Genomic DNA, 144,179 nt, shown 5'->3' on the forward strand with positions numbered 1-144,179 from the left:
GCCGTCCTTTGTTTAGCTTTTTGTCTCCATGCGTCCACTGGCTACCCCGTGTTTAACGTCACATTGCAATGATTTGTGGGTAATTCCGATGAGCAAAGTCTGCATCTAAAGCTGACTTACGGAAAGGGTTCATAAAGGGCTCAACATGTCTGCCAGAGAGCCCTCAAACACTCACTTTAACAGTGAGACCGCCCTAAACCTGAACTGACTTTGCAGGAGCGAAAGTCTCAAAGTCCGTGAGTCCGTGAGTGTGGAGATTGGGATTGGGCCGACGTCTCATTTCTCTCAAAACATATTTCCTCTGTTCTTCTCTCCTCGTATGGTTTCCTTTCCGTCTCCATGCATCCCTGGTGGTAGGGACTAAGACGCAAGGAAAAGACGCAAGTGAAGGAAACGGGGATGCAATTAAGAGACTTTGGATGAGCGTGGTGTTCCTGCTCCGGCTCTGCTTCAGCACAGCTGCACCTGATCATTCACTCACTCTGTTCTGCCGACACAGTCACAGTCCTCCAGTCATTCCTTGTCTAATTAGGCTTGTTCGAGATTAGCAAGTCCTGATCACAATCGATCACCGGCCCTCTTGCGTAAAATGCATGTCGGTTAAATTGGTGTCCGACTTGAGCTTGACTTGCTCAGATCAAAGAGCTGATTGGGTCTTAGATTTGACAACGAACACCACGTTTTGTAGAAAATCATATTTTTCTGTGTAATTGTGATACTTAATGCTCGATTGATGCGTGAAGAGATTCAGTCTCATGTTGCACAAGGAAAGTTTAATCTAAAATCATATCTTGTATGATTGATAATAATAAAGCTTATTTGTATAACACATGCACAGGCAGACAAACAAAACACAGGATAGCATACAATGCTGATACATGCATATTTCTACATATATAAATATATATTTACAAACATATGAATAAATCTGGACGACGTCTGCAAACTACATGTAGCCTATAGATCGAACAGGATGTAGCTGTTTCTTTGACTTCCTGTGTATTCTTTGAAGGTGTGCGAGATCAACTAGTTTTGAATTAACTGGTGATATTTGCATGCATGAGGGAGATGTGTTTTAGGAATGGCCTTTCAGGACCTGATGTCCACTGTTCTATTTTTTCTTAAATAGTCTAATGTCTGGTAGTCGCTTGTTCTCAATATGAGACACGCCACAGAAAAACACTGGATCCTCCATTTCCCATAATGCAACTTGGTGGCATCTTTTCTGCCTGATTTGACAAAGATTCTTCGGAGACACAGAAAAATAACTATAACTGTTTAGTGCCCCAATCCTTGGAAGTGTAAAGACACACAAGTGTACCTTCTGTGTTTGTGTGTGAGAAAGAGAGCTCTCATGAATTCCTATTTACTTTGGGTTCACAAGGCTAACTTGATATTCAAGAAGACAGAAATGATGACACAAAGGGACAGCTCAGTGTTTGACCTTTTTGTTTTTATTCAGGTAGCAGCACCAATCAGCACTGACCTACTTACACACTGCAGCTCCTCCCAGCCCCACAAAGCCACACACACACATTCACAACAGAGTCACACTGCACACGTGTACAATCACACACATACACATACACACAACTACACACACACACACCTACACACCCCTGCATGACTGCACCAAGCCCATCTGCAGCTTTCCTGTACAGAGTGAGAGACTGCTGTCATATGAGAGAGAGAGAGAGAGAGAGAGAGAGAGAGAGAGAGAGAGAGAGAGAGAATGAGTGTTGGTGAGTGTTTTGAGAATGTGGTCCATTTCCACATGCATCAAATAAGTCTAAATGTGATTTATTTGACAAAATGGTTTGACTTTCTATGATGCCCATGTCTATGATGCATTCTAAACATCCACTTACATTTTTTTCTCGAGCTTTCAATCATCGTCTCCATGTAGATGGAGTTTGTTGTTGTTGTTCAGTTGTCATGGAGATGACTTGCAGGCCTTTTAGGAACTCTCATCCTTTCGGCTTAAGTTAAGAATTAAAGGTTATTCTTAGAAATAGTACTTTTGTTTCTAGAGCATGAAAGTTGTAGGAGATGAGAGACTGAACATGATGGAAATCAGATTAGTGAGACGCAAACTGATCTGATTTTGAACAGGTGTAAATACACCTGTCTTCCCTTGTTTATGGAATCTGTGGAAGTGGACTCTACAGTCCCTGAATAATGGCAGCTGAAGCTACACTGAAACACTGGCACACTAAAGCAAAGGAAGAATGCAGCTCCAGCTATTTCTACACATACGACCATGGTGTGAGTGCTTGTACTGGTTATCTGATCCCTGATCAGTTTAATCACTATATGATCTGTGCAATGCATCAGTGACTTTGTGTTTAATGATAGTAGTTTTTGTTGGAACTGACAAAGTTCCTCTCCTTCCTCTGGTGTCAGTTACCAAACAGCTTCAGGTGTATCAGCATCACCCTCTGGATTGAAGCAGAGATTTGAATGTCACCTGGGAAAACCAGGACACATTGCAATCCCATCTGGATTCATTTTAAATCATTTCATTTAATTTCAAGCCTCTATAATATGGAATATATTTAATATCACAGTGAGATTGACGTACTTAACGCTCTTTAACGTAATATCTAACAACGCTATCATATTTCTGTCATCCATCTATGATTTGTTCCAACTTTTCTCATCATGCAGTAACAGACATCCTGACGTCGATGCTCAACAGTGATGATATAGTACGAGTATACTATCATAGTGACCGTCAGTAATCAGTCTGTGTCGTCTCCAGATAACTGGGTGGAAATGTGCCACAGCCGTAGTAACAGCTGGTCAAACCCACATCTGGATCACCATGCCCAGCCTGACGGTGTGCGTCACAAACAGGAAAACATTCACCGCTGCAGCGTTACTATGGTCAAACTAGAGGCCAGGGTGAGAAAGAAAGAGTGAGAGAAAGAAAGAAAGAGCGTCTCTCTGCAATGCAAGTGGTGATTTTCACACAGTTTCTTTCTGCCCTCCTCAGACACACTACACCTCCTCGCTCCACCCATCAGGACTGTAAACACACTGATAAATAAGACTGATTTCAGTGATTGATGCGTCTTCGCCTCGTGCTGCTCGGTGTGGTGGGGTGGCAGCTTCACAAACTGACAGGACTTCAAGCAAGTGTTTGTGCAGACTGCGCTGGCGTTAATTTAAAATACACCAAACAGCCCACTGCACCGCTGCTGTCACATTCCGTAGTGGTATCAAACACTGGGAACACTCTCTAGCAGCATGCTCAGGCTGATGTGGAGATACCATGAATATCAACCACATGGATGACCTCCAGCCATCTTTGCACTTCACTTCCCTTGTCATACGAGGAGGAGGAGGATTTATTCTGATCTGCATCAGCTATGAAACACATGAAGCAGCAGCAGATGGTCGGCTGGCTGGCTGCTCTCCCCAATGTCTGAGTGTGTGTCACCCGTCACCGTGAGATTTCAAAAATCTGTGTAGACATGTTTACCACTTTGTCTTATCTCGGCCGCCTGGTGACGATATGCATTTGAGTCGGGGTGTGCTGTCAGTCAGACCGCTGCTGCTCTTTGTTGGCACTTGGAAGGCGTGCAAACAGAATGTAAGCCCACAATGCTTCACATCTTCAGCTCTCCTGAAGCTTTTTCCTAAGCACTGTCCTGGAGGAACAAACACACAGTCACACTTTTCCTCTACCTGCACGTACACACTCTCACACGCAGACATACATAATGTTACTCGCTGCCAACAACTCTGTCACTGGCCTTACAAATATGGCAATGTCTGCTTTCCTCGCCCGCTGTGTGTCAGATGTCAGGGCCAGAGGTCGACACCGGGCCTAGCGGGCGCTCGTGTCCTCTTTCACAGCTTTTACATCCACAGCAGAGGACAAAGAATGGACATGAAGACCCACACTCAGGGTCAAACGTTCTAACAAAGTCTCAAAGTATCCTGATTGGCCTCACCCCCCCTTCCCCAGCCCATGGAGTGTGTCAGTAGTTCAGGGCCGGGGAGTGACGGTCTGCAGTGGTGGCTAGCTGTTGTTCTCAGCCGTCATGTATTTCAGGGCAGCGAAGCCGTAGCGCCGCGACATGTTCTGCTGGAACTCCTCCTTCAGGGTCTTGAGGCAGACCCGGTACTGCTTGTTGGAGCGAAACTTGGTGATATCGAAGCTTGGCGCATGAGGCATGTGGATCATGTAGGCGTTTGGCAGAACCACAAACTCATACTCCTGTAGAGAAAGGAGGACAGGAAGAGCGTATTTATTACAACACCTCATATTAAAGCTGCATTGGTTGTTTTTTTGTCCACATCCAGCCGACACAGAGCAACATTATCATTCATTTTTGTGTCCACCAATATTCCTAACACCAACTACTATATAATTGGTGATTAGTCATTGGACATTTATATAGCTCATTTCTAGTCTTGTGACCACTGTGTGGATGTGTGGATGAATGATACTACATGCTATCATTCACAATGCAAGGTGACATCTGCTCATCAGCATCAACTTGGGGTTTAGTGTCTTGCCCAAGGGCACTTTGACATAGACTGGAGGAGCCGGGGATTGAACCGCCGATCTTCTGATTGCTCTAATTGTACCACAGGGTTGCTTAATAAAATGCAGTTTGTAGTCCCATTTTGAAAACATAAGAAAAACACAAATATTTTTTTTTTCAAATGTTAAAAGTGGAGGGTGGAGGATGAATGAATGTTATTTTGTATGTGGAGGGTGGAGGATGAATGAATGTTATTATGTGTGGAGGGTGGAGGATGAATGGATGTTATTATGTGTGGAGGGTGGAGGATGAATGAATGTTATTTTGTATGTGGAGGGTGGAGGATGAATTAATGTTATTATGTGTGGAGGGTGGAGGATGAATGAATGTTATTATATGTGGAGGGTGGAGGATGAATGAATGTTATTATATGTGGAGGGTGGAGGATGAATGAATGTTATTATGTGTGGAGGGTGGAGGATGAATGAATGTTATTATGTGTGGAGGGTGGAGGATGAATGAATGTTATTATGTGTGGAGGGTGGAGGATGAATGAATGTTATTTTGTATGTGGAGGGTGGAGGATGAATGAATGTTATTTTGTATGTGGAGGGTGGAGGATGAATTAATGTTATTATGTGTGGAGGATGGAGGATGAATGAATGTTATTTTGTATGTGGAGGGTGGAGGATGAATTAATGTTATTATGTGTGGAGGGTGGAGGATGAATGAATGTTATTATATGTGGAGGTTGGAGGATGAATGAATGTTATTATATGTGGAGGGTGGAGGATGAATGAATGTTATTATATGTGGAGGGTGGAGATGAATGAATGTTATTATGTGTGGAGGGTGGAGGATGAATGAATGTTATTATATGTGGAGGGTGGAGGATGAATGAATGTTATTATATGTGGAGGGTGGAGGATGAATGAATGTTATTATATGTGGAGGGTGGAGGATGAATGAATGTTATTATGTGTGGAGGGTGGAGGATGAATGAATGTTATTATGTGTGGAGGGTGGAGGATGAATGGATGTTATTATGTGTGGAGGGTGGAGGATGAATGAATGTTATTATGTGTGGAGGGTGGAGGATGAATGAATGTTATTATGTGTGGAGGGTGGACGATGAATGAATGTTATTTTGTATGTGGAGGGTGGAGGATGAATGAATGTTATTTTGTATGTGGAGGGTGGAGGATGAATGAATGTTATTATGTGTGGAGGGTGGAGGATGAATGAATGTTATTATATGTGGAGGGTGGAGGATGAATGAATGTTATTATATGTGGAGGGTGGAGGATGAATGAATGTTATTATGTGTGGAGGGTGGAGGATGAATGAATGTTATTATGTGTGGAGGGTGGAGGAGTCTTACAGCACGAGGAAAGCTGCTCTGGTTCGTTGTAGCAGCTGATATTTCTGTATCTCTTTGCAGACAGCAGCAGGATGTGGCTGGCTGGGTTTGTCTTTTAATAATCTTTGGGCTCTTCTCAGGCTCCTTAATATCACTGATGCTCAGTAGATGGTACCAATGATGTTCTGGGTACTTTAAAATAGAGCCCTCCTGTCCTGGACCCTGAACACCTCATACCAGTTTGTAATGTTCGCACTCAGGATGCTTTCTATTGCTCTGCTGTAAAAGTTCACATTGTAACTAATTCCTCTGATATTAAACCCACCACTTTGTTTAGTCTGTATTCATACTAGAACATGTTAGTTAATCGTCATTAACATGTGTTTCATTCAGTTAAAATGGGATCATACCTACCATAGACTGTTTTAATAAGAAGAGAAAGAAATGTATACTATCTTGCGTGAACTAGCTAACATAAGATACGCTTTTGTCCTTCCAGCCTCACTTTGTTGTTTAACAGTGCAACAATTGCTTCTGTGGCACTTTTGTTGTTGTTTTTTAGCATAAGTAAGTAAAGATGGCTGGCGGGGTCATTGTCAGCAGCAGCTTGCACGCTTTTATTGTGTTACACTAATCAACAGAGTGGGAGGGTGGTTCTCTATCAATGTCCCAAAGCTAGGAAGTGATACATCATCAAATAGAGAAGAGGAAAGAGGGGGAAAGAGAAGGGAAGGGGAATTAGAAGTAGGTGAAGGAAAGAGAGGAGATGAGGGCAGGGGTAAATCTAAATGATGTTCTGTTCATACCTACACACACATATAGGCTACAAAATTACCATAACCTTCAATAACTTCATATATTAAAATACAGTATTTTTTATTTATTATTCCCGATGTGATATATCCCTTCAGACATCAGTGAAACTAACTAGTAAACAGGGGAAGAACCTCTTTGAACTTTGAACAAGCAGTCCTCTAGTTAAACTATCTAGTTATCTAAACCACGCTTCACATGGATGGGTTAGTTTCCTCAAGTTGTTGAAATAATCCAAGAACCAGCGTGTTGAGTCAAGATATTGTAGTAACGACAAGTTCATCCACCATGCCACTACACACACACACACACACACACACACACACACACACACACACACTTTATAAGCGCAAGCAATGACGGTGACCTGATAAACAAGTCGGTCATCTTGGCGTTGTGCAATTTCTTTGCTGCACTAAATTCAAGTTATTTTTAACTACTAGCATGGCTGTAGACTCTGAGTTGTGTTACATTGTTAGAGAGCTGTGCTCACACTTAGGTACATTGCTGGTAAACTAAGCAAAGGTAAGCTGCTGAGCAGTGTGTTTATCAGAGCCATTTCACTGAAGACGGCTCTTTGCTGCTGCTGAAAACATAAGCGCAGAGATTGTGGAAAGACAAAAACTAAACAATGAGCTGACAGATGCTAAAAAGCTCTGTAGAGCTGAGGGGAACAAACTGCAGAGTTGGTGATACTATCCTGTAGGTTCATCTCTACGGACGTCACATTTCACATTACCTTTACAAATGGCATCCTTTTTTAATATATTTGGTGCAGCTTTAGTGATAAGATCACAACTAATCTCCCTTCAGCCCTGTGATTGACCTCTTGCCATTATCAGCTGGAAGTGGCTCTGCTCCCCGGGAGCCAAGGATGAGCAGTTACAGATAGTGGATGGATGGATTTTACTATGATAATCCTGGACCAGGGGCTGGCATTTCATTGAATAAGTCACTGCAAATAGACATATTGAGTACTTCATCCAAAGCTGACCTAAGCCTCATCATAATTAGATGCATAGTGACTTTTCAACAGGGTCATTAACTGTCTAGTGGTACAGCAGCAATAGATGTGTGAAGCACCAAGCTGATTTAATAGCACCACAGAAAATAACGGATACATGTTTACAGCAATGTATTTGGTATTTCAAGATACTGTTTGCATGAACTGCAGACACATAAATGAAAGCGTGGAGAAGAAGTATACCGAGACCTTAAGCAGACAGTTTAGACAGGTAGATATAGAAAGTAAGTTACCTGTGCATCCAGCTCCATGATGTGAGCCACCTTGTTCCAGCCAAAGCCCACAAAGCGGCGGTCATACTCAGGACTGTCCCTCCTAACCATGACGTAGGGCTCAAAATCGGCTTCCCACTGCACCCTGTAGGGTGTGGTGGCTGTCCGCCATTTGGCAAAGTTAGTTGGTGCATGGCCTTTAGTCCAAACATGGTACCTAGAGGGAGAGAGAACAAACGTTTCTACCAAACTGTCGTTGAAGGGAGTCTAAAGATGTATGCCTCCACATCCAGTCTTTCTGAGGGGAAGTGCCATTCATAGTTTTAAAAATACTAGGTGGCATTTGGATTTGAAACCTCTGTCTGTATCATGGTCTCAAAAGTTTAGACTTTACTTATTGGGCCCCGTCTTACACCCGGCACAAAGCATCGCACAGCACTACTGTCCTTGCTAGTTTCACATTGACACAGGTGTCATTTTCATGCCCAGTGCCCACATTGTGTAAGAAGCAAATGTAGTTGGATCTATCTATGGACTCGTTGTTCTTGATGAGGAATAGTCTTGAAGCAGCAGAAAGCGATGGCGCCATTGGCCAACAAAAACCTGGTCCAAAGTTAATGAGCGAAGTATTATACTGTTATGTTAGACTAGAAAAGTGCTATACTTAGTTATAAGTACAGTCCTATTACCATGGGACAGAAGATTTGGAGATAGTGGAGGCAGACGGTCCACCGGCCAAGGACCACATACCTGTGCCTTCCCTCCTTTCACAAAACGACAAAGCAAAACTGATTCAGCACCACCCGCCAATGGACAGCGACAAACAGTAAACAGAGTGTCCTGTGGCTGGGTAGGATTGTCTCAGACTCCTGTGATCCAAACATTTCCAATAAGTCCAGAGGGTCCAGGGTGTTTACTCCAAGTCAGAATCTTCACATTTTCACTGCAGAAAACCGTTTGCTTCTCCAATTTGCCAAATCTGCCATAGCAATGCCCCAGGTGCAAGTGCACCAGGCTTTTAAAGGGAATGGGAGATGACGCTCTGATTGGTTTGATTCATGTTTTGCCAAAAACACACCTATGTTTAATGAGAAGACTAAATACAACCCCTTTGCCCCTTGTGCCTTGCTTTGTGGCCAGATTGTCCGTCGTTTAACAAACGTGGAGTTGGACAGTAAATGGAGTAAATGCAGTAAATGGAGTAAATGCACTTCAGACCAACCATTGTCAAACCTTAGTTACAGGAGATTTCATCCCGGCCGTGGAACAGCGGACCAGCTCTTTACCTTTGCGGGTCTATTGGAGGAGACATGGGAGTTTGCCCATCCCGTCTACATGTGTTTCTCCCTCTGGGAGTCCTGTTACGGGTACTGGTGGAATACAGGGTACCAGGGTCCTTTTATGGTCTTCATGCTTACATGCCTGCATCCTTGGAATTTCTAAGATATAATAATGAAGGGTTCTACGCAGACCACATGGCATGCAGCAGATGTGAGTAAGTAGGCCTATTCCACTCCATGGTATTGATGATTCATTTGAATGTTTGGGACTTCTGTCTATTTGGTTTGAAATGTATTTAATCTGATATTTAATCGGATCATTTGTATTATTTTTTTTTTTAACTAAAACTAATGTCTGAATCTGACACAGTCTGGCTGTTGACATATCAGATCAGTGGAAGAAGTATTATGATCCTTTACTGCAGTAAAAGTACTAATACCACACTGTAAAAAACTACAACTACCGATGTCAGAGTATGTAATCAGCTAGACGTACTTAAAGTATGGATTTTTTAGTGTGCATTTTTTGGTCTCTACTTATCAGTGTATCTTCATCAGGCTACACAAAGCATGACTAGGTAAATCCACAACGTATGAATATTTACATTAGACCAGACAGCAGGAGTAGTCGTAGTTTTGAAGCATCATATACTGTGTGTATATGTTGTATATTAGCTGCTGCTAGCGCTCTTTTAGCGTTAGCGGCCGTTCACATGTTGTCTCTAAAGACGTATGTAAAACTCTTTCTCCTCTCCTGCTGAGTCTTCATGCAACTTTGAACAGAGTCATGTGGAGGCGTGGCTGCAGTAGGAAAATATGTGTTACCTGGTGCGTTGGTTTGTTGATGCGCACTGCAGCTAAAGCAGAACCAGTTGGATAGAAATACATTTCCTGCCCTCCCTCTCTAACACCTCTACTGCCGCAGCAATTGCGGCAAATAAAAGTAGCAACATCTGCACCACAGACAGGGAAATGTAATGAAAAGCCTGAAGACATTGCTAGCTTCAGAAACAGATGTAGCTCACCTGAAGGTGAAGAGTGTGCCCATGTCCAGCTGAGAGAGCAGCTCAGCTTTGGACTTAGGGTAAGACAGACGGTATCGCAGTGTCTCAAAGGCTGGAACCACCAGGGCTTTCTTGGCGTTGGCCATGTCCAGCTGCACCACTGACTTCCTACAGTCACATAAGAATGGAATAAGAATGGATTCCATACTGTAAATTACTAAAGCAAGCATGTGCAAAATTCACAATTGTCTTTCTCAAATCTAAAGATAGGAAAAACGAAGCGTAAAGGTGTCAGAACACTACCAACTTAGCTGGTTTACACCCGATTCTTTCACCTCTTACCTGAGGTACTCGTACAGGCCGTACATAGGCAGGAAGTCGATGTCGGACAGGAACATGTAGGGTGTGTTGACGTGCCGCATGGCCACATTACGCAGCAGGTTGACTGGGTAGAACTGTCCCTCTTTGTAGACGATGTGGTAACCGACGTTCCCACGGCCCATCAGCACCTCGGAGCCCTGAGCGTAGCGCAGGAACTGCTGGGCCTCGGCGTCGGACAGGTACAGGGCCAGGCTGATGGGGCCTTCCCAGTGCTTACAAATGGCCTCCAACATCTGGAGCCTGCAGGGGGTGAGACACGGGGATGGGTGACATCACAAAAACATTTCACTTTCAAGGCCCCAATGTGAAAATTACTTTTATTTATTGGTGCGAGATAATGAAAATAGTAACCTCTGTGAAAGAATAACTTACATTTCATGCTAGCTTTAGTTACCTGAAAATGTAAGATTTATGTTTCGAGGGAGGCCTAGTTTCTTCTGGATTTCGTTTGTTTATGACGCTTGACAAATATCAAAGCGCACGTAGAAAGGAGGACAGGGTGGATGGGTGGGTCAAGCAAACACAAGACAAGCACCAAAGTCAACGTTGACTTATTTTAACGTTACGTTAAAAGTTTAATGTAATGTATGCAAAATATATTACATAACACACATACTTATTTTAAGCCAAACCGTGATCTTTTACTAAAACTAATCAAGTAGTTATGTTGTTTTGTTTCAATTTACAATGTTAACCTCATGCTTAAAACTGCAAAAATATTAATATAGTAATTTATAATACAGTTTAGTTGTATGGCAATGTCATTTTTAGGAGACAGGGTTGTTGATCTGCATTAAAGAGGGACATAACATGAAATAAGCTTTTGAATGGACATTCTCTGAACCTCACATTACATGAAATCTCCTGTAAATGACAAAAATGTCAAAACAAAACTTCTAAAATATTATATATATATATATATATATATATATATATATATATATAATATATATTAATAAGTATTGAACCCTGCGGCTGTTTCCAACTGTTAGTTTCTTTGTGACTTTAAAAAGTCAGAGATGTCACACAACAAAACATTATAATTAACCATTGCTGCTCACAGCTTTCATTGTTTTTAGTGAAGATATTAAATAATGAGTCACTCAACCTTGGACTTGATATGCAGATGGGGTCCTGATATTGTATTCATCGTTTTTACATTAAGGAAAGCTTGAGACAGCCTACCTTATCATTAGATTTGGCTTTACTCACTACTGCAACCTGTTAAACCGTAGGCCTATTTTTTAGGTCTAGGGTTTGGCATACCCATACTAAAATGAGTACAGTTTTGCAACTGCAAGGGCTATTTTAATAGTTTGGGTATTAAAATAAAGGGAACACTTGTGAGATTTTTTCAGAAGTGTACATATCAGCATATATGTTACTGGTTAAGAGTACATTAAGATGGCACACAGCACAAACTGAAAATTTGAATTTTCGCCTAAAAAAAAACAACAATTTCAGGATATTTCTTTTTTTAGGGCTAAAAAAGAAATATATAATATATAATAAACCTAACCCAAGCACACCTGTTGCAGAACAAAGGTATCTCTGAAAGTTTTCCATTTACGTGCAGTGGAGTATTACCATATATTGTAACAGACTTAGCTTTGTTACTGTTATTGAAGAACAGTACCTGTCCATAGAAAGCTGGGCGACTAGCGTGACGTCAGTGTTGTCAGAGCTGGGTTCATACTCATAATGGAGGAAGTAGAGGTGCGTTCGGTGGACGGTGAACCGTTCTCGGCGAAACTCGTAGCAAGGATCATCTTCGTCCAGCTCTGACAGAGTCTTCTGAAGCTGCAGGCAGAGAGGAGAGAGACACCAACAGTAAGACATTTTATGGACAAGAAGGTTAACCACTGAAGGTGATGCTGCATCACAGTCTCTAGACCGCCAGTGACTTTCTGTCCCAAAAACTGCACCATGATCGAAATAGGGTGAGAACAGACTGATCATGAATCACTTCACATATAAATGAACTGCATTTGTAATGCTTTCATCCAAAGCACTTTACGATTTGCCTTTCATTTACCCATTCACACACACAGACTCATGCAGAGAGCTGCTGTGAAAGGCCTAACCATCAGGAGAATTTTGCTTATGGGCCCCTCCTGGACAAGTGGTCAGGAGGGGCCAGGGATCAAACCGTGGAACCTGCGATGAATGGACGACCTGCTCTACCTGCTGAAGCCTGAAGGTTGGATAATTATCATGTTTATCTATGTGAAGCAGGATTCATTAACTTCTGTACTTTTCCTACCTTACTTTCCCATATTTTTGTGTCTAAGTGACTAATGGGGACAATCATTTCTGAAACTGGTCCGGTGTTGATGGAGAATGCTGCAGACGTCTGCCGTTAAATGCCCATAGCAATTACATTACAGATTGTTAAACAGCTATCGTCTGCAGCACTCTCCCTCAATACTGGTCCAGTTTAAAAAATTGGTGTCCCCATGACAACTGAGCAAACTTTATCTTCTATGAATATCATGCTATATAATCAAAAGCTCCAGAACAGCTACTAAAAGGACATGGAAGTAAGTTGGCTCTGTGAAGTTCTGTTTGAAGAATGAACTCAGAAGCTCATCTATTGTGGCATTTAAAGGACAGCTTTCTCATCCTATAAAGCTTGCAGAAATTTAAAGCTAAAGACTAAAACAGTCACGAATGGAAAAAGACAAGCTCATGTCATGTGTGAGCTGGAACCAAATTGTTCCATGGGGAAGATCTAAGTGTCATTGCCAATAAACACTAGCTTACATGGATATATATTTGAAGGAACGTTCCACACAATAGGAAATCTTTGAGTTGTGTATCCATCCTTTGTACACCTCTGATGAAATTATTAAGAATCAAGAGGGAAATTTATATGCAAACCTGAAGGCACAATGTACTTTACCATCAGTCAAGAACCGACGGTACATTTCTTATTATATTTGGTTAGGTTTAGGCATTAAAACTAATTGGTTAGTGTTAGGGGGAAATCATGGAAATCATCATCAAAAAAACAACAATCTTGGTAGGTACAGGCAAAGAGACTGTGGACTCCAGTGTCCATTGCTATTTTAACCCATCCATCCACTCCAAACTCCTCTCTGTGAGGTTTTCAGGGCGTAGAACAATGTCACACTGCTTCAGCCTTCGCTCCTGACGGTAGAGTCATCACTCATATTGCCACTAAAGGTTGTTGCCAATTAAATATAAACCAACATCTTACTTAGGCATTTGAATGAAACACTTTTCACTGGAGAACTTCTGTGTCCATGTCTACACGTGTACAGGATATTTGTGGTGGTTATGCTGGAGCAGAATAGGTTTTGAGGGCTTTTCTGTGTCCCAGTCTGCCACCTCTAATCTTACATAAATCCATTTAGCACCAAGCTGTTGCAATTGATTACAAATAAAATGCAGATTTGGGGAACAGCAGAGAGAAGTGGCTGAAGGGCTGTCAGCAGAGGAGCTGTTGAGAGGCATCGCTCTGCTTTGAACAGCGTTATTAGTGGAGCTGCAGTGAGTGACTGGGCTGCAGTGGCCCTGTGGCCGTGAAGGAGTCTGGTCTGCAATATGCAGCCAATCCCTCAGGGACTTCATTAGTCTAATCATCACTTTAATGGGATTTAAATTGGTGCTCAAACTCTGAAAAATTGAGTGAGCAAAATATTTCCTGAGTTAAGGACACATTAGAATTGAGTGTTGGCAAAAAAAGGCTCTTGCGTACCATGATGGGAATTATAACGTGATTAACTCTCCACAGTGCTGACACTTAAAATAATTCTATGGTCCCATAGTGGCTGATGCTGTAAAAACCCAACTCCAGACCATGGTGAACTTCAGCAGCGTAGAAGCTGAGGAGGTGTGAATGAATGACTCTATACAGTATACTGGACACTTATAGGGTGTGTCAGGGCCTTGTTAAGCTTCAAATGAAGCAGGTTATACAACATGTGGTCCAATCATGTCTACGGTGTTTACAACTCTTCTGAATGGACACACTGGAAAGTGGACTGAAAAGCCTGCTGTCATAGTCTGCTCCTGGCTGCCTCCCACTGTCTCCTTGATCTCTCTCAGTGAATTCCGTGTTTTTTGTTTGTCCTTATAGTGTGGACAAAATAAATTGTATAAATAATAAAAAGCAGCATGCTCTACTGAGGAATCCAGCTGTTTCAGCAGAACAGCTCCTGAGGAGCTGAAAGGTCAGTGGTCAGACTGTCTTCCCCAGACTGATTGATACAGAATTCAATGGACAAAAAAGGTTTACCACCAGGCTCAATGAGAAATATACAGGGAGAAACTGAATTGTTTTGGTCACCCTAGTGCTGTGGCTCTAGAAATGCCAATGTTGGTCGGTTGCCCATACTAGCTCAGAGTGAAATATTTAGGGTTGGGTTTCTGACTCTGTACTTTTAAGGGTACCAACTAAATTACGTTGGTACTGCTGAGCACTGAAATCAATTGGTGTCAAATTTCGGTACCTGAGATTGCACCTGGTTGAGAGAGTAACTTAGACTATAGAGAGAAAGAGAGAAACTCTTGTAGAGAGTGAAAATCTCTACACTTTTCAAAACTCTTGCTGCAACATTTAATGCAAAATGCAAAGCTGGCCAGGGCCTGTAACTACTCCCTAACATATTGTTAAATAACTGTCTCTGCATTTAATTATTTATTCAAGTGTAAACATATTGTACATGCATTTATATCATTACATTACATTACAGTCATTACAGTCATATCAATGTAAAATTATATTGAAGCACATTTCTTTTATCATAACATAAATCATTTTAATTTAGGGTTAAGAAACCCACATTACTCTATCAAAGATCAAACTTTTAAAGAAAATAACAAAGACATAATAAAAATTATTACATTAACTTTGTTCAAAGCTATTTTTGTCACCTCTCTGCGTCACTAATGTTCCTCCCTGTCGTCGTCCATTCATGCAGCTACATCCAAGAGCTCCTCACTGACGGTCAGGTCTGCCTTCAGCCTCTTATAAACACTGATAGATGTATGATGTGTCCGTGTTGTCTGTGCTTTCATCAACAGCTAATGAAGAAGACAAGTACCTGCTCGTCTCTTAGCTAGCTGTGTTGTTAGATTGTCTGCTAGTTCCTGAACTCGGTCTGATGGTGTTTCTTCACAAACTGACATTTTTTTAATTCTGTATCTGGTCGGAGCTCTCATCGATCATTTTCAACTCAATCACTTGTTGGAAAACCGCTTTACGGGCTTTTTTCCTCTCTTGTCCACTAGTTTTAATGTCGGCACACAGACAGACACAGACTTTGTATCTCATAATTCCGACCATGGGGATATTTTTATTTTCAAGTCCAACTTTAAATTTAAAAAACAAATTCGGCCCGCGGGCCTTGAGTTTGACATGTCTGACATACGATGTATTCTGTGTGCAACGGACCGTGACCCCTGGACCATGACGGTTCAGCACCAATACACAAACAGTTACAGCCCTGCCTGCTTAAGTCGACTAATACTAGTTTTCCACCACTTATCATGTATTCAGCACTAAATCCACATCACAACCAAAAAACACAGAAGAGGTTACACCTACATTTTCACTGTTGTGGTCCGCCTCGCTGGGACAACCAAACAGCTCTCGCCGCAGCAGGTTGCCATCGTACTCCAGAAAGGTTAGGTAGAGATTCCGAAAAAACTCGACATGCTTGTTCTTCACTCGCAGCTTCTTGGGAGAATTCCAGTGGATCACCTGGGCAGAAGAACCACGGAGAAGAGAGCAGGGAAAAAGGTTATCCGGGTACTGTTGTTCTTGTCATGGTCAGATCTCTTCTAAGGCACAGGCCAGTAAACCACTTCCATTCCACCAAATGATAAACATCCTGGTCCTGGGATTTAAGACAAGTCATTAAAGCGCAAAATATACAGGTCTTTATGGACCCATAACACTATCTGGTCACAATCTGAACTTATCAAGCATCTCAATATATACATTTTAGTAATGACAGTTATAAGATGAACTCCCAAGATATCTACCTACATCAAAGAAGGACATGACACTGAACCACTAACTGATATCAGTAATAGCTTACTACTTCCTCACACCTTTACGAGGTACCACACTTAAACTTCCTTTCCGATTTTAATTTTTCTTTTTCGAAAAAAAATCTGTTTTATGATTCAAGTGCAATGAATAATTCCAGTATTCAAGCCAAGGAGCTTTAACCAGTCCTCAAATGTTCAGCTCCATATCCACTTCTTCATTCACCCAACTGCCATTTCAACTCATTTCAGTGTTTCCATTGACAGTGCTTACACCTCAGCCTCCACTTCAACTTCTTTCAGTGCTTATACTGATAATAGTTACACCTTAACTGCCAATTCAAGTCGGTACTTCAACTTCAGCCATTACTCACACACACATTTCATGCTCACATTTGAAACAATCCTTTCAAATGTTTCAACTGCTTCAGCTTGTATTGCATTAGTAAAAAGCAATATGACAATAATATTAGGTTTGTTTATAGACGATGGAGCCACTAGTGTGTGACAGGCCGCAATTTACTGCCGAGCCACGGCCGGCAACATAAAGGAGATCAAATTTCAGTCGAGGTGGGAAGAGGCACACGTTGTGTTGGTTTACTGAAAGTTTGTGGGCTTTTTTGGGGCAACGAGGCAAGACGGGTCCTCCTGCCAGTGCATTGCAAGCCTGCGGCCCGTAACGCTGGCAAATGTCCGGTTTACAGAGAGAGTGTCTGTGACCTGAGTATGAAGTAAGCAGTAAGCTGGACCTGTGGACGTAGCAGTGCAGTGTGTCTACAGTTTATTTGTTGGTGAATAAATGCTACAGCTCCTCAAGATACAAGACAAGTTCCCGTGTCTTTTTTCTACCTGCTGATTAAAGTGATGGGGCAAGTCCAGCTCAAGCTCACTTAAGGTGGACGGACCTTTAAGGTGGACAAGCTATTCTCATTTTAGTGATGAGTATCTGCTGAGACAAGTGCAACACCAAGAGGTGAAGTTCAGTACACCAGTCCAGTCGATGTCTGGCTTAATATCAACCCGGTTTGAAAAGGTTTACACCGGCCCAAACTTATTTGATTACATCTTGTGGTTTCTATAGTAAGCAAACCCGGGGTCTGATCTAGTTATTTTGATGCAGGAAGAAAAAATAAAAGACAGAAAACAGCATCACAGACACCACAATCAGCCTTAAAAGAGCTTGTAGCGTAGGTTTTAATTCCAAATATTCAAATTAAGAGTTGGGCGCCAGACAGAAAAATAATATCACACTTCTACCCTGTCACTTTAAGAAAGTGTTAGAGTGTTAGAGAGATAGCCTGCTACCCCCGCAACAAAAAATGAATACATCTTTATCAATTAAGTCTTGCTGTATTTAACTAAAATATTACTAATCAAATCAAAAGTGAGTTTATCTTTTGAGCAAAGATGTCCAGAAACTGAATTAGATTTCAATGATCTCCTCCTTTAGCCACTCTCATTTTCCTCCCTGCTGCTTCTGTTAGTTGATTCTCCCCCTTCCTTCCCCCGCTCACAGGTGTGTCTCATTTATCTCCTCACTTCCCCCATCTTCTTTTCTTGTCTGTGGAAAAGGGCTATTCAGTGCATTTCTTTCTTTTCTCCCTTTCTGCTGAAAGCTGAAACAAACTAAAGAAAAATAGCTGTATATCTTTAGTCTTTCTAATCAGCGTTCACCAACTGAATTAAGTAAAATCCCGTATCTTGTGTTTGTTGTGCTCTGGAATGATTTTTCTGCAAAAAAAACATCATTGTGTCTACAACAACAATGTATTACATAATTTGGCTGTTGGTTTTCTTTCACTGTGTGTCACGTCTGCTCCCACACGTAGACAACATCAAGGGTCATCCATCCATAACCACTTAGCTTAGTTAATATGTTGATATCAGCTCATTTAAAAGTCAAATTTATGCTTGGAGCAATTATATTAAATGAGCTTTGGTACTGTCAAAGCCATTCAAAAAACACCTACAGGCATTATGAAACATTATTGCTTTGGGTTGTCATAAGGCCAACTAAATGCGGGAGGGAGCCTGATCACTACTACCAAACTGTAGGTGCATTTCCTTGTTGGAAAAAGAATGTGTTATCTAATGAATGGGCCTAGTCAGCAATATCTTTATAGTTCTACATTCTGTATGTCCACTCACATGTTGGATGTATACATGACAGACTTGGACAGCTCTGCATCTCCTGAAACCTACAGAAGACAAGACGCTTTTTCAAGCTTAACAAAATCCATAATGCTTTTACTCACTTTGAGTGTGGGGGTGGCTTCAGACTCTTGAATAATGTAGGTCAGGTATTGTTTGTCTGAAGTGACTAAGTATGAGTGTAGCGGAGGCAGCAGGGTCTCACCTTGAGGTCCGACACGTCTTTGTAGCACTTCTCAGAGCGGGTGTGGTCGGACAGCTGGACGTTCCAGAAGCAGGGCAGCTGGTGTACCAGGAACGGGTTCTGTTTGATCACAGCGTTGAAGATGTCCTGCGCGCACACACGCACACACACACACACACACACACACACACACACACACACACACACACACACACACTGAGCCTTATGTTTTGCCTTATGTTTCATCATCTACAGGCCTGCACCTCACGGTTCAATCTGTTTATTCAATCACCACACAAGGCTGTTTCTTATGCTGCTTATTGCATGGATGTGAAAACAAAACACACTTTCTCAAATTACCATACAGTGTGTCCCATGTGTATTTCAAACTTATCATTTTTTTATTCTTATATTATGGTATTGTACTCTTTTTTTAATCAGTAAATGATGACAGCACAAAGGTGACACATCTTTACAGACTGCAGAGGATGGTAATGCTTATGACTTAAGCCTGTGAGCTTGGAGACAATGGCAAGTTTAGAAGGACTGATGGGACACATGGGTATGAATCAATCGCACCTGGGAGACATGGAAGATTTTGGGTTCATCCCAATTCTAATAAAAGGGTGTGTCGGTCTGGTAAAAGACTTTCCCAAAGGTGTATGTAATGTCCCTCCTCAGTCCTCAGAGCATTGGAACCATCTTCACAATGGCAGACCAGAACCATCTCATAATGTGAGGAGCCATCAAATAAGGGTACTGACATGCAAGGGTGACTCTGATTGGTTGGTTTGGACTGTAACAACTTGATTCATCATAGAAGCTGTATGATGATGTCTTCCGGACTCTTTTGTCTTGTTAGTGTTTTGTGCGTCTCCAGATGTTTCGGCTTTAGTTCCGGCTGAATCCTTCAAATTGCTTAGGGGAAATGTACTTTGGTTACATCTGAAAGACTTTTTGAATTCGGTATCTTTCTGAACTGTTCACAGGACAAAGCCTCAGTGACAGATTCCAGCTTCCCAATGGCAGACAAGACTCTTTAGCCACATAATGACTGCTGCGATAAAGAGGGCAGACAGTCCACTGGAGGAGGTCATACAGCAGAAGGCAGATGGTCGAGCAGTTTCTAAAACCCTGTTCATTTTCCAAACTGCATACCTTTTGGGACTTTACTTAATGAAGGTTGAATTAAAATCGCACCACTTATCTGGATGCATTCTGAATAGCTTGGAGATAATGGAGCGATGGTTTAAGATAACACCTATTTATGACCTTCAGGATACATCTACATTCAAGTGGGCTGAAAAACTGTTTTGAAACCAATCCTTTGTACAACTGTGACATGTAAATTGAGTGTTATGTTGCACTACTCAGATGAAAATAGAGGCAAACAATAAGTGTACAGAAGTTGAACTTTTTTATAAATGTTTTTATGAAGCTGCTGTGGGTATAAAATGTGAGTGAGAGGTGGAGACAGGAGTGTCATTGTTGTCAGAGTTTGTTTTGATGGAGTACAGAAAATGATCGAAGTAAAGGATAATGCCTGGTGAGGTGTCCATTATCAGGAATTAATTGATGACAAGGACAGAACTTTCCGACGCGCAGCTCACCCATCTCATCAACACATCGCTTGTTTCAGGATGCTTTCCCACAGCTTTCAAGATTGCCAGAGTCACCCCCCTTCTGAAGAAACCATCACTTGACTCCTCTGATGTCAAGAACTTCAGACCGGTTTCTCTTCTACCCTTTCTATCTAAAACACTTGAACGTGCTGTCTTTAACCAACTGTCTTCCTATCGCCACCAGAACAACCTCTTGGACTCCCACCTGTCTGGGTTCAAGGTGGGTCAATCGACAGAGACAGCCATTCTCTTACCATTGTTGGCGGAGTGTTCCTGTGTCTGGTGGTTTTGACGTACAGAGCTCTGTAACACCTACCAGAGGGGAGGAGTTGGATCAGCTTGTGTCCAGGGTGTGAAGGGTCTGCAGTGATCTTTCCTGCCTGTTTCCTGACTCTGGAGGTGTACAAGTCCAGGATGGAGGGCAGGCTGGAACCAATGATCCTCTCTGCAGACCTGACAATCTGTTGCAGTCTGTTTCTGTCCTGCTTGGAAACTATGGATCCCAAAAACCTGAAGGTCTCCACCGCAGACACAGTGCTGTTGAGTATGGTGAGGGGGGGCACTGTTGGGGAGGGTCCTCCTGAAGTCCACTGTCATCTCCACAGTTTTGAGCTTGTTCAGCTCCAGGTTGTTCTGACCACACCAGAGGACCAGCTGTTCAACCTCCCGTCTGTATGCAGATTCATCACCGTCTCTGATGAGGCCGATGACCGTTGTGTCGTCTGTGAACTTCAGGAGTTTAACAGTTGGGTCCTCTGAGGTGCAGTCGTTGGTGTAGAGGGAGAAGAGCAGTGGAGAGACCACACATTCCTGGGGGGCGCCAGTACTGATAGTCCAGGTGCTGGATGTGATTTTTCCCAGCCTCACCTGCTGCGTCCTGTCTGTCAGGAAGTTTGTGATCCACTGACAGGTGGATGCTGGCACAGTGAGCTGGGAGAGTTTAGGTTGAAGTACCTCCGGGATAATGGTGTTGAACGCTGAGCTGAAGTCCACAAACAGAACCCTTGCGTATGTCCCTGGGGATTCGAGGTGTTGCAGCAAGTAGTGCAGTCCCATGTTGACTGCATCATCCACCGACTTGTTTGCACGGTAGGCAAACTACAGGGGGTCCAGCAGGGGCCCTGTGATGTCCTTCAGATCAAAGGATTTCATGACCACAGACTTCAGGGCGACGGGCCTGTAGTCATTTAATCCTGTGATGGAGGATTTCTTGGGGACCGGGATGATTGTGGAGCGTTTGAAGCAGGAGGGGACTTCACACAGCTCCAGTGATTGGTTGATATATACTGTACATACATATACATATATATATATATATATATATATATATATATATATATATATATACTGTATATATTTATATATATATACTGTATATATATATATATATACTGTATATATACTGTATATACTGTATATAAATTATTATATTCAATATTAATTATTTATTTTGATAATTATCTTTAATATTTTCTGATGACCAGACCTGCGCTAGCTGTGTCCCCAACATGGTGAACAGACAGTTTAACTAACTACTAGGTGTCCATTAGTGCATAGTGTGAAGTGGGTGTGAAAGTCGGATTGTCGGCTTTGGGAAGTTACTGAGATGATCGGACACCACCATACCTAATTGTGACGTTGGAAAGGTGGGAAGCAGCATGCTGGCAGCTTAAACAGGTTTTGATTTGTTTCTCAAGCTGTTTTCACTTTTCACAAAACTACCTCTGTCCGTGTGTACAAGTGAGTGCAACGCCATAAAAGAAGAGAAGAGATGGTCTGAAGGTGTGCACTATTATCCCGTTTTGTATGATCCATGGGGCTGACACACAAAAGACACTGAGTTGCTGGAGAAAGATCAGGGAGGCGGTGTGATGCAGCCTGGTGGAGGCTATGACACCGTTTTTCACCTTGTTTTCCAGTGTGGCCATTTAGAACAGGTAGAAAACTCTTCAGACCCTTAGACGTGGACGGGTGACACGTCTCAAACTAAGTTGTTTGTTTGAAGCATACAAAACCCCTTACTGGGGTTTAGTTTAGCCACAGATGTTCAGGTAGCATTGGCAGAAAACATGAGGGCTTACCACAGTTTAGATTACCAGCAGAGTCTAAAACGGATTGGATAAACAGGCTCCCGCAACAATTACTGTACCTGTGTTTTCGTGATTTGCTCATGTGAAGGAGCAATTTGGAGTTAGCATGCCTGAGTAGTAAGGATGTGTGTGTGTGTGTGTGTGTGTGTGTGTGAGTGTTACCTGGTCTGCCAAGGAGGTCGACAGCATGCTCATTAGTTCTCTCTCTGCAGTCAGCCTCCACATCTGCTCCCATCTCAGCTTCCGCAGACGATCCAGGAGAAGCAAAATTACCCCTGGAAAGCACACAACACACACACACACACACACACACACACACACACACACACACACGCAGACAGAGATATAGTAGCTTAAGAAACAGAGAGATTAGTATCTAGCTGCCTGGTAAAGATCAAAAAGTCCCATCACGAGGCTCTGAATCACACCCTTGTTTTTCATTGTTAACTTTCTCCCACAACAAAAACAAGAACTGTTTCTTCTCACTTCCCTGGCTAATAAAAGAATTCCAGGCTGCTACAAAGAAGAGACATGGCGAATATATTTTTTGCGAATTGGACCATTGAACCATCTTTCACACCCCGCTGTGCTCATCTGTTGCCACGGCCACAAAGCCGACCAGCCGCAGCTAAACTGGAGGTTTTCTGTCAAATTGATGTTCTGTGTAAATGCAACACGTGCCTTTCTGTTTCTGAGATCTGCTGTTCAGTCACACTGTCAGGAAGTTTAAGAGCAGAACACTGAACCGTCACAAATCCAAAGTGTTCAGGTGTGTCTGCTGTAACATTCACAGAGCTGTTTGTTTTGGGCTACAGTCAATAGAAGCATTATCCTCCAGATCCAAACAGCACAGAGAGAGAGCTATAAGTCTACTGAAGGAAACGACCTGGAGGAAAATAATAACAATGTGTAATGGAACCCAATCAATTTCAATCATCTTTTGGAAAATGTTTTTCCATAAAACTGATAATGAGCCTGGTGTGTGCCTGCATCTTTCATCAATGCACTACGTTCTTGCAAAGGAAGAAGCTGCCTCACTGCTGTTCGGCTCTGAAATTAAATGATCATAGAATACAGAATTAAAAGTACTTAGACAGCAATCAATTGCTTTCCTATTACAGATGGTAATTAATAATGATATTAATCAAATTCATCATTAACTTTGTTTATTGTGTCTGTTTTAGCAAACGGTTTACACTCAAAATAGAAGTGGATGGAGGTGAAGAGAAGTCTGTTACTGTAACTATACATACATGATACTACACATACATTATGTTATAGTGTGTATTGTTAACATGTTATCTACCTCGCAAGGTGTCAAAACAGCATTTGTCTCACTGGCTGTGCGATGCCATCACACGAGCCTACAGTGCAGTGGGAGTGGAGCCTCTGCAAGGCGCACTTAGCGAGAGCTTTCCTCACTCATGGCCGTCCTCAGAGGGATGGCAGCGGCAGCAATCAGCACAGCGGCATCCTGGGCTTCTCTGTGCCCTTACATCCGTTTCTATCTGGGAGATGTATCTGAGTCCTCCCTCACTCATTCAGTGGTAAATGTGCTGGATGACAGATGACGCGTTGCCCTATCTGGCGTTTTTATGGACATTTCAAACTGTTCACCTCTAATCCTTTCATCACGGATTAGTTGGTTGCATCACGGGAACCATTTTGCCCCCTTTTTACTCAACACAGGGCTGACTTGGTGTTAATTGCGGCTCAGTCGATACCTTCCTGCCTTATTACATGTGGCACCTACGGTTTGTGGACTGGTGCATGTTGTCTGCTTGTGAACCTTGGTGTCACAAAGGAGTACAGACTACATCAGCTGTACTTTACAGGTTTTAATGACTGAACCCAGTTGATTGCTTGATCTGGATTTTGTAACTGTGTTTCCTGAAAACTGAACATTAGCAAAAGGCATTTATTTTCTAGTTAACTACTAGTTAAAACTAGTTTTGCTGTTTGCATTTTAAGTCAAAGTCAATTACATATAAAATTGATAATTTAATATTAATTACATGTCAATTCTCAATAACTATCAGCATTTGTATACATTCACAAGTGAATTTCACACTATAAGCAAGCTGTTTAGGCAAAAATGGACCTATCACATAAAGACACACTCTGCTTTTGTGAACAGTGGCAACTATAGTGGCATTAAAATAGCTCTGACAGCCAGTGCAGATAGATAGATAGATACTTTATTCATCCCGCAAAAAATATATTTAAGTATAAAAAATGCACAATAAATACAATAAAATAACAGAGTAGAACATATTAAGTAAAATAAAAAATGCACAGTATATACAATGAAATAGAATAGTATTAATTTAACTAACTAGATAATCTAAACAGTAGTGCAAAGACAGTGTAGCGATGTTGTAGTCAAGTGAATGTTGATTTAGTCAGAGGTGATTTATTATAAAGTCTTATTGCAGTGGGCAGGAATGCTCTCCTGTATCTGTCCTTGTGACGCAACCACATTGGAGGTTTTCTGAGATCTTCCTTAAGCTGGGTCACACTTTGAATATTTTGCAGCACTCTCCAGAATATTTATTTTAGCATGCATACTTTAATAAGTGTGCAACTGGGACATGGTTTTAAAATGCTAACATTATGTCCTCCTCTACTCACCAGTGTTGAAGCCTCTGCCCAGAGCTGGCCAGGGTCGATGGTTTTTCCACAGGTTCCCCAGGTACCAGTCACTCTGGTTTTCCACCAGACCGAGAACCTGCTGACCTGAGAACAGCATCACAACACAATATCATTACTTTTTCACATCCTCCACATCTTCTTATTTTCTCTGTAGCTTTCATTTATTTAATTACAATTCATTGAAGACAATATTTCAGCGCTATACTGTACTTTTATATCTCTTTCCTAGTCTTCCGAGCACTCAAAGCTCTTTAACACTGCATGTCATCATTCACCCATTCACACACATTCATACACTGATGGCAGGGGCTACCGAGCAAGGTGCCACCTGCTCATCAGGACTATCTATTCATTCATACCCATTCTTACACCGCCGGCAGGAGCAATTTTGGGGTTAAGCGTCTTGCCCAAGGAGATATCGACATCAGTAAAATGACAGAGGGAGGGGTTGACCACCGAGTCGATTAGCATAAATACAATTCTCGGATTTGCTACAATTAAATTGGAAAAGAATTCTCCAATATCTCTATAGCCTGAGTGAGGTTAAAAGATGCCAGGGTATCTATAAAATCAGTGACAAAAGTCTGTGAAGGGCAGCAGACATGTATGTTAAAATCACCTACAATAAGAATTTTGTCATACTTTGATGTAAAATGGGATAGTAACTCTGCAAATTCTACGATAAAAACACTATTAGGCCTTGGAGGTCTGTAGATTATTAAAATGATCACTGGACCCTTACAGTTCATACAGTGTTTTTTTCCACCAGAGAGCACCAGCAACTGTTAAATATCACACTCAGGCCACAGCTTGCTCACTATTTAAAAAAACAAACACGTTATGGAACAAACATGTTTTATGTTAAGTGTTAAGTGTGTTAAGTGTTAAGTGTGTTAAGTTACAGTTACATTAAAACTCAACACTTCCTGCAGATATTTCATGTTAAGCCTTCCAGAAAAGGGGATATTGTGCCATTTGAAGGCACTTTAATGTCAGTAAAACAAACAAACAATGCTACCAAAAAGATTTACAATGCAACGTAATTAGAAATAAATGTCTGGTTGTTTCTGCAGTTTGGGTAAATAAAGTAGCAGTTTTTAAAACTTATGATTAACTAAATTAAAAAAAATGAAACAAGCTGTACTTGTTGCCGCGGGTTCTGTCTTGAGATAACGAGATAATTAAGTCATAATCTGCAGCTAAGCAGCTTTTTTCAGCTTCCCTACAGTTTGGACTGTGTGCAGACAGTAATGGAGGGTGGAGGGGCCCAATGGAAGACACTTCAGGGTCAACTGGTTCAACACTGAGCCAGCAGAAACATAATCCCTTCATAAAGTAGGCTTTTATGTCTGAGTCAACAACAAAGGAGAGAACTGCCACCTCACAAATGGCGTACCACATCAATATTTAATTCAAGGTTGATTTCAAAGCTCAACAGTACAATAAATGTAATGAATTGAGCCACTAGACAAAAGGTATAAAGAGGACAGGAGAGGATAGATCCAGGAGATGAGGGGACAAGAGGGGAAGGGATGTAACGTAGGCTTCAGGGCAAGAGATTATGGAAGGCAAGCTGGGCAGAGATAAAGGTCGAGGAGATGGGCATTAAGGAGGAGATAGGAGCCTGGAGTGTAGAGGTAGCAGCTTTAATGAAGGCTGTAAGGAAGATTAATGAGAGCTTATTGGAGCAGGCAGCAGAGAGCAGGCAGCTCCTTTAGAAAGGCTGCAAAACAAAGAAGAAAGATCTGCCATCAAGGTGATGACTGAGCGGGACAATTAGAGCTCAGAAACTAAACCGTGCTCCTTTTACGGGGACAAACTTCACAGGTGATTCTAAGAAAAATGCCTGTAAGCTGAATGTGAATGTCAGCAGAAGTGGGAAGAACATTTCTTCTGTTTATATTCTACTCCACACGTTATTATGGTTAAACATTCTTAGATTGAAATTAAGCAGTAAACCTGTGCAATTAATTATGGTTAATGACAATTTAATCATGTTGGAATTTCAAGAAATATGTATTTAACACCAGCAGAGTCACAGGCCTTTTTTTATCCAGGCTGAATAATGAAAAATAGTTAAAGGTATGTAAGATTTAGGGGGATCTCACAATGCTTACATTAACATATAATCACCTGAAATTAAGAATCATGTTTTCATTACCTTAGTATGAGCCCTTTATATCTACATGTAGCACCACCATGTTTCTACAGCAGCCCAGAATGGACAAATCAAACACTGGCTGTAGAGAGACTTTCATGTTTCACCTGAAGACCAACACGCTTGTGAAACTGCAGCGTCGTGAGCCGCAGAGCGGAAAACCGTGTAACCGCATTCTGATTTTCACTGCTCCAAAAATAGGCGAGGTGAAGGTCCTGATGATTCCTCAGTGTCACCACGGTTTTGCACTCAGCGGCTCATGTTACTGTAGTGTTAGAAAGAGAGGGGTGAGCGAGGGGTATTGTTTTCTTAGTTTTGCCTATTGTCACCATTGGTTATGGTAGCATTGTATTCATCATGTTAAACTGTTGAGATCTGGAAGTACAGTGGCATTGCTACAACGCATGAACCACCGAACACCAACAACAGACAGGCCCTTCAGATTGTGTAAACTTTATTTGGAGATGAAACTATAAATGAGCTCCCTGATACATAATAGCCCATCACTGCATAAGAAAACTGTGCACACAACTACAGTAAGCACAGTAGGCCAAAGCTGAGGTAACGCTGGGTAAAGCTGGGTGATGATATCTCTGGTTCTGCTGTATTGATTTTGACCATTTTTGAAAATTTCCCATCTAAAATAAAGTTGGTGAGTGCAATGCTATTTATTATGGATATGACTGATAATTGCAAACCTAAACCTCAAAAATCTCAAAGCCCGCAAATTAGTTCAGGCAGTAATATTGGAACTTGGGCTGCCACTGTCTGCTACTGATGCTGCTGTATATATATATATATATATATATCATATAACCATTCAATAAACACAACATTACCAATGAAAGAGTAAGGAAAATAAGCAGTTCACTCTGATCAACTACAACAATAAGCTGAACACTGTGTGTTTGATGCCTATAGCTGGTAGACTACATGGGCAACCCACTGCAGACAATTCATTTATCAGTCACTGCCCAAATGCAGTGGCATGATTGGCTAACAAGGGATACGATAGAGGCCTTTGTACTTCTGTTTTTAAATGTGGTATGCAAATGAAGTTGATTACAGTTCTTTGAAGCTGCACTAACTGGTATTTTGTGGCCACTTGCGGGCATGCAGCAGAACAAGCTGAAAACACATCCACTAACATATGAGCAAATTGTTGCCTTTTTACACATCCAGCAGACACAGACCTACATTATCGCTCATTTAAGGTCATGTTTGTCCAATCCTCTCTCTCTTTTACCTCAGTTCTTAGTCTCGACCAACTGCTGAGGGAATATCAGCCACTTCAGCTGCTAAATGCTCCACTATGTTCACCAGCTAGTCTCTTACTGTGTCTGTCTGCTGCTGAGCAGCTAGTGAAAAGTGGCTTTATTCGGTATTTCACCAAAAACAGCTGCATGCTGCTGGGAATTAGGTTGTTGAGGGCTCAGTTAAAGGCCGAAAAAAACAAAAAAAAACAAAACAATGAGCTGAAAGAGTAGTAGTAGTAGTTGATAATTCTGGTGTTTGTCACTACAAGCAATACCTTTCTCACACACACACACACACACACACACACACACACACACACACACACACACACACACACACTTTTAAACCAGTAGAAACTTCTGTATTGTTCCTTTTAAATGACCACAGAGTGTGAACACATTAAGCCTAGCGGGCTGACTCAATCCTCACATCCACAATGAGAAAAACTGAGGAGCAACTGACCGTGAACCCCAACTATCCTTTTCTCAAAAAACAGTTGGTTTCCAAGCCAGAGAGCAATGACGGGCAAGAAAAAGGAAGCAAAATCAATATAGCTCTATTCTGATTCAACAAAAATAATAGAATATCTTCAAGAAAATAGCCCATCAAAACAAGGTGATTCTTCACACTGTTCTCGATATTCAAACCACACTGTCAAAGCCATTGCATCAGCGTTCAGAATCTCCCAAACAGATTCATTCACATCACACTGTTCAGTTACTATTGATCTTGTAATTTACCGACTGGCTATCTGGTCTGTGAGTCCCTGAAGGATCAAAGCCAATACCTGCTATTCAGCAATTACAGTCTGGTTAGAATGCATTACAGAGTTGGACATGATACTATGTAATGTATGCATGTCCCACTAAGCAAAGTCCTCACACAGCTAACCCCAGGCCATCCAAAATCTATTTTCCAGCATGCGGCTGGCTAAGGGGGGGTGAACAGTTCTTAAATTAGCTGTGGAGAGGTACAAGGAGATCAGTGGAAGTCTTTCCTGCTGAGTCAGTGGTGCTGATACAAGTAAAGATGAATGCCACGGTCAGCAGGCCCAACACACTCTCCTCACTCCACCATTTCATCCCCTCAATGCAGCTCACATGGAGCTCTGATTAACACGCTCATCAGGAGATACATCCAACTATTGAACAAGTGAGACATCATGGTCCGCACTAGGGCCGAGCCATACGTGGAATTGTGATGCTATGATGATATTGTGTTATTGTTTTATAAAATCCTGTTGTGCAAATTCATGATTTCAAGTTATTAAAAATAAGAAATGATCACTTAAATGTTGTTTTGGTGTGGTTTGTGGCTTGGTTTTGGTTTTAAACTAGGTGATATACTGTGAATACCATATTGAACCACATTTAAGATGACACTTTCTTCTGGAAATGATCTTTGAAAAAGTAGGGGTTGTATTATATTCGAGAATAGGCTTTTATAATGTGCTCTGTGCCACGAAGGAAAGATATTCCCAAGGAGTGAAAGGAGTTAAAGATTTATTAGCTCCTAATCCTAACCCTAAAACACCATATCATCCAACCAGTTTAAAAGAAAATTCTAAATTGTGAACTATGAACATAAACTAGTTGATTTGAATTCTGAGCTGTAGCTCTTGTGAAATGTGAACTTGCACAACACTGTATATCTTCACAAAAAGCTGTGTGCATCAATGGCCTACTAATACATTGTGTCACATGTCTCACTCATAGACTGTTTATAATGTCCTGACGTCACCCATTGGTTTGTGGACCGCTGTTTTGAGGCCTGGAGTTCGGAATTTTGTCCGTCGCCATCTTGGTGTTAACAGGATGCCCCAGTAACTTGCTAATTTGTCTGCAAATCTGTCGGTATTAGTGTGTTCCGTTTGGTAGCTTGTTCCAACAACCAAGACATGTTTGTAGATAGAAATGAGGCAGTAGCTTTTCTGAGTTGCTCAAAGTCTATGGCTCTTGTGTCTCAGGTTGCTGTCTGACTGCTAAGTGTCACTGTCAACCAATATCTACACAGTGAACTAACATCATTCTGACTGGTTAATGCACAAACATGGGGCACCTTCATGAAACCACACAATAGAAAACATACATTTCTCCCTTTTAGATGCTTTCTCTCTCAAAAGAGAGTAGAGGAAATATCCTTTACACAGCAGATCTGTATGCCGTAGCAGAAAACAACCTAAACTAAGCACTTTCCTTCAAGGTTTCCCCTCGGTTGGAGAAGGGATGTTAACCCAATTAAACACTCATTCTACCACCGACCACCACTTCTGTTCTCAAATTCAACACTTTAAATGATTCTTTAAATATCTATCAATTCCTTTTCCAAAGATGAATCACTTCTTTTTGGACATCCACATGAAGCATTCTGTACGTCAGCATGACTTCATCCATCACACAGCACTTATTTAAAAAGAAAACCTCTGAAGCTGGTTCACCTGATACTCCTGTTGACAGAACAAAACAGTCTAATTTTCATTCTCACTAAATCATGACCGCTGAGTTAACTGTCTGCCAAATTAATCCGAGCACACAAGGCCACATTGCCTCCTAAGTAGCATATGACAGAGAACAACGAGGATCAGTTTTAACTGAATATTAAAAACAGCACCACTGAATCAGTCTGCACGTTAGCGACATCGTTCCTCACTTCAGTTGTCTCTCCTCCACTCAGCTCTGTGTGTGTGAAAAGGCCCAGCACTCAGTTTTAGCAGCTTCGCAGGATGAGAGTTCAAATTCTAAATCAAGTAATATGGCATCTTTACTCACATTTATCATCAGTTATGTTGTTTCTTAATAACAGATATTGCTTTTTTGCAGCAGGCATTTTGACCTTCCATGGTAGGAAAAGAATGCCAAGTGATCAGCTTAAAAGCATCTCTGTCACATGAGGTTTGAACTGCTAGAAAAGAGAGGAATGATGTCTCATGCACCTAGAAAACAGCAATACACTTAAGTGTTCCTCATTCAAGGACAGGTTGTTGGTACAGTTATACTGCCAAAGCTTCATCTGCCATTAGTTCTGTGGATCGTGGAAGGAGGAGCATTGACATAATGTATCGCAGGGCACAGATCCCATTTTGTATTTAACTGCAGAAACAGGACAGGTCTGAATTGGGTTTATATCCGATCATCTTTTGAAGATGTTCTACAAGCAGCGTGCAGAAACATCATGTATGATACATTATAACATCCCTGTTTTAATTGAGGTAATAAACTTGGATAAAGTCTGAATGGTACATGACTTCCTTTTAATATCAACAAAACCATCAATTCAATTTCATAGGCAAGCAGCTGAGGAGACAACTTTCATAATTCACTTTTTAGGCTCTTGAGACCTTGCTGATGGGCCCTGGACACAATAGAGAGCCTTCCATCTCCAGGGGCACTGACAGCTTATCTAGTAGATGGCGAGGTACAGTATGACAGTATATCGACACGATCACTCTCAAAGGAGTTTTGCCACTAGGGAAGGACAACTGAGAGGGAAAAGACCCAGGCATTAGGTCTGAGGCTGCAGGATGCTAGATGGGTTAAAATCCGAGTGTCAGCGTATGGCACTCATTCCAGCTCACCAGCTTTGTGGAAAAGATTCATCACACCAGTGATGTGTAATTATTGCTTGTGTCAATCAAAATGATATCAAACCAAGTCCCTGTTCATTGTTAAGGTTCTGTTTCCCTTTGCCTGCCTAACTATACTCTCGCCACCTCCTCTCCTGTAGTCTCTCACATCAACACCGATTATTGGGGGTAACTGGTAGACGACAAAAATTAAACAATGAAAGTAGGACTGTTGATAAAATGGGTTTCTTTGAGGCCATTGTCACAAAGTGTGATCAGCTCTTGAAGTGGGATATTTCATTGTGTGATCACACCAGAAGATTGGAGGGACAGAATAGGCTGAAAGCCTCTCATTTCCATGAGACGTGGTTGTGAGAAGCAGCAGCTGAACTGAGCTGTCACTGCCCAGAAAGACGACCGAGCTTAGGTTGAATTAAATTATCCACAACATGCTGATGCCGCTTACCAATTTCAGATAAGGACTTGATGTTCTTCCCACTGTAACTCTCGATAGAGGATTAGATGCAGGATCAGTTTGCACGCGTTTGAGCCATTGTTTTCCTATGAAGACAGTTAAGATGTTGAACCTTTAACAGTGCTACCGTGAGCGTAGCGCAGACTTTACACCTCGATGCAGCTCTGAAAGTACGCTCAGTTTCAACTTTGATCTGTTAGTCAGTGATCTTTCAAAGCACGGCCAATGAGACGGAAGTGATTCTGTGATTAAATCTGAAAGCACTCAGAGATAAATTAAAAGGTTCTCTGTTTTAGAAAAGCTGCTTTCACAATGCCACTCCAACAATCGCCTACTTGCTAAAGCGTTCTCCAGAGAAGCAAAGCGTCTTTAAAAATGGTCCAAGACTGCCATGACTGACAGAGGCTTTCTGGTCGGAGTTAGCTAGCTTGGTGCCATGTAAATAATTAAATCATTTGGTGGAAATGTTATCCTAGGCCCAGTTATTCTTCTGGTTGTCCTCAGTAGCTAGCGCCGTGTTGTACAAGTCCAGAAACACCAGCATTTTCAGCTCCTCCATCGCTCTTCTTTTCTTCCTTCGTCTACTTCTACTTCCGCGAAGCCTGCACCCTTCTCTTTGATTGGCCAAAGCCACCCCCAGAAGTTCAGCACAGTGAACTCTGTGAATGTTCATGTGGGCAGAAATTGCTTCATGACCTAAGATCCATGATCGAAACAGCTTCCTTTCTGCCACCTTCCCCTCATGACATTTATGCAAATGTCCTCAGACGCATTTGAGGCACAACAAGCGGCAAACAACTATGTTCATTTTGAGTTACTTAGAAAACACAAGTCAGGGGCGGACTGGCCATCGGGAAGTTTGGGAAGATTTCCGAACAGCAGATCCATTATTGTGTGGTTGTATAGTTTTATGGTCCTTGCCGTGGCATGGGCCAGCTTGGCTCTCCAAGCCGCAGGCAGCTCAGATACAAGCCTCCCAATTTTGACTGATACTTGTTTTTTATGAAAGTGATGAACTGTCACTCTGCTTACCTGGCTGGTCTTGTTTCAATTCAGTGCAGTGGTAAGTACTGATACAAACTGAGGAGGAAGGTGTCAGCAAGACATCCTAAAGTGTCCTGAAGGTCTTCAGCATCATTAAATGTCTTTATTCCAGAAATGTATTAGTTGCCCTCTGGGCAGAAGCACAGAAGGCCTCTCTGTTTCAAAGTCCCGGGCTGAATTTCAGTCCCAGAACATCCCTGACAGAAACCTGACGCAGTTTTTTTCCTCTCTAGTCAACAGTTCTTAAAAGAAGATGAAGGACAAGCCTTAAGTGCTCAACTGACACAATATTTGTTATGGAGACAGACCGCCACTGAGATTTCCTTTTCATTGACAAAGCCATTCTATCCAAGTCTGGTAGTAAGGTACCTTACATACCTTATACCAGTGAGTACTTTCACAAGTTAGAGGACTCACAAAAGAAAGATAGTCAGGGCTCATTGATGGCCTTGGTGTTAAAGGTGATGACCATGAGCCACAATGTCTATGGTTAAAATCCTATTAGGGATCTTTGTTGCTTTCCTCATCTCTCACCATCATTTCCATTTTTCTCTCCTGAGACTCAGTAATAAAGGAGGTCAAAATGCCAAAAAGATACTCAGAAACTAAAAGTGAACTGTCAGATATCCTAGCTTACCTAGCATGGGTCTAGCCCCCAAAACCCTGTATCCTACATTTCCCATAATGCAACCAATAGCATATTTTTGTCAGACCCCTCTTCCTTGTAATCTTTCAATCACTTCCTCATCAGGGTTGTTTCATCAGACTTAGCATATGCTCTTCCAGATCCCCAGAAGACATTATACAACTGTTTTCACAGTTTGAAGTGAATTGACGTTAAAGGGGTAGTTACAGTATTGAGAAGTGAAGTTGTATGAGGTACTTCTCCATAGTTAGTGTATTATCTAGATGGAGTTTGAAGAAACAGACAGGAGTATCAAGATGGGAGTTGTGGATTTCAGATCAGTTCCCCATTTGAAATTATTCTAAATACGGCGTACACTTATACTGATATTGATTATAAATCAATATCATATATCATAATATCTAAAATATGTCCACAGCAGTACATTGCTTTGCTCCCATGCTGGTACTCCAGTCTGTTTCTCCTAACTCGAGGTAATACATGGACTATGGTGTAGTACCTCATACAATCCAAACTATCCCTTTTACGTAAAATTAAAGGGATTGTTCCCCTTTCATTTGTGTCTACATAAACAGCCTTTAATCCTAACCTGTACCTGCATAAACTCAAATTTAAACTAGTACAAACTACTGTACCCGTCTGTTAGCCTGCTCTAGTCTATCTATCCGTCTTCAGTGCCAGGACCTAATTAGGAGCAGCAAAAGCATATGTAATTCTGCTCTTTAACACCCCACTTCCACTGGCGTATAAATCCACTGAGGACATCTTTAAGTGCTTCATGTTAGCATGTTGCATTGGAGTGGATGCTGAAAATAGGTCACCCTCAGCAAATTCATGAAGACAGCAGATGTGGTAGCATTTCTGGCCCAGGATGTATATAACATTGATGAACAGAATGTGATGGATGAAAGGAATGGAAAAGAAGTTGTGTTTAATGTCTTTGCAGTGACAGGTGTGTCTAGAACAGGGTTATAGTTGGCAACCTCTTGTATGGTGGTGTATTAATGCAAAACAGAGAAAAATAACCTTATTTAACACAAGCACCCATGCATTGAAAGCACTCACATGAGCATGTTACGTCATTGTACTTTATGCATTAGTGTGTAGAGAGACAGATTCAGAGCCTGTGTATAAATAATAAATCCTATTCATGAGTCTTGTTTGGGTCAAACACTTGCTTCTTCCTGAAATGGAGGCTTATTTGCACTTGGCCCTCTCCAGGGCTAGACTGGCCATCTGGCAGACTGGGTAGGCCGACGTGTCTTTGGGGCCAGCACTGGGCCGGTGATGATGAGAAATGTGTCCGTATCGTCCCGCCCCCACATGCTCTATTTGAATGTGTGTGTGTGTGTGTGTGTGTGCTCAGCTGAGAGAATGTGTCCTCACGCATAGAGAGCAGAGAGTCTTGAGAGTTTGACAAATATTAGCAAAATAATTGATGAATGAAACACATTAATAACTGCATTGATTGTACAGACAGGGGACATCCTCATTAGTGGGGCTACTTCAGAAAACTGTGGTCACAGCATCTTGACGATTATGATGCATTGTTTATCTGCACCACACAGAAGTATGGGCTAAATGAATGGACTAAATAATGAATGAATGAAACCACAGTGAAGGTGTCAATAAAAAACAAACATAATGCTGTGTAATGATGTTAAATTACAAAAGTTCAGATCAATCTGGAAGAACAATGGTTTTAAAGTATATACAAGTATAAGTAATATTAAAGCTCGGGTTGGAGATCTTGAGAAACTAGAAGAGTACACTAGATTAAAAAAATTATCCAATCTAAAAACCCAGCCAAGTGTTTGCCATTGTCACAGTTCAGTCATCCAGCCATCAGTAATTTCCCATTGATCCTGCCTCTGCCCCACTCAACCTGTCAGCCACGCCCACCTCGTCAGTTCACTCCACTCACCTGTGCACACAGCTGCCTCTCATCACATGCAATCAGCCCAGCATATAGTCACCAGCTCCACACTCACTCCTTTGCCAGATTGTTCTTTGCCATGCGAGTCTTTCCAGCATTCTCCTGCCTGTCTTCCCGGTACCGACCTCGCCTGTCCCTGATTCCCTGCTTCATCTGCCTCCTGGTTATTCGACCTAGCCTTCTGTCCCTGACCAAGAACTTTGCCTCTCCTCTCCTGATTCCTGTTTGCCGGTTTCTAAACCGTTTGCCTGTCTGCCGGAGTCTAAGTAAAACGTTGAACTTTTTACCTCTGTCTTCTGAGTCCTTTGTACTGCAATTGGGTCCATACACCACCCGTTACAGCCATCTCTTTCCAATGACAGTATCTAGCAACGCTCGCTCCGAAAGTTGATAAATCTAGTGAAGAAGTCTCCAAGTCTTCAACACTGACAGGTCTTCTTCCAGAGTCACTCCCCAAAATGATCATTAGAAACAACCAACATGCTACAGTTAGCAGCTGGAAGACTCTGGTGAGGAACTATGAGTCCACGGACAGATTAATGGCAGGCAGGAAGGCGGGTAGGTAGACGGGAAGGTAGTCCGTCCAATGTCATGTCCCTGGACCCCTCGAGCTGGCTACTTTACTCACAGTCTGGCTGGACTCTATATCCTTGTGGAATTCCCTGTTCATGGAGGATACAATCCTGCAATGCTACTCGCCGCTGCACGCATCACTCACACTGCGCCCACGCTTTGCTCAATGCGGTGAAAAGCCTTCGCGGCAACGGTGCAAACCATTGGAAATAATGGAATTCAGAGCGCCGTGGTGCCGTTGTTGTCTGAAAGGCTCATTACTCATTACACGGCTTTAGTGTTTTTTAGGGAGTGGCACGGTAGAGGAGCGGAAAGATGGGTGGTGCGTGATTGATGGTGGGCCGCTCTGGGCCAAAAGGCCAGGTTCCATTTTTTGTCCCAGACGCACTGCGTTGAGTCCAGTGTTTACTATGCACAGCATTTTTTTAGGTGGTGCAAGCAAATATATCTGCCCTCACATGAGATCTTTTTATTCATTTTTATTCTTTCAAAAGTCAAAGTCACATGCAACTGATTGTGAGAGACTGGTTTTGCTCCGTGCATCCTCTTCCCTTATTCTCTTTTACAGCAGGCGAGCAACTTTAAACCACATGTCACCATCTTTATCAGGGGACAAGGTTTGCTCAATTGGCAGTGAGGTAGCTTAGGTGTCACAGTTGACTTCAGTTTGGAACTTTGGCTGGGGAAAGATAAAGAGCAGTGATTGGCCCTCATTCATAACTACAGCTGAGGTGTCCTTGTACAGCGTCCTTAAGTATGCTTCAAACTAAAAGTGCTTGGTGGATTGCCTATATTGTCGTAGAGACTGAGTGAGATGAGATGCAGTGGGATGCAGGGAAGAAGAGGCTGTGACAGTAGGCCTTGGGCACCACCTTCCAGTGTGGTCATTGGGAACACTGCTAAATAAGATCAAACAGCACGTCACATGACCTAGTTTGTTTGAAGCAAACTGAGGCCCTTAAAGGTGCAGTCCTACACTCCTCACGGCCCGCTAGCTGTCCGCTCTGTGTGTGCGCACTGTGTTGACACTCAGCCCTGGCTCTGTACATGGGAAACAAACAAACTATTCCAGCCAATCAGCAACAGGGGTTCATGCTTGTGCACAGGACAGGTGAAAGGCCATGGATGTAAAGAGAAAGACAGTGGGAGCGAGAGAGACGGTAAATCTGCAGGGGGCTGGGTTAAATTGGTGTTGAGTTCAAATATCAACAATCTTTCTCCAGAATTGCTGACTCCAACCACTGCTTCCAGCAAAATGACCCTGGTCAAATACAGGTTAAACTAGAAAGGTGCACTCGAGTGCAGATCTCTGGCAGGTGTGTCTGCAACAACCACGTCTGCATTGTGTGATTGAATAAACACAACCCACAATTAGCTAAGTGTAGACCCCTGTGTAGACACCAATGGCCTATGAGACGTAGTGAAACACACTTCATTCAAACTCAAAAACAAGCGGCGATGTATGCAGGCAATTGGCTCAAAGTTGTCGTATAAGACACATCAAAAAAGCATTAAACTCGCCAAACTGTCTGCCCGGTGAGCAGCGGCTGAGTGGTACTCAGCAGTGTGTGTACTGGTAGTTCAGTAAGCTTTTAGCTGCTAGCCAAACACATAATCCAAGACTACTATAAACTATAAAAGTGACCCGTTGTTTCAGAGATGCACTCAGCTGTGTTATCACTAGTGGCCCCTACTGGCCAGGGGCCGGTTAAGAGTAGTGAATGAGGATTCAGCAGGCAGTCAATAGCAGTATAGAACAAGCTATGAAAGGTGCTTTGAAAAAGTGTGATTCACCGCAACCACAAGAGGTCCTTGAGCATGCAGCCATTACTGGACACCCAAAATATTATGCAGTTTGCTGCAACAGAATGAGAGATCACTGGACAGACACGGAGGTGCACACACACTCACTCCCTTACTCATGCAACGGATCGCATGAATAACCTGGCGGAGATAACAAAACATTTTCAGTCAAGAGAGAACATTTGGGATAAGGGTAACAGAGGGTTTCGCAGCATGATTGCATAAATATTTGCAAAAACTGCGTAATGCTTCTGAATTAGCACAAACCGATCCTCCAAATATTTTGAAACAAAAAAATCCTTAAAACGAAACATCAAAGCCCTGGATACTGTTTCTCATTGCCTTTAAAAATGACCTATATTAGCACCATGTGATCTCACGTCCATATCAGCAGGAACAGTGACTTCTAAAGTATTCATGTAGACATTCTTCATCCGTCATTCTGGTCAGGATATGGTTTGGGTTAAAATAACTTGTGAAGGAAACCTGGTTCACAGAATATGATGTGTCTGTTAAATGGATTAAAGTGCAATATTTTGTTAATATAGACTTTGCACTGCCTTGTAAAGCTCCCAATGAAATGTGGGGGTAATTGAAAAGTTCACCATAATGCCAGTGAACCCATGTAAAGTACTGTATGTCTGCAGAGAAACCCCTTGAGAAGAGAAATGGGCCGTGGCTCTACACACCACCAATGACAGATGTTGAAGAATGAATGAGTTAGAATTCATTACAACACACTGTTCAGTCTCCTCCCCACATCAACATTACACCTGACCTCAACCTGCCTGCCCTCGTCTCCTTGGTACACGCCTTGCAGGCCTCACATTTGTCAAAGTGGCAAGGGTCATGCATCCCTGGAGGATATGACATATGGGAATATGCCTAAAATGAAAAATGAAGTCTTGAGTGGAGCTCTAATTTCCCTGGGGCTTCACTCCTAACCTCAGGATATCTGATGGTTAGAATTGGAGGATTAACTCTAATAATGATTTCTGACAATGGATAGATAAAAGGTGTATGTCAACATCTAGTAGAGGCCCTGGAGCTCATCAGCAAGAACATACAATCAGTAGTGTGGGAGTAAGATTAGCATCAAAATTTCACCATCCTGAGTGCTGCCCGAGTGTTATGGAGAACACAGGAGAGCTGAAAGCACAAAAGGCCTGCAGGCAGGCAGGGGAAATAAATAGACATAGCAATTAATTGACAACAGGACCAAACCAGCTGTGAAATAAGGGCTCCATTCTGCCAACGATTACAGCAGATTGGACTAGCATGGCCTGCATGCAGAGTTCTGTAGGATCACATTTAACATCCTCAGAATATTGGCACCCAACACATGCATGTCAAACCGATTCATGTTGATCAACATCCAAAACAATAATTCAGACATTTTAAAATGTATTTAGTGAAGACACTTCAACCAACTTGGACTTGGACTGCTTCAAATGTGAGCATGTTTGTTATATTCCATGTTACAAAATAACATACATATTAGAGTAAAATATTTTAAAGTATATAATGTAGTATACTGGTTCCCAACCTTTTACACAACATTCTCAAATAGGAGTAGTAGTAATAGCATTTATTACTACTTAGAACCAAGTCTTTATTGGAAACAGACTCTATTAGAGACAGGCCTTTTTTCTGACTTCCCTGTGTAAAAAGTCTATTTTATCATAATAACAAGCCTCCCTGTTTTCTGATTAGCTCCGTCTCTTTTTACACTGGTTAATTAATACACTTATCAATGTGCAGTCATTTCTTTGTTCAGTGTTCAGTTACCAACAATAAAACTCAACACTTATTGCACAGATATTTCACATGAAAAGCCTTTCAGCAGCTCAAACCATATAATCCTTTACTAGCTTTTTAATGAAAAACATCTGCAGGAAGTGTTGTGCTTTTTCAATAGTGGCCTACACTGTTACAAAAAAAGAAGTGATTGGAATTAATGAACATTATATTTCTGTTAAAAGAGGGCAGCTGAGTGGTGAGTAACTATTGTACTGATGGAATTAGCGCGGCTGAAATACACTGTTCTGAATTTAGCAAGTGAGCCATTAGAGTACAAGTAATTCTGTCAATGATTTTATTACCTGGCCTTTATAAGCCAGTGCCTTTTATTTGTTAGTGCGAGCCATTTAAATACCGGCTTTTATTTCAGAATTTACCGCCATATCTACCAAAGACATGGGTAGGACTGTATCTAATTACTGTGTAGACTCTGTGAGGACATGCATCAATATATGCATTCTTTGAATCAATGAACAGTATGCTGCTGCCTTTATGAGCTAAAGTTCAAATGAGTTGATGAGTGGATAAAATAGGAGCTGTGCTGGTTAAACCATGGCACTGTATCAGTCCTCCTAAACTTCTTCATAAGTCATTTAAAGAAAGCTAAATCCTGAGAGGAACATGTATTGAACGTGTCTTGCTGGACTGTTGCGATGCTTCAAAGATAAAAAGGGGCTGGACAGTTAAGCACAACTGGACAGCAAAGGGAGTGGGTGGCAGAGCTGCTGCATTGGAGTCAACTGCTAATTAAGATTGATTCAAACTCCTGCTGGCTGCGCTGCACTATTGGACATCACTACCCATAAATCTTTGAAGTGACTCATCACCGCCTCCTGCCCTCCTCCTGCCTACGTACCTTCCTCCTATCTTCCCCTCCTTCTTAGGATATACTTACAGGACTTTGTGTCCCATCGCCTGTCCTCTCTCATACAAGTAAGGGCTGACTATGATCAACGGAAGTGCTTGTCTTACAGCGTCTGTCTTCTCCAATAATAAGATCTATGCTGCGCCTAACAATATTTGTAAGGGTTGGGTTATGTTCCTAAAGTTGTTCCAACATCCTACAAGCAGTTCTGATTAGGCATGCTGACAGCTTAAAACAGACAATCTGACAGTCATGCCCACTTCATGTATTGACCAGGTGTGCAGAGGTGTGACAGCAGCATTAATCTCCTCTCTCAAGCTCGCTTTTTTAAAATTTGCACACACCTACTTTCATTTACAGCACACACACTGTAGTTCATGAACAGATCGAGAGCTACTCCTCAAGGCTTATCACAAGAACAGCACCTGTGTAACACACAGCTTCTATCCAGCTGATCCCAAAAACATATCGATTCAACAAGAATAATCCCACTCGGTGAGTCATGGTGGTGATTTTCTCCACGAGTGATGAAACAGCCATAATTGAGAACATGTGGGGAGAGAAAAGATTACTAAAGAGTGACAGGCCCACAGCCTGACAATTTTAGTCTAATGCCTCCCCTCTCCCCCCCCCCCCCCCCCCCCGCATGAAAAATGACCTGTAAAGTTGTTGTGAACAGGTATATTAGCTATAGAATACTGGATAAAATGATTTTATGGGAAAAAGTTGAAACTCTAATTTGCTTAAATTAAATTGGTAGTTTAGTTTACAAATAGGAGCTGTATTACCTTTGAACTTGTGGAAGACAGCCCAGAGTTCAGCGATGTCAGTGGCAAATGTGATGTCTGTGTCCAAGACGATGACTCTCTGCAGGACGGACGGCAGCGTCTTAGTTAGCACCAGCTTCATCAGGCCATAGATTCCAGAGTAATGTTTGTTAGGGATCCATGACACCTCAGACTGAAAAAAAACACAAATGCAGGGTTAGGATAATTTGCTTTAAAATTGATTGAATTTAAAAAATGTGTAATATTTTTTCTGTATGTAACAGCATCCTTAAAAGATGGAAAACAGAGCTAACAAGAATCAATAAAGGGGGCACTCAGATCATTAAGCACTACAGGATAGCAAGTGAAGGTGAATGCATGTCTGAGTATTTCTGAGGGAAGCTGGGAGTTAGTGAGGTGAAGAGGAGTCGTGTTCTTCACCTTTAGCTCATCTGCATCGTAGAAGTCGACCTTGACTGCAGGGACCATCCAGGTATGGAACAGAGATGACAGGATCTGCTGAGCAATGGAGTCTGTGATGAAATGGAAATGTAGTGGGTTCCGTCTGTGGACAGACACAAACAGAAACAAACAAAAATTAAAGCTGCAAGCAGCGATGGACGGGCCCTCGCACCTTCCCGCGTCTTGGGAGTACTGGCGGGACGCTAGCAGACACGGCCGCGAATGTCTTTGACCATCGGACAACGCGTCCTGGAGGCTAACATATTTTTCCCGCTGGACTCTGCGATGTTGTAAATTATGCAGTGCAAATATTCCACCACTTCCTGTATCCACTATGTGGCGCAAGAGAACACTTCTTTATGTTGCTCTACATCAAGTGCAGACCACATCATTTAAATGTCATAAAATCGGATTCCGTCTGTCACATAACGCTGACTTCCTGTTGCCTGTAGGCGCTACAACTTTAAGTGAAAATTGGCTTGTAGACATCTTCAGGCAATGACTGTTATCAAGCATGGCAAGTTTGGGACAGATTTAAGCAACTCCAGTGGAGTTACATCAGCTTGTTGTTTAATGGCGAATCACGTAAAAAAGCCGCTACGCCGTGGCTAAGCTATTCCATCAAACATAAAGCTTTGAGTAACTTTTAATCACAAAGGTCTTGAGACTGTACTGACCAAATTTGAAGTGGATCTGACAAAGTCCCTAGGAGGAGTTCGTTAAAGTATAGCGACTAGAAATCAAGGGAAAATTCACACAAAAATCTAAATGGCCAACTTCCAAGTGACTTTTTTTTAAGTCTTCATGTGATACATGTGCCTACCAAATTTCATACATGTAGGTCAAACGTAGCGCTGGGGCTGCATTTTTGAAAATTTGTAGGGGGCGCTATCGAGGCAATTTGAAACGATCAAGCCAAAAAGCCATATGAAATATTTATTTCCATCACCAATGACACATGCACAAAGTTCCAAGGCTTGTTGAGCATCCTAAGCCACAGAAAAGTAAGCTTCCTTTTTCATGGCGAATGACGTGCTGCCACGGCAACAGCATTTAACGACAACTTACAATATTCATGATGAAGCATCTTCAATGTCTTAAGGCTTACCTTACCAAATTTGAGACTGATCTGGGCAACTTCCTTGGAGGAGTACATCAAAGTATAAAACTTGTCATTTCCTTTTGCCAGTAGGTGGCGCTATGATTTTGTGAAAATGTTGGCATGGAAATGTGCTCAAACGTGGACCAGCATCATACATAACAAGTTTGGGGCAGATTGAATAAAGTACCTTGGAGTTACAACAACTTCCTCTTTCATGGCGAACGGCACGAAATGTGCGTGACATAGGCGCCACATAAAACGAAGGTCGTTCAATGTCTGTCAGTAGACCATTTATGCAACTTTTCATCATTAAAGTATTTAGATCACTCTGACCAAATTTGAAGTCGATCGCATAAATTTGGTGCTCGGTGCTACATCGGTGCTCGGGCCCTAATAATAATAATAATAATAATATTAAACATTTGAAGAATACGTCCTCCGCTCCGACTACGTTGGTGCTCGGGCCTAATAAGCTCAATGCTCTTTCACAGCACCATCCTGGTTGAAATGTATTAATTGGCTCCTCAGAGATCCCTCCTCTCTCCTCGATCCTCGCTCCTCCGAGCTAAATAACAACAACTTCCGGTTCAATCGAGGAGCGAGGAAATGACAATTAAGAGACTTGGGATGTACCCACTATAGTTCAGGAACGACTGTATGCAGGCAGCCCTGAGGCTGGTAAAGCAGATGGGGCACATTGAAGGAGGTGATTCATTAGACATGGCGCCCAAAGCTTCATCCAAAGAAAGACGACACACTCCGTGTGACAGCTCACACACATAGAAGACAGGGTTTATGCCAAATAAGTATTCATTACTTCCAAATAGTGACACTGAGATGAGGATGTGAGCACCCTCGGGTGTATTGTGCTGAATGACTTTGTGAATGAATGTGTCAGCTGCACTTGCTCAATAAGTACGGTGGGCTGGGAGCTGTCAAAATGTATCGGAACTCTGGTTGCACACAAGCTGTCAGCAGCAGCAGTGCAAACAGAAAGGGTCTTCACATCCTCCGGACAAACGGCAACTAGCCTTTCACTGGATGCTTGGGATCATGCTTATAAGAAAGCAAATACGTCACGAACATCCTGATCATCAGTGCTGTGCCCATGATAATCATAATCATGTAATCTTCATCATGCAACGTAGTTATCTTGTTCCAGTAGACTTTCAGAGCGCACACAGATACAGATACATTGAGCTCTCTTCTGCTCAGAGAGTAGTGAAGGGTTGTCCTGAACCTGAGTGTTCACCTCCATGTAAAGAGGAAGTCACTTCTGTTTCTCTCTCTGTAGTCGTATTGAGTTTCTTTGTAGTCAATGTGTCTTTTTGCAGTCAACTTTCATCTATTTTTTGTGAACTTGCATCTCTTTATATTTGTTTCATTGACTTACCAACAAGAAAAGTTAACAGTCACTTTATATATAGAGCAGAGGGTCTGCACCAGGGGCCCCCTAAACCCTTGGGCCCCTGGACCTGTTTTGGTCCATTGAGTAATCCATCCATGTTCCACACCCCAGTTAAAAGGTTTGAAGTACATCCTTCTGTATTTCTGCACCTAACCACTCCAGTTGTGCATGGCTCCATCTTTTCCCCTAGAAACCAAACCATAGTTGCTCAAGGTTGTTGTAAAGGAGATACAACACACAGGGCAAGCAGAGAGGACGCTGTGGTTGTTGAGATTACTTGAGTTGACGGCAACTAGATTCCTTACTGTACGTGCAATAAAACATTCGTGAGTAAAAAGACAATACTTTATCAATAACTCTGTTCAAACAAAAGTAAAACCTAATTGAGTCCAATCTGTCTGCAGTCTCTCATCAACTGTCGTTATGTTTACACAAGCGCAGCGCGAAAGATCGACCAAGAGCTCTTTTTTGTAAACTTCTCTGCTGGCTAAGCTAAAGGAGCCACGACAACAGAAGACAGGAGGACAGAAGGAAAGTGGACAGGAGGAATGACTGATGTCTGTGTTCTTCATTCTTTATAAACTTTAATTTGACCCATATTTTACATTTGGTTCCAGTGAGATATTACTGACTATATATAGTGAATTTGTTGTTTAGATATATTTGAAAAGTAAATTCTAATCCTCTTCTGAATTAATTTGTTTTTTAAATTCTATATATGTTTTTAAAAGCAATAATTTAGTCATGCAAAAGAACAAAGTGTTGATAAGAGTAGCTCCTATTTGTACTAAAATCCCAAAGATACCCATCTCTACCGGAAGGCCTCTGTAGTTTTCAAATAAGGACAGGTGAGTGGAGGGGTATTTAGTTGGTTGCAGTCTGCAACCTCACCACTAGGTGCCACTAAATCGTACACATTGTTACTTTAACAGCGTAGTGAAACAAGTTGTAATTAAATGAATTAAAAAGTAGTTATTATAAAAAAGTTATTTTAAATAAATTGGGAAAGTGTAAAAGGGCTTGGGACATTATGATGCAAGTATATGATGTTCGTCCCTATGCTCCAGTATGTCTCATATGTTTTTTAAGCAATTTCTGGGTTGATGCCATTTGTTACACAAATTTGGTGCTAAATTTGACATTCTTTTACCAATCGAGAATTGATCAAAATGATCAAAAATTCCTCCATTCAAAGCTTTGTCGTTTCTCTAGTGAGGACAGGCTCAGGACATAAACAGCTGCTGTTGAACATTACAGAATGATGAAAGGCCCCGCTGTCTGACTGAATACAGCAGAAAGAGGCCATTTTCAGGTGGGACGGCATCAGTCAAACAGTGAGAATGATTCTACAGGGCTCTCCATCACCGAGGCAAGAGATGAACTGGTTGTGAGTATTGAATTTACAGTGTAGGCTAAACAACATACGGCTGCTGGAAATGAACTGACCTTATAGTACAGTAACTGTGGCGTGTATGACTTGAATCTTGTTTCACAGAAAATGTACAGCATATTCAATTCCCCAATAACAATATAAAAGGAAAAACAGCTGGAAATTGTTTGATAAAAGCTGCAGGTCAGCTTATTGTAGGGTCAGGTGGTGTTAGTTGACTGATTCAGCAGAATGGCCCACACCATCAGAAGACAGTCCAACCGGCTCACCTCTCAGTAAGTGGTAATGGTAAGTGGACTGTACTGTACTTGTATAGTGTCTTTCATGTCTTCCAACCACTCAAAGTGCTTTAACACTACATGTCATCATTCACCCATTCAAGGTGCCACCTGCCCATCAGGACTATCTACAGTTATCTAGCTATAGTTGTGTGAACGGATGTATAAATGTTGTGTGAACGGATGTATAAATGTTGAGTGAACGGACGTATAAATGTTGAGTGAACGGATGTATAAATGTTATGTGAACGGACGTATAAATGTTGTGTGAACGGACGTATAAATGTTGAGTGAACGGACGTATAAATGTTGTGTGAACGGATGTATAAATGTTGTGTGAACGGACGTATAAATGTTGTGTGAACGGATGTATAAATGTTGAGTGAACGGATGTATAAATGTTGAGTGAACGGACGTATAAATGTTGTGTGAACGGACGTATAAATGTTGTGTGAACGGATGTATAAATGTTGAGTGAACGGATGTATAAATGTTGTGTGAACGGATGTATAAATGTTGTGTGAACGGACGTATAAATGTTGAGTGAACGGATGTATAAATGTTGTGTGAACGGATGTATAAATGTTGTGTGAACGGATGTATAAATGTTGAGTGAACGGATGTATAAATGTTGAGTGAACGGATGTATAAATGTTGTGTGAACGGATGTATAAATGTTGTGTGAACGGATGTATAAATGTTGAGTGAACGGACGTATAAATGTTGAGTGAACGGACGTATAAATGTTGAGTGAACGGACGTATAAATGTTGAGTGAACGGACGTATAAATGTTGTGTGAACGGATGTATAAATGTTGAGTGAACGGATGTATAAATGTTGAGTGAACGGATGTATAAATGTTGAGTGAACGGATGTATAAATGTTGAGTGAACGGATGTATAAATGTTGTGTGAACGGATGTATAAATGTTGTGTGAACGGACGTATAAATGTTGTGTGAACGGACGTATAAATGTTGAGTGAACGGATGTATAAATGTTGTGTGAACGGATGTATAAATGTTGAGTGAACGGATGTATAAATGTTGAGTGAACGGATGTATAAATGTTGTGTGAATGGATATATGGAGAAATTTGGGGTGAAGTGTCTTGCCCAATCCGGGGATCCAACAGCCGATCCTCTGATTGAAGGCCGACCTGCTCTACCACTGAGCCCGTCTCAGAACTGCTAACGGAATAGCAGATTATAATTTTTTCAAATCCAGGCATATATACGTATATTTAAATATAAAATATGTGTGTGACTCATTTTATGTGAAGAATTGGTACATAAATGTCATTTCTGGAGCTGGTTGGTGTAAGAAGGGTAAGAAGTAAGAGAGAACATTGCTGTACCTGTGGAAAAGGACCGATTTTACCAGTGTCACCACGTCTCGACTGGCGTTGTAACCCGCACATACGATGGCCACGTGGATGGTCTGTGGAGATCATGAGAAGATTGAAGAATTATAAAGAATAGATAGAAACATGTTAGAAAAGAGAGAAATTCATTCTACATGTAGCAGAGATGAAAATACATTTGCAGATTTGAATTAGCTGAGTAGAAAAAGAAAAAAAACATATCACTTGTAGATTTAAAGCACAACGTATTGATTTACTTAAAGTGTTTATAGCAAATCATACTGTGGACTATTCATTATCTTACATCAAAGTTTAATGGGAACAATTATGATCAAGCATAGTAATACGATGTGAGGGGAGACAAGAGGATGTGGCATGTGTACAGATTGTAAAGCCCTCTGAGGCTATACAAAAATAAATTGAATTGAATTCATACCAAGTCAACTACTTATGGATTGTTGCTTTTGCAGCCACACATTCTTACACATTTGAGTCTTTATAGACAAGAAACCCTGTGAAGTTCACCGTGTTGTTCAGAGCACCACTTTGCAGAGATCTACATCAAGTCTCATTGTTGGCAATGTCCTAACGTCACAACAGAGTTCTCTTCATGTTTGGAGTAGCAGTCGTGGGTGTACAGAGTAACAGGAGTGGCTGAGCACACAGCCCTGGGGGGCTCTGGTGTTCAACACTAGAGTGGAGGAGGTGCTGGGGTTTGTTTGTGAGGAAGTCTAATAACCAGTTACAGAGTGCTAAATTCACCAATCAGTTTCATGGAGGAGATTGTGTTGAAGGCTGAGCTGATCTCAACAAACAACATTCTGATGTAGGTGTTGTTATTTTCCAGATGAGTGATGCTTAACTCCGTGCATCCTCTGTGGATCTGTTGGCTCTGTATGCAAACTGGTGAGGGTCCAGGCTGACTGGGATGTTGTTTTTGATGAGCTGGAGAACCAGTTTCTTAAAGCACTTGATCAGAGGGGGGTAGCCACAGGGTGATAGTCATTTAGACTGGACACTGCAGGCGTTTTAGGTACAGAGACGATGGTGTCTCTCTTAAAGCAGGTGGAAACTCTCTCCTGTGATATTGATATGTTGAAAATATCAGTGATAACATCAGTTAGCTGGATGTTCTTAGTACACTACCAGGGATGGTATCAGGCCCAGCAGCTTTACTCATTCACTCTCATCAGGGTTTTCCTCACATCCTCTGAGGGTACTGACAGTGGCCGGTCCTCTGGAAGGCGGAGGATAAAGCATATGCCGTACCAATTTCGTCCTGTCACAAAGGCTGTGGAGGTAGATCGGTCTTTGCACTACCTTTGCTGAAACATTTTTTTTAGGGAGTCAGTCAACAGAAAACTGTCATGTTTTCTCGAGCACCACAGTGGGATTCACCGCTGGTGTCGCACCCAAATCTCTGTCAAGGTGCTTTCCTTTAGACAGCGCTTCTCCTCGCCCTGACATCAGCTAAGAGAGTGAATGACCGCTGCGTGCCGTCGGTCTCGCCGCCCTGCTTTTCTATTAGAGAAGACGGAAACGCAGCAACTTTACAGCCAAATTCCTCAATTACACTTTAAGTCTTAAACTCTTTTCGGTCCAGAATCACTTCTCTTGAGGGGCTCAGTATGTTGTACACACGGTGGACATTAGGTGGAGAGAGCAGCTGTTCCTTCATTACAGAGGGCACTCTTAAGGCATGGCTCTGTGAAAACAGTATTTTTTTCTCACTGGCTGTGTGATGCTATCACCACAAGCCTATAGTGCAGCGGGATTAGAGCCTCCGCAGGGCGTCAGGGGGCACTCCACCTATAATGCATAATCGACTTCCCACTCTTCTGCAGCAGCAATGCTGTGTGATGAGAATGAAACAACAACACCCAGGCTGACAGTCGCGGCCTCCCTGCCGCATCACGCGTGGTAATTTACGGTTTGTGAACTGGTGTATTTTGTCTGCTTGTGGACCTTCATGTCACAGTGATGCTTAGACTACATGAGCTTGGCCCTTAACCTATAGGTGAGGCCTATACAACATACAAACGCTAGCTACCTACTGTAACTCTGGATTCAATGAGTTTAAGCGTAGCCCTGTAAACTGTGGGCCCATCCGGCTTCCAGACGCCAGCTGAAGAAATGCTGGTTTCAACTGGGAACAGAACTATGGTCACACAGATGTAATATGTCACAAGTCTGGACATCAGGAGGCCGGTGTTGAGTACAAGGGTGCAAAAAAAATCTTCATGACTCGCCTGTACTCATGCAATCTGTAGTTACTATAGGTGATTAAGGTTTAGCAGGGTCACTTATATCGATATCGATACCAATACTGATATTGAATATCGGTCCAACACAGACTCAAATGGCTGGATCGGGTATTGGTGACAATAGACGGATCTGGTGTCAGATACCATTATTTAAATAAATAACAATTCACTACATTTACATCTATGGAAGAAAGTACACATAAAGACGCGTGTTGCAGCAATATGCTGTCATTTCAGGACGAAGAGATGTCTGGCCGTATCCTTCCTGAGTCATGTCATGGAGACGAACCAAGACAGAGCTCTCATCACTGTTGCTTATGTCGAAGCACAATGAAATTGCATCTATCTATCTATTTACTTATTTCTTTTTGTATGAAACACATCGTTGATGAGCAAAGACCTGTTGAGATCCTTGAACAGCAGTCCTACGCACAGTGACAAGTACCAACTGCCTCATTCAGATCAGACATGGAGGGGAGGAGAACAACATGCATGTTGCAAAGCTTTCACCTTTCCTTTAGCTGTTTCTTAACATTATGCTGGACTTCTCCCTAGCAGGCCTGGGTTATGGCTCCAATTTGGGCTCTCCCTGATGCCAGCTTGACATGTCAAAACTGGACATTTTCTTTTCCCTTCTCAGAGCTTCTACAGTTATCTCCCTGCAGGGATCGGGCAGCTGGGCTCAGCCACCCTCCAAATAAGCGGTCATGTTCCAGCACTGCTTGAAGGGCTTCGGTTAGACTGCCCTCTCGGTTTCCTCCTCTGCCGCTCTGAAGCAGCTCTGCTCTCCCCGCACTCGGCTGGCTTTTGAACAGTGCCTGACTCTAGCTGAGACCTGTGAGTAAGTGACAGCTGATGTGGGAGGAGAGGAGAGGTGGTGATAAGAAACCATCTGAGGGCCAATCCTCTCTCAGAGAAAGCACAAGGTGTCTATGTGTTGCAACCACCTCCTCCTCCTCCTCCTTCTCCTCCTCCTCCTCCTCCTACGTTTGATAATCATAGGTTGGACAATTGTCTTTTCATCCAACAGGGTCTGCGTTGTGTTGAAGATCGCTTCCAGTTTGTGGACAATCTGTAGTTTCTGTTATCACCCCTGCTAACCAATTTCTTTGTGCGGACCAACAGCAACACAGTGTGAAAGTACAAGCATATCAAATTTGGCCATGGCCGAGGCCGGGTTTCAGTGCAACCCACATCTACATACATATGACACTGTGGTGGAGTAGTGAAGCTCCTCTGAGGCCTTGCTCAGTGCGTAGTGTGGGCGAGAGAGAGAGGGAGTGACGGTGGACGCGCTCAGAGAAGACTGCTGTGGGCGATCGAAGCAGAGAAGACGTTTCACGTTGTCTCAATGCTGCAGCTCCTCAGGACCCAGGTAGAGTTTTAGTTATCACACTAAAGGCAGAGCAATACTCAGGCGCTGAGATCTGTTATTTTGGATGTTTCTGCACAGTTTACCACTTTTGTTACCGTAACTGACTGGGGATCAGTCCGATTTCTATCTTTTTCAGATGTGAATGTTCACACCTGGTCTGCAGGGCTTTGTTTTTCAGACCTGATTGTTTCTTGTGTATTTGTGTCTACTGGGATGGAACTGGAAGGGTGTGTGTTTGCTTCTGGCCTCAGACTCGGCCTGCAGGACACAAGGATAACATTGTTCAATGTTGTCATGACGATATGACTTCCCATGAATAAACAAATATTGAAGTGTGCATATTTGCTATACACTTCATACGTCAGCCTGGTTGTCTTTCAATTCAGAACGATTGAATATTTCAAATAACACTAGGTCACTATATAAATTCATTAATATCTCACTGGAAACAAATAAAACTTAGTCTCAGCCAGCAGAGAAGTTCCCCAGAACAAACAAAGATAAACAGACTCCAGACAGACAGCTGTTTCAGCTCTTCTAGTGAGGCTTATGTTGCACCTCTACTTGATACATACAGATACTGTACATACGTGTTCATGCTGGTTGAACAGGTCTATTAATACATAGTCGTAATGGTAGTTATCTTCTCTTCACCTGGTTCACTAACTGAGACGTCCCAAATTCTGAATATAAACTGTCCACCAGACATCAAACTATTCAAACTTTTCCTTTCTATGTCCATCTTCCTTGTGCTGCATTTCTTGTATGAAAGGTACAATGCAAATAAAGTTTTTTAGAAGAACATTATTATTATTACAAAGACTGAAGTTTCAAATGATGGTAATCTTCTTTGATTAATTGTTTCAGAGTACTGAGCACTATCCTGAATGTTCCTGATGCTATGACACAGGTCTCACCTCACACTTATCCACCGCTGGCTGCTGCACACAGTCTGAGTTGTTTCCCACCGCAGCAGCAGCCTTCTGGCCCTCATTGTCGCCGGTGCCCTCCTCTGAATGGGTTCGACTTTGGTTTCCACGGTGACCACCGTTTGGATGGCGTGCAGACGGGCCCCCGGGGGGGCGGCTCAGCTCCCGGCGCAGAGCGCGGTTCTCCTCCTCCACTGCCCGGACCCGCAGCTCTAAGGCCTGCCGCTCGCCAGCTCCGCCCACCGGCGATGATGATTGGGCTTCCAATGGAGACAAGGGGAGGGGCTTCACTGTGGGTCAGAGACGGGGAAGAACTGATTCAACATGAGGTTCTTTAACACTGTTAACCTGTGTGTAGGCCATATGGATCATTTCAGATTGATCAATAACATGATATACCAATATGGTATATCAATAATGTGATATACCCATAATATGATACATCAATAATATGATATACTAACATGATATATCAATAATATAATGTACCACTATGATATATCAATAATATGATTGATCAATAATATACCAATATGATACAGTCTGATAAGTATTTGGACTGTGAAACAATTTTTCTAATTTTGCCTCTTTAAACGACTCCAATAGATTTTAAAGGAAGCAGTCAATATGTGGTTGAAGTGTAGACTTTCAGCTTTAATTCAATGAATAAAACAATAATATTACATGAAATGTTATGGAATTACGGCCATTTTTATACGAGTCCCCCACATTTTCAGAGGCTCAAAAGTAATTGGACAATTGTCTGACAAATGGTTTCATGGCCAGATGTGGTCGGTTCTGTCACTACTTCCTGACAAATGACTACCAATATGATATATCAATAATATGATATATCCATAATGCCTGCCATGCCGGCCAGGGGCGGCAGTAGTATAGTATAGGGGGCGATATAGGGGGCGATCAAGGTGTTTTGTCTTATGGGGAGCTGTGAAGGAGTCCATCTTTATATCAGTCTATGACAGGGGTCATCAACTATATTTGTCAGAGGGCCAGAATTTTACCAGACAGTCTCCTTGGGGGCCGGACCCTTAAATAAAAATTAAATAAAAATCAAATTTTGGTATAACATTATGATTGATGTGTATTGTTTATACTTTTTCCATTTCATTACAAAACTGAAGGCCTTTATGAGTCAGGCTCCTATCACCTATACCACAGACAACCACCAGGGGTGATAGATATTTTGCCTCAACTCAATTAAGTCAACTTTACTTATAGAGCACTTGAAAAACAAACACCGAGGAAGTGACAGGAAAGGGTCTCTTAACAGAGGTAAAATGGCGCTCTCAAAGGCTATGAAACGCAAAGTTGATATTGAAAACAGGTCCTTCAATGATGACTGGACTGAGAAGTACGCATTTATCATGCCAACCTTCCGACATGCCTCACCAGTATGCCTAATTTGCAACGAAACTGTTGCTGTTGCAAAAGAATACAATCTGCGCCGTCACCACGACACTAAACATTCAAATTTCAAGATTTCATATCCTGAGCAGTCAGAGGCGTGTCAGAGAAAAATCGCAACATTGAAATCTGCCTACTCCCGTGCAAGTGGCATTATTACTCGAACTTTAACTGATCAAGAGAGAGTAACGTGTGCATCCCTGCAGGCTGCTTGGGTGCTTTGGGTATCTTGTCCCGAGGTCTATGGCACATTGAAGACGCTGGCTATGTATGTGCTCACCATGTTCGGTTCAACTTACACCTGTGAGGCTGCGTTCTCCAAGATGAACTCGATTAAAACGCACGAGAGGAACCGACTGTCAACCCAGTCTTTGGAGGACTGTTTGCGCAGAAGTCTGACAGTGGCCAAGCCTGATGTGAAAAAGTTGGTGTCAGAGGGGAAATGTAACTTCAGCCATTGATTAAGTAGTGTGAGTAGTATTCCATTTCAGCCTTGTGATTTGATTTCGCTATAGCCCACTTAACGTTTTATTTGATGTGCGAACATTATTTGTGACCTGTTTTGTTCTGGTTCCAGGCTATTTATTTACCATGCTATTTTAAGTTGTGCCAGATCGTTTTTCCTCCTTTTTTAGTCCTGAGGAGTCTGCTAGTTCCAAGCATGTTGTTGAGACTTTGAAATAAAAACCAAATGTTAAGTAAGGGCATGAGGAAAAGTTATGTTTTAAAAAAAACTGTGTGAAACAATAAATACTAAACAGTGTAGCGAGTCTGTCCTCATTTCGGAGTGTAGCCTAAATAGAGTCATAAATGGTGGTGATTACTGATAAGAGACTCAGTTGTTGCTGTTTTTAGTTGCTTTAATAGTGTGGAATAGGCCTACATATTTTCTCTTTGATCCTCACAATTTTGGAATCCAGTTGCGGGCCGGATCGAACGGCTTGGCGGGCCGCATTCGGCCCGCGGGCCGCCAGTTGATGATCACTGGTCTATGATAAACCTATAGGGCAGTGATTTTCAGCCACACCAGTGTGACTTGAGAGATCGCCAGTTGTGCCGTGGGAAAATGTCCAATTTCACTTAATCGGTCCAAAAAAATATTATTATAACCTGCAATATAGTGGCTGGCAAAGTAATTAAATACTCTTTCATGCCAGTGGGTGGCAGTAGGTAGCGCAATAATGACCGTGTAAATTTAAGACAGTAGAATGATGCGTGGGAGAGGTTGAGGTGACAAGATAACATATCTGTGTGAGATGAGCTTTTCAAGCATGACTGCTATAAAAACTAAATACAGAGAGAGACTGAGAGCTGTTGAGGAAGAGCTTCGTGTGAGTCCCTCAACACATTGAGGGACTTGTCATTAAATTGTCAGCATATATGCTGTATTATGCTACAATGTGTCATTTTGTAACTTTTTGGGTTGTTGGTGTGCCGCGGGATATTTTATATGTAAAAAATGTACCGCTGCTCAGAAAAGGTTGAAAAACACTGGTATTGGGGACCATCAGACCACCAGAGGAATGGTAAATATGGGAATGGACACAAGTTTTGCTCTCACTTAAAACTACATCTACTAAACTTTCACTGGACAACGTTACACCTTCTTCCATCCCAGCAGTCAGCTGCGTTTACTGGTTGAAGTGCTCAAATCGTCATTGGGTTTCTCTATTAAAGGGGAATTCCCCATAAATGACTTGAGTATGTGGGGCTTTACATATAGGATCAAAGTGTTGATGTATCTCAAGACGAAGAGTACACAAATATCTTTCAATCAATACTGTGAGTAGAGCAGGGCAGCCCATACTCTGCATCTAACCCGAGTCCAGAGCCACCTGCTCTGCTCTGGCTGCTTCAGTGTGAACAAGCAGCCCTGAATGCTGCAGACAGAAGGGAGAGGATGAAGCTATCTCTCCTCACTACATCTCAGAAACCTCAGCTCCCAAAGGGGTGGGGGTGATCATTACAGATACAACAGGTTCTCCTTTCACAATGTCACTGGGGAAAAGTGACAGCCTTGAAAAACTCCACATATTACAGTATGCCAGGGACCCAGAGGCCTTATAGCTCCAATTCCATGTATTGATTAATCGCGTTGGGAAATAGAGGACCTTTTAGGCAAGGCAAGTTTATTTGTATAGCACATTCAATTCAAAGTGCTTCACATAAAAACCACTATAAACATAAAAACGTTGGTGGTCCCCTTTGACACAGGCCGTCAGTTGAACATCCCTGTGCTGAACTAATGTATTAGTGGACATTTGTCTTGGTTTTTGAATGTGTAAAGATGCTCAATGGGTTCAATTGAACAAATGTTGTTTTGGCTTGGTTTGTGCTCTAATAAAGTGTGTACATGAATCCACACATTTGAGTTTCTCTGCAGATGTATTGTCCCATGTGGCCATAATAGAAAGAGGCAGGCAGTATGGGTCCTTTCAACCATGGAGGGCCTCTAAGCCCTCTCCACCAGAACCAAAGCACCTTCTGGACTCCATTTAGTCCAAGCTGTAATTAATTTGCAGAGTGGATTTGCTGAGTCTAATCCCACTGAACCGACCATTTGTTTGTGCAACTCAGAGATGGCATATGGCATTTTCAGGGCAGCAGATGCACCTGGTCTTTTATGCAGCCAAGCCAATTCATTTGGCTTTTAGTTATTTTTCATGAAGCTCTTCATCGACATGCAAATAAGAGCCTCAGTAAAAACACATGAATGAAAGTGTCCCAGTGGAGGAAAAAGAATAGTGCACTGTAATTTACATGTACGAGAAAATCTGTTTAATCACTGACCAGGTTAATAATGCATGCTTAGCTTACATATTGAACATTTTAAATTCATGAACAGTAAACCATTGAGTGTAACAAATGGTCAACTGTTGTGTGGGCATGTGTTTTATGTCAGTAAAAAAGGATGATGGACAGTAGAGAGAATGCAGCTTTAACACATGAAGCACTGACTTCACTTTTCAGATCTGGAGGTTGCTGCTTGACTTCACATCAACCATTAATCTTAGTTCCTTTGAGTACCAATCATTGAAAATATATATATATTTTTTTTTTACAATGGAGCTATATTTTGAGATAAATGTTGTAATGCTATTATTAATAATATAACACAGAAGCGTGCTAAACATGAGATTGTTTTTAGCTTCTGCTGGAAGTTCAGCCATGTCAATGGAATAAGACTGAAAAGAGGAAAAAAAATGGCACATCACCATACACCCACAGGGCTCTATAATTAGAGGGTCTGAGGCTCACCCACCACAGTCCCACTAAATCCTGTGGGAAACAAAGGGCTATGTGTCACTTGATACAGGGGTCACCATCTCATATATTGCCGTACTGTTAGCAAAGTGATGTATATTGTGATCTAATTTGAGTAAAACTGTCATAGTATAAAGAACACACCACTATGTATAAACTGAGACAAATGAGTGCACTGGTTTCCTGCAGTCAGGACAGTGAGATTTGCATTGCAATGATCACAGTCATGATCACACAGTTAAATCCAAGATCATCTTAGCCACAGTCTACCAGACAAGTACAAGACCAGTAAACTACTCAGAAATTCTACACAAGCCCCTGACTAGATGTACGTAGTAAACACAAAAGCTCATGTTCCTCTGCTCTTAGAGATGAAGAGCAGCTGACAGACACACTGCTACATGCTGAGTGATTCATGTCTGTTTGGAAGCCATGCTCCCAGTGCATTCATGTATGTAATCAGCTTTAACCACTGCAGTCAGGCAGATATCTGCTGGGCGGTGGCAACACATCCATCAAGCAATGGCATCTGTTCCCCTGGCAGACAGCTGGAGAGACCTCTACAAAAGTATAAAAGTCAGCCGCCATTTTGTCCAATAGCTTGGATAAGGAGGACGGAGCAAATAGCACAGAGAAACCCTAACTTGCCCGAAGCCTAACCTGAGAGTGGAGCAAGAGGAGCTTACCATGAGAAAAAAAAACAGCCTGTCTTCATGGTGTTCTCCTGCATCACACTACCTTCATAGTGACCTCGCACTACCTTCATAGCGTCCTCCTGCATCGCACTACCTTCATAGCGTCCTCCTGCATCGCACTACCTTCAGAGCGTCCTCCTGCATCGCACTACCTTCAGAGCGTCCTCCTGCATCGCACTACCTTCATGGTGTCCTCCTGCATCCCACTACCTTCAGAGCGTCCTCCTGCATCGCACTACCTTCAGAGCGTCCTCCTGCATCACACTACCTTCATAGTGTCCTCACACTACCTTCATAGCATCGTCCTGCATCGCACTACCTTCAGAGCGTCCTCCTGCATCGCACTACCTTCAGAGCGTCCTCCTGCATCCCACTACCTTCATAGCGTCCTCCTGCATCGCACTACCTTCATAGCATCCTCCTGCATCGCACTACCTTCAGAGCGTCCTCCTGCATCGCACTACCTTCATAGTGTCCTCCTGCATCCCACTACCTTCAGAGCGTCCTCCTGCATCGCACTACCTTCAGAGCGTCCTCCTGCATCACACTACCTTCATAGTGTCCTCACACTACCTTCATAGCATCGTCCTGCATCGCACTACCTTCATAGCGTCCTCCTGCATCGCACTACCTTCAGAGCGTCCTCCTGCATCGCACTACCTTCAGAGCGTCCTCCTGCATCGCACTACCTTCAGTGTCCTCCTGCATCGCACTACCTTCAGAGCATCCTCCTGCATCGCACTACCTTCATAGCATCGTCCTGCATCGCACTACCTTCAGAGCGTCCTCCTGCATCGCACTACCTTCAGTGTCCTCCTGCATCGCATTACCTTCAGAGCATCCTCCTGCATCGCACTACCTTCATAGCATCGTCCTGCATCGCACTACCTTCAGAGCGTCCTCCTGCATCGCACTACCTTCAGTGTCCTCCTGCATCGCATTACCTTCAGAGCGTCCTCCTGCATCACACTACCTTCATAGCTTCCTCCTGCTTCACACTACCTTCATAGCATCATCCTGCATCGCACTACCTTCAGAGCGTCCTCCTGCATCGCACTACCTTCATAGTGTCCTCCTGCATCGCATTACCTTCAGAGCGTCCTCCTGCATCGCACTACCTTCATAGTGTCCTCCTGCAACCCACTACCTTCAGAGCGTCCTCCTGCATCGCACTACCTTCATAGTGTCCTCCTGCAACCCACTACCTTCAGAGCGTCCTCCTGCATCGCACTTCATAGATTCATGTTTGTATTTTAAACATGTGCTAGGTACAGTGAGTAGGGTGGCCATGCCACTGCCATTTATAAACATACCTTGTCAACTGATACCAATGCCAATATCAACATTGTCTGTCAATTGCACAATAATCATCCATATAAGCTATTCAAACAGACGTTTTATTTTAAACACAAATATGCAAATGAAAAATGAGTGATGGCCTATTAGTGCCACTGCAATGCATAAACATACCTGTTATCTTGCATACAATACTGAACTATTAAAATAATGGACAGATTCATGTTTTTTGGTCGAGTTACAAAACGATCCATTTTCGCTCATAACAATGTCCATACACTTAATAATGATATACTGGCCTCAGTAGTTGGCTGTTGTGGATAGGAGCTGCAGTGTTTTAGCCAGGAATATCTTGCAAAAATGATTGCACAAATATCCGTGGGTGAAGTAAATGTCGTTGTTTTTTAATTTATTTATTTACATATTTTTTACAAATAATATTGTGTCTGGGATCTTAGTCAGCTGGGGACTGAATGGGCTCTCGGTCAATCACGGGGAACCTGACAGAGCCAGCATTTAACATGCGGCGTCGTGATTGGCACAGCAGCAATAGGGGCAGATCCTCTTCTTTGTGTGCAGGAGGCTTGGAGGGACAGATCCAGGCTAGTCTCGTGCTGCGAGTGAACCGGTGCCCAGCTTGACAGAGCTCCTGTGTGTCTCTGAATGTGTGCATTTCTGACTGAAAGATAACATATTCTGCCTCCATTTATCCATTCGCTACAATATGTTGGATTCATGTTAATGTGTATTTAAAGACATTTGAATTTGTGGGGAAAAAATTGGGGGAAAGAAACATAATAAAAATATGAAAAATTGTCTAATCAACCAAAAATGTCACGACTCCCCTGTTGAAGACCTCTGAACTAAATCAATCATGTCTATTGTCAGAGCATAGTAGGAGTTGTAGTAGTAACAATTTATTTATGTCCCTATTACCAATTTTCCAAAAATAATGCACATAATAAAGACTGAATACTATAAGATTAAATGTAGAAAACTGAAAAGCTGTAGGCTGAAGCTCATTCTACCTTTTTAACTGAGCAACGCATTCACTACAGAAACACAACAGAAACCTTTCATACACTATAATCTTCATACCTCATTTTTATGCTTGTTTACCAGCTTATTCTTATTTTTTGTTTAGACATTCTTAATTCCTTTTCACAACCATTCCAAAAGTCAAGCCCTTTAACAGATAACATCTATTCTTTATTTGGTTTTGTTAGACATACATATCCCCATTAATTTCCAACAACCTCTGGATACAGATGTGAAGCAAATGAGTATGTTATCTATATACATTATCTGTGCAGTTTTGAGATCAACTAGATCACAAAAGAATTTACAGCATGGAAGTTCATCAACGTTTGTGTTTGTTGGTTAAAAATAACCCGATCCATTTAAAATTGTGATTGGTGTTGGTTTTGTACGTGTTGACCTGCACACAGTAGGCCATGTATGCAACTATGAGAGAACAAACAGAATATATAGTGACTTCTGTGACGACCCTCCTTCTATCATGCACTGGGTGCCCGCGTTGTTTCCTGTGTTACAGGTGGTGATTGGAGGCTCGTCAGCCGGATGAGCAGCACCTGTGCCGGTGTGGCTGGGGGCCTTACAAATACCCTGTTCGGTTGGCAGCGAGGGGTTGGGAGGAAGATCATTGTTGACGGGCTCACGGCCGTTGGTGCTGTCGTGGCGTAATCTGCTGGGAACATTGTGTTACCTGTTTGTGGCGAGACAAATAAATTGTTTCTTTTTGGCCGCTAGCTCGTTGTCTCCCAGTTCTTGTTTCAGTCTATGAGTCGGGCTGTGACACTTCTTATCCATGGTATCTTTAGTTTTGTGTAATATTGCAATGGTTTTCGACATTTTAGTTTCTACATTATTTATGTGCGATCCACAAATTTATTTCCATACACTCTATTTATCATAATTGTTACTTGATTATTGACTGGCTGATTTAAAAATATACTAAAATTTGTTTTACTTGAATGTAATGAAACTTGTTGATATCAATCTAATTCTTTAAGACTTTCAGTTCTCCTTCAACTGTATTCAGAAGCAGTTCCAAACATTAATAAATAGGAATGACTTTAAAAGTAATAAAAGTAAAAATAAAGATTTCTGGAAAAAAAAACAGCACAATCGCCATCGTCCTTATTCTACCTGTCATAACAATTAATGATGTTAAATATTGTGGACTTTCTTCCTTCACTGAGTCACTTGGATCCCACGGTTGCAAAACCTCTTAGTATGATTTCGGCATAGTCCTCTCCAATAAAATCCATAACAGGGTTCCAAACAGAAAAAAAAAATTCATGTCTCCTTGGAGAACATGTGTGAGCCTTTCCAGTGGGATTAATTGTCGAACATTATAAAGCCAGTTTGACACAGATGGTTTTGAGTCATCTAGCCAATGCTGTAAGATTGATAACCATGCACAGTACCATAAAAGACTGAGGTTTTTTTTATACCAGTTGAATACAGGTGAGGTAGCATCTAGGCCTAGGGTGCATTATAGAGGGTTGAGCTCAATAGGACACTGTATTATGGAGGATACTTGGTTGCCAATTTCAACCCAAAATGTATGAATTTCCAGACAGAACCACATTAAATGCACATAGGTGCCTACATGCTGCTTACACCTTACACATGTTCCGGAGCAGTCGTCATATTTGCTCCTACAATATGAGGTAGTTTGTAATTTATGTATTATCTTAAATTGAGTGATTTGTAATTACTACATATTCTTTTGCTATTTAACATGATTGCTTTCTATTGGTGATCCGTGATTGCAGTTTTAAGGTCCCGTTCCCATGATCAGGGGCGGACTGGGGGGAAAAAGTGGCCCGGGAGTTACTGTCAGACCGGCCCACTCAATACACGGCGTGTTGCCCACTCAATGCCTCGCACGTATTGACCAGTCAGTGGCCTACTTGGAAAAATATCCACACACTTAACATTATTTTGGATGATTACAAAGAAATTGCATCATATATGTTTTTTTTTTTTTTTTTTTATAACATTTGGATCCACAAATTTGCCTGGATGGAAACATGGAATAAAATGATACTGGCTATTGTAACACTCCAAGGTAGGTATAGTTTGCTTGATGAATATGCTTAACTCTGGGCTAGTATCAGATGGTTATACGTATAACTACAGAGCCTTAAGGAATGAATGTCAGCAGAGAAAGACCACAGAATAAAGAAACTGGAATCAGAGGGTAGAAGTAGTATGAACTATATTGTAGAAATGAACAGAACAGAACATATGATGGGGTGTGAACATCAGTGGTATCAGTAGTGTTGCATGCTAGGTGTGTGATTGTGTTTGTGTGTAGGGGTGTTGAAGGTGCATAATAAAACAATAAAATAAGTTAAGTAACAGAACCTAAACTAACTCTGCTGGCCCAGGTGCATTATAGTCACATGGTAATAAAAACAATATCAGTATACTCATGTGTTATTATTAGCTTATGTCAGAAGGAGCGCCGGTTAGTGATGGAAGTGGGCCGGTATTGGACCGGCCTACCGGGGATTTCCCTGGTATCCCCTATGGTCAGCCCACCCCTGCCCATGATTGATTCCACTATAAAAGTGTTTTACTAATGACAAATCAATTCCAGATTTATCGGTGGAATTTTTATTCTGAATTTTTCTAACAATGTCAAGAACTTGAATATTAACACACGTAATAAAGATAGAGTTAAGTTTTTTTTTTATGAACAAGGTCTTTGTCACGAACTTCTCTTCATATTAGTTTGTTTTCATCCTGTCCGCTTGTTTAATTAACTCTCCTGTCATTTCAGATCCTGCCATTCACATCCGATCACCTCTCATTCCCCTCACCTGGTCCTCCACACCCATCTCACCTGCAGCCCATTCCCTCATTAGCCCTCACTATTTAGGTCCCCTCACTTGCACTTGTTCCCTGCCAGATTGTCTTGTGTGTTATTGCCAAGCTCTCCAGCGTACCTATATATTGTTCCTGATCCGTCTGTTCCGACCCTGTCTGCCTGTTGATTCGACCTTGGATTTTTGCCTGCCCCTTATTGGATTTTTGCCTGTCCCTTATTGGATTTTTTTTTTTTGCCTGACCTTCCGGTTTTGACCCTGCCTGAACACAAGAAAAAGAACCAAACTTGTATTTTGTCTCTGAGTTGAGCTTTTGGGTTCAAGTACCTGTAACCCTTACAGTCTTACTATATAAACATTTATATAGTAACCTATCAACCTCATTGATTAGCCTTACAGCTAATAATTACATTATTCATTCATACTTTATTACATCATGACACAGTGTATCATGTATACGATCAGTAAATTTTACTTAACCGCACTGCCGCTGCATATGTGTGATGCTTGTGTTGTAGTTTGAGTCTTGTGCAGTAGTGAACTCTAATGACTGGTGGAGCACCAGTTTATCTTTCTGTTCACGCCAGAGTTACTGCAATATGCTTTTTTTTAATTTTTGTTTAACATGTCTCCACACTGTTTGCAGAAACATTCGGATACACAGTTTTAGAGTCTATTTCAAGTGCACTGTTTTATTGATGTATAAGAAGTAGGGGGGGGAAATATCACCCAGCAAAATAGAAATTCAGTTCATTGCGGTATTGTTGCAATGTGCTTTAGTAAACATCTTTGTTTAAAAAAAAAAAAAAAAAAAACTCTATACGACCACCATGACACAACTTACAGAACCTAAGTCACTTAAGTGTCAGTTGCTCCAGCAGATTCACCCTTTTAGAGGAGCACAAGACATTTAGGCAACATCCTAGTTTGAGTACACCAAAAGAGAGCACAATGACAACTTACAGCAGTGGTACAAAGTGATAACCTCTAAAAACCTCCACCACTGTGTACACCTTGTGGGAAGAGCAATGAGTGGAACAGCAGATATTGTGTAGTGGGAACCTCCAAAGAAGATGTGAATTCACCAAAAAGGTTAGGGAAGAAAGATGATATGATGCACTACTTGACTGATCTAACTGAGCATGTCATGGATAGGAGTTCTTCTTCTGGAGTTCTGAACTCTCTCTTGCTGTGTTCTGGGGGCAACATTAGCATTACAGTTTACTGGCAGCTTTTCCACAGTGACATAAAGCTTCCAGGAACACAAAGGTCCCAATAATTGAAAAGGCAATGTTTTCCTTTGCTTTCTGCATCAACTGCCTGCATATTCATGAAAAGAAAGTAAATAAATGATGAGTCGGAACTTTCAGTCAGTTTGGCTGGTCACCTCCTAAGGACTCATTAAGTCTAGACTGCTTTTTAGTAGGACCTCAGATTCTGAAATGTATCTTCTCCAGTTCAACTTCTCATCACTCTAGAAACAACAGCTAATATATTTTGTTCTTCACAAATTATACAATTTATATTCTCCATCTTCAGAACTAAACATCACAACAAAATGTTGTTGACTGCTGAAGTCTAACATCTGACCTCAATCCAACTGATCAGAGACTTCACTTGTTGAAAACCAGTCTCCAGGCAAAAAGCCTCCAACAGCAGCCAGAAGAGAAGGATACAGTACAGACCTGTGCAGGATTTGAGATTATTTATGAACTACACTATATACAGTATTACAAGCGCTGCAGTTCCTACACTCGTCATCTGGTGTGACTGTAAACATTCTTTCAGAATGTGGTCTCGGACGGCCATTTCCCTTTACTGTGCTTACATCTGTGGATCTTAGTTCAGACTGCAACTAACATCAAATCAATGCTGTAATAAAAGTGCAGCCCCATGGTTCATTGTACAGTAAAGTTCTGTAACAACAATGGAAATGCTCAGGTGATATCCTTTGGGCTTCAGGTTGTAAAGAAAATCAACAGAAGCATTAAATTAACACGTAATTAGAGCCATTGTGCTTTCACAGCTGAAGGAAAAGATGTACAATTCTTTAGGTCATCTTAACTTTGTAGCCTTTTTTCTAAATGTACTGCTCTGTGTTCACACATTGGTTTCTTTGATGGAAAACATTTATCATTGCAATCATGGCACAAAAAAAGGACATCCATATTTGTTTGCCTTTTTGAGGTACTTTCGTATTCATATGAAGTCTGACACAATCGTAATTAATAGTCTGAAAATGGTGGTCATGGTAACCACCATTGGACATGAATGAAGCAAAAGATGACAGTAAAAACACAAACAGGAAGTGAGACAAGTCTTGGAAATGTTTTCTCTGCTCAGCCCTCGTCGTACCTGAGTGTATTTCACAACGCTGCCCTTAAAAGAACCCTTAAAAGAGAGAGACCTTTACTAGACCTGTGAAGACCTCGACTGCAAACTGTCCTTCACAGCTCAACAGCAGCACCTCTCACGTCACAACAAATGTGGCAGAGACATGCTATTATAGCATGATGATTGGCAGCCAATGTTTCTATTGGAAGACAAAGCTTCATGGTGAAGCAGAGAGCAGAATGCTGAGAGCTAAATCAAGTTACAGAGACCTGAAACTGTCATGTTCTCTATGACTCAAATTACAGCTGTGGAGTGTGCTACACCTCCAAAGCTGGTGATTAAATTATGGGAGAACTGGGATAAGTACAAGGGCTGATGTAATTAGAAAGTGACTTAAATAGAAACAAGAACATTTAAAACACTAACAATGATGTAGCTTTCACACTTGATATTGCCGAATCACATCAAGAATGATTAAAACATCATCCAACCAATATATTTCCTTTCCTGTTTAATCTGCCTCCTCCTCTAGAATTCCAGGCTCATCACCTACACATAAACACATATTGTTTAACTGTTCACAAACAAACATTTAAAGCACAAAACAAGGATCTGTGAGAGAAAACTGCTGCGTAAATGAGCTGAGTTCTCCAGGAACAGCCCGGACTCAATTCTGGGGCTTCAAAAAATGTTTAACCCAAACAACAATCTTTTACTAAAACTAACCAAGTAGTTTTGTTGCCTAAACCTAAGTGACACCAAGTGCTACCCAGTGTGTTATGAAGTAATGCCAAAGGGTCCTGACCAAGCGTCGGTGTGTAATGAGAACGGGTTGCCAGGAACAATAGAGATCTTCTCTCAGATATCATTTGTTTGATTGTTTTAGGATGTGTGGTGTGTATTGATGCATCAGACATGCTGAGTATATAGGAACATTCAGAGGGAATGGAAACCCTGGAGTGGGCATCTCTTTTCTAATGAATATGAAAGATCCACAAGTTCAACTACGCTTTGAAGGAAACTCAAATGAATTTGGCAGGAAGGTCAAAATAATGAAGTAAAACATGTGATTAATGTTAAATAAGACAATATTTGCAGAGTGGACTTTGGGAATAATCAGAGTCACTTAATTTCATGCAGAAATTGAACATAAAAGCTGCATTTTTCAGACCCACTTACTACCAATTTGAATGAAATATGAGATTCCCTAATCTGGTTTTCTGGGGCTAGATTTGTTTTTAAAAAAGCACAAGAGTAATTCATACTTATTTATTCATTGGTTTATCCGTTCACTAACGCATTCCTTGTTAGACTGTCTGGTCCAGAGTGGTTATTACAAGACATGGCAATGTCCAAAGTAAAACTGGAGTGGAAATCCAAAATGCCTAACGTCAAAGTGCACGCCCAAGTGAAGGCTCAACCGCTTTAAGAACTCCTTTGTCCCCCTGTCCATCAAAGCCCTAAATGGCAAGTTAGCCAGAGCCTAACCCCTGTAACTCCAATTTGTATTTATTTTTATTATCTTAACTATACACTACAGGTGTGTTGTACGATGGGCAGTATGACATTTATTTGTTGGCTGGTGGCGGTCTGTGTATGTACTGTAGGTACTGTGTGTGCGTGTGTGTATGTGGACTGGCGACAGTCTGTGTATGTAATATATGTATGCAATATGTTATTTTGTATTGCTTTTAAAAGCAGACACTATGTTTCCAAGACAAATTTCCTTCAGGACAATAAAGTCTATCTTATTTTATCTTAAAGCATTTGTTGATTTTAACTTAAGGGAAGCCATTCTAAAGTTGACAACAACAGTATTTGGCAGAAAATTTACACCAGGGAGAAAACTGTGACAAGCCAAGCAATAATTCAGACATGATGAGATGGAAGCATGGATAACCTTTTTCTCATTTGAGAAAGTAAGGCAGGGCTTTGGTTTTAGCCCTGAGCTGAAGAAAATTGGTTTTCACAACATAGCTTAGGTATTTATGATATTTAAGTAGGAAGATTAAAAACAAATTGTTGGCATGTGTCTCTGTGTAAAGCCTCAGGGGCCTTGTATTTTTTTGAGGTCTAACAGCCTAAAAGAAAGGGGTCGAATTGAATAACCTGCTCTAGTTTGCATGCAAACACAAAGCACACTGTAATGTTGGGATGGATTCAGTTAGTAACCTATATTAGTGGCCTATATTTGATTATCTTCTGGCAAATTGGCACCATTAAAAGTAAGAATTAGCAGCTCACGTTTTCAGTATACCAATGTACCACAGACAGCTACCACTGGATTACTTTGATACTGAAGAAAGCAGAAAACATGATGATTATAAGTTCAGAGTTATGACTAAATGAGTCACACTTAATCTAAAGCTGTGTATCACGTCTCTGTTCATTTGTTATTGATATATGACTTCAAGAAGGAATGTGAGTTTTGACGGAAATCAGGCCTTAACTCCCTCCATTAACTGTGTTTCTCACTCACTGCTGTTACTCCAACATGTCAATGATCATGTTAAGAAATGGCCAAGTCAGTGGGTCAAACTACAATAATAACTTCCTATTGTTATCAGACCATTGGCACCATACCACCATCAGTGGTAGAGCGTGTCGTCCTTCAATCAGAGGATCGATGGTTCGATAGTCAGTACATGTTGATGGAGTCATGGTCTTGGGCAAGATACTTCAACTCCAAATTGCTCCTGTAGGCTGTGTGTGAATGGTTATGAATGATTAGATGGTAGCCCGTCATCAGTGTGTGAATGGGTGAATGATGACATGTAGTGTTAAAGCGCTTTAAGTGGTGGTAGAACTAGAAAAGCACTAAGCAAGTAGAAGTCCATCTACCATATATATATATATAATAAGTGAACGTAATCATCGTGACGCCACCCAATCATTTTTGGTTTTGAAGCCTTGAGTTCAGGTTTTTGGTCGTCCCCATCTGTTTGTTTTTTTTGCAACCACTGACCATATTTGGACTGAGGAGGAGTTACGTAGTGGACTCAAACGATTTGTTATCACAAGAACAACTGGATATCGGCTCACAATAGGTGCAGCAAGAGGGGATTGCATTATCCCACTCAGGAAAAGTGCTTTCAGTACAAACTGCACCAGAATAGAACTCCATCCCAGTGACCATTAGAGAACTACAAACATACAGTTAATTTAAAGCTCAACTAAAGAAATGGTTAATTCAGGGGTCAGCAACCCTGAGTCTACATCCACACTAATACGTTTTTGTTTAAAAACAGAGTTTTAACAGGTCTGATAACCCCGACGCCGCTCACTAATCACTCCAATAACGGCAGCTTCCTCCGCAAGCATCCTATTACGTCGCTGTCAAGCGCCTTTCCCTACAGGTGGCTAATCATGATTTGCAGACCCCTGCCCTCGGTAAACTATCAATGGATAAATCCAAAAAAAGAAAAATCACGGAGACAAAAAGAGAGTTTAATTCTGCGTGGACGTATTCATTTGCTTTCACTGCCAACGATGCTGGCTTACCTGTTTGATATGTGGCGAGAAATGTAATGTAGAAAGACACTTCCAGAACAAGCACACAGTTTTAGTGTCTAACAATTGCAGCATAATATTGTCTTTAGTCCATGTTTCTATTTAATATAGTTATCCCTTATTTTATTTGCTTTGTGTGTGTTGACTTTGAGAGCCTTTGTGTTGCATGTCTTGTTAGTACTTGACAATGTTTAAGAGTCTCCTAAATGATGATATTACGTATATTAATATTTTAACTTTTTTCATTGTTTGTGCACACATTGTAAAATGTCAATATTGTATATCCTTTTAAATTTAATCTTATATTCTGTTTTTAGGTTTATTTTGTAAAAAATAGCCTCTTGGCTAACTCTGGCGCATTTACAGAAATGTTTTTATTAATGTGGGCTGTCCCTTATCAAATAAACCAATAAATAAAATAACTCAGCCCTAGCCCAAACCTTGGAAGACCAACCCACAAAAGTATGTGAACATGGTGCCGTGGATACTTTTAAGGCCTACTATAGTGTATTTCTCTATTGATAAGACCTTATTTTCTCTGCAGGTTTGCTCTATGTGGCAGTTCATTCAGACACAGCACCGAAGACCCCAGAGACTGGCCATCGCTCTCACTCTGTCAAACAGATAAACACAACAGAGAGAGGAGAACGAGATAGAGACAGAGCAACAGAATGGGGTTAGAGATGGAGTGAGGAGAGGAAGTGGGGAAGGGAGAGTCGAGCCAGTGGAGGCACATTGTTCCTGTCTGACTCATTCAGGCCTCACCTACAGCTGATGCTCCCTGCAGCCAGGTCCTTTCACAACTTATCACAGTCCCAGAAACTACTCCCCACCGACAGGAATTTACTGCCAAATCCAATAATTACTTTGCAGACTTTGGTGGCTATTGCATTATGGGAGCCTATTCACATATACAATCTCCAGTGACTGTGACCCCAAGTCAAAATTGTCAATTTAATCATAATTAATAATTGCACTACTGCAGCATTTCAATCCTGCAAGTCAAAGTCATTAAAGTAGCTCCAAGAACTCCCGGACTATATTGTCTGTAGGAAGTAATCAACTTTGGACAGGCCTCAGTAGTTCATTAATATAGCACCTCCAGAAGAAAACGAGGAGGGTAGGGTGACTTTGTGACAGGATATTTCTTTCTTTAGACTGACTGTTTGAGATTAAGGCATGGTATAGTGAAAAAGTATTCATTTTGTATTGTATTCAACAGAGACTGATCAAGATGTTATTTCTTACACTATATGGATTAAATTAGTGGTGGAGGACAAATATTAAAGATTCTTTTTGGAATCAAACAAACTTAGTAAGTTACAAGCAACAGTTGAATAAAAACAGCTTTTTGTCATATTTGCTGTCACTCTATCCTGACAGTAGTACATAAGACAGAGAATCTTTTAGTAATCCTAATGAAAACAAACAACAAGGAGTCTCTAAGGCAGCTGTTGCTGTCACTCACTGTGGCATCATATATCTTCACCCCACCGGGCTCCAATTTCTATAGAAGTTCACACCAGGCACACAGTTTGTAAAACACGATCTGATTTGTGTTGGATGGATACTAAAACACACAAAACATGCACACTGTGCTGCAATGAGTGTTACCTGCGAGTGTGTCCGCGTTTTGACAAACGGCACAAGGATAACCTGGTCGGTTATCACCAACACAGTTAAAGAGTAAAGAATCCCCAGCGTTTTGGCTGAAAGTTAAAAAAATTACTTCTACAACATGAAAAAAGTCTCAACATGGACAGGTGGGGGGGCTAAGACACACCCAGTCACATCTATTGTCGGCTTATTTTCCATAAGCATTAGTGAAGCATTACAATCACAGCACAAGCCTTTTCTCTTTTTTTGCTGTGGACTGTAAATGAAGCTAACAGCACATTACAACATCTGGTGAATCAGCCTTAGTGACTGAATATCTGGTGATAACAATGAGACGTGTGTGGATGAAGCATTAAGTTGTTCAGTTTTCTCATTTAAGGGCTGGCTGCTTAGCTAGCTAGCTTGCTAATCCCAACGTGCTTTATGCTACAGTTGCAGATCATAAAAAGCACCACATGAACTGCTGGGCTTGGTCGACGTTACCTTAATATTTAGCCAGATTTGACTGTTTTCAATCTACTGTTCATGATGACCGCTACCCTTTCAATTAGCCTATGTTAATCGCTAGCATGCTGACCATTGTTATGATTATGGTTAGGTAAGAGTGCTGTAAAAGTTCTGTTCTGGTAACAGATTACAGTATAAACTCGTATACAATTCTGTGAATTTAAGTTTACATGCATGACTGGGCTCCATCTATGTTAGCAACTAGCATTAGCGCTAGCTATGTGTCTATCTTGGTGACCAAAGTCACCTGGCTCCAGAACAGCCAATATGTTGAATTAAAATACGTTGCACTACAATGTCAAGATTAAGACCTGAATCCATCAACAACACTACTACATTGTTTTTCAGCTGAAAAAAAAGTGACAAATCAAAAACAAACGCAGTTTTCAAAAGGCAAATGATTTAGTAAGTGAAAGGCAGACAATGTTTATAGCCTGTTTCATTACAAAGAACCACCAGTATGTTAGAGATCTGTGCTTACCCTGAAAGCTCCCGACTGACAGGTAAAGCCAGGTGAGTGCTGGGATGAAGAGCAGGGCGAGAGAGGCCACCAGGAACTTCCTGCGCCCACGACACATTCCCAGCATCCTCTGGTCCGACGCGAACGGAAAGAGAGGTAAAGAGACCTCTATGTGGGTAGCAGCTGTTGTCCAGGCTGATTCATGGCACTAGAGGAGCGGGGAGAGAAGGAAAAACTATGTTAAAGAAGTTGCTGCCATTCCACATCCTGTATGGACAGCTGAGCACATGGCTTCATCTGAATGTTGCCGGCCTCGACTGGCCAGTGAAATGCAGACAGCCTGTCAGACACTATTGGCTCCTTTAGTCGGATTATAAACAGTCTTATGTTAAGCACGTTGTCACACTGCTTAAAACTAATACAATACAAGTTGGATTTAGCGCCGTCGGCACAGTTTGCTGATGTAGGCTACTACTGAATTTACCAGAATGTGTCATAATGTAATGTCATGTAATAATAATAACTTACGTTCAGCTGCTTTGCATGAAATCAAACCGGTTTAAGCTCATACACTGGATGGACCCAGCTCTAGTAGCGGCACCATATTTGGTGTCATTAGTATAAACAAACCCAAGTTATGTAGCTAGCAAGCAAACTACAATAATACAAATCTGTATTTATTTCACAACAATTTCGTATATCCCAATCGAAAAAGACTGGTTAGCAAGAGTGAGTTTTCCATATATCATGGCCTATACCAGCAGATGCAGCTCTACAGGATGTAATCAATATCAACCAAAGCGTTGCCTTGATTAAAAAAAATAACCACTGGTTGTCTGACCTCTGACAAATTATATAGATAGAATAGACCAATCAAATGGCAGAGTCACCATGGATGCAAATTCTCTAGCTCATTAAATCATCCATATCAAATTCAAATTCAACAACTGCAAGCACCAAGCAGTTCAATCTTTTTCACCTTCCAGTCTGAAAAGATTAATCAGGCAGTCACATCTTAATCTGACTTTGATGACCTAAACTAATTTGTCAATTTCCAGTGTGATGCAGGGCAGAGAGTATAGCAGTCTTATTATATGATATTAGTCCAAATCCTCTTTCCGTTACAACCAGATTTGTCTCATTATCCCATTGACCTCAGTCAATTTTTAATCTCCACCAGAGACTGCCCAGGGATGAAACATAATACCTCTAGCTGACACAGTGGAGGCTGGCACATACACAAACCAGAATGCCAATTATCATAGTGCCACCCAGTAGAATGCAGTAGAGGGAGCAGATTTCCAGCACTCTTAATGAACTCAGCGCTGACTGAATCTCCAGTTTTTTATTGTGGCCCGGGCCATGTGAAGAGCTCAGAGTGAGACGAGGTTAAATGAGGCTAAAGGAGATTAAACTAGTCTCTCGAGTACGACAACCACTGCTTTGATAGGCCGACTATGAGTCATTTCAGTGGCTCCTTGGCCTTTGACCCCTGTGTGATATTAGCTCTCCACTGGATACTGTGATTTACATTGCAAATGCAAAACTGAAGACATTTATTACTGTAGTTAAGAGAGGTGTCATGCCACTGATTGAGGGAGAAAAAGCATTATGGATGTAGCAGAAAGGAGGTCGCAGGAGCTCAGACTGAAGGAAATGTTTGTTAAAACATGTAATAAGTCCACTTATTTCGTTGAGCCGGAATCACAAGTGTTACACAAAGTAACACTTTGTCAGAAACACATCATTTCTTGAATTGTTATGAGATGACATGTACCATTACAACGAATCGCTGCTCCAGGCCAGTTGGTGGCGTATACACCTTTAGCTGCTTTTTCAAGAAGTAGAAGCAGATAACAAAGTGGATGCTTGTTTTGGAGAGGCTGTGTGAGGAGATCTGCTGTTATCTACATTTATATAACTTTATAGGAACACAAAGACAGCCAAAGGGCGTGAACGCTAGGGTGAATTATGCCACGGAAGCACGTGCATGTCTATGCGACCGGTACAAGTCAGCGACTGTTCGTGTCAAGTAAAAGTAGGATCCTGGCTGAAGATTCAACCAGAAAAAGTCTCTATAAAACTTCCTCTATCAACCGTCTCAGACACTGTAGTCCACAAAGTACTGTCTGGTCAAACTAAACTTGCACCGCAACCCAATCTTCAATAAAACCCACATTTATATTCTGAGAGGGAGATGAATCACATCAAATCTTTTCTAATTTTGCCCAGTATAAAAATGAATGAGGTATCCATAGCCTGGCTTCAAATGTTCAGTCATAACTAGAGATGTCAATGGTGAGCCTTCCCTTGTGGCCCAACAATAAGCTCATAGAAAATAGAATTGTATATCCACAGCTCAATAGTAATTTGCTTCATGTTGACACTAAAAGAGATGAGCGATGATTATGGGAGCAGAAGTTTATTGGTAGAAAGAGGCCATGGGGAAACATGCCAGGAGAGTCTGATAGAATTGTTGTGTGAAGGACGGCGATGCAGTGGAGATGGGAAACGCTCAAAGATGACAGATTTACAGAGGTTAGTTTTCATTTCATCCGCAGACTTTTTCTATGGCACATCTCAAACAGAGACTTGAAATGGACAAAGGTACCTAACATCAACACAATTCAAACTCAGAACTATACTGTGCTATGCAATGAATACTTCAATAATCCACAAACCTTAGTCTGCCACCTTCATTTATAAATCACGCATAAGAACACTGAAGATGAAGGCCCAGCATGTTAAATGGTCAGTTCATACACACGACCAAATACACATTATCTCTCATCACTCCATCCATGCAGACCGTTTTGGTTTATAGTAACCTGTCTCTGAGGTTTGGGCCTCCTCCCTCCCAAAACCAACCTGTTAAGCGTGGAATATTAGCCTTGATAACCTGTCATGCCGATGACACACTGTGCAGTTTTGAGGATGGGTTTGCTGAAAGTTTTCAAGCCTTTCACAATCAGATGGGATTGTTTTTGTTAGAAGCCGTAGTCTACGCTGTCTAACCAGGAAAGCAATCTTCTCAGAAAAAATCTATTATTTCCAGCAAGCATGACGCTGCTCCTGCCAGCGGTCAACAGCTCATTTTGGCTGTCTAGAAAAATAGAGAACACGCACCTCCAGTTACGTAAAACCGCTCGTGTGTCTTCTGTACAGTTCTGGTCCAACAGCGTCTACATTGCAGATCTTTCTTCATGTGGGTTAAGATGTAAAAGGTTATGTCAGCTTTCACTTTTTGGCTGTGATGAAACAACTTTGAAAGAATAACAGTAAACATGTGAAAAAGGAAAATAAAAAAGGATCCAGGTTGCTCAGCAATACAGTTCAGTTACAACTTAAAATTTAAAATGACTAATGGAATTAATCCCAATACATTCACATCATGACGCAGCCTCCTCCTCCCAAAACACATGGAGGTCTTTATCTCTTTTTGATTCTTATTTGGCGCCAATAAACACATCCAGATTTTGAAATATTTGTTGCTTTCCTAAGATATGTTCCCTGACATTGCAAATAGTGGACATTGGTAGAATCATGTTATTATATCATGTTACTTTGTAACATGATATAATACCGTCACCGCTGGTTGGATTAACCAATAATCTTTATAAAGCCATAGAAGATGGAATAATAAGTGGATGATGTTCATTAACATGTTAAGGAAGCTGAAGTGGGAGGATCATGAATAGTTCAAGACTAGAGTGCAAAACACTGGGGGAATTGCGGGGGTCCAAGACCCCTTGATTGACACTTCAATGTTAATTGTCTCTTCAATCACGAGACATTGTTTGTCACTTACAATTGTCACTAAAATGTCTGTTAAAAAGCTTGCTATTGCCCAGCAGTTTTCATTATTCAAACTGCTAAACATTTGTTCACAAATATGAATAAATGACACGCAGCCAGAGTAACAGGACCACAATCACCACCGGGTATTTCACACACTGCTCAAGACGATCAATATTTATCACCATCTCCACAGAGCAGACATTCCTGTCCTCTCTCAAACAGTAGAACGAATGTGTTGGGACAGCCAATCACAAAACTGGCCCTGCTTGTTTATATGGTCAAATTAAAGTGGGAACATGTGAAATAAAACCACCTTAGGCTTAAGGACATTTTAAATCAAATAACATGCCCTGCACTAAACTCCATTACTGTGAAAAAGAGCAGTGTGAAATAATATTCATAGTAATGATCTACATTTTCAACATTTATTGCTTTATTTCGCTATTCTATGTATTATACCCAGAAGGGATATGAAGGAAAAATAAATTAAAGGTTGAAAAAATATATATAAATATGTCCTTTTGTGAGATGCTTTTTCCCCAGTTAAAAAAACCCACTTACGTTTTTTTCAATTAGGTAAAATAAAAAGTACATCTGGGTAGTGCTGGCCGGTATGACGTTATGGTATACTGGACATAATTTCACATATGATATTAAATTTCATATACCGCCTTTATTTAGAATGGCCGTGGACGGCGGCCTGGACAATTCTTTTACTAGGCAATAAACTTCAGATTCACATTCAGAAAAACTACCGCGTTTGTCCACAGGGGTAAAAACATCAGCTTCATTAACAGGAACAAGTGAGAAGGTGTACAGATCTCGCCCAGGGAACACGTCCTCTCTGTCGTGACGCAGCCTTCTGTGGTCATTTCTGCGCTGTTGGTCTGCTCCAAGCAGGAGCATTCTGTTGACGTGGAGCCCAAGAAGTGGAGAGGCCAGAGGCTTGGGTGCTCCATCTCAGAGATACTCTCACCTGCTAATCGTCTTTTTTATTTTGTCAAAATATTCCAGCATCATCATCGTCACAGTCATCTGTAGAGAAGGCCGGTGTCTGGGCAGGGATCACCAGAGGCTGGGGCAGGGACTTCGGCGGCTTCCATCGAGAGCTCAAACACCGCAGCGGAGCATCACACTGAGGTGTCAGAAATAAACATGGCTCTCTCCATGGACATTGCCCGTCAGTCAGCAAATACCCATCCTGACCCATCCTGATTGGCCGGCCTGTGTGAATCTATTGAACTCACTATTGATTATGTAAAGATATAGGGTAGTAATGTCTACCTGGCATTACTACAGTGCATGTTAGTGCATTTGAGTGTTTCTGTTGTGGCCTACTAGCTAGCTCGTTTGCACTGCGCTCACGCAGCTCCAACTCATCCATCGCCATGTTGAGAGCCGTGTGGAGGCCATAGATATGTCCTGAATTTCATATTGAGCACCTTTTTAAAAAATGTGATGAGTTGCAACACAACTTCACCAAGTGGTTTGCAAAGAACAAAGAGGACTCAACATCACTTTAAGAAAGACTGTAATAATAACAATAATACTTTTAAACCTTTCTAGGAACTTTCTTCTCAAACATATGCATTACTTTACGCTATCTGACAATGCGATTGTCATATGTGTTCATCAAGTCATCGAAATCTCACTCCAGCCAGGTAACCAAAGTTGGCAACCTTATATTAGACATTCAAATGTAAGCAATGAAATTGTCTTTTGGACTACAATTTTTTTGTTTTGTTTTCTGGATTCATGGGGACATTTGAAGAAATAAGTACCACTAGTATTCTTGATCTCCTCTGTCAGACAACATCAGGCAATAAGAAACATCAGCACACAGATGATTTGTCCATTGTAGAGCCTTTCCCTGCATCCTCTGCTTAAGAGGAACTGTTTGATCAAGGCATAGATCCCGCTGGTTTCTCGGTTCCCTGGAGATATAGTGGAGCTTTGTGCTTTGGTACAAATGTTAAAAACAAATATAAAGACCAGGCCAAACAACTCAAACATTAATGATTATGACCCTCTTCCCTTTTCCTCTGTTATGTTATTTACTCTCGGAACATGGGGTGGACAAATGTATAATACAATGCAATCCAATCCCTGTCCAACAACACAATGTACCACAATATCAAAAATAGCACAGCTGACCCTCTAGTGTCTCTAGACTAAATAGAACATCATGAGCTTTGCACATTTTATTGCAGTGCTTTTATAGCAGGGCCAAGCAGGTAGTTTGGATTTATTTGGTGAAATTTTAAGATCTCTGCCTCAGAGACTTTTGCCATCAAACCTATACAATGGGGGTGAATGGATTTGTGTTTGTGAAGCTCACAGCATGACATGATCTTTGAAAGATAGAAGTCATTTTTTTGTATTTATACAAAGGCTTCTTCTTTTCATGCTGGATGCCAAAAACAATCCATGTAATAACAGACTTCAGACCCTCAGAGCTGCAGACTTGGGACTTAAGTCAGACTTAAGACACAAACTGAGAAATTGAGGGTCAAAATCCTGTCTTCCTTGACACCTGCATTAAAGTTGTAGGTGGCCTTAAAACTGAGACCTGAACCATAACTATCTTTAAAACCTGATCAGATTGAACCCATCTGCCAAGTTTGAGACCTAACACCCTATTTTAGTTTTACAGACGCAGCCACCTTGAATTTGCCCTCCCTCTGTGATGAGGCCCAGACCTTTCCATGGTAGATCTTAGCTGGTATCTTAACCATATCCTTGACTCCAAGGAGATCCTCCAGGGTGACCAAATCACAGCCTGTGCTTCATGCGCGGAGTTGTTCGCAGCGCCTGGTCCTGTGCACCTCAACTATAGGCACGTGCATTCAGAGTTTTTTAGACCATCACAGAAAGTTGGCTGATAGAAGCACTATTAACAGATCTGAGGATTTTACAAAGACGGCCAATTTAGAAACACAAGGTCTTAAAAATCTAATTTGAGTTAATATTTTGCCACCCAAATCAAATAGTTTACAGGATATTCAACCTCCTTTTCTTGAAATGCATATAATACTGGACTTTTTTCTTTACAGGGCTTCTACAAAGGCAATAAAGTAGTCCATGAATATGAGATATGAGTTTACAGTTAATTACAATCAATCGTCTGCATTGAGGAGGTAGGTTTTGGCATTTTGCCGGTTGCACTCGTTTTCTTGCGTCTTCACGATATATTTTGTTTTTCCCCCTCTGGCTTTTCGGAGAATACAGCAACGAACGGCGCATTAGCATTACGCCTTTGTGTGTGTTCTTAGCTCGCAAGAATATAAACAAAGCGGTTTGCCCCTGTGGCGCCATCCGGCTGCCCGAGTCCATGTCGAAGTGTCCTTGGGCAAAACACTTAACTCCTGATGTGCAGGTGGCACCTTGCATGGAAGTCTCTGAACGTGTTTGGTGAAATGTCGTCGCGTTTGGTGAAATGTAAAAACGTTCTGTTTTATGAAATGTCTTTTGTGAAATGTCGGGTTTTTTTACCCTCATGGCCACCGTAGTTATGGCCTTCATCTAAAACAGTTCATTACTACACAGAGCAATTGAAAAGCAGCACAGTGGCAACTCAGAATCAAATGTTTAGCCAATTAGAATGAATCAAATTCAATCAATGGGAAATAATGAATAACTAATTACATCTGTAATCAGTGAGTAATCCACTGAAACATTTTGTTTACTCAATGAATCACAGCTGGAGATGAATACATGTTAAGGTTTACTGACATTTCAGTGGCAGACTGAGTTAATTACTGCATTAGTACTCTGAAGCCATCAGGAAGAATTCATTTTGGAAACTGGTTTAATAGTGTTCCGGCACTCACAGCCCAATCCAAGTGTTGTGAACATACAAGTCTGTGGAGCTCACAATGACACATCAAATTCATGTGGAAATGTATCCAATTATCAGTTTTTACGATTCATGCTTTAGGCTGTCAAGGTCACATGTGAGGGACCAAGAACAAGAGAACATCTTGAAACATCACTCAAGACGGGCCATGTGGGTTTTTCATGTCCATAGTACAGAATGTACATTAAATTGTAAATTACTCAGGTAAACAGATCTTATTGCTGGGGTTGGATGGGACAAAACCAAGTGACTTTCACACAATGCATTCCCTGTATGGTGAGTCCATCTGTTATTCCAGCCTCTAACTGTGCTGTTATATTAAAGCATGCCAAATTTTAAAGAGAGGGAAATGAGTTGCCCCTCAGCTGGTACCATGTTTAATACCCGCCAGCCCCCATTCAAAACAACGCTAACATGCATGTTAGACGTAATAAGCCCACGCAGAGCACCATGGGACATGAACCTTGGCCAGTGTTCAGGGTTAGCCATGTTAACTGGCTGTAGCTGTTGGACTGCGGTGCAGCTCTCCGTTCCCCTTCTGTCCAAATTCAAAATGATCTCATTTGTTTATCCACCATGTGGCCTGCTTACTCCTGGGCCCAGGTGTGTCTGGGTGCCTAACAGGCCTCACTTCACACATTTGCATTCAAACAACACTGCTTTTAATCACATTCATCACCACTCATTGCTAATAAAATGTCTGTCTTTATCAGTTAAATCCAGCAGACAACACCGAACCACCTGGGAGTCTACTTAATGTGTCCATTTGTCTCCTTAAAAATAACATGATGACGTTCATTTCCCTTGGTACAGAGCAGACTCACTGCTCGCTGAGCTTCTACGAGAGACGATCACACAGAAGACTGACTCAAGGCAAATGAGTGATTTCATATTTGTAATAGACGTAGGAACACATAAGAATCGCCATTCTTATACTAATCAGAATCATACAGGATAACATACACAAAGTCCTGCACTCGTACAGCTTTTTAGATCACAACCGTGTAGCAGAGAGGCAATGCAGAACAAACGGTTAACGCTCACTGTTTTAAATAAAAAAGTGACATACACACATTTCTGTCTTTTCCTGTTCGGTCCAAAAAAATATGTAATTCTTGATTTAATGGATAGAAACAGGGGGACTATTTTCAGGCTCCAATGAAATGCAAAATTAGTTTTGGCTTCTGAATTTAATCATTAAACCAAGAATCTGAATCAAAAGATTCCCACCACAAATTTTTTTGTTTGAGTAGAAATTAAATGGACCAGAAAGCACTTTTCAAATATGAAATAATGAATACTGTCATCCTCACATTGGTGTCCATTCAGTAAATGTTCCATAATGGCTTATTAAGACGTGATAGGAGCGAGAGGACAGAGGCACATTGCTTGCACCATATTTGGCAGAAGGGAGCAGTGGCACTGCTGGTGAACAGCTGGGAGATAAAAAGTAATGACATCCAGTAGGGCTGTAGAGGATTCTACTCATTAGCAGAGGAGCCTTCTGCATTCTGCCTGCTGAATCTTCAGCCTCCTATTTTTCAGCTGCATCATTGTACTCAGAGAAACACAGCAAAACAGGCCACACGCTTTCACAAGCCCAATCTTGTGCCGTGATCCTGACCTAACTGTAAAGGAGAGAAGGCTGATGGAAAAGGAGGACAGAGCAGCGAGGCACGTGGCTCGTTTCTGCTTAGTGCCGAACACTAGTGAAGTCAACTTCCTCTACCTTCCAGTGTGAGCAACACTGTGGCTGACCGAGCGCTCGGCAACCACAAAGAAGCCGTGCTCATAGGGTCATTTTATCCACCTCATTGATGAGGTCATCTATTGATATTGAAGTAGACACCTTTCTGTAAAATACAAAGTTGTTTTTTGTATCGTCATTGTACAACAGGGTTGCACAATGAAATGCAGATTGCAGTCCCATTTTGCAATACAGTTTCAATACTGTTCAACAGCATCACAAACTATTAGCTCCAAAATTACCATAAAGTTGAATCAACACCTCTTTCAAATAACTCTAAATTACTAATATCTATTACTATTACCGAAACAATAACTTTTATTATATTTATGTTATTCTACTATATTCACTGCTGCTGTTTTCCATCATTATTCTGCTTACTTCTCTCATATGAATCATTTGTGTCATACGCATTGAATGTGTTGTAACTCTGTTGTGTTGTTCATTGTGTACACATGACATCTATCACACTTCTGTCCTCCTGATGGAGGATCCTCCTCTGGTGCTCTCTCTGAGGTTTCTTCCGTTAAAGGTTTTTTTAGGGTGATGTGAGGGCTCCAGGTCATTTTTATTGTTGAGGGTCAGAGTAAGATTCCATTTGTGTAACTTTGGCTTTTAGATCATTACAGCTGGATGGATGAATTGTCTTTAGAACTTTTAGACTCTTTGGTGCCTGATGGGCTGGAAAAATATTTGTATGATGATTATTATTTGTTATTCTAGGAACGATGATAAATAAAATGCACTCTGGCCTTTCGTGCCCTCCCAGTGTGTCTGCGCGAGGAAGACTGCGTTCTTCAAATACAAAATACAACACATGGCCTAAACAGAATTATGAAGTTATAGCCATTTTATAATTTAATAATTTTTCATAAATAAACTACAATTTATTTAGTTTATTTTTCCCATTAGCTTATTTTCTCATTGCACAGCTCCTGTCTTCCTCAGTTGCTCTGCTTCCAGTGCTGCTTGTTTTAAGTAGAGCTTTTATCCAATCAGATTTCACCTCTATGTCTCTAGGTAAGAAGAGAGGCCCGAGGCCTGCTGGAAACCTGTTGCAGTTTAAGTAAATGGAGACGATATTGTTGATTGTCATAGTCTTCAACCAATCATTTCTTTAGTTTGACATATTGGGCGTATTCTTTGACATGCCAGAGCTTCCTAGGTGGCCTACAACTACGTCAGCATTAACATGCAGCTCAGCAATAACGTGCGGTGTGATTGGTCAGTGGGCTAGCGTGACTGTTGTGAAGCTAGCTAGCAGAACTTAGTAGTAGTAAGAGTTCAAGTTGAAAGATATGTAAGAAGTTATGACATTGATATGACATTTTTAGTGTTTTGCTTGGTGTAGCTTTGTTTTTTTTAACACTCAATGGCTGAAGGAGGAGAAACGGATTTGGGAGTTACTGGCAACGCCTTTCTGGAGAAGGACATTTCCAGAAAAGCTGGACATCGAAAGAAAGGGTCGGCCAACCCCACAACTAGCAGCCCTGACCCAGACAGGAAAAGGATTTGTACGAACTATATTCCTGGCTAAGTGTTGGAGAATGCGTTTTATTTGGCACTGAACGTCTTGGTGTTTGGAGCTACGCTACGCTAACCTGAGTTGGCTAACCAAGGCAGCAATAAGACACCATATCACGACAGGACACTGACAAGCTACAGTGCTTTTGAAAACTTTAGCTGAGACCCGAGTGGATCTACAACTCAACGAACACGTTCTCAGGAGGACCTCTGGCTGGAACTGAACCGCACCAATGTTCTGTAGAACCGCAGTGAAGTGCTTTTGTGTTTTTACATCTGCAGTAGCGTTACTACTGTGTTAATTTGTCTATGGTGTCGTTTTTATGATTTGGTTAATATTGTTCCCTCTGATGTGAATCATAATTGAATGATTCGTGCTCTTCAGTGTGTGGATGAATACGTGTTTCAACGCTGCAGTGTTGCTGGATTGATTTGTCATTCTTTGTTGTCATATAAATATATGTGACTGGTTCTTGTGAGGTTGTTCTTGTCATTGTGTTAATTACATTGATTTTGACTTTATGCATTGTCCGTTAATGACGAAGCATCCCGTCATACACGTATTCATGTATCTGCACTCTACAATTAGTGTATTTGTAGGTGTTGAGCTTCATATTTACATGAAACAAATAACCTGTAGGGGTTTGGGTCAAACATTTGATTCTCTGTTTGGGCTTTTGTTTTCTTTTACAAAGCAAGAATTATGGTCTGGAGAAATGGGGATTGTGTGGCGATTGCTTTAGCTCTGTTTGAATCAGTAGGGAACAGCTGCTTAAATGCTGCGTAGCGTCTGTGCTGCTGTTGGTTTTCCTGCTAAGCTAGTTTAGCTTTAGTTTCCGTGGTGGGAGACACTGACTACACAAAGAGGAAGAAAGACTAACATCAAAAAATACAGACATTTGTCTAAATCAGATTGCTGAAGTCACATAATAGATTCTACTGAACTTCAGAGAGAAGACACTGAACACCTAATGAGGACTTCCCTCTCAGTGAAGTCACATTACACAGCCAGTACGGAGTGAAGGAAACATTACAGCTCTTAACATATTTTGAGGTGTGAGAGTTGTATCAATACATCTATCCTCCTATATCAGGGGTCACTAATAGAGTCCGAACCCAGATGCTGTTATATCCGGACCTGGACCTAAAAACGGCACAGCTTATCCAGCCACTCGTTCAGTGGTCCAGGAAACACATCGACCAATTACATGCATCGTAAATTACATCGCTGATGCTACTCAGCCAATCAAATATGTGTGTTCTGATAAGCTTCCCGACTCAAGTGAGATTTACACACACAGGGAGACGGGGGGGAGACAGGGAGAGACCGAGTAGTCAGAGAATAATACATGAGTCAGAGAAGTTATTTCACATGACGTTCTCCAAAAAGAGAAAAGTGTTCAGATAGACCAGAGTCTTTAACCAACAATGGACAGACTCTTATTGGTGAATGTTGGAAGCAGAACACAGACACGGCCGCGAATGTCTTTGACCATCGGACAATGCGTCCCGGAGGTTAACATATTTTTCCCGCTGGACTCTGCGATGCTGGAAATTATGTGATGCAAATATTCCACCAGTTCCTGTATCCACTATGTGGCGCTAGAGAACACTTGCAAACATGCATTATGTTGCTCTACATCAAGTGCAGACCACATCATGTAAATGTCATGTAAATCGGATTCCGTCTGTCACATAACACTGACTTCCTGTTGCCTGTAGGCGCTATGACTTTGAGAGAAAATTGGCTTGTAGACATCCTCAGGCAATGACTGTTATCAAGCATGGCAAGTTTGGGACAGATTCAAGCAACTCCAGTGGAGTTACATCAGCTTGTTGTTTAATGGCGAATCATGTAAAATAGCCGCTACACCGCGGCTACGCCATTCCATCAAACGTAAAGCTTTAATTAAATTTTAATTTGCAAAGGTATTTAGATTGTACTGACCAAATTTGAAGTGGATCTGACAAAGTCCCTAGGAGGAGTTTGTTAAACTATAGCGACTAGAAATCAAGGGAAAATTCAAACAAAATCAAAATGGCCGACTTCCCGTTCATTTGTAGAGCATGGTCCCAAGACACTTTTTTTTTTAAATCTCTATCTGATACATGTGCCTACCAAATTTCTTACATGTAGGTCAAACGTAGCGCTGGGGCTGCCTTTTTGAATATTTGTAGGGGGCGCTATTGAGGCAATTTGAAACGATCAAGCCAAAAAGCCATATGAAATATTTATTTCCATCACCAATGACACATGCACAAAGTTCCAAGGCTTGTTGAGCATCCTAAGCCACAGAAAAATAAGCTTCATTTTTCATGATGACTCGTTGCCACGGCAACAGCGTTTAATGACAACTCACATTATTCATGATGACGCATCATACATAAGAAATTTGGGGCAGATTGAATAAAGTACCTTGGAGTTACAACAACTTCCTCGTTCATGGCGAACGGCACGAAATGTGCGTGATATGGGCGCCACATAAAACAAAGGTTGTTCAATGTCAGTAGACCATTTTTGCAACTTTGCATCATTAAAGTCTTTAGATCATCCTGACTAAATTTAAAGTCGATCGCATACATTCTGTGGGAGGAGTTTGTTAAAAGTACATCGCCTGAAAACGATGAAAAATGCCTAAAAATGCAGAAAATGGGAGTATTACTGTATCGCCCCCTAGTGGTTGTATGGAATTAAAATGTGTAGGTATGTTACAGGACACAATGTGGACAGATGCTACAGATTTCGTGATGAGAGGCCACATGGTTCTGAAGTTATATATATTGCTGTAGAAGGCCACGCCCCTATGAAAGAACACACACACACACCACACTGAAGGGCCGTGCAGCGCGGGAATTGAACCCTGGTCCCTCTTGCTGTGAGGCTGCGACAATGTTCAGACTCAATGTGCAAAATCATTCTGACATAAGTCAGGATGACGATCAGTACAGCTGGATGATCAGAATGCATGGTTGTATTCTGTTTGCTGCTGCTTAAATGAAATGACTCCAGGGCTCTGATGGGAATCTGTAAGCTGCAATAAATCCAGTGAGGGACATGCTATCACACAGTCCCAATTAACTCCAGGAAAGGGCTTGTTTAGCAACTTTTCTTTACTGGATCAGCACACAGTGGGAAGGACAACATACACAGTCTGACATTTTTTGTATTATTTCTTCCAATTTTAGTCCAAAGACAAAAAAAAGCCAGGGGGTTTGTGGCCGTATCTACAGTGGAGGCAGTAACTACATGGTGATGAGTGCACCACCTGAATGTGGCTGTTTAATGCCACCACAGGCGCCTCCACGCTCATTAAGGAAGACGGACAGACACAATACTGACGCACTACGTCCCCAGGGACACATGGAGACATCGACTGTCTTCTTATTGACTCATAGGTGGAAGAGTCTGTATCTATCTAAATGCTTAATTGTCTGAGGTGAGGTGAAGTTGCTCAAATGCTTCCAACACACGCATGTTATAGAGACCTTTTCCAACCAAGATAACTTGAAGTACCAAGTCAGAGCTTGCTTTCTTTGACGCGTTGCTTGAAGTTGTGACTCTGGTGTACAAACTGAGAGTGAAGTCGAAGGCCTTCAAAAGTGGAATGTCACCAATGCTGTGTTTCTTAGTTCCTAAAAACATTTGAGTTATTCCATCTGACAGCAGCAATAGATGGCTTTAAAGAATACACGTTTAAAGAATACACGTTTGATGTCAGTGCTGCAGTTAAATGTTTCATTCTGCCTCAATACAGACGAGAACGTCAACCACAAACTGATCAGTGATTCTCTGCTGGTCTCTTTTATAATCATGTAAACTGAGGATCTTTGGAATTAAAATGGTCAGATAAAACAATTAATCTCAAGACATCAGCTTGAGCTCTAGGACATTGCGGTGGTATTGTCACACATAGACCAACATGATTAATCAATGAATTGACAAAATAGCATCAATAAGGACAGTAACCATTGATAGCAGCCCTACTCTGGGACCTTGCGGTTTATACTTGTCATTTTGTGTGACATTTTGAGACTAAAGGCTTAATTGGTCATGACTGGTGAATCACCATTAGTTGTTGCAGTTTGATGAAGTTTGTAACTGTTGTAAGACCAGTCCACTCCGGGTCAGGAGTCACTGGATCTTAGATCAACCCAACCAGTGAAAATCATACTTTATCTTGAAATGTTGTCATTTCCATTAAATGTTCCTTTCTGGTCTGAGAAATGTTTCTTCCTCACTGCCTCACATGAAGTTTTCCATGGACAGTATGAATACATGTAATGTCACAAAGATACAGGTCAACCTCAAAAGAAAAACAATGGTCATTGTTCCTCTGTGTAGTTGAAATCAAGTCATTTTCACACTGGAGCGGTCCAGCCAAAAATAATTTGTGGTCAAAAGGAAAACATAAAGAAATCATAACGTACAATAACTATTGACAGTAACAATATGAATGGTTTTATATGAATGTCGTTTGATATAGCTTACTGCTTAGGGTGTATACATGTATCTTAACTTTAAATTAAAGCTGGGTTAGCTCAACGATGCTCTGCTCACTGCGCGCAACTGTTGCCTTCAGACTCTCTCCGTGTTACGTATGGCTGTTGATGCGCCCGCGAGCTCAGGAACAGCACGCGCAAGGACCAGACAGGGACACTAATTAGCATACTTGTAAAAGACAAAGGAGGACGAGTTTCCGGATTTCTAGAAGATAACGAGTCGCACAGCTTCTAAACTCGAACTCGGGTTGTGAACCCATGTGCTGCCCCCCCCTCTACATTTGGGGTTTGGGGGGATTAAAGGACCGCTTTGCCCGGGTTGAGCCTGACGTTACTGTTGTATCGCTGCCTGAACTCTAGACATAAAGAAACAAACAGAGAGGCTTTCATCAGGGAATCTTAAAAGGTTATAATAACAAGTGAAAATCACACATTTCGTGCTAAAAATGTCGCGGTTTAAAGCCGAACGAGGGTCTGCTGGTCAGACGCGAATAACTGCGGATGTCACTCACCTGATGCAGAGGCTTTAAAGTGCTGCTTTTAGAACGCCTTCATTAAATACTGCCCTGGTAATAAAGCTAACGGTGCTGCTTCAGAGACTGGCGTCTATACGAGTTCTGCTGGCGCTAAATGAGAGGGTGGTCCGCCGCTGACTTGTTCCATGTAGTTGGATCTTTATCGGGGTGTTTATCCTCAGCTGTTAGCCTCGTCCGCCAGCAGCAACATCTGAGTCGTTATCTTTCCTTCAAAAATCTCAGACAGATTTGTGGTGTCTGCTTCGCCACACAGCAGCTTCGCTCTCCTCGCAATCCCATTAATAGCAGCGGGTCTGGATTACTGTAACCTGCGGCAGGCAGCGACACACTGTCGGGGAGGAGAAACGGAACGCGGCGGCCTCGACAGCAGGAGCACGGAGACCCGGTCGGGGCTCTGCTGAAGCTCAGTTAGCCCAAATTCCTTATTGGTGTCCAGTCAAATATATATCCCTTCCACAGAGGTAGTCCAGTATCGTTCTGCTTGTGTCTGAGTTTTCGGCCTCAACACAGCAGCTTTCTTCCTGACAAGCATCCATCGTCCAATCACAGCGCTGCATTCAGAGAGGGGACGGAGAATAACAGGACTGGATCATAGCGGACTGGAGTCTGGATTTGACCAGGACTCGTGGAAATAGAAATAAACTTGGCACAAAAAGGAAATTAGTGTTTGGTAGATTATGTCTTTGTTGTAACAATGCTTATTGGCAATACATCTTATACTGTTGGAAAGCCTGTTTATTTCCCTTTTAAATGCAGCCACATTTGTAAGGAACATGCATTTGTGGGATGAGCAGCAGAGCTGAGTATGTGGGTTGCGCCCATGAAAAATGTGCCAAATCTTCTGTGCCAATGTCAAACTGCTTATTCTGCCACTGACTCTTGTTTGGTGTTGTTTGGTGGATTGGATGATTGAAGTCTGAAGAAACAAGACATATTGGCAATTTAACAATTTATTCATTTAACAGTCAGGAGCCTCAGTAGCGTGTGGAAGAACCATACACGGCCACAACAGCCTGGCACCTCCTCCTCATGCTGGTCACCAGCCTGGTCACACACTGCTGTGGGATGGATTCCCATTCTTCAAAAAGCATTTGTCGCAAGTCAGCCAACGTGGTTGTGTTGGTCACTCTGGCACGAACAGCACGCCCAAGCTGATCCCACAAGTGTTCAGTGGGGTTGAGGTCAGGACATTCTCTCCACTCCCAGATTGTAGAGGTAGTCTCTGATGAACCCTGCTCTGTGGGGGTGAGCGTTGTTATCTTGGAGGATAGAGTTCAGTCCCAGACTGTGGAGATATGGGTTTGCCACTGGTTGCAGAATCTCATCTTGATATATCTCTGCATTGAGATTGCCTCCAATGATGACAAGCCTCATTTTTCCAGTGAGGGAGATGCTGCCCCACACGGACATTCCCATTAAAAGCAAGGGCACATGGGAGAAGTTTGCCTCCTTTTTGCCAACAATCTCCTTAGCTTTATTCAACAAACCTACTTAGTTAGGTTTAAAAATGATCATGATTCGGGTTAAATTTAACTCTTTTCTGGCAAAAAGATGTGTGAAGCAATCAATAAAATACGTTTGTTTGAATGTTACCTGTTTAAGGCTTTGTTTGTGCTGAGGAGGACCCGCGAGTAGCAGAGAAGGCTACACTGGTGCCAAATCACACCTCATAGCATAGGATGAAGGAGCCGCAGCAGATGCAGCCGGTAGTGGCGTTGGCTCAGATGCTGAGGGAGATTGCAAGGATAATAATACATTTTATTTCTATAGTGCTTTAAAAGGTACTCAAAGACACTTTACAAGCTAAAAAACAGAAACAATTGAAGCAATTACAATATAGACAAAATAGATGACATAACAATAAGGAACAGCACAAAAAAACACACGTAACTAATTTTACAGGTTAAAAGCAGATTTAAATAGTTGAGTTTTAAGTGCAGTTTTGAAATTGGCAAGTGACGGAGAATGTATGAGGTGCTAGAGGAGGGAGTTCCAGAGGGAGGGGGTAGCAATAGAGAAGCCCTCCCCAGGTCTGGTGCTTGGACAGAGTAGGAGGGATAAGGAGGTTAGCATTGGCACTTCTGAGGTTGCGTGTTGATGCAGCATGTCCGAAGCATATGAAGGGGCAAGGTTGTGAAGTGCTTGGCATGTGATGAGGAGAATCTTGAACTGGATTCTTTGCTGTATGGGGAGCCAGTGGAGGTTTTGAAGGACTGGGGTGATGTCGTCTCTGGTGGAGTGGGAGAGCAGACAGGCAGCAGAGTTCTGGATGTATTGTAGTTTGTTGATGATTTTGGTGGATGAGCCGTACAGGATGCTGTTGCAGTAGTCCAGTCGAGAGGTGATGAAGGTGTGGAGGAGTGTTTCAGCGGCTGAAGAGGAGAGGGAGGGGCGTAGATGGGCAATGTTTTTGAGATGAAAGAAGGCGGTTTTTGTGATGTGATTGACAAGATGTTCAAAGGAGAGGGTTTGATCACAGATTATACCAAGGTTACGGACATGTGTGGAAGCAGGAACAGTGGTGCCATCAATGCAGAGGGAGAAGTTGTGGTGGGATTTGTTTAGTGATATGGGGATGATGATCAGGATTTCAGATTTGTCACTGTTGAGTTTGAGAAAGTTGGCTTGCATCCAGGTTTTTATATCTGTGAGGCAATTGGTAATTTGGTGGAGATGTAGAGCTGGGTGTCATCAGGATAGCAGTGGAAATGGAAACCATGGTGGCTTTTGATATTTCCATGGGGTAGCAGGTAGAGGATGAAGAGAAGGGGACCGAGTACCGAACCTTGGGTGACACCTTGAGAGACTGTGTCAGACTTGAATTTATTGATACTAATGAACTGTTCATGGTCGGAGAGGTATGATTTGAACCAGGAGAGGGCTGTGCCAGTAATATGGAGGGAGGACTCAAGACGGGAAAGGAGGATGGAGTGGTTGATGGTGTCAAAGGCTGCACTGAGGTTGAGTAGTATTAGGATGTTGAGAGAGTGGTCATCAGAGGAGAGGAGGAGGTCGTTGGTGACTTTGATTAGGGCAGTTTCTGTGCTGTGATGAGATCGGAATCCAGATTGAAATGGTTCGTATGGTTTGAGTCAAGGTGGGTTTTTAGTTGGTGGGGATGTCAGGGTCAAGGCCAGGCTTTTTAAGGATGGGTGTCACTGAGGCGAGTTTGAGGGTGGAAGGGACAAAGACAGTAGACAGGGAGGAGTTGATGACAGAAAGGAGGAGTGTGCGGAGGGCTGGGAGACAAGCCATGGCTAAAGTGGAAGGGATAGGGTCCAGATCAAGCCAGAAAGTGATTTATTGAGATCTGAGGGGGAGATCAGGGAGAATAGGGAGAGTGACCGGTCAGTTAGTGGAGGATTTACAGATACAGGGTTGGACAGGGCGGGGCTGGAAGTAGCCAGTTGGTTGTAGATGGTATACATTTTTGCTTGGTAGAATGACAGGAAGGAGTTACAAATCTCTGCTGTGGAAGAGTGGGAGAGATTGTCCATGGGTTTGAGAAGTTTATTTACTATGGAGACCTTGGGGTTGGCAGAACCGGAGTGGATGATGCCAGAGTAGTAAGTGGAGCGAGCAGTATTGAGAGACAGTTTGTATTGCTGTATGTATTCCTTGTAAGCCAGGGTGTGTACTGTGAGGCCGGTTTTGTTGGAGAGTTGCTCTAGTCTGCATTTCCGGGATTTCATGAGGCGGAGTTCAGTGTGAATCTGCTTGGGGGGTGCTGCTAGCTGTTTAGGACTGAGTTGCAGCTACAGTGGTGTGTGTGTGTGTGTGTGTGTGTGTGTGTGTGTGTGTGTGTGTGTGTGTGTGTGTGTGTGTGTGTGTGTGTGTGTGTGTGTGGGGGGGGGGGGGGGGTACCTGTAAACAGACTGTGACCTGGGTGGGTTGGGTCCTTGCTAGCCTTCTTGTGTAGACGGCTAGCATATACCGTGTCCAGAGTCGGGAGCTTGGTTCCTACGATCCTCTGCGCGGTTTTAACTACCCGGGCCAGGTCTCTCCGGTTCTCTGCAGTGCAGCTGGTGTCCCACACGGTGGCACAGTGGCACAGAATTGTCTCTATGGTGCTCCTGTAGAAGTTGACTAGAAGCTGAGAGGGGAGTTTGGCTTATTTGAGTTTCCTCAAATAAGCCAATAAGCCTCGGTGGGGCAAATCGCGGCGCACACGCTCCCGGTAGAATCAAATTTGTACCTTACCTATGTGTGTGTAACGAATGCTGACATGAAATATGAAAAACAACCAGTTGTCAATGTGCAAGCTGCCAGTTGAATGGTGATTTAAGCTACTCTATTGGGTTCATATATTTGTAAATCTGACTTATGTAGTGTCAGTGCCTCATCAGCCACGAACCTCACCGCACGTCACTGTACTCCACCGCGTTCTGTATCCTCTGTGTGGCGCTACAGAACACGCCCAAAACATGCGTTATGTTGCTCTATATCAAGTGCAAACCACATAGTGTAAAAGTCATGTAAATCGGATGCTGTTTGTCAGAAAACGCAGATTTACTTGTGTCTGTTGCATTCCGCGGTAAAGACTAAAACTAATACTGAAACTAATAAAAACTAAACTCAATCTAAGCATTTTCAAAAAATAAAAAATAAACTAAACTAGCAAACCCGCTTTAAAAACTACAACTAAACTGAAATTGAAAACAAAAAGTCAAAATGAAATAAAAATAAAAACTAGTGAAAAATGCAAAACTATAATAACCTTGGTACTCAGTATATTGTATTCATGCATAAGTCATTTTGCTCTGAACTTTGTTGAACTTCACCGTGTCTCTGTTGTGCAAAAGAAGAATTCTCCCTTGCCTGTTCACAAAGATAACTAACTGTGTCAGACCAAAAGTCTGGGACTGAAATTTCTGTAACATTGGCCATCGGCCCCCACCATTGCTCATTCTGTATAAAGAAAGCTTGATCACTTTTTTCTTGGTTCTTCCTCACTGAGACTGTACGCATTCTGTTGTCTGCGATGAGTGAACCTTCTCTGCGCAGAGAATAAATACTTAAAAGACAGCCTGGTTTTCGATATTTTATTTAATTAACCAGTAAAAGACTCACACAAAGCGGGTATAGGAATATTTTCTACCACACCGTGGAGCAATGTGCTCTTATGTCTGTAGATATACACCCGTCATTGTTTACATAAATACATACTCCTCCACCGTTGCTCTTCCCGGAATCCACAGTCCTGTCTGCTCGGTAAACACAGTGGCCTGCTAGCTTCGTCGGGGATGGTGCTATTTAGCCAGGTCTCTGTGATAATCATCACACAGCTGTCCATGCGGTGTGAAGTAATCCTCAGTCTTATTTCGTCCATTTTGTTTGTAAGGAAGAGACTCGGTATTGATGGTCTGTGAGGGTTGGCTCGTAGCCTAGCTCGTAGGCCAGCTCTCTTGCCCCGCTTCTGCTTCCTTTCCTTGCGCCGCCTCGCAGGTAAGATGATTATTCCGCTGGGCTCCTCAAGACGCAGGATCTCCGTTGGGATATAGTTCAGGCTTTTAGAGGTGTAATCCCATTACTAAAGTCATGATGTTACACACTCCGGTACAGTAGGTGGCGGCATGCACCTTAAACGTTGGTTTGTAGTCCGCCAATAAACTGAAAGAAGAAGAAGATCTAAAACAAGAGGAGAGGTAAGTAACACAAAATAAAACAGGACTTTTTAAAATGGAACATTTATTTAAAACACACTCATATCAGACTCAGATGGTAGCACATTTAATATGGTTAAGGTAATTGGCATTGAGTGTAATTTAGATTGAATTCATGGCTTTATCTTTTTTTCTACTGAGGCAAATGTCTCTGGGGGAGGATATCTCCCTCAGGGAGTAATTACAACCATCTGTATAACATTCTCTCGCTCACACACACATCCACACTCCTCTGTTTCTCATTCGATATTAAGTCAACCAGCCAAAATGAAAACTCCCTATAGAGCCGGAAGCAAAGAGAGAGGAGGGTTTTGCTGATGTAAACAGGCACTGGTTTCTCTCCCACTGAGCTTGCTCTGCAGGGGAGAGCAGGGATCCACGGGGTGCACCAAGCTAACCCCCATGACACCAGAGGCTAATTCTGCCTGGACCTCCTGTTGTGTTAGCTTTGTTCTGTCCTCTGATCTCTGTGTCTGGAGTAATACAAGACTGACTGACTTGAGACTGAAAACTTGAGACTGAAAAAAGCAGAGGTTCTCTCTGGGAACATTCTATTTGAGGTTGGCATGCTGCGTGAAAACTATTTTGCGAATAAATCATTTAGCCTTAATGAGACCTCAGGGGAGGCAAACTAAGTTGCAATTCATATTTGTGTTGGGGCCTCACACTGCCCGTCATATTTCTACAGACCTTTTAAAAATTCAAAAGCATTTCATGCAAGCTCTCAGTTAACATTAGCATTTCAGATAAAAATGTCTTTAAGCTTAAGAATGAGTTCAGCGAGATTAGCAGTGCTGCACCAAACAGGCACACACACACACACACACACACACACACACACACACACACACACACACACACACACACACACACACACTAGTGATTGATTCCTGAAAGCAGCTATGCTATCTTCACACCAAACACAAAGAGAAATTTCGCCATGCGTTACTGTGGGATAATTGTTTCTAATTAGTTTTTTCTAGACACACCGGAGAGGAAGAGGGCTTACCTCCATGTAGGTACCAACATTTCATCAACCATGGCTGAAATAATCACTGTTGTCACTATGTTCATGTTGTGGAAGTCCCAGATACATCGGAAAACTAATGCGTCATGTCTGTGTCCATAACATCATCTGGAGGCGCATGTATTTACTGTATCCAGCAAACCACACGTCGGCCGAATTAATCTTGATTACAACAGTGTTATGAAGCCAAAATAAACAGTGAGCAGTGGATTAAGATATGCAGGCTTTTTCATTGACGAAAGACAAAACTTTGGTCCTACGTCGCTCCTGAAGTGAGACACTACGTCACTTGGCTGAAGCCGTGCCTGCCCAGATAGTTGGCAGCTCTCAATAACCAGGATATGGTGTATACAATCAACAGTGTCTCGTATCTTTAGGAGTAAGATAACGGCTTATATGGGTTTCTGATAATTGGCTATGGTGTTCACATGTTCAAACAAGTAAATGGGATACTCCAATAACCCGATCATAAACGTGTTACTCATGTCACACACTCAAAGAGTGCAGAGGAAGGAGGTTGGGGAGGATGGATGGGTCAACAAAACCTTTAACATGGGAAGCCACTGTATACTTCCTGTTTCCAACACAGAGTCAATGTTGACTTCTTTTAATCTTGATCACCATCATTCCCAGATCTCAATCAAGAATTATTGTAACCACAAGGACAAAGGTCCGCTAAACTTCCCCAAGTAAATTTGAACCCAAATCATGATCTTTAATTAAACCTAACTAAGTCACGTTAATGCCTAAACCTAACCAAACCAAATAATTATAAGCTTTGTCACATCATAAAATGTTTTTTGCAACAGTAATTTGTGACGGCATTGGGGAGCTGTCGATATGGGCATCAGGTCAGAAAGCACTTCCTTGTGGTGTTCCAGGGGCAATGACAAGAACATATTTTCACAGATTAATTTGGACCCGCAGAGCTGTCTTCATTTGGTTGTATAGTGAGTTTTTCCTCAGACATCTCCACCTGACTGTGACTGATTGATGCATTTATCTTGTAAACCTGCTGTATACACCTTTTTAGATCTTGGATGTTTCTAACTATATCTTTTAATTGAAAACATTTTTTAGTCATCAGACGCATGGATTTTAAGTTATCAGAGTGACGCCTGAGTTAAACCATACTCCTGTGAGAGAAACTACATCAGCACAAACTTACCAGAGCCAGAGAGAGCCCAGTGACACACTGAGTTTTTGTCACAAATTGCACCACTTCTTAGTTTAATTTGATTTAGATCTGGACCTTTTTCACTAAGTCTCCTATCATTTCAGGTCCTGCCACTCAGACTCAGACCACTCATTCCCCTCACCTGGTCTTCCATGCCCATCTCACTTGCAGCTCATTCTCTCATTAGGCCCTCAGTATTTATATCAGACTTGCACTTGTTCCCTGCCAGATTGTCTTGTGTGTTTCTGCAAAACTCTCCAGTGTTTTCCTAGTTCCAGTATCTGACCTATACCCGTTCTGACCCTGCTTGCCTGTTTGGACCTTCGATTTTCTGCCTGCCCCTTTTGGATTTGTTTGCCTAATTGACTGATCTCCTGCCTGAACGATTAAGTAAGCTGAACATTCCAAGCATCTCTGATTGTCTCTTTGTCGTGCTTTTGGGTTCAAGTTTACTAGTGACCTTTACACTTTTATCCAGTTTTAATCCACCTTTTATGACATTCATCTTGGATGTTTTTATCAAAGTCACAGGACGTCTGAATTTATAATTATACAAGAACCAAACAGTAGCCTAAATAGATAGATATATACTTTATTCATCCCACAAGAGGAAATTTGTTTGCTACAGCAGCAAAAAATATATTAAGCAATCAAAGAGTAAAAAACAAAAGTTATTAAGTATAAAAAATGCACAATATATACAATAAAATAACAGAGTAGAACATATTAAGTAAAATAAAAAATGCATAGTATACACAATGAAATAGAATATTATTAATTTAACTAACTAGATAAACTTAACAGTAGTGCAAAGACAGTGTAGTGGTGGAGAGGGTGATCCGGGTTATCCAATATGGATAATAATTTCTTCATTGTCCTCCTCTCCTCTACCTTTTCCAGATTGTCTTGTTTGCAGCCGATGATGGAGCCGACCTTCTTAACCAGTTTGTTAAGTCTGTTGGTGTCTCCGGCTCTAATGCTGCTCCCCCAGCAGACTACGGCTATGTACAGTGCACTGGCCACAACATCTCCAACATCTTGCTGCACACGTTGAAGGATCAAGAAAAAGAGTCGACTCATCACTGCTTCCCTGGAGCCATGGTCCCTGTCATCCTGGACAAGTTCCCTGTTCTTCTGCGCTCACTCCCATCGTCTATTAACCGTGTGATAGTCCATGTGGGGTCTAATGATACATTACATTACATTACATTACAGTCATTTAGCAGACGCTTTTATCCAAAGCGACTTACAATAAGTGCATTCAACATTGGTAATCAAAAGAACTACTAGTCACCAGAAGTCATAAGTACATTTCCTTTTCCAAACAAGTATCTAAGAGCATGAAGCAGAGCATAACTCAGAGCCAAAGTACAGGGCAGAAACAAAGAAAAACAGTTAGTGCTATAAGTAATACGAATACAATAAGTGCAACAAGCTAGTATGAATACAATAAGTGCTAAGTGGAAGGCTCAGGGTAGCACTTCCTGAAGAGGTGGATTTTCAGCCTGCGCCGAAAGATGGGCAGCGACTCCGCTGTCCTGACGTCAGTGGGAAGTTCATTCCACCACTGTGGGGCCAGGACAGAAAACAGTCGTGACCGGGTCGATCGGCCGCCAGGACCTCTGAGCGACGAGGCAACCAATCACCCCGAGGCTGTAGAGAGAAGTGGTCGGGCGGGGGTGTAAGGCTTGACCATGGCCTGGAGATAGGAAGGAGCTGTTCCTTTCACTGCCCTGTAGGCTAGCACCAGAGTCTTAAACTGGATGTGAGCTCTTACAGGTAGCCAGTGTAGAGAACGGAGAAAGGAAGTTGTGTGGGAGAACTTGGGGCGATTGAACACCAGGCGAGCTGCGACTTTCTGGACAAGCTCCAGAGGTCTGATGGCCGACGCCGGGGCTCCGGCGAGTAGAGAGTTGCAGTAGTCCAGGCGGGAGATGACAAGAGCCTGGATGAGAACCTGCGCCGTCTCGTCAGTGAGGAAGGGACGAATCCTCCTGATGTTGTAGAGCAGGAATCTGCAGGAGCGTGTAACGGATGAAATGTTTGCCGAGAATGAAAGTTGGTCATCCAGGGTCACACCCAGGTTCCTCGCAGTCCGAGTTGCCGTCACCACGGTATCATCAATGGTGATGGACAGGTCCCGGTGCGGGCAACCCTTCCCCGGGAGGAACAGTAGCTCAGTTTTGTCTAGGTTGAGCTTGAGGTGGTGTGTCGTCATCCACTTCGAGATGTCAGCCAAACACGCAGCGATGTGCGTCTCCACTTGGGTGTCACCGGGGGGAAATGACAAGACCAGCTGGGTGTCATCGGCATAACAATGGTAGGAGAAGTCATGCGAGCAAATAACAGAACCCAGAGATGTTGTGTAGAGGCACACGCTCAACCCAGTTTTTGAGGGATTGCACAATCTGAGGTGAGGCACAGCTCGTCCTTGCCTCACCTCACATGTCTCCTCTGTTTGAACAGGACATGCGCTAATTCAGCGATTTTGATTGTAAAAATGCTTGGAATGATTGGAATCATACAGAAGTTACATTTATAGCCCAGATCAGTAGAGAAATATTAATATTTATTTTATTTTAGCATTATTAGTTTTTTACTTGTCATGATGACAGGCTCAGCCTCACCTGCCTCCCCTGACTGCACGTCCCTGCTCTCAATCTATATATCTCTTTAAATTTCTAACTCCAAACAACAGTTACGTTTGTATCTATGGTTCTCTGAATTCTGAGAGTTCCTGGATTTTAAGAGACCACATTTAAATCCTGTATCCTACCAACAGTCAATGTTGGTTTCTTTACAAACATAATTAGCATGCAAGGCAGCATGCCATTAAAATATTGCAACATGGCTCAACAAGAGCACTCTAAATCCCCAAATAGGCTCTTGTTGCCTCTCTGAAGTTCAAGGAACAAACTCAACCTTTCATTCTCATCCTGAAGTAGCTGCTGCATGAACCAACGATAAGAGCTCTCATTTGGAGACATGGACACCTTGGATGCTGGATTATCAGGGGACAGAGATACATTCTCTTTGTCTGATGTCCATGTGAAGGTTGTGACCTGACTCAGAAAGCTTGGGTTTGTGCTTAGACATGGTTTGTGTGCTGCATGGCATCACTATGCCTAGACATTTATGGTGGGGGAAAGTATCAGCGAGCGGGTCTGGGATGGAGAATAGTTTTGCTTGCTTTAATGGATTCATGTTAATGTCACTGAATGTTAGAGCTGTGGGATGAATAACAATCCTGCACTATGATGTTGTTTTCACTTGGGCCCTACAGTGTTGACAAATGGAGATGATCAGAGTGTAAGGCGAATAATGCAAGGCATCTGATATTCCAGTGCGGCTGTGACAATGAAATAATGCGCAAGCTATCAGAGTAATGAGGTGACACTGGGGCTGACTCCCTTTCATCCGTCTCTATTTATCTGTTTCCAGCAGCCACCAGCCAACGCATTTTATTTCATGTTCACACTACTGTACTGCCCTAACCAAAGCCCCTATGCTTGTGAAAAAATAGCAATACACCTCATGTATATGGAAAATTTGACTTAAAATTGAACCTTGGTAATGTGAGTTTAGCTATGGTGACCGAGTAGGTTCCATCTTAAAGGTTAGAAGAAAACCAACTAAGTGCAGCATCCTTGATGCCGACTCTTATCACAGTCGATGATGATCTACTTTGTCAAAAGCGGCATTTAGGTCTAGAATAGAACTCTCCCCCCTTACGGCCGCTAAAACAAGATCATTGGATACCTTGAGGAGGACGGTTTCTGTGCTATGTAAAGCTCTAAGACCTGACTGAAACTACTCAAAGACGTTATTTAGACACATAAACGCTAAAAGTTGGGTTGAAACCACTTTCTCTAAAACTTTTGATAAGTACGGAAGTTTAGAAATGGGTCTAAAATTGTTAAGAACAGAGAGATCAAGATTAGGTTTCTTTAAAAGAGGTTGGACTACAGCATGTTGAAGAGTGGATGAAAAGTTTCTATTGCTATTGAGCTATTAATAATCAATAAAATACTGGTCCAACTGTGTCAATAACACTGCACGTGGTTGATTTCATATGGGATATGATTTCAGATGAAAATAACAGCGAAACAGGTTTAAAATTGCTAAAATAAGTAGGAATATTCCTACTGACATGCAAAACATGGTCTGGGGGGGTAATTTGTTGCCTAATGTCCTTGACTCTATTTGGAATAAAGTTTAAAAACTGCTCACACATCTCTTGTGAGGCATCAGTAAAATGCCGATTATCTTAATTAAAATTGTGGGATTTGAGTGGCTTGCTTCAATTAAGTTTGAAAAGGACAAAGTTCTTGCTTCTTTGACTGCCAATTGATAAATCTTCATTTCATCTTTGCAATGGCCAGATTGCATTCCAGGGGCAGGATTTAGGGAAGGGCCAATTGACATGGACTCTGTTTGGCCATCTCTCACATCAGAACCAACTGTCCTGTCAGCAGCAGAGAGGACAAACTGTCTTCACCATGCTAACTGTGATTGTCTCAAGGTCCACTCCCCATGAATGAAACCTATCCTCACGCCTCCTTTTCCGATGTTGATGGTGGTGAGATCTGATGTGTCATATGTCAAAAGTGCTCCAGTAACAAAGACGAAAATCCAGTAACAAATTAAGACAAGAATGTAGCAGACTTTATGGGAGCTACCGGCCGCAGGATGTACATGTACTACCGTGGCCATGGTCAATAGAGTTTGTTTGAAAGTATCGAGAGGCAGCCAAAACATTGATGGTTTTGGTATTTTCATGGTATTTGTGGACAATTAGAAACAGAAGAAAAACGGAGGGTGTGCGGACAATTTGTGGTAAATGTGATTCCACATTAAGTTGCTAAACAAAAACAATCTTGCTGGCATTACATTTCCTGCAACATATTTTCTACTGCAAATGAGTTGTAAATATGTAATTATTACATAATACATGGGATGCATTGCTGCACCACACCACATAACACACTGAATCTTAAACATTGCAGAGATTAAAGTGTGTTAGTGGGCTGTATGGTAATTTCCATTATTAAATGGCCATTAAAGCCAAATGCAGTGTGGGCTACCCGATGATCAGTCAACAGAGAGCTGATGATAGCTGGTTTCTACTGTATATTTATAGCCTGCCGAGGCAAGGTGACATTGGAAGATTGTTATTGCAGCAGCAGTTGGTCTGTTTCATTGGAATGGATAATAATTCACTATTCCCCTGTAGGGACAGCATTTAAAACAAATCACTATCCCACAAATGTAATATCCTTAAATAAAGCATGTCATTCCACACCAACTCTACATCATGTGTCTGATTCTTCTGCTATGTATCAAATGTATCATGAACCAAGGATCCATTTGAGGTGGTGTCATTTTTTTGTCCTTTGTGATTGTGATATCACTTGATGTGCACTTTTCAAAGCCCCCTCTCTGACTGTCTGTCTACAGTAGAGGCTTACCTAAAGCAACAGCAATGCAGGAATTCACAGATGACACAGAAATGCTGCTGTCATTTTATAGAAACACATCAGTCAGCTGTCAATTGCTCCATTGCAATGTTTCTCAGGCACAAACATTGTGATGAAACCTCTGGAGACACAGCTGAATGTGTCATGTGTTCACATACAGTAACAGTATGTAGAATATATAGCGTATGATGAGAAGACTGCAGCTGCTGAGAATAGGATAAAACAGAGGCTCTGCTTTATGAAAATGTGACTTTTGTTTTGCATTTTTGTGACGGTTCCCTGTCTGGGTTACTTGTTATGTTCTTTTAAGCCAGTAGGTACCGGAGATGGTGATCACTAACTGGAGACACCTGGGCCCGGTGCTCCAGTATAAGGCTCCGCCTTCCTGGCAACCTGCCCGCTCTCTCTCATCACCCGTGGAGCAGCGGCTCATTCGTTACCACCATTGTGACTTATATGTCTTGTGTTATGTATAATAAACCCATTTACTTGTGCAAACCGTCTGCTTCTCCCTCACTAGTGTCACGGCTGCAGAGCCAGGTCGTGACAATTTTATTTCTATCATTTTGTATAATTCAGAGTCAAGCAGACACAATGAGTCTTAGTTTGTATTCCACAGAGATATATATGGTGGTTATAGCGATAGAAGGTGCTATAAGAGGCTTTATGAGTTTCCTGTCCAAAGCAGAGTGCCATTACTCAAGCCATGTCAGGGCTGATATCAGCTCAAACACTGCAGTCCCCACTGAATGAGGAGCAAAATAAAGGAAATCCAGTTTATCAAGTCTACTTAAGACCTGAGTGAACAGTCCAGCACTGTCCTCATTGGATTTCTTCTCTTTTTCTATACAAAGGAGATTAAAGAAGTTGACAAAGAAAAAAATAATAAGCCTGTACCCACACTAATAAATAATGCTACACAGAATAGGGATAGGATATGCACTTTATGAATAAAATGTTACACTTTGGGTAGAAGATGAGCATGGAAGAACCATTACCGTTTCTGTCATCATCTATCATTTATACAAATAGCCTTGAGCATTTTTTCCGAAAGTTTTTTTTAAATGCAGGTTAAAGTCAGCTCTCTCCAGTTATGTGATTTCTAACCTCATGTAAATGAGATAGAATTATTCTGCATAACGTCAATTTCTCTGCCATATAGAAATGATAGATGATCAACGATTGATTTTTCCTACAGCGATATCATGCTAATTTTACTTAAAATAATTACAAACCAGTTTGTCTCAATTCCATGGATCACTCAGTGCTGAGGAATCTTGATGAAACAATATAAACCTTTTCGTTTTTCAGAAAGTGTTTTTTCTGATACTATATCTCATTGAATCCTGTGCCATTAGACTGTTTTTTTTTTTAAATAAAAGCAAATACAACTTCAAAAATTGGTTTGAATGATCAAATACAGTATCCTTTTTTCATGCTCATATGCAACAAAAAGTATAATCTTTTATTCATAAATGATCCCCATGTATGATTTTTTCCCTTCTTCTATTGCTTAACTCCAGCCATGAGTCTGCCCCATGACTGCAAGATTGTCTTGCCTTTACACCACTATTGTTCATTTATATGGAATCAGGCAGACCGACAACACCTTCTGGACGGCACGGGAGAATACAAACAGTACATGGCAAACAAAACATGCATAAGGATATGTTAGGACTTTGGAATAAAATACATTAAATACAATTATTTTGTGTCTGCTATTCCATGGAATTATTCAAGTAATATTGTGTTGGCTAAAGCAAGTAGCTAGCTACTGCTTGATTAAAAAGGAAAAAGTAAATCTAAAAAAGTTGCCATCCTCTGATGTTCTGATGTGCTGCTATAAGCATGTTGTCTTACTTCTGCTTCCTATCTGTTTTTCTGTTAATGTACTTTACCTGCTCTGCTTAACCCAGTTAATTGTGTGATATTCCTTATTACAGCAGCTATTTAAATGCTATACATTTAATCTTTCACTGGTTCTGCTAAAGCACTTATATCTGTGTACCTTTTTTGATGACTTTTCGCTATATCTAATAACTATTTACATGTTGCTATTTTAATTAAACATGGAATCATAAATGTCAGATCACTGTCGTCTGAAGCTGTATTAGTAAATTATTTAATATCAGATTATATTGATTTATTTTGTCTTACTGAAACCGGGCTGTCAAAAGCAACTAGTTACCTAAACTCCAAGCATGCCTGAAGGACCTGGATGACCTGCAAGTCCATGACAAATTTAGACAAAACTGAAGTTATTGTATTTAGCCCTGAACATGATATAGTTACTCGAGCTCAGCAGCACCGTAAACAATCTTGGAGTTTTCTGTGATCAGCATCCTTTTAATTCTCCCATAAAACAAACTTCAAAGACTGCCTTTTTTTTACCTATGTAACATGGGAAAAAATCTGTCACATCCTGTCTCAAACAATGTAAATAAGTTCATTTATTTGTTACTTCTAGACTAGATTACTGCAATTTCTTATTATCAGGCTGCTCTCATAGTGCTCCTAAAACTGTCCAGTTGATCCAGAATGCTGCAGCCAAAAAACGGACATAACATATTCTGATCAAAGATAAGTCTTTATGGTGCTGCTGGATGCCAGGGAAATGCCATCTACAGTAACTATATCATTAGATCATTTATATTGGAGGTGTTCAGGGCCAAGTACAAAAACTTCAGTTTTGTCTGAATTTAACATCAGGAAGCAGGTCATCCAGGTTTGTATGTCCTTAAGGCATACTTGGAGTTTAGCTAACTGGTTGGTTTCGTCTGGCTCGATCGATAGATATAACTGATATGACCAAGTTTGTCACGGAGGGAACTCTTGATGAGGACTCGGACGCAGGTGTTAAGGTTCAACTGACGATCTTTTATTTCCAACAAAAAGGGTCAGGGAAATCCCTGGAAACAACACCTCTTTTAGCAAGGCAGGGAAAAAAAACTAACAAAGCAGAACTAAAAAAACTCCGATTTAACTCAAAGGGCAGTAAAGTTAAAACGGCAAAAGCCAAACCAAAAATCACTTCGCAAGGAAGGTATAATACTACAAATAAAAAAGTGGAGACAATCAGGAATCAGGGAAGACAATCAGACTGGTGACACATGAGGAAGGGCAAGGAACCTGAAACGAGAGGAGAGTTAATTTCCAAAATAAAACAGGAAGTCACAAAACAAACGTGGAGACAGGACAAAAACCCAACTTGACATACAGGTGTGACAAAGTTCTGCCGTTCCTGCCACATCTGTCATGTTAGTGATAAACCAAAGTAGGTTATTCCCCCTGCTCAGCTCCAACCAATTTTGGTAATAGGTGACCCATTCAAACATCGCTGCTCAAAACTAAATCAGGACATCAATACCTTTTGACTTTGATGAGCTATCCCATTATGCATGCTCAAAGTAAAAGATCTTGTGAAAGCCCTCCATAATGTGTTAGATTATGTGGGCTCCTTTAGGGAATGGTTGCATAATGCTTGCAAATTTCCTGCATCTCATTCTTTGTCTTTTTTTTGTGATCCGTATATAGTGGAAAATAGTGGAAAATGAAGTAAAAACAAAGTAAATAAAGAGGGAAACTGACTGTTATTGGTATCATGATCGAAAAACTAAGTTCTGTGGATAACAATAATATGTTGAACCCACTACGCTCGTTGGCGTGGTTCCCTCCATTTTCAGATACTCCGCATGACATTGATGTTGGTGACAGTGAGAAATTTAAAGTTTAAAAGCAATGTTAGTATGTTTAATAGCACCCCTAGTGGTGGATCTTTTATGTCAATGTTTACTTATAAGTTTTAAACCAAAGATATAATTATTATATAATATGTCATAACATGTTTATTTGTAGAAGTGTTAAACCATAAAAGTATAGTCATTGAAATGTATTAAGTATTAGGTGAGTTAGGGTTTTCAGGTATTCAAGAATGTTGGTGTATGCAGCGTTAAGGAAGGAGGGGCTGGACACGCTGGCCAAAAGGAGGATGACCTGCCAGGAGGCCAGGGGTCAAAGGCCAGGAGGGGCTTATCAGATTTCAGCCAATCACTGATTCATGGCTTTAGATAGATAGATAGATAGATAGATAGATAGATAGATAGATAGATAGATGTATACTTTATTTATCCTCAGGGGGAAATTTGTTTGTAGCAGCAGCAAACAAAGTGACACAGTAAAGTAAAAATATTGAGTACCGAAAATGCACAATATATACAATACAATAAAATAACAGAGCAGAACCTATTAAATTTAAATAAAATAAAATAATTTTTAATGCACAGTATATACAAAAAAATGTAAATGGTATTAAATTAACTAAGACGGAAAACTAAACTAAACAGTAATGCAAAAGATCGCCAACAGCGCCAACAGCAGTGTAGCGGTGTTATAGTCATTTGAAACAGGGACGTGCAGTCAGGGGAGGCAGATGAGGCAGATCCTCACCTGTCATCATGACAAGTAAAAAACAAATAATGCTAAAATAAAATAAATATTAATATTTATCTACTGATCTGTGCTATAAATGTAATTTCTGTATGATTCCAATCATTCCAAGCAGTTTTACAATCAAAATCACTGAATTAGCGCATGTCCTGTTCAAACAGAGGAGACATGTGAGGTGAGGCAGCGACGAGCTGTGCCTCACCTCAGATTGCGCAATCCCCTCACAAACTGGGTTGAGCGTGTGCCTTTTGCTTTCTCATTGTTTGTCACCACTGTAATATTTGTAGATACTTTTATTATATTTCCTTTCTTTACATAGAATAGGTACTGTATTTCACGTATGTGTAGAACATATTTAGTGTTGCTGATCTGACAGAAACCGCAGTAAAAAAGCACAGAGGGGAGGCAAACAGTACTCTGCCTCAAAGAAGAGGGCAAGATGAGTGCGGAAGGGACACACAGACCTTGAACTTTTTGATGTATAACACTGTACACTGTACAATTCTTGCCTTTGCCGAGACATATTTGTCATACTTGTAGAAAAGGGTGCCCCTGTAAGACATTTCAATGTCATATATGATAACAAAATATGTGTCCAGTTCAAACCTATGATCTGGATAAACTTCACATATGACATCTCTGTAGACACCAAATGAAACTCGGCCATAGTCAGAATTTTTGATAGTCTGGGATCACTTTTTTTGAGGACGACTGAGAACTCTCCACAGTCGACGATATTTAATTAAAGTCATTACCTGCAAGGGTTTGATGACTAAGCTGACGAGAATCTGCAGCGGCAGGTGAAAAGTATGGAACTCCAGTTGAAGCTGAGTTCCCAGCGCTCGCTCTATGCGGTGTGTGCACAACAAAAAGCTCTCCATGACTTGCCCTGAGGGGAGCGGGGATATTGTGGCCATAGAGAGCTTTGAAGATTTTAGTCACTGGTCAGTTTTTAATCATTACTTGCCGGGCGGGAGATACAATGGATATTGCTGTCTTTGGCCCTTCCTTCTGTCCCTTCCTCGTCATCTTGGGTTTGGAAAATGCACTCCTCTTCGATATTTGACCCATCTGGCTTGAAATGAGATATGACAAGCGCAAATATGGTGAGTAACGTGAACATTGGTGTTGCAAGGATCAGTAAGGAGGGAGTCATATTTAAATGTGCCGCCTTGTAGTGAGAGTGGGCTGTGATTGGTGTGTGACAGATTAGAAACAATGATTCAATCAGCTGGCTTTCAGGTGGTTACAGCTAGTGGTGTATGACTTCTGTGTCCTGCATGAACTAACATGATGCTTCATTAGGATGAAACTTGGTACACAAGTTCTCCTTAAGCATGTACAACACAAAAAAAAAGCATGGCACCAACTTTGTAGGCTGATTACAGTACTTGAGTAAATGTAATTAGTTACATTCCCCCACCAGCTATGTCAAATGTTTTCAACAGTTCTCTGGAAATTGATTAATATAACATTTTCCGTCCCTGGTGGTCTTACAGAATTCATAGAACCATACATAACTCTTATTTGGAGTTGTGGTTTGGCTTTGGCTTTCCTGGGATGATGATTATACAGGAAACAAACAGGACTTAAAAAAGCTTTTGTTAACGCGCTTCACGTTTTCTCTTTGGTCAAATAGAATTGGCTAAGGAAAACAAAGGTGACCAGTTTGCTGAATTGCATCCGATCCAATATCCCCCCACCTATAATCTCTTATCTTACCCAGCCCTTTTCCTCCTTCATCCCTTAGCAGGCCCGTTTCAAACAATCCAAGGGCTGCTGTGGCTGCTATGAATACGTTTATGTCCTCCCTGCTGCCAGAAGCCTGTGATGTAAGAGGAGGGAGCCCGAGGGAAGCCTCCTCCTACATAATAAAGATACTGGGAAGTGAGTCTCTGCCTTCATCAGCTCTACACACAATCAGGGCTTTGACCCAGCATCACTGAGCGCTCAGAATGGAAATGAACTCGCCGATGAAGTGATAGTGTGAAAGAGATTGTGTGAGAAAGAGTGTGTGTTGTGGAGGGGCGGGCACAGAGGTCTATAAGGTGTCTAGACAATGAGGAAGCACTTTAAGACTCTCTGTGGTCCCATTTTTTTGAGCTTCCTGTCTGTTATCATCCTAAAGAAGTGTTTGCAGCTACTCCCAGTCTGGATGAAGCCGTCTTGCATACCTGACAGCAGCCGAGGGTCACATCATCATGCGAGGACGTTCACCTACTCAGCATCCATACTAATGCAGCAGCCAGCAGGGCATAGTTAATCATGCTGCAGGGTGTCCTCCTCTTCCCTGCTGAGGAGTTACAGCACAAACACTGAAGGTTGCCATACTTCTATCTGCACAACTCCAGGACTCTTATGCTACCTCAGTGACAAGTCAGCTCCATGAAACTACTTTCTCTAAATTGTTTTCTTTTTGGAAAGTCCCCTACAGAGTATTTTATGAGTGGATTGCTTCATATTTGTGGGTTGGACAACAGAGAGCAGAGGCAAATAAGCACACAGTGTGCAGGATGACGGTTTCATTCTACAAAGGTGTGGGAGGGAGAGCCGCTGCTGGTACAAATAAGCTGAGAGTCTTAACCCTTGATAGCTTCAGGCAAATATCTACACCTCTTCTGACCAACAAAAGTGTATCTTAAAGGAAAAGTAATACATTTTGGGGAAAAAACTCAGTTTGGTCCAGAGAGTTAGATGAAACTAGCAGAGCCAGGGGATTGAACCTCCAATTCTCTGATTGAAGGACGACTTTGCTCTACCACTGAGCCACAGCCACACCCATGTAGTTCTTTCCAAGAAAATTTCAACATATTTTTTGGTTTTAGGATATTACAGTAAAGGGACATCAGAATAACCATTTATTGCCACGTTATGTTGCACATAGAAGGAATTTGACATGACGGGTGGTGCATAACATTAAACAATCAACACAGTGCAAAAAGTTGAAAGATATAAACATGTTCAGTAAAATATAAAATAAAGTAAAATATAAAATAAAGTGCACAAACGAACAGACAACAGGACTATAAACAAGTGAGCTGTACAGTAAGTGTAATGTAAAAGTGTTGAGTGTATTTAAATAAGAAACCTAGAGGGGATGTGCAGGGGAGTGACCGGTAGGAAATTATCCTGACCGGTAGGAATGTTGATGAGACCAACTAAAGACGGAAAAATACTGTTCATGTGGCGTGCGGTCTTGGTCTTGATGGACCGCAGCCTCCTGCCACATGGAAGGGGCTCGAACAGTTTGTCCAGAAAGCCGCAGCTCGCCTGGTGTTCAATTGCCCCAAGTTCTCCCACACAACTTCCTTTCTCCGTTCTCTACACTGGCTACCTGTAAGAGCTCACATCCAGTTTAAGACTCTGGTGCTAGCCTACAGGGCAGTGAAAGGAACAGCTCCTTCCTATCTCCAGGCCATGGTCAAGCCCTACACCCCTGCCTGACCACTCTGCTCTGCTGCCTCGGGGCGATTGGTTGCCCCGTCGCTCAGAGGTCCTGGCGGCCGATCGACCCGGTCACGGCTGTTTTCTGTCCTGGAATGAACTTCCCACTGATGTCAGGACAGCAGAGTCGCTGCCCATCTTTCGGCGCAGGCTGAAAACCCACCTCTTCAGGAAGTGCTACCCTGAGCCTTCCACTTATTGTATTCATACTAGCTTGTTGCACTTATTGTATTCGTATTACTTATAGCACTAACTGTTTTTCTTTGTTTCTGCACTGTACTTTGGCTCTGAGTTATGCTCTGCTTCATGCTCTTAGATGCTTGTTTGGAAAAAGAAATGTACTTCTGACTTCTGGTGACTAGTAGTTATTTTGATTATCAATGTTGAATGCACTTATTGTAATTCGCTTTGGATAAAAGCGTCTGCTAAATGACTGTAATGTAATGTAATGTAATGTTTGTGTCCAGGGTGAGAGGGGTCGGCTACAATCTTTCTTGCTCGCTTCAGTGTGGCTGCAGCGTACCAGACCGTGCTGCTTCCTGTCAGACAGAAAGTCTGTGATCCATTTGCAGGTGGAGTCGGGCATGTGCAGCTGGGAGAGCTTGTCATGCAGCAGAGACGGGATGATGGTGTTAAAGGCAGAGCTGAAGTCCGCAAACAAGATCCTGGCGTAGGTTCCTGAGGAGTCCAGATGCTGGAGGATGAAATGAAGGGCCATGTTGACTGCGTCGTCTACAGATCTGTTGGCTCTTTAGGCAAACTGCAGGTGGTCTAGGAGAGGGTCGGTGAGGGTTTTTAGATGGGACAGGAAAAGGCACTCAAAAGACTTCATAACCACAAAGGTCAGGGCAACGGGCCTGTAGTCGTTAAGGACTGTGATCCTTTGTTTTTTGGGGACCGGGATGCTAGTGGAGGCCTTGAAGCAGGCTGGTACGTGGCATGTCTCCAGTGAGGCGTTGAAGATGTCTGTAAACACCGGAGACAGCTGATCAGCACAATAGCAAACTGACTCCACCCCGGAGGTATCATAGGCTCCTGAACAGATCCACAAAACGGGTCCACTCTGGAACGGATACGCGTCAAAGATCCAGACCTGATCCGGCCCGTATCCGCTCATGACGCAGCTTGTCCGCCCATACCCGATTTGGACCCATTCATGAAGCGGCTCATTTGGCCCGGATCCGATTTGGACCCGTTCATGAAGCGGATCCCTTACTCAAAACTAACTACAGAAATATCTCAAATAAAGCTGACCAACATTTAGATTGCTCTAAAGTGTGAATACTCTAATAATAAAATATTTAATTTATTCAAGACTTAAAATCTACAGTTACACTGGAGAACAAATGCATAGTTTGTTTAAAATCCCATGTGCATTTATATCCAACAGTGGACTCTGCAAGTTACAATAAAATCCTCTATTAAAAAAACACAGTCCTTTCAGCAGCTCCTTGGGTTCTAATCCCAACTCTCCGTCCTGACTATCTAATAAAAGGCAAAAAGCCAAAAAATAATCTTAAAAAAAAAGGACATTACAGCATTACATTAATGGAAAAAATAAATTGAACCATGAATAGTATCAAAAAACGTTTTTTTATTAAATTAAATCCATTTACAAAGATTTTAAAACATCACATGTATGACATGTACAACATCACATCTATAACAATCTGTGGCTACACGTGAGACATGATTATTTCTAAAGGCATCTGTAATCACACAAGCAGATCATACAAAATCTCATGAACCCTCAGTGCAACATATGCAGACAAGCAGTCAAAAAGATAGTGGCTGTCTGATGTTTAAAGGTTTGCTATTCAGAGCTAATATAGCATATTACTATTTTCTATTTAAATATAGTCAAGTAATATCTACCTGAGCAGAGAATAAAGTTGCTGTTCAAATATTGAATTTAGCAGTGTTAAGGAGAAGATCTGGGAAACATGCTAATTTGACCACAAAGACCCCAGGGTGACTTTAAAATGTTTACATTAAATATTAGCTACTTACGGAGGAGCAGAGTCTTCGACTCCATCTGGCTGAAGGACTTTTTCCCTATTTATCCCTCTCCAGTAAATTCTCTTCACAACATCATAATTGAATATGCGAGCAAGGATGTTACATGTAACCCATTTTGTGTCATGTCCTCTGATGGTTGCCAGGGAGGAAATCTAAAATGGATCAAAGAAGTTAATATCTGATAGTTTACTGAAAGTTTTTTTAAAATTAGATTTATAGGTTAATTATAGAAAAATATAGAATAGTTAAAATCAAGATTGATTTTAATCAGAAAAATGTAATCAGATTTGATTGAGATGCAAAACGAAAAAACTCACCACTCTTCTTCTGATGAGAGTTGAAGAGATCTTTAAGGAGTTCCTCACAGTCTTCCAATTCCTCCAGTGAGTTAAATGGAAACTGTACTGGGTCAGTCACTTCGACTGATTGGCCAATTGTGTGTAGCTTATTTGTGAGATAGTTTACAATTAGCACTTACTGAATTCAACAGTCAATGCTCAAGTTAGGGTGGTTTGGAGACTTAGAAATCCTATGCTTCAATCAGTAACAATCAATCTAGAACTGCTTTCTTCATAAATTCTTTGAAAAGAAGGCTAGAATTTCAGGTCAGAAAAAATATCCCAACAAATAGCATCATAGTGTATGCATTTGTCACTTGATATGTCTGTTGACGAACACACAACCAAGACAACCCCAAAGAGAAGCACTTATGAACAAAAGAATCATCAGTGTCTCAGTTTGAGGTTATCTGAATGTGATTTCATTGACATCTGTTTTCAGCTGTAGTCTGTAGTATTTGTCATGTCAACCGCCTCAACAAGTAGCACTTACTGAATTCAACAGTCAATGCTCAAGTTAGGGTGGTATGGAGACTTAGAAATCATGTGCTTCAATCAGTAACAATCAATCTAGAACTGCTTTCGTCATAAATTCTTTGAAAAGATGGCTGGAACTTCAGGTCAGGAAAACAATTCCAACAAATAGCAGCATAGTCTATGCATTTGTCCCTTGATATGTCTGTTGAAGAACACACAACCAAGACAACCCCAAAGAGAAGCACTTATGAACAAAAGAATCATCAGTGTCTCAATTTGAGGTTATCTGAATGTGATTTCATTGATATCTGTCGTCAGCTGTTCTCTGTAGTATTTGTCATGTTCAACCGCCTCAACAAGTAGCACTTACTGAATTTAAACACAAGCCAATACTCAAGTTGAGGCAACATAAATGACTTACAGAGAGCAGTCATGAGTTCCACCGTAGTCCAGATGGTTCGATCCTCGCATCATCTGTTGTGTCCAGGAAGCTGTGGAAGTTGTGCCTCCTGCTCAGGTTTGCCCATCTTAAATACTGAATGCAGCCAAGTCACATGAACTCCACCTACTTTTTGATGAAGTATCAATGATCTTGACTATCTAAGTAAACAATGGCTTCATGAAGATACAGTCATCACCATAATCGTCTGTAAAGCATTAGCATTTGATGAGTGGTCAAATAGAGTGCAAAGAGTCTTCTAGGTGCAACTCTTTGCCACATGGTGGCCTGAAGTTGGAGCTCAATCAGGAGTACTTAGAAGCAATACAAAGAATTACAGTTAGCGCTGTGCATCTACTCCAAAAGGCACATTCCAATGCAGAATCAGGGAATCAAATGTTAGTGCATATCTAACCAGAGTTATGAAATGAAATACAGCTTACACCCTTGAAGATGCAGAGATCAGCAAAACTACCCCAACAAAAAGCACTTACTACATTGAGAAACAAAGTTAGTGTTTTTGTAAGGGTAATCATAATGACCATTACTGGATAACAGATGGGAGAAAACATTGCATTCAATCCCACTTGATTTTAACGAAAACAACCCCAAAGACAAGCATTTATGAACACAAGCATCACCAGTGGCTCTATTTGAAGTGATCTGAGAGTGTTTTTTATGAAATGTCTTCTTCGGTCTTCTTCCATTCTGTTGCTTTTGTCACTTAAAACAGCCCCAACAAGTAGCACTTACTGAATTCAACAGTCAATGCTCAAGTTAGGGTGGTATGGAGACTTAGAAATCCTGTGCTTCAATCAGTAACAATCAATCTAGAACTGCTTTCATCATTTCTTTGAAAAGAAGACTGGAACTTCAGGTCAGAAAAACAATTCCAACAAATTGCAGCGTAGTCTATGCATTTGTCTCTTGATATGTCTGTTGACAAACACACAACCAAGACAACCCCAAAGAGAAGCACTTATGAACAAAAGAATCATCAGTGTCTCGGTTTGAGGTTATCTGAATGTGATTTCATTGACATCTGTCTTCAGCTGTACTCTGTAGTATTTGTCATGTCAACCACCTCAACAAGTAGCACTTACTGAATCCAACAGTCAATGCTCAAGTTAGGGTGGTATGGAGACTTAGAAATCATGTGCTTCAATGAGTAACAATCAATCTAGAACTGCTTTCTTCATAAATTCTTTGAAGAGAAGGAAGGAACTTCAGGTCAGAAAAACAATTCCAACAAATAGCAGCATAGTCTATGCATTTGTCCCTTGATATGTCTGTTGACGAACACACAACCAAGACAACCCCAAAGAGAAGCACTTATGAACAAAAGAATCATCAGTGTCTCAATTTGAGGTTATCTGAATGTGATTTCATTGATATCTGTCTTCAGCTGTTCTCTGTAGTATTTGTCATGTTCAACCGCCTCAACAAATAGCACTTACTGAATTTAAACAAAAGCCAATACTCAAGTTGAGGCAACATAAATGACTTACAGAGAGCAGTCATGAGTTCCACTGTAGTCCAGATGGTTCGATCCTCGCATCATCTGTTGTGTCCAGGAAGCTGTGGAAGTTGTGCCTCCTGCTCAGGTTTGCCCATCTTAAATACTGAATGCAGCCAAGTCACATGAACTCCGCCTACTTTTTGATGAAGTATCAATGATCTTGACTATCTAAGTAAACAATGGCTTCATGAAAGTACTTAATCGTCTGTAGAGCATTAGCATTTGATGAGTGGTCAATTAGAGTGCAAAGAGTCTTGTTGGTGCAACTCTTTGCCACATGGTGGCCTGAAGTTGGAGCTCAATCAGGAGTACTTAGAAGCAATACAAAGAATTACAGTTAGCGCTGTGCATCTACTCCAAAATGCACATTCCAATGCAGAATCAGGGACTCAAATGTGAGTGCATATCTCACCAGAGTTTTGAAATGAAATACAGCTTACACCCTTGAAGATGCAGAGATCAGCAAAACTACCCCAACAAAAAGCACTTACTACATTGAGAAACAAAGTTAGTGTTTTTGTAAGGGTAATCATAATGACCATTACTGGATAACAGATGGGAAAAAACGTTGCATTCAATCCCAATTGATTTTAACGAAAACAACCCCAAAGACAAGCATTTATGAACATAAGCATCACCAGTGGCTCTATTTGAAGTGATCTGAGAGTGTTTTTTATAAAATGTTTTCTTCGGTCTTCTTCTTCCATTCTGTTGCTTTTGTCACTTAAAACAGCCCCAACAAGTAGCACTTACTGAATTCAACAGTCAATGCTCAAGTTAAGGTGGTATGGAGACTTACAAATCCTGTGCTTCAATCAGTAACAATCAATCTAGAACTGCTTTCTTCATAAATTCTTTGAAAAGAAGGCTGGAATTTCAGGTCAGAAAAAATATCCCAACAAATAGCATCATAGTGTATGCATTTGTCACTTGATATGTCTGTTGACGAACACACAACCAAGACAACCCCAAAGAGAAGCACTTATGAACAAAAGAATCATCAGTGTCTCAGTTTGAGGTTATCTGAATGTGATTTCATTGATATCTGTTTTCAGCTATAGTCTGTAGTATTTCTCATGTTCAAGCGCCTCAACAAATAGCACTTACTGAATTTAAACAAAAGCCAATACTCAAGTTGAGGCAACATAAATGACTTACAGAGAGCAGTCATGAGTTCTACCGTAGACCAGATGGTTCGATCCTCGCATCATCTGTTGTGTCCAGGACGCTGTGGAAGTTGTGCCTCCTGCTCAGGTTTGCCCATCTTAAATACTGAATGCAGCCAAGTCACATGAACTCTGCCTACTTTTTGATGAAGTATCAATGATCTTGACTATCTAAGTAAACAATAGCTTCATGAAGATACAGCCATCACCTTAAATGTCTGTAAAGCATTAGCATTTGATGAGTGGTCAATTAGAGTGCAAAGAGTCTTCTAGGTGCAACTCTTTGCCACATGGTGGCCTGAAGTTGGAGCTCAATCAGGAGTACTTAGAAGCAATACAAAGAATTACAGTTAGCGCTGTGCATGTACTCCAAAAGGCACATTCCAATGCAGAATCAGGGTCTCAAATGTTAGTGCATATCTCACTAGAGTTTTGAAATGAAATACAGCTTACACCCTTGAAGATGCAGAGATCAGCAAAACTACCCCAACAAAAAGCACTTACTACATTGAGAAACAAAGTTAGTGTTTTTGTAAGGGTAATCATAATGACCATTACTGGATAACAGATGGGAAAAAACGTTGCATTCAATCCCAATTGATTTTAACGAAAACAACCCCAAAGACAAGCATTTATGAACACAAGCATCACCAGTGGCTCTATTTGAAGTGATCTGAGAGTGTTTTTTATAAAATGTTTTCTTCGGTCTTCTTCTTCCATTCTGTTGCTTTTGTCACTTAAAACAGCCCCAACAATGAGCACTTACTGAATTCAACAGTCAATGCTCAAGTTAAGTTGGTATGGAGACTTAGAAATCCTGTGCTTCAATAAGTAACAATCAATCTAGAACTTCTTTCGTAATAAATTCTTTGAAAAGAAAGCTGGAACTTCAGGTCAGGAAAACAATTCCAACAAATAGCAGCATAGTCTATGCATTTGTCCCTTGATATGTCTGTTGACAAACACACAACCAAGACAACCCCAAAGAGAAGCACTTATGAACAAAAGAATCATCAGTGTCTCAGTTTGAGGTTATCTGAATGTGATTTTATTGACATCTCTCTTCAACTGTAGTCTGTAGTATTTGTCTAAGAGTACTTAGAAGCAATACAAACAATTACAGTTAGCGCTGTGCATCTACTCCAAAAGGCACATTCCAATGCAGGATCAGGGACTCAAATGTTAATGCATATCTCACTAGAGTTTTGAAATGAAATACAGCTTACACCCTTGAAGATGCAGAGATCAGCAAAACTACCCCAACAAAAAGCACTTACTACATTGAGAAACAAAGTTAGTGTTTTTGTAAGGGTAATCATAATGACCATTATTGGATAACAGATGGGAAAAAACATTGCATTCAATCCCACTTGATTTTTAACAAAAACAACCCCAAAGACAAGCATTTATGAACACAAGCATCACCAGTGGCTCTATTTGAAGTAATCTGAGTGTTTTTTATAAAATGTTTTCTTCGGTCTTCTTCTTCCATTCTGTTGCTTTTGTCAATTAAAACAGCCCCAGCAATTAGCACTTACTGAATTCAACAGTCAATGCTCAAGTTAGGGTGGTGTGGAGACTTAGAAATCCTGTGCTTCAATCAGTAACAATCAATCTAGAACTGCTTTCGTCATAAATTCTTTGAAAAGAAGGCTGGAACTTCAGGTCAGGAAAACAATTCCAACAAATAGCAGCATAGTCTATGCATTTGTCCCTTGATATGTCTGTTGAAGAACACACAACCAAGACAACCCCAAAGAGAAGCACTTATGAACAAAAGAATCATCAGTGTCTCAATTTGAGGTTATCTGAATGTGATTTCATTGATATCTGTCTTCAGCTGTACTCTGTAGTATTTGTCATGTTCAACCGCCTCAACAAGTAGCACTTACTGAATTTAAACACAAGCCAATACTCAAGTTGAGGCAACATAAATGACTTACAGAGAGCAGTCATGAGTTCCACCGTATTCCAGATGGTTCGATCCTCGCATCATCTGTTGTGTCCAGGAAGCTGTGGAAGTTGTGCCTCCTGCTCAGGTTTGCCCATCTTAAATACTGAATGCAGCCAAGTCACATGAACTCCGCCTACTTTTTGATGAAGTATCAATGATCTTGACTATCTAAGAAAACAATGGCTTCATGAAGATACAGCCATCACATTAAATGTCTGTAAAGCATTAGCATTTGATGATTGGTCAATTAGAGTGCAAAGAGTCTTCTAGGTGCAACTCTTTGCCACATGGTGGCCTGAAGTTGGAGCTCAATCAGGAGTACTTAGAAGCAATACAAAGAATTACAGTTAGCGCTGTGCATCTACTCCAAAAGGCACATTCCAATGCAGAATCAGGGACTCAAATGTTAGTGCATATCTCACCAAAGTTTTGAAATGAAATACAGCTTACACCCTTGAAGATGCAGAGATCAGCAAAACTACCCCAACAAAAAGCACTTACTACATTGAGAAACAAAGTTAGTGTTTTTGTAAGGGTAATCATAATGACCATTACTGGATAACAGATGGGAAAAAACGTTGCATTCAATCCCAATTGATTTTAACAAAAACAACCCCAAAGACAAGCATTTATGAACACAAGCATCACCAGTGGATCTATTTGAAGTGATCTGAGAGTGTTTTTTATAAAATATCTTCTTCGGTCTTCTTCCATTCTGTTGCTTTTGTCACTTTAAACAGCCCCAACAAGTAGCACTTACTGAATTCAACAGTCAATGCTCAAGTTAGGGTGGTATGGAGACTTACAAATCCTGTGCTTCAATCAGTAACAATCAATCTAGAACTGCTTTCGTCATTTCTTTGAAAAGAAGACTGGAACTTCAGGTCAGAAAAACAATTCCAACAAATTGCAGCATAGTCTATGCATTTGTCTCTTGATATGTCTGTTGACAAACACACAACCAAGACAACCCCAAAGAGAAGCACTTATGAACAAAAGAATCATCAGTGTCTCGGTTTGAGGTTATCTGAATGTGATTTCATTGACATCTGTCTTCAGCTGTAGTCTGTAGTATTTGTCATGTCAACCGCCTCAACAAGTAGCACTTACTGAATTCAACAGTCAATGCTCAAGTTAGGGTGGTATGGAGACTTACAAATCATGTGCTTCAATCAGTAACAATCAATCTAGAAGTGCTTTCTTCATAAATTCTTTGAAAAGAAGGAAGGAACTTCAGGTCAGAAAAACAATTCCAACAAATAGCAGCATAGTCTAAGCATTTGTCCCTTGATATGTCTGTTGACGAACACACAACCAAGACAACCCCAAAGAGAAGCACTTATGAACAAAAGAATCATCAGTGTCTCAGTTTGAGGTTATCTGAATGTGATTTCATTGATATCTGTCTTTAGCTGTACTCTGTAGTATTTGTCATGTTCAACCGCCTCAACAAATAGCACTTACTGAATTTAAACACAAGCCAATACTCAAGTTGAGGCAACATAAATGACTTACAGAGAGCAGTCATGAGTTCCACCGTAGTCCAGATGGTTCGATCCTCGCATCATCTGTTGTGTCCAGGAAGCTGTGGAAGTTGTGCCTCCTGCTCAGGTTTGCCCATCTTAAATACTGAATGCAGCCATGTCACATGAACTCCGCCTACTTGTTGATGAAGTATCAATGATCTTGACTATCTAAGAAAACAATGGCTTCAGAAAGATACAGCCATCACCTTAAATGTCTGTAAAGCATTAGCATTTGATGAGTGGTTAATTAGAGTGCAAAGAGTCTTCTAGGTGCAACTCTTTGCCACATGGTGGCCTGAAGTTGGAGCTCAATCAGGAGTACTTAGAAGCAATACAAAGAATTAGAGTTAGCGCTGTGCATCTACTCCAAAAGGCACATTCCAATACAGAATCAGGGACTCAAATGTTAGTGCATATCTCATCAGAGTTTTGAAATGAAATACAGCTTACACCCTTGAAGATGCAGAGATCAGCAAAACTACCCCAACAAAAAGCACTTACTACATTGAGAAACAAAGTTAGTGTTTTTGTAAGGGTAATCATAATGACCATTACTGGATAACAGATGGTAATCATAATGACCATTACTGGATAACAGATGGGAAAAAACATTGCATTCAATCCCACTTGATTTTTAACAAAAACAACCCCAAAGACAAGCATTTATGAACACAAGCATCACCAGTGGCTCTATTTGAAGTAATCTGAGTGTTTTTTATAAAATGTTTTCTTCGGTCTTCTTCTTCCATTCTGTTGCTTTTGTCACTTAAAACAGCCCCAACAATGAGCACTTACTGAATTCAACAGTCAATGCTCAAGTTAAGGTGGTATGGAGACTTAGAAATCCTGTGCTTCAATCAGTAACAATCAATCTAGAACTGCTTTCGACATAAATTCTTTGAAAAGAAAGCTGTAACTTCAGGTCAGAAAAACAATTCCAAGAAATAGCAGCATAGTCTATGCATTTGTCCCTTGATATGTCTGTTGACGAACACACAACCAAGACAATCCCAAAGAGAAGCACTTATGAACAAAAGAATCATCAGTGTCTCAGTTTGAGGTTATCTGAATGTGATTTCATTGATATGTGTCTTCAGCTGTTCTCTGTAGTATTTGTCATGTTCAACCGCCTCAACAAGTAGCACTTACTGAATTTAAACACAAGCCAATACTCAAGTTGAGGCAACATAAATGACTTACAGAGAGCAGTCATGAGTTCCACCGTAGTCCAGATGGTTCGATCCTCGCATCATCTGTTGTGTCCAAGAAGCTGTGGAAGTTGTGCCTCCTGCTCAGGTTTGCCCATCTTAAATACTGAATGCAGCCAAGTCACATGAACTCCGCCTACTTTTTGATGAAGTATCAATGATCTTGACTATCTAAGTAAACAATGGCTTCATGAAAGTACTTAATCGTCTGTAGAGCATTAGCATTTGATGAGTGGTCAATTAGAGTGCAAAGAGTCTTCTAGGTGCAACTCTTTGCCACATGGTGGCCTGAAGTTGGAGCTCAACCAGGAGTATTTAGAAGCAATACAAAGAATTACAGTTAGCGCTGTGCATGTACTCCAAAAGGCACATTCCAATGCAGAATCAGGGAATCAAATGTTAGTGCAAATCTCACCAGAGTTTTGAAATGAAATACAGCTTACACCCTTGAAGATGCAGAGATCAGCAAAACTACCCCAACAAAAAGCACTTACTACATTGAGAAACAAAGTTAGTGTTTTTGTAAGGGTAATCATAATGACCATTACTGGATAACAGATGCGAAAAAACGTTGCATTCAATCCCAATTGATTTTAACGAAAACAACCCCAAAGACAAGCATTTATGAACACAAGCATCACCAGTGGATCTATTTGAAGTGATCTGAGAGTGTTTTTTATAAAATGTTTTCTTCGGTCTTCTTCTTCCATTCTGTTGCTTTTGTCACTTAAAACAGCCCCAACAATGAGCACTTACTGAATTCAACAGTCAATGCTCAAGTTAAGGTGGTATGGAGACTTAGAAATCATGTGCTTCAATAAGTAACAATCAATCTAAAACTGCTTTCATCACAAGTTCTTTGAAAAGAAGGCTGGAATTTCAGGTCAGAAAAACCATCTCAACAAACAGCAGCATAGTGTATGCATTTGTCCCTTGATATGTCTGTTGATAAACACACAACCAAGACAACCCCAAAGAGAAGCACTTATGAACAAAAGAATCATCAGTGTCTCAGTTTGAGGTTATCTGAATGTGATTTCATTGACATCTGTTTTCAACTATAGTCTGTAGTATTTGTCTTGTTCAACCGCCTCAACAAGTAGCACTTACTGAATTTAAACACAAGCCAATACTCAAGTTGAGGCAACATAAATGACTTACAGAGAGCAGTCATGAGTTCCACCGTAGTCCAGATGGTTCGATCCTCGCATCATCTGTTGTGTCCAGGAAGCTGTGGAAGTTGTGCCTCCTGCTCAGGTTTGCCCATCTTAAATACTGAATGCAGCCAAGTCACATGAACTCCACCTACTTTTTGATGAAGTATCAAAGATCTTGACTATCTAAGTAAACAATGGCTTCATGAAGATACAGCCATCACCTTAAATGTCTGTAAAGCATTAGCATTTGATGAGTGGTCAATTAGAGTGCAAAAAGTCTTCTAGCTGCAACCCTTTGCCACATGGTGGCCTGAAGTTGGAGATCAATCAGGAGTACTTAGAAGCAATACAAAGAATTACAGTTAGCGCTGTGCATCTACTCCAAAAGGCACATTCCAATGCAGAATCAAGAAATCAAATGTTAGTGCATATCTCACCAGAGTTTTGAAATGAAATACAGCTTACACCCTTGAAGATGCAGAGATCAGCAAAACTACCCCAACAAAAAGCACTTACTACATTGAGAAACAAAGTTAGTGTTTTTGTAAGGGTAATCATAATGACCATTTCTGGATAACAGATGGGAAAAAACAGTGCATTCAATCCCACTTGATTTTAACGAAAACAACCCCAAAGACAAGCATTTATGAACACAAGCATCACCAATGGCTCTATTTGAAGTGATCTGAGAGTGTTTTTTAGAAAATGTCTTCTTCGGTCTTCTTCCATTATGTTGCTTTTTTCACTTAAAACAGCCCAACAAGTAGCACTTACTGAATTCAAAAGTCAATGCTCAAGTTAGGGTGGTATGGAGACTTACAAATCCTGTGCTTCAATCAGTAACAATCAATCTAGAAGTGCTTTCTTCATAAATTCTTTGAAAAGAAGGAAGGAACTTCAGGTCAGAAAAACAATTCCAACAAATAGCAGCATAGTCTAAGCATTTGTCCCTTGATATGTCTGTTGACAAACACACAACCAAGACAACCCCAAAGAGAAGCACTTATGAACAAAAGAATCATCAGTGTCTCAGTTTGAGGTTATCTGAATGTGATTTCATTGATATCTGTCTTTAGCTGTACTCTGTAGTATTTGTCATGTCAACCGCCTCAACAAGTAGCACTTACTGAATTCAACAGTCAATGCTCAAGTTATGGTGGTATGGAGACTTAGAAATCATGTGCTTCAATCAGTAACAATCAATCTAGAACTGCTTTCATCATAAATTTTTTGAAAAGAAGGCTGGAACTTCAGGTCAGGAAAACAATTCCAACAAATAGCAGCATGGTCTATGCATTTGTCCCTTGATATGTCTGTTGTAGAACACACAACCAAGACAACCCCAAAGAGAAGCACTTATGAACAAAAGAATCATCAGTGTCTCAGTTTGAGGTTATCTGAATGTGATTTCATTGACATCTGTTTTCAACTATAGTCTGTAGTATTTGTCTTGTTCAACCGCCTCAACAAATAGCACTTACTGAATTTAAACACAAGCCAATACTCAAGTTGAGGCAACATAAATGACTTACAGAGAGCAGTCATGAGTTCCACCGTAGTCCAGATGGTTCGATCCTCGCATCATCTGTTGTGTCCAGGAAGTTGTGGAAGTTGTGCCTCCTGCTCAGGTTTGCCCATCTTAAATACTGAATGCAGCCAAGTCACATGAACTCCACCTACTTTTTGATGAAGTATCAAAGATCTTGACTATCTAAGTAAACAATGGCTTCATGAAGATACAGCCATCACCTTAAATGTCTGTAAAGCATTAGCATTTGATGAGTGGTCAATTAGAGTGCAAAGAGTCTTCTAGCTGCAACCCTTTGCCACATGGTGGCCTGAAGTTGGAGATCAATCAGGAGTACTTAGAAGCAATACAAAGAATTACAGTTAGCGCTGTGCATCTACTCCAAAAGGCACATTCCAATGCAGAATCAAGAAATCAAATGTTAGTGCATATCTCACCAGAGTTTTGAAATGAAATACAGCTTACACCCTTGAAGATGCAGAGATCAGCAAAACTACCCCAACAAAAAGCACTTACTACATTGAGAAACAAAGTTAGTGTTTTTGTAAGGGTAATCATAATGACCATTTCTGGATAACAGATGGGAAAAAACAGTGCATTCAATCCCACTTGATTTTAACGAAAACAACCCCAAAGACAAGCATTTATGAACACGAGCATCACCAATGGCTCTATTTGAAGTGATCTGAGAGTGTTTTTTAGAAAATGTCTTCTTCGGTCTTCTTCCATTATGTTGCTTTTTTCACTTAAAACAGCCCAACAAGTAGCACTTACTGAATTCAACAGTCAATGCTCAAGTTAGGGTGGTATGGAGACTTACAAATCCTGTGCTTCAATCAGTAACAATCAATCTAGAAGTGCTTTCTTCATAAATTCTTTGAAAAGAAGGAAGGAACTTCAGGTCAGAAAAACAATTCCAACAAATAGCAGCATAGTCTAAGCATTTGTCCCTTGATATGTCTGTTGACAAACACACAACCAAGACAACCCCAAAGAGAAGCACTTATGAACAAAAGAATCATCAGTGTCTCAGTTTGAGGTTATCTGAATGTGATTTCATTGATATCTGTCTTTAGCTGTACTCTGTAGTATTTGTCATGTTCAACCGCCTCAACAAATAGCACTTACTGAATTTAAACACAAGCCAATACTCAAGTTGAGGCAACATAAATGACTTACAGAGAGCAGTCATGAGTTCCACCGTAGTGCAGATGGTTCGATCCTCGCATCATCTGTTGTGTCCAGGAAGCTGTGGAAGTTGTGCCTCCTGCTCAGGTTTGCCCATCTTAAATACTGAATGCAGCCAAGTCACATGAACTCCGCCTACTTTTTGATGAAGTATCAATGATCTTCACTATCTAAGAAAACAATGGCTTCATGAAGATACAGCCATCACCTTAAATGTCTGTAAAGCATTAGCATTTGATGAGTGGTCAATTAGAGTGCAAAGAGTCTTCTAGGTGCAACTCTTTGCCACATAGTGGCCTGAAGTTGGAGCTCAATCAGGAGTACTTAGAAGCAATACAAAGAATTACAGTTAGCGCTGTGCATGTACTCCAAAAGGCACATTCCAATGCAGAATCAGGGACTCAAATGTTAGTGCATATCTCACCAGAGTTTTGAAATGAAATACAACTTACACCCTTGAAGATGCAGAGATCAGCAAAACTACCCCAACAAAAAGCACTTACTACATTGAGAAACAAAGTTAGTGTTTTTGTAAGGGTAATCATAATGACCATTACTGGATAACAGATGGTAATCATAATGACCATTACTGGATAACAGATGGGAAAAAACATTGCATTCAATCCCACTTGATTTTAACAAAAACAACCCCAAAGACAAGCATTTAGGAACACAAGCATCACCAGTGGCTCTATTTGAAGTGATCTGAGAGTGTTTTTTATAAAATATCTTCTTCGGTCTTCATCCATTCTGTTGCTTTTGTCACTTAAAACAGCCCCAACAAGTAGCACTTACTGAATTCAACAGTCAATGCTCAAGTTAGGGTGGTATGGAGACTTACAAATCCTGTGCTTCAATCAGTAACAATCAATCTAGAACTGCTTTCGTCATTTCTTTGAAAAGAAGACTGGAACTTCAGGTCAGAAAAACAATTCCAACAAATTGCAGCATAGTCTATGCATTTGTCTCTTGATATGTCTGTTGACAAACACACAACCAAGACAACCCCAAAGAGAAGCACTTATGAACAAAAGAATCATCAGTGTCTCGGTTTGAGGTTATCTGAATGTGATTTCATTGACATCTGTCTTCAGCTGTACTCTGTATTTTTTGTCATGTCAACCACCTCAACAAGTAGCACTTACTGAATCCAACAGTCAATGCTCAAGTTAGGGTGGTATGGAGACTTAGAAATCATGTGCTTCAATGAGTAATAATCAATCTAGAACTGCTTTCTTCATAAATTCTTTGAAAAGAAGGCTGGAACTTCAGGTCAGAAAAAACATTCCAACAAATAGCAGCATAGTGTATGCATTTGTCCCTTGATATGTCTGTTGACGAACACACAACCAAGACAATCCCAAAGAGAAGCACTTATGAACAAAAGAATCATCAGTGTCTCAGTTTGAGGTTATCTGAATGTGATTTCATTAATATCTGTCTTCAGCTGTACTCTGTAGTATTTGTCATGTTCAACCGCCTCAACAAGTAGCACTTACTGAATTTAAACACAAGCCAATACTCAAGTTGAGGCAACATAAATGACTTACAGAGAGCAGTCATGAGTTCCACCGTAGTCCAGATGGTTCGATCCTCGCATCATCTGTTGTGTCCAGGAAGCTGTGGAAGTTGTGCCTCCTGCTCAGGTTTGCCCATCTTAAATACTGAATGCAGCCAAGTCACATGAACTCCGCCTACTTTTTGATGAAGTATCAATGATCTTGACTATCTAAGAAAACAATGGCTTCATGAAGATACAGCCATCACCTTAAATGTCTGTAAAGCATTAGCATTTGATGAGTGGTCAATTAGAGTGCAAAGAGTCTTCTAGGTGCAACTCTTTGCCACATGGTGGCCTGAAGTTGGAGCTCAATCAGGAGTACTTAGAAGCAATACAAAGAATTACAGTTAGCGCTGTGCATCTACTCCAAAAGGCACATTCCAATGCAGAATCAGGGACTCAAATGTTAGTGCATATCTCACCAGAGTTTTGAAATGAAATACAGCTTACACCCTTGAAGATGCAGAGATCAGCAAAGCTACCCCAACAAAAAGCACTTACTACATTGAGAAACAAAGTTAGTGTTTTTGTAAGGGTAATCATAATGACCATTACTGGATAACAGATGCGAAAAAACGTTGCATTCAATCCCAATTGATTTTAACGAAAACAACCCCAAAGACAAGCATTTATGAACACAAGCATCACCAGTGGATCTATTTGAAGTGATCTGAGAGTGTTTTTTATAAAATGTTTTCTTCGGTCTTCTTCTTCCATTCTGTTGCTTTTGTCACTTAAAACAGCCCCAACAATGAGCACTTACTGAATTCAACAGTCAATGCTCAAGTTAAGGTGGTATGGAGACTTAGAAATCATGTGCTTCAATAAGTAACAATCAATCTAAAACTGCTTTCATCACAAGTTCTTTGAAAAGAAGGCTGGAATTTCAGGTCAGAAAAACCATCTCAACAAACAGCAGCATAGTGTATGCATTTGTCCCTTGATATGTCTGTTGATAAACACACAACCAAGACAACCCCAAAGAGAAGCACTTATGAACAAAAGAATCATCAGTGTCTCAGTTTGAGGTTATCTGAATGTGATTTCATTGACATCTGTTTTCAACTATAGTCTGTAGTATTTGTCTTGTTCAACCGCCTCAACAAGTAGCACTTACTGAATTTAAACACAAGCCAATACTCAAGTTGAGGCAACATAAATGACTTACAGAGAGCAGTCATGAGTTCCACCGTAGTCCAGATGGTTCGATCCTCGCATCATCTGTTGTGTCCAGGAAGCTGTGGAAGTTGTGCCTCCTGCTCAGGTTTGCCCATCTTAAATACTGAATGCAGCCAAGTCACATGAACTCCACCTACTTTTTGATGAAGTATCAAAGATCTTGACTATCTAAGTAAACAATGGCTTCATGAAGATACAGCCATCACCTTAAATGTCTGTAAAGCATTAGCATTTGATGAGTGGTCAATTAGAGTGCAAAAAGTCTTCTAGCTGCAACCCTTTGCCACATGGTGGCCTGAAGTTGGAGATCAATCAGGAGTACTTAGAAGCAATACAAAGAATTACAGTTAGCGCTGTGCATCTACTCCAAAAGGCACATTCCAATGCAGAATCAAGAAATCAAATGTTAGTGCATATCTCACCAGAGTTTTGAAATGAAATACAGCTTACACCCTTGAAGATGCAGAGATCAGCAAAACTACCCCAACAAAAAGCACTTACTACATTGAGAAACAAAGTTAGTGTTTTTGTAAGGGTAATCATAATGACCATTTCTGGATAACAGATGGGAAAAAACAGTGCATTCAATCCCACTTGATTTTAACGAAAACAACCCCAAAGACAAGCATTTATGAACACAAGCATCACCAATGGCTCTATTTGAAGTGATCTGAGAGTGTTTTTTAGAAAATGTCTTCTTCGGTCTTCTTCCATTATGTTGCTTTTTTCACTTAAAACAGCCCAACAAGTAGCACTTACTGAATTCAACAGTCAATGCTCAAGTTAGGGTGGTATGGAGACTTACAAATCCTGTGCTTCAATCAGTAACAATCAATCTAGAAGTGCTTTCTTCATAAATTCTTTGAAAAGAAGGAAGGAACTTCAGGTCAGAAAAACAATTCCAACAAATAGCAGCATAGTCTAAGCATTTGTCCCTTGATATGTCTGTTGACAAACACACAACCAAGACAACCCCAAAGAGAAGCACTTATGAACAAAAGAATCATCAGTGTCTCAGTTTGAGGTTATCTGAATGTGATTTCATTGATATCTGTCTTTAGCTGTACTCTGTAGTATTTGTCATGTCAACCGCCTCAACAAGTAGCACTTACTGAATTCAACAGTCAATGCTCAAGTTATGGTGGTATGGAGACTTAGAAATCATGTGCTTCAATCAGTAACAATCAATCTAGAACTGCTTTCATCATAAATTTTTTGAAAAGAAGGCTGGAACTTCAGGTCAGGAAAACAATTCCAACAAATAGCAGCATGGTCTATGCATTTGTCCCTTGATATGTCTGTTGTAGAACACACAACCAAGACAACCCCAAAGAGAAGCACTTATGAACAAAAGAATCATCAGTGTCTCAGTTTGAGGTTATCTGAATGTGATTTCATTGATATCTGTCTTTAGCTGTACTCTGTAGTATTTGTCATGTTCAACCGCCTCAACAAATAGCACTTACTGAATTTAAACACAAGCCAATACTCAAGTTGAGGCAACATAAATGACTTACAGAGAGCAGTCATGAGTTCCACCGTAGTGCAGATGGTTCGATCCTCGCATCATCTGTTGTGTCCAGGAAGCTGTGGAAGTTGTGCCTCCTGCTCAGGTTTGCCCATCTTAAATACTGAATGCAGCCAAGTCACATGAACTCCGCCTACTTTTTGATGAAGTATCAATGATCTTCACTATCTAAGAAAACAATGGCTTCATGAAGATACAGCCATCACCTTAAATGTCTGTAAAGCATTAGCATTTGATGAGTGGTCAATTAGAGTGCAAAGAGTCTTCTAGGTGCAACTCTTTGCCACATAGTGGCCTGAAGTTGGAGCTCAATCAGGAGTACTTAGAAGCAATACAAAGAATTACAGTTAGCGCTGTGCATGTACTCCAAAAGGCACATTCCAATGCAGAATCAGGGACTCAAATGTTAGTGCATATCTCACCAGAGTTTTGAAATGAAATACAACTTACACCCTTGAAGATGCAGAGATCAGCAAAACTACCCCAACAAAAAGCACTTACTACATTGAGAAACAAAGTTAGTGTTTTTGTAAGGGTAATCATAATGACCATTACTGGATAACAGATGGTAATCATAATGACCATTACTGGATAACAGATGGGAAAAAACATTGCATTCAATCCCACTTGATTTTAACAAAAACAACCCCAAAGACAAGCATTTAGGAACACAAGCATCACCAGTGGCTCTATTTGAAGTGATCTGAGAGTGTTTTTTATAAAATATCTTCTTCGGTCTTCATCCATTCTGTTGCTTTTGTCACTTAAAACAGCCCCAACAAGTAGCACTTACTGAATTCAACAGTCAATGCTCAAGTTAGGGTGGTATGGAGACTTACAAATCCTGTGCTTCAATCAGTAACAATCAATCTAGAACTGCTTTCGTCATTTCTTTGAAAAGAAGACTGGAACTTCAGGTCAGAAAAACAATTCCAACAAATTGCAGCATAGTCTATGCATTTGTCTCTTGATATGTCTGTTGACAAACACACAACCAAGACAACCCCAAAGAGAAGCACTTATGAACAAAAGAATCATCAGTGTCTCGGTTTGAGGTTATCTGAATGTGATTTCATTGACATCTGTCTTCAGCTGTACTTTGTATTTTTTGTCATGTCAACCACCTCAACAAGTAGCACTTACTGAATCCAACAGTCAATGCTCAAGTTAGGGTGGTATGGAGACTTAGAAATCATGTGCTTCAATGAGTAATAATCAATCTAGAACTGCTTTCTTCATAAATTCTTTGAAAAGAAGGCTGGAACTTCAGGTCAGAAAAAACATTCCAACAAATAGCAGCATAGTGTATGCATTTGTCCCTTGATATGTCTGTTGACGAACACACAACCAAGACAATCCCAAAGAGAAGCACTTATGAACAAAAGAATCATCAGTGTCTCAGTTTGAGGTTATCTGAATGTGATTTCATTAATATCTGTCTTCAGCTGTACTCTGTAGTATTTGTCATGTTCAACCGCCTCAACAAGTAGCACTTACTGAATTTAAACACAAGCCAATACTCAAGTTGAGGCAACATAAATGACTTACAGAGAGCAGTCATGAGTTCCACCGTAGTCCAGATGGTTCGATCCTCGCATCATCTGTTGTGTCCAGGAAGCTGTGGAAGTTGTGCCTCCTGCTCAGGTTTGCCCATCTTAAATACTGAATGCAGCCAAGTCACATGAACTCCGCCTACTTTTTGATGAAGTATCAATGATCTTGACTATCTAAGAAAACAATGGCTTCATGAAGATACAGCCATCACCTTAAATGTCTGTAAAGCATTAGCATTTGATGAGTGGTCAATTAGAGTGCAAAGAGTCTTCTAGGTGCAACTCTTTGCCACATGGTGGCCTGAAGTTGGAGCTCAATCAGGAGTACTTAGAAGCAATACAAAGAATTACAGTTAGCGCTGTGCATGTACTCCAAAAGGCACATTCCAATGCAGAATCAGGGACTCAAATGTTAGTGCATATCTCACCAGAGTTTTGAAATGAAATACAGCTTACACCCTTGAAGATGCAGAGATCAGCAAAGCTACCCCAACAAAAAGCACTTACTACATTGAGAAACAAAGTTAGTGTTTTTGTAAGGGTAATCATAATGACCATTACTGGATAACAGATGGGAAAAAACGTTGCATTCAATCCCAATTGATTTTAACGAAAACAACCCCAAAGACAAGCATTTATGAACACAAGCATCACCAGTGGATCTATTTGAAGTGATCGGAGAGTGTTTTTTATAAAATGTTTTCTTCGGTCTTCTTCTTCCATTCTGTTGCTTTTGTCACTTAAAACAGCCCCAACAATGAGCACTTACTGAATTCAACAGTCAATGCTCAAGTTAAGGTGGTATGGAGACTTAGAAATCCTGTGCTTCAATAAGTAACAATCAATCTAGAACGGCTTTCATCACAAGTTCTTTGAAAAGAAGGCTGGAATTTCAGGTCAGACAAACCATCCCAACAAACTGCAGCATAGTGTATGCATTTGTCTCTTGATATGTCTGTTGACAAACACACAACCAAGACAACCCCAAAGAGAAGCACTTATGAACAAAAGAATCATCAGTGTCTCAGTTTGAGGTTATCTGAATGTGATTTCATTGACATCTGTCTTCAGCTGTAGTCTGTAGAATTTGTCATGTCAAACGCCTCAACAAGTAGCACTTACTGAATTCAACAGTCAATGCTCAAGTTATGATGGTATGGAGACTTAGAAATCATGTGCTTCAATCAGTAACAATCAATCTAGAACTGCTTTCGTCATAAATTCTTTGAAAACAAGGCTGGAACTTCAGGTCAGGAAAAACATTCCAACAAATAGCAGCATAGTCTATGCATTTGTCCCTTGATATGTCTGTTGAAGAACACACAACCAAGACAACCCCAAAGAGAAGCACTTATGAACAAAAGAATCATCAGTGTCTCAATTTGAGGTTATCTGAATGTGATTTCATTGATATCTGTCTTCAGCTGTACTCTGTAGTATTTGTCATGTTCAACCGCCTCAACAAGTAGCACTTACTGAATTTAAACACAAGCCAATACTCAAGTTGAGGCAACATAAATGACTTACAGAGAGCAGTCATGAGTTCCACCGTAGTCCAGATGGTTCGATCCTCGCATCATCTGTTGTGTCCAGGAAGCTGTGGAAGTTGTGCCTCCTGCTCAGGTTTGCCCATCTTAAATACTGAATGCAGCCAAGTCACATGAACTCCGCCTACTTTTTGATGAAGTATCAATGATCTTGACTATCTAAGAAAACAATGGCTTCATGAAGATACAGCCATCACATTAAATGTCTGTAAAGCATTAGCATTTGATGATTGGTCAATTAGAGTGCAAAGAGCCTTCTAGGTGCAACTCTTTGCAACATGGTGGCCTGAAGTTGGAGCTCAATCAGGAGTACTTAGAAGCAATACAAAGAATTACAGTTAGCGCTGTGCATCTACTCCAAAAGGCACATTCCAATGCAGAATCAGGGACTCAAATGTTAGTGCATATCTCACCAGAGTTTTGAAATGAAATACAGCTTACACCCTTGAAGATGCAGAGATCATCAAAACTACCCCAACAAAAAGCACTTACTACATTGAGAAACAAAGTTAGTGTTTTTGTAAGGGTAATCATAATGACCGTTACTGGATAACAGATGGGAAAAAACGTTGCATTCAATCCCAATTGATTTTAACGAAAACAACCCCAAAGACAAGCATTTATGAACACAAGCATCACCAGTGGATCTATTTGAAGTGATCTGAGAGTGTTTTTTATAAAATGTTTTCTTCGGTCTTCTTCTTCCATTCTGTTGCTTTTGTCACTTAAAACAGCCCCAACAATGAGCACTTACTGAATTCAACAGTCAATGCTCAAGTTATGGTGGTATGGAGACTTAGAAATCATGTGCTTCAATAAGTAACAATCAATCTAGAACGGCTTTCATCACAAGTTCTTTGAAAAGAAGGCTGGAACTTCAGGTCAGGAAAACAATTCCAACAAATAGCAGCATAGTCTATGCATTTGTCCCATGATATGTCTGTTGAAGAACACACAACCAAGACAACCCCAAAGAGAAGCACTTATGAACAAAAGAATCATCAGTGTCTCAATTTGAGGTTATCTGAATGTGATTTCATTGACATCTCTCTTCAGCTGTAGTCTGTAGTATTTGTCTAAGAGTACTTAGAAGCAATACAAACAATTACAGTTAGCGCTGTGCATCTACTCCAAAAGAAACATTCCAATGCAGGATCAGGGACTCAAATGTTCGTGCATATCTCACTAGAGTTTTGAAATGAAATACATCTTACACCCATGAAGATGCAGAGATCAGCAAAACTACCCCAACAAAAAGCACTTACTACATTGAGAAAAAAAGGTAGTGTTTTTGTAAGGGTAATCATAATGACCATTACTGGATAACAGATGGAAAAAAACATTGCATTCAATCCCACTTGATTTTAACGAAAACAACCCCAAAGACAAGCATGTATGAACACAAGCATCACCAGTGGCTCTATTTGAAGTGATCTGAGAGTGTTTTTTATAAAATATCTTCTTCGGTCTTCTTCCATTCTGTTGCTTTTGTCACTTAAAACAGCCCCAACAAGTAGCACTTACTGAATTCAACAGTCAATGCTCAAGTTAGGGTGGTATGGAGACTTACAAATCCTGTGCTTCAATCAGTAACAATCAATCTAGAACTGCTTTCGTCATTTCTTTGAAAAGAAGACTGGAACTTCAGGTCAGAAAAAGAATTCCAACAAATTGCAGCATAGTCTATGCATTTGTCTCTTGATATGTCTGTTGACAAACACACAACCAAGACAACCCCAAAGAGAAGCACTTATGAACAAAAGAATCATCAGTGTCTCAGTTTGAGGTTATCTGAATGTGATTTCATTGACATCTGTCTTCAGCTGTAGTCTGTAGTATTTGTCATGTCAACCGCCTCAACAAGTAGCACTTACTGAATTCAACAGTCAATCCTCAAGTTAGGGTGGTATGGAGACTTAGAAATCATGTGCTTCAATCAGTAACAATCAATCTAGAACTGCTTTCTTCATAAATTCTTTGAAAAGAAGGCTGGAACTTCAGGTCAGGAAAACAATTCCAACAAATAGCAGCATAGTCTATGCATTTGTCCCTTGATATGTCTGTTGAAGAACACACAACCAAGACAACCCCAAAGAGAAGCACTTATGAACAAAAGAATCATCAGTGTCTCAATTTGAGGTTATCTGAATGTGATTTCATTGATATCTGTCTTCAGCTGTTCTCTGTAGTATTTGTCATGTTCAACCGCCTCAACAAGTAGCACTTACTGAATTTAAACACAAGCCAATACTCAAGTTGAGGCAACATAAATGACTTACAGAGAGCAGTCATGAGTTCCACCGTATTCCAGATGGTTCGATCCTCGCATCATCTGTTGTGTCCAGGAAGCTGTGGAAGTTGTGCCTCCTGCTCAGGTTTGCCCATCTTAAATACTGAATGCAGCCAAGTCACATGAACTCCACCTACTTTTTGATGAAGTATCAATGATCTTGACGATTTAAGTAAACAATAGCTTCATGAAGATACAGCCATCACCTTAAATGTCTGTAAAGCATTAGCAGTTGATGAGTGGTCAATTAGAGTGCAAAGAGTCTTCTAGGTGCAACTCTTTGCCACATGGTGGCCTGAAGTTGGAGCTCAATCAGGAGTACTTAGAAGCAATACAAAGAATTACAGTTAGCGCTGTGCATCTACTCCAAAATGCACATTCCAATGCAGAATCAGGGACTCAAATGTTAGTGCATATCTCACCAGAGTTTTGAAATGAAATACAGCTTACACCCTTGAAGATGCAGAGATCAGCAAAACTACCCCAACAAAAAGCACTTACTACATTGAGAAACAAAGTTAGTGTTTTTGTAAGGGTAATCATAATGACCATTACTGGATAACAGATGGGAAAAAACATTGCATTCAATCCCAATTGATTTTAACGAAAACAACCCCAAAGACAAGCATTTATGAACACAAGCATCACCAGTGGCTCTATTTGAAGTGATCTGAGAGTGTTTTTTATAAAATCTTTTCTTCTGTCTTCTTCTTCCATTCTGTTGCTTTTGTCACTTAAAACAGCCCCAACAATGAGCACTTACTGAATTCAACAGTCAATGCTCAAGTTAGGGTGGTATGGAGACTTACAAATCCTGTGCTTCAATCAGTAACAATCAATCTAGAACTGCTTTCTTCATAAATTCTTTGAAAAGAAGGCTGGAACTTCAGGTCAGGAAAACAATTCCAACAAATAGCAGCATGGTCTATGCATTTGTCCCTTGATATGTCTGTTGAAGAACACACAACCAAGACAACCCCAAAGAGAAGCACTTATGAACAAAAGAATCATCAGTGTCTCAATTTGAGGTTATCTGAATGTGATTTCATTGATATCTGTCTTCAGCTGTTCTCTGTAGTATTTGTCATGTTCAACCGCCTCAACAAGTAGCACTTACTGAATTTAAACACAAGCCAATACTCAAGTTGAGGCAACATAAATGACTTACAGAGAGCAGTCATGAGTTCCACCGTATTCCAGATGGTTCGATCCTCGCATCATCTGTTGTGTCCAGGAAGCTGTGGAAGTTGTGCCTCCTGCTCAGGTTTGCCCATCTTAAATACTGAATGCAGCCAAGTCACATGAACTCCGCCTACTTTTTGATGAAGTATCAATGATCTTGACTATCTAAGAAAACAATGGCTTCATGAAGATACAGCCATCACCTTAAATGTCTGTAAAGCATTAGCATTTGATGAGTGGTCAATTAGAGTGCAAAGAGTCTTCTAGGTGCAACTCTTTGCCACATGGTGGCCTGAAGTTGGAGCTCAATCAGGAGTACTTAGAAGCAATACAAAGAATTACAGTTAGCGCTGTGCATGTACTCCAAAAGGCACATTCCAATGCAGAATCAGGGACTCAAATGTTAGTGCATATCTCACCAGAGTTTTGAAATGAAATACAGCTTACACCCTTGAAGATGCAGAGATCAGCAAAACTACCCCAACAAAAAGCACTTACTACATTGAGAAACAAAGTTAGTGTTTTTGTAAGGGTAATCATAATGACCATTACTGGATAACAGATGGGAAAAAACGTTGCATTCAATCCCAATTGATTTTAACGAAAACAACCCCAAAGACAAGCATTTATGAACACAAGCATCACCAGTGGCTCTATTTGAAGTGATCTGAGAGTGTTTTTTATAAAATGTTTTCTTCGGTCTTCTTCCATTCTGTTGCTTTTGTCACTTAAAACAGCCCCAACAATGAGCACTTACTGAATTCAACAGTCAATGCTCAAGTTAAGGTGGTATGGAGACTTAGAAATCCTGTGCTTCAATAAGTAACAATCAATCTAGAACTGCTTTCATCACAAGTTCTTTGAAAAGAAGGCTGGAATTTCAGGTCAGAAAAACCATCCCAACAAACAGCAGCATAGTGTATGCATTTGTCCCTTGATATGTCTGCTGAAGAACACACAACCAAGACAACCCCAAAGAGAAGCACTTATGAACAAAAGAATCATCAGTGTCTCAGTTTGAGGTTATCTGAATGTGATTTTATTGACATCTCTCTTCAACTGTAGTCTGTAGTATTTGTCTAAGAGTACTTAGAAGCAATACAAACAATTACAGTTAGCGCTGTGCATCTACTCCAAAAGGCACATTCCAATGCAGAATCAGTGACTCAAATGTTAGTGCATATCTCACTAGAGTTTTGAAATGAAATACAGCTTACACCCTTGAAGATGCAGAGATCAGCAAAACTACCCCAACAAAAAGCACTTACTACATTGAGAAAAAAAGTTAGTGTTTTTGTAAGGGTAATCATAATGACCATTACTGGATAACAGATGCGAAAAAACATTGCATTCAATCCCACTTGATTTTAACGAAAACAACCCCAAAGACAAGCATGTATGAACACAAGCATCACCAGTGGCTCTATTTGAAGTGATCTGAGAGTGTTTTTTATAAAATATCTCCTTCGGTCTTCTTCCATTCTGTTGTTTTTGTCACTTTAAACAGCCCCAACAAGTAGCACTTACTGAATTCAACAGTCAATGCTCAAGTTAGGGTGGTATGGAGACTTACAAATCCTGTGCTTCAATCAGTAACAATCAATCTAGAACTGCTTTCGTCATAAATTCTTTGAAAAGAAGGCTGGAACTTCAGGTCAGGAAAACAATTCCAACAAATAGCAGCATAGTCTATGCATTTGTCCCTTGATATGTCTGTTGAAGAACACACAACCAAGACAACCCCAAAGAGAAGCACTTATGAACAAAAGAATCATCAGTGTCTCAATTTGAGGTTATCTGAATGTGATTTCATTGATATCTGTCTTCAGCTGTAGTCTGTAGTATTTGTCATGTCAACCGCCTCAACAAATAGCACTTACTGAATTCAACAGTCAATGCTCAAGTTATGGTGGTATGGAGACTTAGAAATCATGTGCTTCAATCAGTAACAATCAATCTAGAACTGCTTTCGTCATAAATTCTTTGAAAAGAAGGCTGGAACTTCAGGTCAGGAAAACAATTCCAACAAATAGCAGCATAGTCTATGCATTTGTCCGTTGATATGTCTGTTGAAGAACACACAACCAAGACAACCCCAAAGAGAAGCACTTATGAACAAAAGAATCATCAGTGTCTCAATTTGAGGTTATCTGAATGTGATTTCATTGATATCTGTCTTCAGCTGTTCTCTGTAGTATTTGTCATGTTCAACCGCCTCAACAAGTAGCACTTACTGAATTTAAACACAAGCCAATACTCAAGTTGAGGCAACATAAATGACTTACAGAGAGCAGTCATGAGTTCCACCGTATTCCAGATGGTTCGATCCTCGCATCATCTGTTGTGTCCAGGAAGCTGTGGAAGTTGTGCCTCCTGCTCAGGTTTGCCCATCTTAAATACTGAATGCAGCCAAGTCACATGAACTCTAGCATTTGATGAGTGGTCAATTAGAGTGCAAAGAGTCTTCTAGGTGCAACTCTTTGCCACATGGTGGCCTGAAGTTGGAGCTCAATCAGGAGTACTTAGAAGCAATACAAAGAATTACAGTTAGCGCTGTGCATGTACTCCAAAAGGCACATTCCAATGCAGAATCAGGGACTCAAATGTTCGTGCATATCTCACCAGAGTTTTGAAATAAAATACAGCTTACACCCTTGAAGATGCAGAGATCAGCAAAACTACCCCAACAAAAAGCACTTACTACATTGAGAAACAAAGTTAGTGTTTTTGTAAGGGTAATCATAATGACCATTACTGGATAACAGATGGGAAAAAACGTTGCATTCAATCCCAATTGATTTTTAACAAAAACAACCCCAAAGACAAGCATTTATGAACACAAGCATCACCAGTGGCTCTATTTGAAGTGATCTGAGAGTGTTTTTTATAAAATGTCTTCTTCGGTCTTCTTCCATTATGTTGCTTTTTTCACTTAAAACAGCCCCAACAAGTAGCACTTACTGAATTCAACAGTCAATGCTCAAGTTATGGTGGTATGGAGACTTAGAAATCATGTGCTTCAATGAGTAACAATCAATCTAGAACTGCTTTCATCATAAATTCTTTGAAAAGAAGGCTGGAACTTCAGGTCAGGAAAACAATTCCAACAAATAGCAGCATGTTCTATGCATTTGTCCCTTGATATGTCTGTTGTAGAACACACAACCAAGACAACCCCAAAGAAAAGCACTTATGAACAAAAGAATCATCAGTGTCTCAGTTTGAGGTTATCTGAATGTGATTTCATTGACATCTGTTTTCAACTATAGTCTGTAGTATTTGTCTTGTTCAACCGCCTCAACAAGTAGCACTTACTGAATTTAAACACAAGCCAATACTCAAGTTGAGGCAACATAAATGACTTACAGAGAGCAGTCATGAGTTCCACCGTAGTCCAGATGGTTCGATCCTCGCATCATCTGTTGTGTCCAGGAAGCTGTGGAAGTTGTGCCTCCTGCTCAGGTTTGCCCATCTTAAATACTGAATGCAGCCAAGTCACATGAACTCCACCTACTTTTTGATGAAGTATCAAAGATCTTGACTATCTAAGTAAACAATGGCTTCATGAAGATACAGCCATCACCTTAAATGTCTGTAAAGCATTAGCATTTGATGAGTGGTCAATTAGAGTGCAAAGAGTCTTCTAGCTGCAACCCTTTGCCACATGGTGGCCTGAAGTTGGAGATCAATCAGGAGTACTTAGAAGCAATACAAAGAATTACAGTTAGCGCTGTGCATCTACTCCAAAAGGCACATTCCAATGCAGAATCAGGAATTCAAATGTTAGTGCATATCTCACCAGAGTTTTGAAATTAAATACAGCTTACACCCTTGAAGATGCAGAGATCAGCAAAACTACCCCAACAAAAAGCACTTACTACATTGAGAAACAAAGTTAGTGTTTTTGTAAGGGTAATCATAATGACCATTACTGGATAACAGATGGGAAAAAACATTGCATTCAATCCCAATTGATTTTAACGAAAACAACCCCAAAGACAAGCATTTATGAACACAAGCATCACCAGTGGCTCTATTTGAAGTGATCTGAGAGTGTTTTTTATAAAATCTTTTCTTCTGTCTTCTTCTTCCATTCTGTTGCTTTTGTCACTTAAAACAGCCCCAACAATGAGCACTTACTGAATTCAACAGTCAATGCTCAAGTTAGGGTGGTATGGAGACTTAGAAATCCTGTGCTTCAATCAGTAACAATCAATCTAGAACTGCTTTCTTCATAAATTCTTTGAAAAGAAGGCTGGAACTTCAGGTCAGGAAAACAATTCCAACAAATAGCAGCATGGTCTATGCATTTGTCCCTTGATATGTCTGTTGAAGAACACACAACCAAGACAACCCCAAAGAGAAGCACTTATGAACAAAAGAATCATCAGTGTCTCAATTTGAGGTTATCTGAATGTGATTTCATTGATATCTGTCTTCAGCTGTTCTCTGTAGTATTTGTCATGTTCAACCGCCTCAACAAGTAGCACTTACTGAATTTAAACACAAGCCAATACTCAAGTTGAGGCAACATAAATGACTTACAGAGAGCAGTCATGAGTTCCACCGTAGTCCAGATGGTTCGATCCTCACATCATCTGTTGTGTCCAGGAAGCTGTGGAAGTTGTGCCTCCTGCTCAGGTTTGCCCATCTTAAATACTGAATGCAGCCAAGTCACATGAACTCCACCTACTTTTTGATGAAGTATCAAAGATCTTGACTATCTAAGTAAACAATGGCTTCATGAAGATACAGCAATCACCTTAAATGTCTGTAAAGCATTAGCATTTGATGAGTGGTCAATTAGAGTGCAAAGAGTCTTGTTGGTGCAACTCCTTGCCACATGGTGGCCTGAAGTTGGAGCTCAATCAGGAGTACTTAGAAGCAATACAAAGAATTACAGTTAGCGCTGTGCATGTACTCCAAAAGGCACATTCCAATGCAGAATCAGGGACTCAAATGTTAGTGCATATCTCACTAGAGTTTTGAAATGAAATACAGCTTACACCCTTGAAGATGCAGAGATCAGCAAAACTACCCCAACAAAAAGCACTTACTACATTGAGAAACAAAGTTAGTGTTTTTGTAAGGGTAATCATAATGACCATTACTGGATAACAGATGGGAAAAAACATTGCATTCAATCCCAATTGATTTTAACGAAAACAACCCCAAAGACAAGCATTTATGAACACAAGCATCACCAGTGGCTCTATTTGAAGTGATCTGAGAGTGTTTTTTATAAAATGTTTTCTTCGGTCTTCTTCTTCCATTCTGTTGCTTTTGTCACTTAAAACAGCCCCAACAATGAGCACTTACTGAATTCAACAGTCAATGCTCAAGTTAAGGTGGTATGGAGACTTAGAAATCCTGTGCTTCAATAAGTAACAATCAATCTAGAACTGCTTTCATCACAAGTTCTTTGAAAAGAAGGCTGGAAATTCAGGTCAGAAAAACCATCCCAACAAACAGCAGCATAGCGTATGCATTTGTCCCTTGATATGTCTGTTGACGAACACACAACCAAGACAATCCCAAAGAGAAGCACTTATGAACAAAAGAATCATCAGTGTCTCAGTTTGAGGTTATCTGAATGTGATTTCATTGATATCTGTCTTCAGCTGTACTCTGTAGTATTTGTCTTGTTCAACCGCCTCAACAAGTAGCACTTACTGAATTTAAACAAAAGCCAATACTCAAGTTGAGGCAACATAAATGACTTACAGAGAGCAGTCATGAGTTCCACCGTAGTCCAGATGGTTCGATCCTCGCATCATCTGTTGTGTCCAGGAAGCTGTGGAAGTTGTGCCTCCTGCTCAGGTTTGCCCATCTTAAATACTGAATGCAGCCAAGTCACATGAACACCACCTACTTTTTGATGAAGTATCAAAGATCTTGACTATCTAAGTAAACAATGGCTTCATGAAGATACAGCCATCACCTTAAATGTCTGTAAAGCATTAGCATTTGATGAGTGGTCAATTAGAGTGCAAAGAGTCTTCTAGGTGCAACTCTTTGCCACATGGTGGCCTGAAGTTGGAGATCAATCAGGAGTACTTAGAAGCAATACAAAGAATTACAGTTAGCGCTGTGCATGTACTCCAAAAGGCACATTCCAATGCAGAATCAGGAAATCAAATGTGAGTGCATATCTCACCAGAGTTTTGAAATGAAATACAGCTTACACCCTTGAAGATGCAGAGATCATCAAAAATACCCCAACAAAAAGCACTTACTACATTGAGAAACAAAGTTAGTGTTTTTGTAAGGGTAATCATAATGACCATTTCTGGATAACAGATGGGAAAAAACGTTGCATTCAATCCCAATTGATTTTAACGAAAACAACCCCAAAGACAAGCATTTATGAACACAAGCATCACCAGTGGCTCTATTTGAAGTGATCTGAGAGTGTTTTTTATAAAATGTTTTCTTCGGTCTTCTTCTTCCATTCTGTTGCTTTTGTCACTTAAAACAGCCCCAACAATGAGCACTTACTGAATTCAACAGTCAATGCTCAAGTTAAGGTGGTATGGAGACTTAGAAATCCTGTGCTTCAATAAGTAACAATCAATCTAGAACTGCTTTCATCACAAGTTCTTTGAAAAGAAGGCTGGAAATTCAGGTCAGAAAAACCATCCCAACAAACAGCAGCATAGTGTATGCATTTGTCCCTTGATATGTCTGTTGACAAACACACAACCAAGACAACCCCAAAGAGAAGCACTTATGAACAAAAGAATCATCAGTGTCTCAGTTTGAGGTTATCTGAATGTGATTTTATTGACATCTCTCTTCAACTGTAGTCTGTAGTATTTGTCTAAGAGTACTTAGAAGCAATACAAAGAATTACAGTTAGCGCTGTGCATCTCCTCCAAAAGGCACTTTCCAATGCAGAATCAGGGACTCAAATGTTAGTGCATATCTCACCAGAGTTTTGAAATGAAATACAGCTTACACCCTTGAAGATGCAGAGATCAGCAAAACTACCCCAACAAAAAGCACTTACTACATTGAGAAACAAAGTTAGTGTTTTTGTAAGGGTAATCATAATGACCATTACTGGATAACAGATGGGAAAAAACATTGCATTCAATCCCACTTGATTTTTAACAAAAACAACCCCAAAGACAAGCATTTATGAACACAAGCATCACCAGTGGCTCTATTTGAAGTGATGTGAGTGTTTTTTATAAAATGTTTTCTTCGGTCTTCTTCTTCCATTCTGTTGCTTTTGTCAATTAAAACAGCCCCAACAATTAGCACTTACTGAATTCAACAGTCAATGCTCAAGTTAGGGTGGTATGGAGACTTAGAAATCATGTGCTTCAATCAGTAACAATCAATCTAGAACTGCTTTCTTCATAAATTCTTTGAAAAGAAGGCTGGAATTTCAGGTCAGAAAAAACATTCCAACAAATAGCAGCATAGTGTATGCATTTGTCCCTTGATATGTCTGTTGACGAACACACAACCAAGACAATCCCAAAGAGAAGCACTTATGAACAAAAGAATCATCAGTGTCTCAGTTTGAGGTTATCTGAATGTGATTTCATTGATATCTGTCTTCAGCTGTACTCTGTAGTATTTGTCATGTTCAACCGCCTCAACAAGTAGCACTTACTGAATTTAAACACAAGCCAATACTCAAGTTAAAGCAACATAAATGACTTACAGAGAGCAGTCATGAGTTCCACCGTATTCCAGATGGTTCGATCCTCGCATCATCTGCTGTGTCCAGGAAGCTGTGGAAGTTGTGCCTCCTGCTCAGGTTTGCCCATCTTAAATACTGAATGCAGCCAAGTCACATGAACTCCACCTACTTTTTGATGAAGTATCAATGATCGTGACGATCTAAGTAAACAATGGCTTCATGAAGATACAGCCATCACCTTAAATGTCTGTAAAGCATTAGCATTTGATGAGTGGTCAATTAGAGTGCAAAGAGACTTGTTGGTGCAACTCTTTGCCACATGGTGGCCTGAAGTTGGAGCTCAATCAGGAGTACTTAGAAGCAATACAAAGAATTACAGTTAGCGCTGTGCATCTACTCCAAAAGGCACATTCCAATGCAGAATCAGGGACTCAAATGTTAGTGCATATCTCACCAGAGTTTTGAAATGAAATACAGCTTACACCCTTGAAGATGCAGAGATCAGCAAAACTACCCCAACAAAAAGCACTTACTACATTGAGAAACAAAGTTAGTGTTTTTGTAAAGGTAATCATAATGACCATTACTGGATAACAGATGGGAAAAAACATTGCATTCATTCCCACTTGATTTTAACGAAAACAACCCCAAAGGCAAGCATTTATGAACACAAGCATCACCAGTGGCTCTATTTGAAGTGATCTGAGAGTGTTTTTTATAAAATGTCTTCTTCGGTCTTCTTCCATTATGTTGCTTTTTTCACTTAAAACAGCCCCAACAAGTAGCACTTACTGAATTCAACAGTCAATGATCAAGTTAGGGTGGTATGGAGACTTAGAAATCATGTGCTTCAATCAGTAACAATCAATCTAGAACTGCTTTCGACATAAATTCTTTGAAAAGAAAGCTTTAACTTCAGGTCAGAAAAACAATTCCAAGAAATAGCAGCATAGTCTATGCATTTGTCACTTGATATGTCTGTTGAACAACACACAACCAAGACAACCCCAAAGAGAAGCACTTATGAACAAAAGAATCATCAGTGTCTCAGTTTGAGGTTATCTGAATGTGATTTCATTGACATCTGTTTTCAGCTATAGTCTGTAGTAGTTGTCTTGTTCAACCGCCTCAACAAGTAGCACTTACTGAATTCAACAGTCAATGCTCAAGTTAGGGTGGTATGGAGACTTAGAAATCATGTGCTTCAATCAGTAACAATCAATCTAGAACTTCTTTCGTAATAAATTCTTTGAAAAGAAGGCTGGAATTTCAGGTCAGGAAAACAATTCCAACAAATAGCAGCATAGTCTATGCATTTGTCCCTTGATATGTCTGTTGAAGAACACACAACCAAGACAACCCCAAAGAGAAGCACTTATGAACAAAAGACTCATCAGTGTCTCAATTTGAGGTTATCTGAATGTGATTTCATTGATATCTGTCTTCAGCTGTACTCTGTAGTATTTGTCATGTTCAACCGCCTCAACAAGTAGCACTTACTGAATTTAAACACAAGCCAATACTCAAGTTGAGGCAACATAAATGACTTACAGAGAGCAGTCATGAGTTCCACCGTAGTCCAGATGGTTCGATCCTCGCATCATCTGTTGTGTCCAGGAAGCTGTGGAAGTTGTGCCTCCTGCTCAGGTTTGCCCATCTTAAATACTGAATGCAGCCAAGTCACATGAACTCCGCCTACTTTTTGATGAAGTATCAATGATCTTGACTATCTAAGTAAACAATGGCTTCATGAAGATACAGCCATCACCTTAATCGTCTGTAAAGCATTAGCATTTGATGAGTGGTCAATTAGAGTGCAAAGAGTCTTTTAGGTGCAACTCCTTGACACATGGTAGCCTGAAGTTGGAGCTCAATCAGGAGTACTTAGAAGCAATACAAAGAATTATAGTTAGCGCTGTGCATCTACTCCAAAAGGCACATTCCAATGCAAAATCAGGGACTCAAATGTTAGTGCATATCTCACCAGAGTTTTGAAATGAAATACAGCTTACACCCTTGAAGATGCAGAGATCAGCAAAAATACCCCAACAAAAAGCACTTACTACATTGAGAAACAAAGTTAGTGTTTTTGTAAGGGTAATCATAATGACCATTACTGGATAACAGATGGGAAAAAACGTTGCATTCAATCCCAATTGATTATAACGAAAACAACACCAAAGACAAGCATTTATGAACACAAGCATCACCAGTGGCTCTATTTGAAGTGATCTGAGAGTGTTTTTTATAAAATGTTTTCT

The 144,179-nt window shown here is 41.0% G+C and overlaps 1 protein-coding gene across 1 annotated transcript; it reads right to left on the reverse strand.

The window, feature by feature from the left end:
• Nucleotides 1-1,432: 1,432 nt before the first annotated feature.
• large1 (LARGE xylosyl- and glucuronyltransferase 1) lies at nt 1,433-88,186 on the reverse strand. Its single transcript, XM_068717163.1, has 15 exons — nt 87,648-88,186; nt 71,732-71,918; nt 52,731-53,032; nt 48,169-48,251; nt 42,615-42,738; nt 42,195-42,366; nt 25,267-25,371; nt 22,798-22,910; nt 18,945-19,070; nt 16,143-16,298; nt 12,207-12,370; nt 10,532-10,810; nt 10,211-10,357; nt 7,927-8,122; nt 1,433-4,225 (listed from the first exon to the last, which is right to left on the reverse strand). Exons 2-15 carry the CDS (start codon nt 71,835-71,837, stop codon nt 4,028-4,030), a joined length of 2,271 nt encoding a protein of 756 aa, XP_068573264.1. The 5' UTR covers nt 71,838-71,918; nt 87,648-88,186; the 3' UTR covers nt 1,433-4,027.
• Nucleotides 88,187-144,179: the final 55,993 nt, after the last annotated feature.

Source organism: Cebidichthys violaceus, unplaced genomic scaffold (assembly GCF_023349555.1).
Source record: "Cebidichthys violaceus isolate CVI_PGR_0920_01 unplaced genomic scaffold, fCebVio1.0.p SCAF_21, whole genome shotgun sequence".
Taxonomy (NCBI): Eukaryota; Metazoa; Chordata; class Actinopteri; order Perciformes; family Stichaeidae; genus Cebidichthys; species Cebidichthys violaceus.

Excerpts from the sequence above, each read along its gene's own strand:
- large1 (XM_068717163.1), bottom strand. The coding sequence starts at position 71,837 with ATGCTGGGAATGTGTCGTGGGCGCAGGAAGTTCCTGGTGGCCTCTCTC. Across the intron at positions 42,367-42,614 it reads ACGATGCAGATGAGCTAAAG|TCTGAGGTGTCATGGATCCC; the intron begins GTGAAGAACACG and ends GTTTTTTTTCAG. Across the intron at positions 25,372-42,194 it reads TGTCTTCCACAAGTTCAAAG|GTCAGCAGGTTCTCGGTCTG; the intron begins GTAATACAGCTC and ends TGCTGTTCTCAG.